The sequence below is a fragment of the Choloepus didactylus genome, chromosome 21 (genome assembly GCF_015220235.1).
Source record: "Choloepus didactylus isolate mChoDid1 chromosome 21, mChoDid1.pri, whole genome shotgun sequence".
Classification (NCBI taxonomy): domain Eukaryota; kingdom Metazoa; phylum Chordata; class Mammalia; order Pilosa; family Megalonychidae; genus Choloepus; species Choloepus didactylus.
The window spans coordinates 25,836,707-25,978,071 of NC_051327.1; the positions used below are offsets into that span (position 1 = coordinate 25,836,707).

Here is a 141,365-nt window from a genome sequence, read left to right on the forward strand (position 1 = left end):
ATATTAATCTCAGATAAAATAGACTTCAAATGCAGGAATGTTTTGAGAGACAAAGAAGGCCACTACATACTAATAAAAGGGGCAATTCAGCAAGAAGAAATAACAATCGTAAATGTCTATGCACCCAATCAAGGTGCCACAAAATACATGAGAGAAACACTGGCAAAACTAAAGGAAGCAATTGATGTTTCCACAATAATTGTGGGAGACTTCAACACATCACTCTCTCCTATAGATAGATCAACCAGACAGAAGACCAATCAGGAAACTGAAAACCTAAACAATCTGATAAATGAATTAGATTTAACAGACATAAACAGGACATTACATCCCAAATCACCAGGATACACATACTTTTCTAGTGCTCATGGAACTTTCTCCAGAATAGATCATATGCTGGGACATAAAACAAGCCTCAATAAATTTAAAAAGATTGAAATTATTCAAAGCACATTCTCTGACCACAATGGAATACAATTAGAAGTCAATAACCATCAGAGACTTAGAAAATTCACAAATACCTGGAGGTTAAACAACACACTCCTAAACAATCAGTGGGTTAAAGAAGAAATAGCAAGAGAAATTGCTAAATATATAGAGACGAATGAAAATGAGAACACAACATACCAAAACCTATGGGATGCAGCAAAAGCAGTGCTAAGGGGGAAATTTATAGCACTAAACGCATATATTAAAAAGGAAGAAAGAGCTAAAATCAAAGAACTAATGGATCAACTGAAGAAGCTAGAAAATGAACAGCAAACCAATCCTAAACCAAGTACAAGAAAAGAAATAACAAGGATTAAAGCAGAAATAAATGACATAGAGAACAAAAAAAACAATAGAGAGGATAAATATCACCAAAAGTTGGTTCTTTGAGAAGATCAACAAGATTGACAAGCCCCTAGCTAGACTGACAAAATCAAAAAGAGAGAAGACCCATATAAACAAAATAATGAATGAAAAAGGTGACGTAACTGCAGATCCTGAAGAAATTAAAAAAATTATAAGAGGATACTATGAACAACTGTATGGCAACAAACTGGATAATGTAGAGGAAATGGACAATTTCCTGGAAACATATGAACAACCTAGACTGACCAGAGAAGAAATAGAAGACCTCAACCAACCCATCACAAGCAAAGAGATCCAATCAGTCATCAAAAATCTTCCCACAAATAAATGCCCAGGGACAGATGGCTTCACAGGGGAATTCTACCAAACTTTCCAGAAAGAACTGACACCAATCTTACTCAAACTCTTTCAAAACACTGAAGAAAATGGAACACTACCTAACTCATTTTATGAAGCTAACATCAATCTAATACCAAAACCAGGCAAAGATGTTACAAAAAAGGAAAACTACCGGCCAATCTCCCTAATGAATATAGATGCAAAAATCCTCAACAAAATACTTGCAAATCGAATCCAAAGACACATTAAAAAAATCATACACCATGACCAAGTGGGGTTTATTCCAGGCATGCAAGGATGGTTCAACATAAGAAAATCAATCAATGTATTACAACACATTAACAAGTCAAAAGGGAAAAATCAATTGATCATCTCAATAGATGCTGAAAAAGCATTTGACAAAATCCAACATCCCTTTTTGATAAAAACACTTCAAAAGATAGAAATTGAAGGAAACTTCCTCAACATGATAAAGAGCATATATGAAAAACCCACAGCCAGCATAGTACTCAATGGTGAGAGACTGAAAGCCTTCCCTCTAAGATCAGGAACAAGACAAGGATGCCCGCTGTCACCACTGTTATTCAACATTGTGCTGGAAGTGCTAGCCAGGGCAATCCGGCAAGACAAAGAAATAAAAGGCATCCAAATTGGAAAAGAAGAAGTAAAACTGTCATTGTTTGCAGATGATATGATCTTATATCTAGAAAACCCTGAGAAATCGACGATACAGCTACTAGAGCTAATAAACAAATTTAGCAAAGTAGCGGGATACAAGGTTAATGCACATAAGTCAGTAATGTTTCTATATGCTAGAAATGAACAAACTGAAGAGACACTCAAGAAAAAGATACCATTTTCAATAGCAACTAAAAAAATCAAGTACCTAGGAATAAACTTAACCAAAGATGTAAAAGACCTATACAAAGAAAACTACATAACTCTACTAAAAGAAATAGAAGGGGACCTTAAAAGATGGAAAAATATTCCATGTTCATGGATAGGAAGACTAAATGTCATTAAGATGTCAATTCTACCCAAACTCATCTACAGATTCAATGCAATCCCAATCAAAATTCCAACAACCTACTTTGCAGACTTGGAAAAGCTAGTTATCAAATTTATTTGGAAAGGGAAGATGCCTCGAATTGCTAAAGACACTCTAAAAAAGAAAAACGAAGTGGGAGGACTTACACTCCCTGACTTTGAAGCTTATTATAAACCCACAGTTGCCAAAACAGCATGGTACTGGCACAAAGACAGACATATAGATCAATGGAATCGAATTGAGAATTCGGAGATAGACCCTCAGATCTATGGCCGACTGATCTTTGATAAGGCCGCCAAAGTCACTGAACTGAGTCATAATGGTCTTTTCAACAAATGGGGCTGGGAGAGTTGGATATCCATATCCAAAAGAATGAAAGAGGACCCCTACCTCACACCCTACACAAAAATTAACTCAAAATGGACCAAAGATCTCAATATAAAAGAAAGTACCATAAAACTCCTAGAAGATAATGTAGGAAAACATCTTCAAGACCTTGTATTAGGCGGCCACTTCCTAGACTTTACACCCAAAGCACAAACAACAAAAGAGAAAATAGATAAATGGGAACTCCTTAAGCTTCGAAGTTTCTGCACCTCAAAGGAATTTCTCAAAAAGGTAAAGAGGCAGCCAACTCAATGGGAAAAAATTTTTGGAAACCATGTATCTGACAAAAGACTGATATCTTGCATATATAAAGAAATCCTACAACTCAATGACAATAGTACAGTCGGCCCAATTATAAAATGGGCAAAAGATATGAAAAGACAGTTCTCTGAAGAGGAAATACAAATGGCCAAGAAACACATGAAAAAATGTTCAGCTTCACTAGCTATTAGAGAGATGCAAATTAAGACCACAATGAGATACCATCTAACACCGGTTAGAATGGCTGCCATTAAACAAACAGGAAACTACAAATGCTGGAGGGGATGTGGAGAAATTGGAACTCTTATTCACTGTTGGTGGGACTGTATAATGGTTCAGCCACTCTGGAAGTCGGTCTGGCGGTTCCTTAGAAAACTAGATATAGAGTTACCATTCGATCCAGCGATTGCACTTCTCGGTATATACCCGGAAGATCGGAAAGCAGTGACACGAACAGATATCTGCACGCCAATGTTCATAGCAGCATTATTCACAATTGCCAAAAGATTTAAACAACCCAAATGTCCTTCAACAGATGAGTGGATAAATAAAATGTGGTATATACACACGATGGAATACTACACGGCAGTAAGAAAGAACGATCTCGTGAAACATATGACAACATGGATGAACCTTGAAGACATAATGCTAAGCGAAATAAGCCAGGCACAAAAAGAGAAATATTATATGCTACCACTAATGTGAACTTTGAAAAATGTAAAACAAATGGCTTATAATGTAGAATGTAAGGGAACTAGCAATAGAGAGCAATTAAGGAAGGGGGAACAATAATCCAAGAAGAAAAGATAAGCTATTTAACGTTCTGGGGATGCCCAGGAATGACTATGGTTTGTTAATTTATGATGGATATAGTAGGAGCAAGTTCACAGAAATGTTGCTATATTAGGTAACTTTCTTGGGGTAAAGTAGGAACATGTTGGAAGTTAAGCAGTTATCTTAGGTTAGTTGTCTTTTTCTTACTCCCTTGTTATGGTCTCTTTGAAATGTTCTTTTATTGTATGTTTGTTTTCTTTTTAACTTTTTTTTCATACAGTTCATTTAAAAAAGAAGGGAAAGTTAAAAAAAAAAAAAAAAAAAAAAACAAGGAAAAAAAAAAGATGCAGTGCCCCCTTGAGGAGCCTGTGGAGAATGCAGGGGTATTCGCCTACCCCACCTCCATGGTTGCTAACATGACCACAGACATAGGGGACTGGTGGTTTGATGGGTTGGGCCCTCTACCACAGGTTTTACCCTTGGGAAGACAGTTGCTGCAAAGGAGAGGCTAGGCCTCCCTATGGTTGTGCCTAAGAGCCTCCTCCCGAATGCCTCTTTGTTGCTCAGATGTGGCCCTGTCTCTCTAGCTAAGCCAACTTGAAAGGTGAAATCACTGCCCTCCCCCCTACGTGGGATCAGACACCCAGGGGAGTGAATCTCCCTGGCAACGTGGAATATGACTCCCGGGGAGGAAAGTAGACCTGGCATCGTGGGACGGAAAACATCTTCTTGACCAAAAGGGGGATGTGAAAGGAAATGAAATAAGCTTCAGTGGCAGAGAGAATCCAAAAGGAGCCGAGAGGTCACTCTGGTGGGCACTCTTACGCACACTTTAGACAACCCTTTTTAGGTTCTAAAGAATTGGGGTAGCTGGTGGTGGATACCTGAAACTATCAAACTACAACCCAGAACCCATGAATCTCGAAGACAGTTGTATAAAAATGTAGCTTATGAGGGGGTGACAAGGGGATTGGGAAAGCCATAAGGACCACACTCCACTTTGTCTAGTTTATGGATGGATGAGTAGAAAAATAGGGGAAGGAAACAAACAGACAAAGGTACCCAGTGTTCTTTTTTACTTCAATTGCTCTTTTTCAGTCTAATTATTAATCTTGTTATTCTTGTGTGTGTGCTAATGAAGGTGTCAGGGATTGATTTGGGTGATGAATGTACAACTATGTAATGGTACTGTGAACAATCGAAAGTACGATTTGTTTTGTATGACTGCGTGGTATGTGAATATATCTCAATAAAATGAAGATTAAAAAAAAAAAAAAAAAGACATAATGCTGAGCAACATAAGCCAGGCACAAAAAGAGAGATATTGTATGTTACCACTAATGTGAATTCTGTGAAAAATGTACAATGTTTTATACTGTAGAATGTAGGGGACCTAGAGATACCAATTAGGGGAGGGGGAATGATAATCTAATAAGAACAGATAAACTATGGAGGGTAATCTCAAGGTTATGGGAATGCTCAGGAATGATTATGGTTTGTAAACTTTCTTGGATATAGTAAGATCATGTTGGAAGCAATAGAGTTATTTTAGGTTTTTTTTTTCTCTTATTCCTTTGTTTTCTTAGGGGTTGTTAATTTTCTTGGGGTATGGTAGGAACATGTTGGAAGCAATGTAGCTATTTTAGATTATTTGTTTTTCTTACTCCTCTGTTTGGACCTGGTTTATTAATTTTCTTGGGGTATGGTAGGAACATATTGGAAGCAAAGTAGTTATTTTAGGTTATTTGTTTTCCTTAATCCATTGCTTTGTTTGAAATGTTGTGGGGTTTTTTTGATTGATGTTTGCCTGTTTGTTTTTAATTTTTTGATAAACAAAGTTAAAAAATTGAAAAAAAATCAGTAGAAAAATGGGAGTAAAAACTAAATGACAAATAGGGTGGGATGGGGGGATGGTTTGGGTATTCTCTTTTCACTTTTATTTTTTATTCTTATTCTGATTCTTTCTGATGTAAGGAAAATGTTCAGAAATAGATTGTGGTGATGAACGCATAACTATATGATCATACTGTGAACAGCTGATTGTATACCATGGATGACTGTATGGTTTGTGAATATATTTCAATAAAACTGAATTAAAAAAAAAAAAAAAGAAATAGTAGAGGCAGGGCAAGATGGTGGCATAGAGAGGTGTGGAATTTAGTTAGTCCTCTAGAGCAACTAGTAAATAGCCAGGAACAACTAGTACACAGTCTGGAACAACTGTTGGGGGACATCTGTGCCCGGACACACATCGTACACCAGCCTGGAACGGGTGGAACGGCTGAGATGGCAGCACAGAACTGTGAGTAAAGGCCCCGGACTGTGGAGCCATGACCCTCCACCACCAGCATGGCAGGCTGAGCCGAAACACTTCCCCGTGGGAAAAGGAAGTCTTTTACCGGGAGCACGGGTAAGGAAACTCAACAAGCTCCAAATGCGGTTTCAATTAAGAAATCCGGACTACTGAATACAAGCTACAAGCACAGACAAACCTGGAGCAAGCAGGAAAGTACCCCAAGGTCACTCCTGGCAGAGAGGAGGCGGGGCTGATGGAAAAACAAATAATAAATAAATAAAAATAGAGGCTTCTGGAGACACCTAAGCTCAGAATACTGGAAAAGGGCTGTGTGCCAAGAAGAGGGGTACTGAGAGCCGGGCACCATCTGTGGTTCTTGACTGGTAACTGGGGGGGTCGGGGACTGGCTCTGAAAAGGGGCTTTCTTTCTTCTTTTTTTTCTCTCATTCTAAGCAGCTCATCAGAGAAAGCCTCAGGCATTTTCTAATGTCAGCACTGACCCAGGCAGGGGTGGAATTAAAAGAGTCAGAGAGACAAAGGAGAAAATCAAGAGGAGAAGATAACTCCCCTAAAGGTGTATCTTTCCTAAGAAAAGGGGGCAGGGCCCAGCTCAAGTGGTTGCCCTCCCTCAGAGAAATCAGACCCCAGGGCCTGTGTGTGGGTGGGGGGGGGGCAGAAACAACTTAAGCTTGGCTTCTGACACTCTCAGTCCCTGGCCAGGATGGGGTCCACTGAGAATTAAAAGGACCACACCTCTTTACACCAGTGGGGAGCTGCGGGCTAACAAGTGCACAGAGTCTAGAGGCTTCACGGGAAAGTCTGACAATCTGCTGGGTCTCATCCTCAGGGAAACCTGATACTGAACACAGCCTCCTGAGACCTGGGCCCATCTGGTCTGGGAAAATCTGATTGGGGTAATCAAGGAAACCAGATGCCTAGGCAACAAAAAATTACAAATCACATTAGGAAAAATGAAGATATGGTCCAGTCAAAGGGACAAACTTACACTTCAACTGACACACAGGAATTGAAACAACTAATTATTAATCAAACAAATCTCCTAAATCAATCCAAAAATCAAATCAAGTTGAGGGAAGATATGGCAAAAGAAATGAAGGATATAAAGAAAACATTAGGTGAACATAAGAAAGAACTCGAAAGTTTGAAAAACCAATTGGTAGAACTTATGAGAATGAAAGGCACAACATAAGAGATGAAAAACACAATGAAGACATACAACAGCAGATTTGAAGAGACAGAAGAAAGGATTCATGAACTGGAGGACAGGACATCTGAAAACCTACACACAAAAGAACAGATAGGGAAAAGAATGGAGAAATATGAGCAGGGTCTCAGGGAACTGAATGAAACATGAGGCACATGAATGTATGTGTCATGGGTGTCCCAGAAGGAGAAGAGAAGGGAAAGGGGGCAGAAAGAATAATGGAGGAAATAATCACTGAAAATTTCCCAACTCTTATGAAAGACATAAAATTACAGATCCAAAAAGTACAGCGTACCCCAAAGAGAATAGATCTGAATAGACCCATGCCAAGACACTTAATAAGCAGATTATCAAATGTCAGAGACAAAGAAGAATTCTGAAAGGAGCAAGAGAAAAGCGATCCATCACATACAAGAGAAGCTTGATAAGACTATGTGCAGATTTCTCAGTAGAAACCATGGAGGTGAGAAGGTAGTGGTATGATATATTTACGATACTGAAGGAGAAAAACTGCCAACCAAGAATTCTATATCCAGCACAATATTGGGTGATGGTAGAACAATAATGTAAATACACACTGAACAAAGATGACTGTGAGTATGGTTGAAAGAGAAAGTTTCAGGGCATGTAGGACACCAGAAGGAAAGACAGAAGATAAAGACTGGGACTATATAACTTAGTGAAACCTAGAGTGGTCAATGATTGAGATTAAGTGTACAAATATGTTTTTACATGAGGGAGAAGAAATGAATGTCAACTTTGCAAGGTGTTAAAAATGGGGTGGTATCATGGGAAAAAATACAGTCAATGCAAACTAGAGTCTATAGTTAACAGTAGCACTGTAATAAGCTTCCATTGATTGTAACAAAGGCAATATACAAAAGCTAAATGTCTATAAGAGGGGGGTATAAGGGAGGAGTATGGGATTCTTGGCATTGGTGGTGGTGTCTGACTTTTTTATTGTATTTTACTTTAATTTAATTTTATTTTTTTGCTGCTTTTTAGTTGTCATTTTACTTTCTTTTTTCTTTTTCTTTTTTCTTTTTTTTTTTTTTTTTTTGCATCTTCCTCTTTCTTTGTGGAAGACATGGAAATGTCCTTATATAGATAGTGGAGGTGAACGCATAACTATGTGATTATACAGGGAACCACTGATTGTTTACTTAGGATGGAATGTATGGTGTGTGAATAAAACCATCTAAAAAATAAAGAGGGATAAAAGTGCTGGAGAAAATGTGGAGAAAGGGATGTACCTAATCACCGTTGGTGGGGAAGTAGAATGGTGCAGCCCACCTGGAGGGCAGTGGGGTGGTTCCACAGGAAGCTAAGCATGGGGTTGCCACGTGGTCCTGCAACTTGGTTACTGGGTATATACTTGGAAGAACTGAAAAGAGGGATACATATGGACATTTGCACACTGGTGTTTATGGTGGCAGTATTCACAATTTGCAGTGGATGGAGGTGACCGAAGGATATATCGACTGATGAATGGAATGGCAAATTGTGGTGCATACATACAATGGAATATTGAGCTGCTACAAGAAGGAGTGAAGTTGTGAAGTGAATGGACATTAAGGACAGTATGTTGAGTGAAATAAACCAGAAATGAAAACAAAAACATTATAATGCATCACTAATGTGGACTAACTATACTGCGCAAACTCTGAGAATTGAGTCTGAGAGCACAGGTTATCGGGGGAGGCTCACTGTAAAGGTTCCCAGATTGTGAGCTCTTACAGCAGTTACATCTATTTCTGAGTTATAACGGCTATTCCTAAATTCTGAGGTGCTGAGCTCTTTGTGTATAAGTGGTCAGTCCCTGGAACTTTGGATTTCTGCATGACACCTGAGGCTCAGAGCCAGAGTCCAGCAGCTATGAATGTCAGAATTACCCCATAAAGCATCTGTTAAAGAAGCTGAAAAAGAAATCAGACTTCAGTTAGAGATATGAATGAAATGGACTTGGTTAGGACTAAGGTAAATCAGACTAAAGGGTAAAGGACAATAGTGACAGTGTTTTTAAAACTTCAACTCCTGTGAGAGACCAAAGGAAGAGATGCTTATTAGGTATAAAAACTATATTTTTTGTAACACATTACATAGTTTAACTTGTATGGTCAGTTTATTCAAATAACATAATTACAGGGAAGTTGAATAAGGAGTGAGAGCTGGTTGGTTTGTACAGGTGAGTGTGAAGCCCCAGTGGACGGGGAGAGGGCCGTCAACATCGTGACAGTGACTAAACTCACCAAATGGTGTGCCTGGGAACACGTATGGGTCGTGTATACGTTTCCATATATTTACATATGAGCCACTGTTCCGGTTTGCTAATGCTGTCATTATGCAAAACACCAGAAATATATTGGCCTTTATAAAGGGGGTTTATTTGGTTACAAAGTTATAGTCTGAAGGCCATAAAAATGTCCAAGCTAAGGCATCAACAATAGGGCACCTTCACTGAAGGATGTACCCACAGACAACAGGCTGTCTGGGAAGGCACGTGGCTGGCGTCTTCTTCCCTTGCCCCCAGGTTGCTTTTCAAAATGGCCTTCTCCCAGGATGTTTCTCTCCAGGCATCTGGGGGTGTTTTCTTAGTTTCTCCCAGGCAAACTCTGGAGTAGCAGAAGTCTACTTTCAATGGCCATCTTCCAAATGTCTCTCTTGGCTGCAGCCAACATCAGGGGTTCACAACTCCGAGCCTGTCTAAGTGTCAGAGTCAGCAAGCGTCCAGGCCTCTGTGGCTCTCTTTCAAAGTATTCCAGTGATTAAATCAAGACCCACGTTGAGTGGGCAGAGCCACATCTCCACAGAAATAATCTAATCAAAGGTATTACCCACAGTTGAGTGGGTCACATCTCCATGGAAACAACCTAATCCAAAGACTCCAACCTAATCAACACTAATACGTCGGCCCCCACAAGACTGCGTTAACAATAATGGTATTTTAGGGGACATAATATATCCAAACTAGCACAGCAACTATAGAGACAATGACAATTAAATGCAATCCATGCTTCTGGACTGGAGCCAATAATGGAGAGAAAAGGCGCAAAAAGGACCTTACTGGGGCATATGAAAAAATTAGAATATAGACTGCAAGCTTTAGATCCATGTTACAGTTTTTGATCTTGACAACTGCACTTAGACTGGACACACAGAGAATATTCCTGTTCTTAGGAAACGCACACAGATGTATTATGTGTTCAAGGAGCATGATGCATACAACCTGCTCTCTAATGTTTAGAAAATTGATATAGCTGTAGATAGATGACAGGATGATACAGCAAATTTGGCAAAATGTTAAAAATTGGTGGATCTGGGTATCTGGGAGGGGAGGGGAGTGTGTTGGAGTTCTCTGTATGGGTGTTGTATTATTTTTCTATTGTCCCATAAATTTGAAATTATTTCAAATTAAAAATTTGAGAAAAAAAAACAAGCAAGAAAAGTGACTTCAGAAGGCTGCCTGAGATACAAGAAGGAATAGGGAGCAAAGAAAATAGTAAATCTACAGATACATGTAAACAGACACTGATACATCTAAATATAGCTATATAGCTACATCTAAACAAACAATCACATATGTCTAATTCATAGGGTTAAAAACCCTGAGAGAGCTGAAAAACTAGACTGCAAAGCACGTAAACTGACGTGCAGTGTTTAAAGTTAAAACATTCTAAGGTTCTTGAATAGATTTTGGAGAAGCTTAAAATATTGACTAATCTTGTATTTTGTAAGTTGTGTGCATTGTCAAGAGTAACCACTGAAAGGATATAATAATTAATGGGCAAACCAGTAGGGTAGGAAAAAAAATGAAATGAGAGAATAAAATCCCTCAATCAATCCAAAGAATGTAAGAGAGGAGAACAGAAACTACAGGCAAGTATGACAAATAGAGAGTATAAAATAAGATTAAAGAAATAAATAAAAATACATCAACAGTCACAAAAAGTGTAACTTTCTAGTTAGAAGACACTGTTAAATTAGATATACACACTGTCTCACAATACACTGCTTAAAAGTGACACACCTACAGAGCCCTCGATTTTGGGACTTGCCCTTAGAAAGCTCGTTACTGCAAAGGAGAGGCTAAACCTGTTTATAATTGTGCCTAAGAGTATCCCCCAGATACCTCTTTTGTTGCTCAGATGTGGCCCTCTCTCTCTCTAAGCCACCACAGCAGGTGAACTCACTGCCTTCCCCACTACATGGGACCTGACTCCCAGGGATGTAAATCTCCCTAGCAACACAGGAAATGACTCCCATGGATGAACCTGGACCCGGCATCATGGGATTGAGAACATTATCTTGACCAAAAGGGGGATGCGAAATGAAACAAAATAAAGTTTCAATGCCTGAGAGATTTCAAATGGAGTCGACAGGTCACTCTGGCGGACATTCTTATGCACTATATAGACAACACTTTTTAGGTTTTAATGTATTGGAATAGCTAGAAGTAAATACCTAAAACTATGAAACTCCAACCCAGAAGCCTTGACTCTTGAAGACGATTGTATAACAATGTAGCTTACAAGGGGTGACGGTGTGGATCGCACTCCCTTTATCTAGTGTATGGATGGATGAGTAGAAAAATGGGGACAAAAACTAAATGAAAAATAGGGTGGGGGGGATGATTTGGGTGTTCTTTTTTATTTTTATTTTTTATTCTTATTTCACTTTTTCTGGTACAGGAAAACGTTCAAAAATAGAGTGGAGTGATGAATGCACAACTATGTGATAGTACTGTGAACAGCTGATTGTACACTTTGGATGACTGTATGGTATGCGAATATATCTCAATAAAGTTGAATTATAAAAAATAGTGACACACCTAAAAATGCAGGACAGAGAAAGGTTGAAATGCAAAGGAAGGAAAAGAATATCCCAATCAAAACTCCAGAAGTATTACTAGGGATAAAGAGGGTCACCACATAATGATGAAGTTTCAATTTAATAGGACCATGTAATAATTGTGAACTTGTCTGGACCTATTAGCATAACTTCCAATTTTATAAAGAAAACAAATTACAGAGGTATATGAAGAAATCAACAAATGCACCAGCACATGGGGAGATTTTAACACACCTCTCTCAGTAATTGACAGAACAAGCAGATAAGAATCAGTAAGGATTTAGAAGATTTGCACAACAAAGTAACGAATTTGATCTATAGGGTATTTATAGAACCCTGCATCCAGTAATTGGAGACTATGCTTTCTCTTGTATGTGCACAAAGAAAATTACAAAATTGACTACAGGTTAGGCCATAAATCAAATCTCAACAGACTTCGAAGGTTTAGTATCCTAGAAGCAGCATTCTCTAATCACAACATGATTAGATCAGAGATTGGTTAACAATTAAAGAAACCCTAAACATCAAAAACCTTAATACATCTGGAAATTTTAAAACACACGACTAATTACTCATGGGTAAAAAAAAGTCTCATAACGGAAATTTTTAAAATACTGAAAACTAAACAATGATGGAAATACGACAAACTGATAATGAAATATAATACTGTATGGTGCTTAGAGAGTAATTTGTAATCTTAAATGCATATATTAGAAGAAAAAGAAAAACTGAAAATTAGCAACGTAAGTATCTAATTTCAAAGGTGAGAAAAAGAACAAAATAAATCCAAAGAAAATGGGGGGAAAATAATAAAGATGAAAACAGATATTAATGAAATGGAAAATAAAGATACAACAGGGAGGGAAAACAAACATCCAGTTGGTTCTTTGAAAAGACTAAGACAGTTGATAAACCTCTGGCAAGACCAACCAATTTGTAAAAGACAGAAAATACAAATAAAAATATCAGGAATGAACCAGGGGGGAATTACCACAGAATAAAAGGGGATAACAGGTCGATAAGGGAATTCTATGAATATGTTTTTGCCAATGAATTTGAAAGTACGAATGAAACATGAGAAACAAGTACTATTCCTAAAAAGGAATAAACGCTCACCCGATTGTGGAGAAGAAATGAATTTATTCACGGTCTTGCAAGAACAGGTGCCCAACCAAAATGTGGGGGATTGGTGCCCAGAACAATAGACCCAGCAGTATTTATTACCTACGCCTAACCGCAAGTCCCTCCCCTGTTTCTCCATTGGCTGGATACTCCAGAGGTTACATTCTATTCCACAAGCCTAACTAGCCCGCCCAAATTTGAAACATGCAGCCCACCCAAATTGGAAACATTTGAAAAAAAGTCTCCTGTGCAAACTTGGAAGGTTTGAAACAAGTCTCCACCCCTCTTTCCTTTGTTCTTGAACTGCAGAGCCAGTCTGAGCTAGTTTGGTAACAACTTATGAAGCTGTTTAAGGAAACTCTACCCCGAGTCTCCACCTTGCAAGGACAGTAGATAGTGGGCGGATAAGCAGGGGGACTGACTGTAGATAGTGGGTGGATAAGCAGGAGGACTGACTGTGGATTACAGTTTGTCTTTTTAACCTTCTGCCAATTCCTTAACTGCCCCACCCTGTGTGAAAGCTAAACTTAACCTAATTCTCACAAACAGACAAACTCCCAGGAAAATACAAATTACCAAACAGAGTCAAAAGGAGGAGGCGAACCCAGGGCCCCTACTGAGCAGGGGTGCGAACCCTGAACCCGAGCCTGGCGAGCGCACAGTGTCAGACCCAGGATGTCCGGCCCCAGCTGGGCTTCCCAGAACCGGAAGTGCCCGGACCGGAAGTGCCCAGGACCGGAAGTGCGCCTCGAACCCAGAGCGCGCACCTCGGCGCCGCCTGACAGGACGGAGGCGCGAGGCTCTGGTCCTCTCAGCAGAGGGAAAGGCGCTTTTTAAGTGGCGTCCCCCACAATAAAGCTGCCTCGGAAAGTGCACATCAGGAAAGCCCTTGGCCAGAACCCCAGCGACGCGATGCGCGGGTCGCGGGAGGCGGGCGACGAGCCTGACGGGCCTGGGGCGCTGAGAGCTCAGCCCCGTCCAGGACCGGGTCCGCTGAAGACCTCCTGCTACAGACCCTCCTCCTCCTCCACAGGCCCCGCGCGAGCCCGCCTACGGCGCCTTCTCCCTGCCACGCGGCGCGGACGCCACTGTGCGCTGCCCGGGCGGCTCCTCTCCGCGCTCGGAGCGACCGCCTGTGCCCGGACTCCGCAGTGGCCCTGCCCTCCAGCCCCCGGGGTTACCTTTCAGCCACCGCACCGCCAGACTCCGGGCTGCGGCGCTCCAGCCGGACCGACCCCCGGGGCGTGGGAGTGGTGCTCTCGGATTGGCAGGAATGGCGCGCTCCAATTGGCTAGAGTTGGCGCCGGGGAAATGGTGTTCTCCGATTGGCTAGAGTTGGCCAGGAATGGAGCTTTCCGATTGGCTAGGGTTGGCGCGGGGAATGGTGCTCTCCGATTGGCTAGGGTTGGCCAGGAATGAAGTTGTCTGATTGGCTACAGTTGGCCCCATGGGAATGATGTGCTCGGATTGGCTAGGGTTGCCCAGGAATGACATTCTCCGATTGGCTAGGGTTGGCCAGGAATGAAGTTGTCTGATTGGCTACAGTTGACGCCGTGGGAATGGTGTTCTCCGATTAGCTAGGTTTAGTTCACACGCCCCTCCACCCCGACTTGGGGTGGGGGTGGACTCCTGAGAACCTCTCTCCTAGGAAACGGGTTTTCTTACCACAAGATGGTGGATGGGGAGTGGGTGCTGGGCAGATACCACCCCCACAGACAGAAGAAAAAAAGAAAGCAATGTCTTCTGCATCAGGGCATATAAAAGAAGACCTGCGACAAAGGAGAGAGTTATGATGCTACAGCACTGGAAGACTTAATATCCTAAAGATGTAATTTTCCTCCAAGTTAGTCTGTAAATTTAAAGCAATTCATACAAAGGCCCAGCAAGACTTCTGGAACATGAAACAATGATTCTTTTATTCATCTGGAAGAATAGATGTGAGAACAGCCAAGAAAAATGCGAAAAATATGGAAGAATAAAGAAGGGGGCTTACGCTGCCAGATATTAAAACACATCACTAAGTGAACTAACTAAACAGCAGAATAGACAGATCGATGCCATTCAGGAGCCAGAAGGAGACACGAGCAAAGACAAGACTTTAGTGCAGCTGGGGTGGCACTCCGAGTCAGGGGGCGCGAGATGGATTGTTCAGTAATGGTGTGTAACATCTGGCTAACCATTTGGAAGAAAATTCAGAAGGTCCCTATTTCATATGCCAAAGTGGGTTCCAGATGTGTGAAATGCTTGAGATTAAAAAGACATTATATGAAAGCTGAAAGAGGAAGGACAGGCTATTTTATGTTGGGCATGGGCTAGGTATCTTAGCAAATCAAAAAATAGAATCTATGAAAAAGATTGCTATATTGTGCTAAATATGCATTTTAAGTTTAAGTCAAAATAAACACATGAAAGTGGTCATGGACACTGGTGCCAGCTCTGTGGCGGGTGAGGCCCCTGCCCCTGCCTGCGTGCCGCCTGCAGCTGCAGCGGGTGCTGTCGTAAAAGGCCCACACCTGCAGCCTCCCCTGGCACCCTGCCCCAGGCAGTTGGAGCCGCTCGCTCAGCTGTGCCTGGGAGGCCCATGGCCAGCGCTCAAACCTTGCCCCCCTGCCACCAGCGGGGCAGATCCCGTGACAAGCTGATGCTGCAGGGCTCTGCACTTCATCTGAAACACGTCTCACTGGGCCTCCCCTGCTTTCCAGTCCTGTGGCCCCAAACCCTGATGGGTTTCTCTGGAGCATACCCTTTAACTGCTCGCCAGGTTCCCTGCTTCAGGCTCCATTTGGAGGAAACCTGACCTGGAGCAGTTAGTCACAGCAGGGGCCCCACAGACCCTAAGGGTGAGATTCTGAGGTCAGGACCCCCACGGCAGGTGGCACAAAGGACCTATCCCAGTGGTTGGTGGAATGGGGTGCAAGTGGTGAGCCAGGGTGGGGGGCTGCAGGGGGAGTGAACTGACTGGGGTGACATCTCCAGTATTGAGAAGTCTGGGGGAATCATCATTTTAGGGGCTGTGAAGAGAAAATGACTGTCTCGAGAGACCACAGGCCAAGGGGCTGCAGCAGAATTTTGACGCAGGCATGGCGGGAGTTCGGTAAGGCTGGCCTGGGCCTCTGCGAGCTCCTACACCAGTGTCAGAGCCCTGAGAGGCTCGGGGTGGGGAGCCTGGGGGGGGTGCACTTGCAAACTCCCAACCTCGGGGATCCCTGGAACCCCCTGGACCTGCAGGAGTGGCCGCCTCCTTCTTGGAGGATGGGGAGCCCTGCAGCATGAAGCCGTGGAGCCTTGGACGGAGCAGGTGCCTTGCAGGACACACACCGCCTCTGGGGTCTGCCCAGGACAGACCTGCCAGCACCGGGGGAGGGTCCTGAGGATGCTGGAGCGAGGGGGAATACAGCATACAGCTCGCCAGAGGAAGGGTCTTCAATACGGGGGCTCTCCTGTGTGATGGGGTGTGAGCTCAGGCAGGGGCCTCGGGCTGGTCCCAGAGCAGTGGTGGCTCTTGGAAGCTTAGAAATAAAGAACGGTCCACTCGGCCAAAGCCAGACGGAGAGGGCTGGTGTGGGGGAGGCGTAAAAGTCCTGTGGACACGCTGGAAAGGCTCTCTTACATAGACCCAGAAGCCCAGTGGGTGACCATGGCCCTCGGGAAGCCTGGCAGAGGGGGGTTGCCACCGACCTGGAGAAGCTGGGGGCCTTGGTTGGAGTCAGTGTCATGGTCCTGGGCTTGCTGGTGTCTGTTGGGGTATTGGGGTTTGGGAAGCAGCAGGCATGTGGCAGCTCTTACCGTGCAGTTACTGTCACAGGCGGCCCCATGAGGAGGGGGCTGGGGGCTCTGGCCCACAAGGATCATGGCTCACAGACATCTTGCAAGATGGAGGGTGTGCTTGTATGTATATATTGTGACCCCCAGAAAAAGCCATGCTCTTTAACGTAGTCTTGTGGGGACAGATGTATTTAGTCTTGATTAGGTTGGAACCTTTGGATTAGGTTGTTTCCATGGAGATGTGATCCACCCAGCTGTAGGTGATACTTCTGAGCAGATCATTTCCATGGAGTTGTGGCTCCGCCCACTCAGTGTGGGTCCGGATTAAATCCCTGGAGTCTTATAGAAGAGTTCACAGACAGAAGGAGCTCAGAGCTGCTGCAGCTGAAAGACACATTTTAAAGACAGCTGTTGAAAGCTGACAGACATTTTGGAGAACACCATTTTGAAATGCAACCTGGGAGCAAGCAGACACCAGCCACGTGCCTTTCCAGCCAACAGAGGTTTTCCGGACGCCAGCGGCCTTTCTCCAGTGAAGGTACCCAATGGTCGATGCCTTGCCTTGGACACTTCATGGCCTTAATTAAGACTGTAATTTTGTAACCAAATAAACCCCCTTTGTAAAAGCGAGTCCATCTCTGGTGTTCTGTATAAACAGCAGCATTAGCAAACTGGAACAGAGGGCAAGAGAGAAGTGCGCCCAGCAAATGTTCTGGCTCAGGGAGATCACCGACGTGGGTCGAGAATGGACCAGCAGAAGGCTGTTGTCTGCTTCCGCTTCTCAGACCAGAACCCATCGCGTGCGACGACCCCACGACTCCACAGCACGTTTTACAGCAACTGTTCCGCCAGGGAACCCTTCTGGGAGGCCAGAGGTACCACCAGCCCGTCACCCAGGGGCCTGTCACCGGGGAAGGGGCTGTGCAGACCTTCCTGGGCTGTGCTTTTGGTTGGATGCAGGGTCCAAGATGACGCTGACCCACAGGGAAGCGAAGGGCCCTCGTGGCGTCACGGTTGGAATCGATGGAGTGGTGTACCCGGGCTGTCCCCTCCTGGGTCCTGGGAGCAGACCAGCTGGACAAACACCCAGGTCGAGTCCCTGACCCGGGCAGTGGCAGTTGTTGGAGTAAGAAAGGCCAAGGGGAAGCTCTTGAAATGGGGCTCTCGGCCAAGATAGTTAATCAAATACGCTATCACATCCCAGAGTGGGTGGGAGACACTAACACACCCATCTGCTGCGTATAAACGAGAGAGGCCACGCAGCCCCCAAGTTCTGGACCACGCCACAGCATCTGCAACAGGGAACTGTGCCCAAGTTCAACAAACAGCTCTTGGCATGTCCCTGGGCATCTAACCATAGGGTAGCAGAGGACTGTGCCACCAAGGCTGCCACCGACGATGAGAAACCCCCAGATCACCCAAACACACTGGCCCGTCTGGCTTCAGGCAGGGCTGTAGGGCACAGAAGGTGGCCCAGGCTCCCCTATCACCAGCCACTGCTCTACAGTGCCACCCCTTCAGCTCACACCTGTGGGTTCTTGGGTTTAGCTGATGGAGAAGGAGAAAGCCTGGGTGGGTCAACTCAGTTATGTTTGGGGATCTTAGAATCTACTGCTGCCTCACTCTAGCCCCCTGTGGACCTGGCCCCGGGTGGAGGGAGTACCAGGCAGTGGATCACCCAGTTTGTGTGTGGAGAGAAACGCCGGAGGTGAGGATGGACTCATGGACAGTGGCAAATGCTTGGCTGGGGTTGAGGCCACGGAAGGAACGAGACTGGAAGGTTGGGGACAAAAACGGCTGGGAAAGAGGCATGTGATGGACCTGTGGAGTGGGCACGAAGTGTGTGGGTCTCCCTGTCACATTCAGCACCCCCAGAGAGCACCCACTGCAGAAGAGGCATCCGTCATCTGAGCGGGAAGGACAGCTTGGCCGGGAGGTGTCAGCCAGCCTCTGTCCACAGCCATCCCAGCGCGGGGACGATGGGTTCGTGGTCAGCAGGGCCCATGGCGAGGCCTGATCTGGCGTCTGCTGTGTCAGGTACCCGGGCCACTGTGGTGGTGCCATCCCTGAGACCACTCGGTGGCCAGCTGACTCCATGGGGCCCGTCCACCCTGGGCTCACCCTGGCTGGATGGCCCATGTCCCAGGCATGGTTTGCCTTCCTTCCTGGGTGATTCTGCCAGTACCCAAGGGAATGGGCAGTTCACTGACCCGGGATCCCAGATGGCATCACCGAGGGGCAGGGATGCACTGCACAACGAGGGAGATGTGTCAGCGAGCGTGAGACCTTGGGGCCGGGTGTTCAGGAAGTTAGAGAAATCACTTTTGGGGAGACTGGCCCAAGAGAAAAGATTTCTCTACTGGCAGCTGGTGCCCCCAACACGCCAGCAGGCCATCCTACGGGACCCCCGCCGGCAAGCCCGGCCACGGCACAGAAGATTCCAGCAAGGAGAAGGCACCACTTTTAAAAATGAAAGGAGAACCGGGACCCACTGCACCTGAGGAATGTGTCATATGGCCCAAACTAAAACCAGAAAAACGGTTCATTTTAAATTAAAATTTAAATTACTATAGTCAGAGAGTTAAGAGCATCTTTTTTCCATGCTCCTGGTCCAGCTCTGTGAACTGTTATGGGCAGCCGGGTTGTTTACGGTCAGCTCCGAGTGTCTGGCGTTTTCTGGTTTGGCCAATTCCCGATTATCACAGTCGTTAAGGACTGTCAGTATTGCTGCTCTTTGGATCCATGACTCAGGGACAGGACACTGCCAATGACAACAACAAAACCTCTCAAGTAATAAAAAGCTTTTGAAAGTTAAAAACATAATAGCAAAAATGGAGAATTTGATAGGCGCTTAGAAGATAAAGCTTTAAGAATCGCTCAGGCTTCCGGTTCTGGACGAGATGGAGTAAGCCTGTTTCTCCTTGGTTCTCTCTCTTAGACTGAAACTCAACATAATACAACAAGCAACACGGAAGGTTCTGGAAAGTAGCCAGGGACTGAGGGACCTGAGGAGCAACCCAGCGGTGAGTTCTCTGGTTCCTTTCTGCCTCCTACACATCCTGGAGGGGACCCAGAAGCTCCCATAGCCCCAGCATGCCAGCGAGCACAGGCCAAAAGTCTCCCGAAGTCTGAGCTCCCTGGCCGCAGTCTCTGGGGGAGAAGCTTTGTCTCCATGAGGCTTTGATTTGGACAATTTCCCGGCCTCGAAACCGTGAGCGAATCAGCTCCCATTGTTTCAGCCAACCCGTGTCATGGTGCTGGCTCGAGCGGCTGGGTGTGGACCCCCCATCACGGCTCCCACTGGGGCACGGTTTTGTGCAGCCCCCTCCTCTCGAGTGTGAGCAGGACGTGCGGTGGTTACCGAATGCGGAGCCCGGACGCCCTCCCTCCAGCGGCTCTGTGTGTGGTGAGCGGCGGGGACGTCGCGTCCATGATGACGGGACGTTGTGTGGGGCTCCGTCGCGGAGGACGGGAGGCAGAGCCGCTCCCGGTGGCCTTGCAGACGCGGACGGCCTCGGTGTGGCTCCGACGGAGGGGGCCCCGTGGCAGGGAACTGCGGGCGCCTCTGGGCCTGAGGCCAGTGAGGAGCTGGCACCCCCGTCCCCGGTGGCAAGAACGGAACCCGGCCGAAACCACGGGGCAGGAAAGAGGGCCTTCCCTCATCACATCTCCTCCCGCCGTGACCTCAGCCCCGGGACACCCTTTCCTGCAAACTCAAACACGGGTCCCGCAGCTCCCTGCTCCCCCGTGCCTGGCCAGATCTTCCCCGCCACCCGGACCCTGCAAACTGTCCGCTTTCTCCCATCTCCAGGCACCGTCGAGGGTGGATGGAGGCTACAGAGTAAGGCGCGTTATGGAAAATAGAGGCGTCTCTGTGCACGTGGTCATAGAGGAAAAATTGGTCTTGCTGCATTTCTAAAGAAAGGACTAGAAGGACAGACACAGCCAGCTGTGTGGTGGGAGTCAGTGGTTTCTAGTTTCTTCTGTATGTTGAACTGTTTTCTAAGGTTTATGTAATAAAAGGGCTACTTTTGAAACAAGGGAAAAAATCAATAAGTTACTGTTCTATAAAATACCGTCACTGGCTCCCTACTGCCCTCAGCCTAAATTTAATTTCTTTACACTCACAAGCAGCCCACCACGGCCTGGGGCAGGAGCCCCAGCCCCTGACATCAGCTGCGCCTGCCCCCACCTCTGGCAGGGGGTGGAGGTGTGGGGGGCTCTGCACCCTCTTTTCCTTTGCTCCTGAGGTCTCTCTCTGTCCCCATGCCCAACTCTCCTTCAGGTTCCTGAGGGTCCCCCGCCCTGGGCAGCCTCCCCAGCCCTCTTGCCCCCGCAGTGCCTTGTCATCGCGTGGGGGTGCTGCTGGGGTAGCTGGACCCCCGAGGCGGCCCCTGGCCACGGCCGCTCTCCTTCCCCCAGCTGGGCCCCCTCCGCAGCAGACTGCCACTGGGTTCTCCTCTTTTGGGGTGTCACCTCTCTGCTGTCGGGGCCTGACTCTTGGGTCCACGGGCTCTGGCTGTCTGCGCGGTGGGGGCTCCGTGGGTGTATTTTGTTCCCGCGAAGGAACAGTGGAAACTTCAGGAGCACCACCGTGGAGTCCTGCTCACCCAACCCTGCCGTCCCCGTGGGGGGACCACGTGGGGCTCGGCCACGTCCTGGTCCTCTGTGCACAGACGCCCCGACTCTTCACCTCCCCGACTCCAGGCCCTTCACCGCAGGCCAGCTCCTTTGACGGGAGCTTGGTTGTGGGACTCACATTGGCCAGGCCGGGGTTGGGGAGGTGGGGGCAGCTCAGCTCCCCGGTCGCTCTCCCCGCCGGCCGGCCCCAGCCATGCGCGCCAGCCACCCCGACAGGCAGAGCCACCCCCGAGTGAGCGGCAGGCGCGTCTTGGGGTTGTCTGTGATGAAGCATTACTGTGGCGACAGATAATGGAGGCAGCCACCACCATCTGCCCCCGGCCCCACCTGCCACCTGCCGCTTGCTGTCCCCAGTGCGCTGAGGAGGGGGCAAACGGGGAAACCGAGACTGAGCGGCTCCTGCTGTGGTCACAGGTGTGGGTGCCAGCGCCGGGTCGACCCGGTGACTTGGGCTCCATCATCTCCCAGATGAACGAGAGCCGCCCCCAGCGCTGCCCCTCGGGGAGCCGGGCCCCGCGTCCTCGGCAGCAGGTGTCTTCCCCGGAACTCTGACCTCTGCTCTGAGCCCACGAGGATGCCAGCTCCCCTCGGCTCTACAGCCTCCACTCCTGCTTGCTCAGCACGGTCTCCCCTTATGCAAACCAAATGCCACCACCTCCAGGAAGCCTTCCAGGCTCTTCCCTGGAGCTCCAACGCCCCTCCTCCCTGGGTGGGCCCCTCCCTGCACACCCTGCCTGGCCTGGGAGCTCCCAGGGGACAGGGGCTGAGCTGGACTCTGCTCCAGTCTCACGTGGTGCTTGGTGCCGGGCACTGCACACAGTAGGTGCTTAGTGAGTGTGTTTGCCCTCTCTACGACCGCCTCCAAATCAAGGGCAGTGAGATGTACGGGTCTGCGTCCCCAGGACCCAGCCTGGTGTCAGGTACACAGCAGGCACTCAATAAACACTGGTCAGAGCTGCCTCGCCCCAACCTGCCACCCCTGGGAGGGTCTGAGCGTCCAGGTTGGGCGTCCCTGGCTGCTCAGTACCCAGCACCCTTGCCCTCCGTCCACTGTCTCCGCGTCCTGCCCAGGCCCTTGCTGGCCCCCTCGGTGGGCTCGTGGGCTGGTGGCCCTCCTCGGGCCGTCTCTGGCTGGTCTCCCGGCCACCGGGGCGGGCTCTGCTCTGCTGCACCCACGATGCTCCTGATTCCCTGTGAAGAGCTGATTCCGCCCCTCCTGTCCCAAGACCCGATGTCACCACGTCGCCGTGTGGCCTGGGCCTCCAGCTGCCCCGGGTTCTGGCCTGAGCCCCTTCTCCCTGTCCCGCGCCCCAGCCTTCCCGCGGGGCCGCAGGCACCCTTCGAGCTGTCCTCAGTGACCACCAGGGGAAGGGTGAGGGGCTGCCAGAGCTGGGGAGAAGCTGCAGAGGGAGATGCCCCTCGGGAGGAGCAGGACATGCACGTCCTCAGGAAATGATCCACTTTGGGGAGCCAGCCAGGGTCCCCAGGGCTGTGCATCTCCGTGATGCAGGATTTTGATGGGTCACCTGACGGGGTCACCTGAGCACAGACGGCGGGCCCGGGCCAGCCAGCCTGGGGGAGGCAGAAGGACCCCTCGCTGTTAGGCTGTGGGGGCTCCTGGGGAGCCAGTGGTTTCGGCTCAGTCCAAGGGAGGAGCCCAAGGCGGGGGACAGCTGCCGGGGAAAGGGGTGGGCTTCCCTTTGCAGAGGGCATGTAAGCAGAGGCTGCTAACCCCCCGCCCCGCTCCCTCCCCGGCCCTCCCTCCCCCCTGGGCCCACCTGCCGAGTCCTTCGCGGGGACCCTCCCGACCCTCGACCCTCGGCCCCTGCCCCCGTTGCTCTGTGCCTTCTGGTCTTCAGCCCCCACTCCAGCTCCAGCCTCCTGCCTTCCGGGGTCTTTGCCAGAAGTTCAGCTTGTGAACAGGGGGTCCCTGGATGGAGGGCCTGGGCAGGGGTCACCAACCAGGGCCCTTAAAAAGAGAGAGGAGGTGCCTCCCCAGCCAGTGGAGAAAGGTGTGTGGCTCAGCACTCAGATGAGGCGCTGGCACCCCAGCGTCGGGGGGCAGCCCCGGGGCAGTCAGTGTGTGGGCGGTGCAGGGCGAGGCGTGCCTGTCCCTCATCAACCCAGGCCTTCCTCACCCCCACGAGCAGGCAGCTCTGGTGGGCCCTGGGGCTGGGGGCTGGGGGCAAGCCCCAGGGGTGGGCCCAGGGCTCCCCCTCCAGCTGGTGGATCGAGGGCCTGGAAGCCGAGTCCGCTCTCCTCCAGGTCTCGCTGCAGCTCCTGCCTGTAGGACGGGAGATGGTCTGTAGTCGTAGCAGCAAGAAGTACTCAGGTCAGCTGTGGAGGGGGACTTTCTCTGGGCTGGGTGTCAGGATCCTAATCCTCTCCGTGCTGTTCACACACGGCCCCAAAGCACCGAGCCTTGGCTTGTGGAGGGCCCAGCAGGGTTCGGCGGGGGGTGAGGGTGTCAGGGCTCCAGGGTCCCTGGGGGCCTTCAGCAGGGGGATGTTAGGGTGCCCTTTCCGGTCATCACAGGGGGCCCCACACTTGCAAACCCTCTCAGGCTCACCCATGCACACTGAGACGCACACCAACAACCCACCAGTCACGCCCACGTGAAGGAGCAGCGACTTGCCCACGGGCCGCTCACATCCATTCTGCCTCCAGGGGCTGTGCACAAACGCTGGTTACACACACACTCACATGCCTGGCCCCCGACCTCACGCCCGCTTCACACCCAAGCCTGCCCCTGCCCAGCCCGGGCCACCCACAGGGCTCTCCTTCTCAAAGCCTGGAACATTCTCCAGCCCCACGTGGCCCCTCCCAGGGGCCACCAAGCACCCACCCCCCAGGCCAGGCCACCCCTACACTGAACAGTCTTTCCCTCAAACCCAAAGAAAAACTCAGTGCAAACAAGTATTTGGTTTTTTCCCTTTGCAGATTTTTTTAGTAGACATAGTCTTGTTTTTCTTTCTCATTTTACAGCAAACATTGCAAATATAGAAATATTTTTTCTGTACAACAGAACGACTACAGTGCACAATGTGCATTGGCCAGCGGGTGACCTTCCCTGCCCTCATGGCCACCCCGGGACACCCCGAGACTGCACGGCTGCCTGCACCCGCTCTGACGGCCTCTGAGGTGGCAGCAGCCGGACGGCCGGACGGAAGCTCCCGGGAAACCACGGGCTGCGCCAACACGCCAGGCGCGAGGTGACCAGCCCGGCCGCGGCCCACGGGACCCGCGGTTTACATCTAGTTAAGAACTTTACTTTGATTATTATTTTTTTTAAAAAAAGGAAGGAAATAAAGAGAGAATGAGAGAGGAAAAGAACAAAAAGGCAGAGAAGAATCAAAAGGAAGAAAAATAAGGAAAAAAGTCCCACCCCCCCACCCCCATCCCCAAGCCACAGTATTCTCAAGTCCCTTGTGTGTGCATGTCGTGTGTGCGTGTTGTGTGTGCATGTTTGTGTGCACACATTGTGCGTGTGTTGTGTGTGCATGCATTGTGTGCGTGCATTGTGTGCATGTTTGTGTGCACACATTGTGTGTGTTGTGTGTGTGCATTGTGTGCACGCATTGTGTGTGTTGTGTGCGTGTTTGTGTGTGCACAGTGTGTGTTGTGTATGTGCATTGTGTGTGCACACACTGTGTATGTGTGCACTGTGTGCGTGTTTGTGTGTGCACACATTGTATGCATGTGTGTGTGTGCACGCCGCCCACGCCAGCCAGGGCATCTGGTGACAGGAGCCAGCCCGCTGCCCTCTCTTTCCCGGCGGCCGCCCCTGTTACTGCCCCCTCCACCCACCGTCCCCGTGGGGGCTGGGGCTCCCCTCAGGTGCACGCGCCGGTTGGGGGCGAGTCTGGGTCACCCAGAGCCGCTGTGGCCCTCATGTCCGCTTCGGCCCAGCGGGCGGGGAGGGCCGCACGGCGGCGGCTCAGGACTTGTGCTGCGCCGACACGCCCTTCCAGTAGTCCAGGATGTCGTGCAGGTCCTCGTCCTTGGCGAACTGGACCTTCTTGCGCAGCGCGTGCCCGGCGGCCATGAACTCCTCGTCGTCCTTGGGCCGCCGGCGGCTCAGTCTGAAGCGCCCCCAGATGCTCTGCGGCGCCTTGCAGCCGTACTCGGGGCTGGACGAGTAGCCCAGGTGGTGGTACTGCGGGGACAGCTGCGAGTAGGCCAGGTCGCGCGGCCGCGGCCGGGTCAGCGGCTCCAGCAGGGACGGCTTGCGGCCACCTAGGCCGGCGAGGGGCGGCGGGGGCGGCTGCGGGGGCGCGGGCGGCTCGGCGGGGTGGGGGCCGGGGTAGGAGTGCCGGTGCTCCCCGAGCTGCCGGGCCTTCTCGGCCTCTGCGCGCAGCACGGCAGCCGCGGGGGTGACGGTGAGGATGGCGGCCGCCGCCGGAGAGGTCTTCTCGATGTACTTGGCCTCGGCCGTGGCCGTGTCGGCGCGGAGGGCGCGCGGGCTGCGTGTGGGCACTGGAGCCGTGTCCACGCCGGGGTGCCGCTGCAGGCCGTGCGCCAGCGAGTCCTGGAAGGCGGACGACCGGAAGCCGTGCTTGGCGGCCAGCGGCTCAGCCAGCAGCACCAGCGGCGGCTCGGCCGTGGCTCCGGCCTTGGTGCCCGGGAAGGAGGCCGCCTCGGACTTGAGCGCGTCGATGCAGTTGTTGATGATCTGGTTGACCCGGTCCACCTCCCTGGCGATGGTGGAGATCTCGGCCGCTGAGCCCTGGCCGCCGGGGCCCTGCTCGGCTGCCCGCACCTCCATGTAGTTGCCCTTGGCCGCCTTGGGCGTGTCGCCGCTGTCGGCGAGCTGGTACTCCTTGGCCTCGCCGGCGGCCGGCAGGTAGGGGATGTGGGTGCCGGCCTCGGGGCTCAGCAGCGGGCCCTGGGGCAGCGATGCCAGGCCGGGCGCCTCCATCTCCGGCCCGTACTTGAGCTCGATGATGGTCTTCTTCAGGCTGTCAGCCGCCGCCGCCGCCACCGCCTTCTTGTGCTTCTCCTCCTGGCGCCTCCGCTTGCGCAGGCAGTAGTAGACGGCGCCGAGAACCAGCACCATGCCGAAGAGGCAGCCCAGGATGGTCATGATGTAGTGGGTGGCCGTGGAGGGGCTGGGCCCGGGGCCCGGCGGGCCAGGCGGCTTGGGCAGGCCGATGGTGAGGCAGGTGTGGTTGTGGTGCAGCCCGGAGCTGCTGGACACCACGCAGTAGGTGTAGTTGGTGAGCGCGAGCAGGTTGGTGAGGCGGATCTCCTCCTGGGGCTTGGTCAGCTTGGAGACGGTGAAGGCCCGGCTGTTGTTGAAGTGCTCCAGCGTGTACATACGGGTGAACGGGCTGGGCAGCTGCACCGTGAGGGTGGCCGAGTTCTGCGTCAGCTGCTTGACCTTGATGAGGGGCCGGGCCTCAGCTGGGGTGGCCGGTGTGGGCAGGGCCACCTGCGGCGTGGTGCCGTCTCCGGAGAAGCAGTCCTCGTCGCCACAGGGCGCGTCGCTGGGCTCGGGCGGCAGTGGTGGGGGCGGGGGCGGCGAGCGGCCGGGCCCAGGCCCGGGGTGGGGGCCAGCTGTGTCCGCGCCGTTGGTGCAGACAGACTGCAGCTTGCTCAGGATGCTGCGGTGGCTGTGGTGGCCGGGCCGGCCCTGGCCCAGCAGGAAGTAGCCCGAGTAGAGCGGCGGTGACTCGCACTGCATGCGGTCGTAGGTCTGCGTGGCGTTGGTGAAGGCCGCCAGCCACCGCAGGAAGCCCAGGAGCTCGCAGGAGCAGTAGAAGGGGTTGCTGTACAGCTCGCACACGGAGAGCCTGGCGAGCCCGGCGAAGGTGGCACTGTGCAGCTGCTGGATGCGGTTCACGGACAGGTCGATGTTGACCAGGCTGGGGCACTCCCAGAAGGCGCTGGCCGTGACCACCTCGATGAGGTTCGCCTGCAGGTACAGGTACTCCAGCTTGCTCAGGCCCCGCAGCACGCCCTCCGTGAGGTTGCGCAGCCGGTTGTAGCCCAGCTGCAGCACCTGCAGGTTGAACTGGCCCGAGAAGGCGCCGTCCTCGATGTAGCCGATCTCGTTCTTGGTGAGGTTGAGGTACGTGAGGTTGCCGAAGCGGCTGAGGGAGGCGAACTGCACGCTGCGGATGCGGTTCTCGTTCAGCCGCAGGTCCACGATGGAGCTGTTGATCTGCTGCGGGATGGCCTCGTAGGGCGGCTGGTTCTGGCTGCAGATGGCGAGCCACACAAAGCCCTTGTCCCCCTCGATGAGCCAGCAGTCGCCACGGGCCAGCCCGGCTGCCCGCAGAAGCACCGCCGCCGCCATCCACACCCAGAGCGCGCCCCACCTGCACCCGGCCATCGGGGCTGCGCCCACAGGACGCCTCACCCCAGGCAACGGACGGGGCACCAGGTGGCAGCCCCCGGGGGGACGGTGGGCAGGGGCGAGGGCGCCTGTGCGGTCAGAGGTGTCCTGTCCCAGGCTGCATGGCTGCGCGGCAGGGGTCCGGCTCTCCTCCCTCACTGCCCGCAGCCAGTACCCGAGGCCCCCCTGCCCATCAGCCTAGTCCGGAGAGGTGACTTCTGCAAGACAAAGAGGAGAGACCAGTCACAGGGTTAGCCGGGGTCCTCCAGTCCCAGCCCAGCGGAGATGCACAGTGGCCATGGCCGGGCTAGGAAGGCACAGCGGCAGGAGGGACCCTCCCATCATGTGCTCTTGTCAAGCCCTGGGCCTCAGTTTCCCCATCTGCAAAGTGGGCAGCACCTCTGCCGCCCGGCTGGGCTCAGAGCCACTGTGACCACATGGAATCCAGGACGGCGGGTCACCGGTGATCTTGTTTTCACCCTCGGTAGGGAAGCAGGGCCTGGGGACGAGACCCCTGACCCCAGGAGACCAGCCCCCATAGGGTGGGTCATCTCTGCTCCAGGGAGCCCCGCGCAGGTGGGTGCCTGCAGGAGGTGCTCTGAGTCCCTGGCCAGCGCGTCCTCAGCCTGTGGCCCCCAGAGAACCTTCCGGAGCTCCCAGGTTCCTCCCCCTGCTCCTCCCAGCCCAGGCGCTGCCCCAGGACTCAGATGGCCGGGCTCGTGGCCTGAACTCTTCAGCTCTGTGGCCTTCCGGGCATGTCAGGGCCCCTCTGGGCCTCAGTCTCCCCACTTGAGCTGGCTGGTGTCTGCGAGTGGACAGTGGAAGGAAGGGGGCACACGTCCTCCCTGGCCTCAGCGACCTGACCCCCCACCTGTGGTCCCCTCCCCCGATGTGACAGCAGCTCTCCTCCCTCTGCCCCCGCCCCTGTGCGCACGCCGAGGGGGTGTCAGGCTCTGGGGGGGGGGGGCTCCAGGAGACCCCGGTGCACTCGGGCAGCTGTGGCCGCACCCAGGGGCAGCGGTGGCCTCCCGGCCCCTCGTGTTTCTCCCCCAGAGCAGAGGGACGGGTGTGTCTGCCCGTTGATGTTTGGATTTACAGCGGCCCCTGGGCCGTGGCAGCCTGGCAGGCGGCCAGCTGTGCGTGTCGTGGACATGGACATCAGCAACTGGTCTGCACCGAGTGGTTTACATCAGGAAAGAGGATGTAATGACGTGCCATGGATTTTCTTTCCTTCAGGAACATCACGAAGAGCAGTTCTGATCTGGCTTCAGGGGAAGGGTCCATGGCTGGCTTGAAGAGAGGGGGTGAGAGCCGCAGGGCCGGGGCCAGGGGCTGGGGAGAGGCCCTGGGAGCCGCAGGCACTACTGGGGACACCTGTGGGACACCCAGCAAAGCGCAAGACCTCTCTCGGCCCAAGCAGGGGTGGCTCTGGGGTAGAAAGGGGCCTGCAGGGGAAGCTGAGGAAAACGAGAACCTGTGTGGTTTGGCTTGTGACATAAAACCTACAGTCACGGGGGAGCTTGCTGATGTCCAGAAACCTCCTGCTTTGAGCTCATCTCTGTTGCTGTCATCACCCGGAAGCCCCGGCCGTGGGTGCTTGGCTCCCCTGCCCCCTGCGCAGCCTGTGTGTCAGAGCCGCCCCGTCCGTCCACGAGGCTGGACAGCCTGCCAGATGACGGGCCTGTGAAGACCGAGAGCCCTGGGCTGGGCAGGATCGGGGCTGCCTGCAGGTGCTGAACCTCGGACCTGCTCCGTGTGCCCCACTTGTTCCTGGGCCATGGCCATTGGTGCCAGGAGAGCAGATCCCGGCATCCCCTGGTCCTGGGCCGCTGGGTGGCAGGAAGTGTGTGTGGGAGCTGCAGGCCCACCCAAGACACCGGCGCCTCAGCTGCCAACTGTAAGCACCCGTAATCTCTTGCTCAAAATAGCCCAAAGTCCAGTTAAGCAGGATTACGGGACCCAGAGGCCCTCACCACAGGTGGCCGGCGGGAGGGGCCCGAGGGCTGCTGGGCTGACCGGGGAGCACACACTTGTGTGTCCTGTTCATGTGTGCCGGGCTCTGTCTGTGTGTCTGCTTCTGTGCACGAAGGCATGGAGACAGCGGGGCGCCAGGCAGCCTGGCCTGGGAGGGCCTGCACGTGTGCTCAGGCTGGAGCTGGGGGCTGGGCAGGGCTGTGTGGCGAGGCTGCCGCTCACACACGCCGGAACCTTCTCAGCCTATACGCAACACATGGGATGGGGCCCTATCGCTGACATCGGTGCCACCTGGTGCGTGTGCACGTGCATGTGAGTGCGAGTGCACGCTGCATGTGTGCACATACACATGTGCACCTGAGTGTGTGCATGTACACGTGTGCACCTGCATTGAGTGCGAGTGCACGCTGCATGAGTGTGCATGTACACGTGTGCACCTGCGTGTGTGCGTGTACATGTGTGCACCTGTGTGTGCACGTGCATGAACGGTTCTCCACCTGAGGTGGGTGGGTGTGCCGGCACCTCCCAGGCCAGCAGGTGTGGTCCGGGGCTCTCCTTTCTGCCCCCCATCCCGTCCTTTCTCGTGGCCTCCGTGGCACCCCCACCTTCCGTGGGACCCTCTGGGGTCTGTGCTTGGGTCGGGGACCTTGTCAGTGGTGCTGGGGGGCACAACGCCCCCTGCCCGGGAAGACGGCAGCAGGGGAGCAGCGCCTCCTCCATCAGGCTGGGGTGGGGGCTGGGTCCTGGCCCTGGAGCTGGGGCGAGCAGGGCCCAGGCCTGAGGGGGGATAGGAAGTGCCCGGCCTCCTGGCCAATCTGGCAGGTGAGGGGTCTGCTCAGAGGGTGGGCATGAGCAGCTGGGGAGGAAGACTAGATCCCCCCTCCCAGAAGCATGGCCCCTGCCCCTTCTACGCCACCCCCCACTTTATGGATGCGAAGCCTGAGGCCAAGGGCCGGGATGGACTCGTCCACGGTCACGGGGTTCCTGCTCCGTACATCCTGTCAGCCCCGGGTACCCCCACCACGGGAAGCCCCTCACGGGCCAGATGTCCCCTCAGAGCCACAGGGCCTGGGTCAGAGCAACCCCTGGGAGGCAGGAGCTCCAGAGGCTGAGGCTGGGCCCCTCCGCCCCCAGGCCGGCACCCCCAGATCCGCCTGCCCCCCAGCACTCACTGTCCCCAGTCACTCACTCAGGACTTTGGTAATTCACTTGCTCGTTCATTCACACAGGCACTCATTCAATCACCTGGAATCCATTCATACATGCACACACTCATTCCATTATCTCGAATTCATTCATTCACTCAGTCTTTTTGTAACTCACTTGCTCATTTCTTTGTACATGCACTCAATCATCTGGAATTCATTCATTCACTCATTCATTCCTCCACTCATTCAGTCACTCATTCACTCACCCAGTCACTCACCCAGTCACTAACCCCCACTCACTCACTCATTTGTTCATGGCCCTGTACACAGTGTGTCGCCTCACGCTTGTGCTCTCTGGTTTGCTCATGAAGCACCCGTCTCTGGAAGGCCTGCAGAGTGCTGTGTCAGGCCGGCCTGCTGCATCAGACCAGGCCCCCTGCGCCATCCTCGCCCGACCTACCACCCGGGCTCAGGTCTTGTCACAGCAGAGGCCACCAGGCCCTGGGAGGGAGTCACAGAGCAGTCGGTCACGGCCTGGCAAGTCGTCGGCCCGCTCGGAGAGGTTCACTCCCCGCAGTCCGACATGAGCACCCCTTCCCCCGAGCCCTGTAACCCTGTCCCCTGCACCCTCGGCCTCGTGCTCCAGAGACATCAGGCTTGCAGCCACCACCTGCGTGCCCCTTCGCCCCGCTTCACTCCAGCCGTGCCGCCCCATGTCCGAGACCCTCCCTCCCCCGCCGCATTGCTCCTTCCCCCAGATGTCCCGAGGCAGAGCCGTCGGTGGCGCTCGCTGCAGGGCATCTTCAGAGTCTGCTGTGGCCGGCAGGATGGTCCCCGGCACCCGTGGCCCTGGACCGGCGCCGCTGTCGGACAGTGCAGTTCTGCAACCTTCCCCACAGCAACACCCGGGCCCGCGGCTGCCCGCTCCCCGCCGTGCAAACGCTCCCGAAAGAGCCGCCACACGTTCCTCTCCCCTCCCCGCGTCACGCCCCCTCGGCCCCACGCCCTGCGAGCTGCTTCCTCGCGTTCACCAGCGACCCATATTCCCAGATCCAAAGGCCGCGTTCCTATTTTTATCCGCCTCAGCATCCCAGCAGCACTGGACTCCCCTGGAGAGCCTTCCGCCCTGGGCTTCCGCGCGGCCACGCGCTTCTGTCCTCTGTCCTTCGCCGGCGCTGCCCGGTGCCCTCGGCGGCTCCTCCTCGCCCTGACCCGAGCGTCCCCGGGGCCGGCTCGTCCTCCCACGGCCGCCCTCTGCTCCTCCAAGGCAGCTCCCCAGGCCGCACCCCCCGCCCACAAACCGGAGCCTGTGCGTCACCCCTCGTTCCGCTCTCCTCGCCCCCAGAGCCCACCAGCTCAGCTCGGGCTCCGCCTCCAAACCGTATCCTGAATCCACCGGGATGCGGCTCCCTCGTCCCCCAGGACCCCATGGCCCGTCCCCCTCCGCAGCCAGGGGGCCTGTGATGAACGGAAACAGGCTCCTGCCAGCCCCCCGCCTGCAGGGCCCGCCCCGCACCCCAGTTCAGGCCTCGGCCTGGCACTCGCTCTCTGACAATTTCCTCCTTTATTCCCTAAATCTATTTCTGTTCTGCCCCTGCCCCAAGACAAGAACCCACAAGGGCAGGATCCCGGGTCTCCTGGCCCCGCCCCAGAGCAGTGCCTGGCGCCCAGCCCGGCTCAAACCACAGGGGCCGAACGAGGCAGAAATCTGGCTCCAACTCCAGCCATGCAGGCAGCGGCCACGACGCCTGAGCTGTTTTCTCAACTAAAATGGGAGTGAAGAGCCCTTCTTGCCACGGGGCCTCTCACACACGTGCCGCCCTTCCTTTCACCCAGGGCCAGACCCCACCTCCGGCGGCCAACCCACCCTCTGCATCAGTGTCACCACAGCTGACCCTGGGCCACACCCACCCGAGCCCCTCTGCACATAAGTCCCGACACATCTGATGGGGCCGTGCACACCCGCGTCACGTTCTGACTTTGCAAAATGCTATCCTGAATGTGCGGCACATCTTCTTTCCATTCACCTCCCCAGGCAGATGGACACGTCCACTCCCAGGCAGCTCCAAGTGCAGGACGGAGTCGGGCAGGGGATGCTGCATCATCGTGCACGAGCTGGGCCCGGCGAGGGAGGGGACAGGCCCACAGCAGCCTGCCGGCCTGTCGGCACCTGCTCACCCACCTCCACACATGGGCCTCTACAGGGCATGCAGGACGGGACCCCCAGCCACCAGTGGGGCCAAAGCACCGGGACCTCACCTCTGGGGCAGTACACTGCTGTCGGGCTGAACTATGTCCCCAAAAGATTTGTCCGAGTCCTGACCCCAGAACCTCAGCGTGGAGAGGGGGTCTTTGCAGGTAGGATGGGTTAAATTAAGACTCTGGAGTCGGGAGCGCACAAGCCTCCACTGGTGTCCTCATAAGGGGGACACAGGCACACAGAGGATGGCCGAGCGCCACCACCCAGGCCAGCCATGCCCAGGGCCAGCACAGGCCGGAGGGGCAGGAAGGGGCCTCCCTGGGAGCCTTCGGAGGGAGCTGGCCCTGCCCACATCTGGCTTCCGGACTCGTCGTTCCCAGAGCCGGGAGGGACGCCATCCCCTTGCCCACACTGCCCAGTCCGTGCTGCTCTGTCACGGTGGCCCCGGGCGTTTGGAGAAGGACCAGTGTCCCCAAAGCCCGGTGTGTGCAGGGCCAGGGGGAGCAGTGCTGAGCCAAAGACAGGCTGGAGGGTGGCCGGGCCGGCGCGGGGGGCCCGGGAGCTGGAGGTGACGGCGGCACAGCCCATAAGAACATGGGCCTCCAGGTACCAGGTGGCGGAAGGCCCAGTGAGAGGGGTGAGAGGCCTGGAGAGCCGGGGCCAGGGTGGAGGGGCCGGTGGACTCCGCCTGGGATCCGCCTCCTGGCCTCGGTTTCCCCTGAAACACGCAAGGCTGGGCCGGGGGCCTCAGGGGCTCTTTGGCCTCACTTCTCCCTGGCCGGGGCCTCCTCAGCCTCTCCTGCTGACACACACGTGGGCACGCTCACACAGGTAGGCTCACACAAACACACATGGGAACACACATGAACACTGATGTGTGCTCATATGCACACGCTCATGCTCACAGTCATGTGCTCACACACACAGGGACACACGGGCATACACACATGGGTATGCACATGCACACGTATGTGCACACTCAAGTGTGCCCACACGTGCTCACAGTCACGGGGTTCACGTGCACACATGTGCACAAGTATGCACACACATGCTCTCACAGCCACACGTGCTCACACATACTTGTGCACTCACACTCAATTCACATGCGCCCGTTCCCCACTGCAGACAGCACTTGTCACCCGGGGAGGACGGGGACAGTGCGCGTGCGACTGGCAGAGTCCCTTCTGTCCCGTCATCTGCAGCCTGTGCTGCCGTTGATGAAATCAAGAAACACGGTGGCTCCGGGCTTTTAAACTTGTTACGACAGGGTTTGCATAATCGCCACCGCCGAGCAGGGACGGGAGCGACCTGTCTAAAAATACTGTTTGTCTCCTCGATCACTGAGCCCAGACAGCGGCCAGGGCTGGCCGAGGTTCTGCTGACGGAGGGACTTTCGGCCTCCGGAGGGGAACTCGGGCCGAGGGCCAGCCCCGTGGGGGAGGCGGGAGATGGACGGAGAGTTACAGATCGATCACTTTTCACCGTTCCAATGTTTTTCCGATAGATCGTGTTTACTGCTGATGTTTGCCAGCCTCTGCAGCCCGGCTCTCGCCAGAACTGTTCACGGCTCTGCCGCAGAGCCCAGGGGCCCACGATGGGCACTGAGGGGCTGGGCCAGCCAAGAGCGGGCCACGGGACGGGCGCTGGAGTGAGTCCGAGTGGCCCGGAGCGAGCTGCTGGGCTCCTGCTATGCAGCCCTGGGCAAGTCACTTGGCCTCTCTGGGCCTCCTCCGTTCTGTTTCCTCGCCTGTCCAATGGCGAGTAGAACAGTCTCTGCCTTGCAGAGTTCTGGTGAGGATCCAGTGCCTGGTCCTGGGGTGCTCCCCTTCTCCTATAGCTGCCCCCGGCCTCAGGTCGATGCACATACCACGTGAAGGGGAGCAGGACGCTGGACAAGTGTGGTCCTGCAGAAAAGGACGGCCCGTGGGAGCTCTGCCCAGTCACCCAGCCAGCCCCTGCCCCTTCCTATTTATCCGAGGAGGCTGGCTCGGGCCCGGGCACCTGGGGTGGGGGGGGGGGCAGAAGTGCCGACTCAGCAGGACCGGCTCTGGGACTCGGCTGCAGTGTGGGGTCCGGCAGCCCCTGAGCCCGCTGGCCTTGACCTTGCCCCCCAGGGGCCGGGACCAGGACGGGGGAGAGAGTCTCTGCCTGCACCCAGCCCCTCCCACCTCACAGGACTTGGAGGGCGCCAGGGATGGTGGAAAGAAGCCAAGTCCCCACACATGTGCTGTGTGACTCTGGGCTGTCCACCTGGCCTCTCTGAGCCTCTGGAGCGTCCTCATGCCACCAAGAGGATGCACTGAGGGTGGAGGCTGGCATGTGACACAGAAGGGACCGCGAATCCCCCACTCGCCTATGGGTCCCGAGTGCCAGCTGTGTACCGAGCCCCTTCCCCAGTGGGCGGTGAGGTAGGTGTTGGTGCAACCCCAATTACACTGACGGGGAAACTGAGGCTCAGCGAGGGGAAGTGCTCCACCAGCCAGGCAGCCAACGCTTCCCCAGCCTGCTATTAAAAACGCAGATTCCCGCCCTGCCCTTCCCTGGTAATTCGGAATTCCTGGAGGGGGCACCGGAACCTGCAGCTGGAGCCCAGGGGCGTGCGAGGCCGGCCCCCGGATGGCCCCCGGCCCCTGCTGAGCGGCCCCTGCCCCTCCCCGCTGGAGCCTCCTGCCTCCGGGGTGAAGCCGAGCGCGCTCCCCTCCCCCCGCTGGGACCGGCGCTCCGGGCTGCGCTGCAGTTAATTAGGGACCCAAACATTCAACCGTCTGTTATGCTTCCGCCGGGCATCTTTTTAAATTAAAAAAACATGATGTGCGGCACCGCTGGAGGGAGAAATCACTTTGCAATGGTTCCCTGCTCAGCGCTGGCAGAGACGTGGGCTCAGGAGCGGCTGGCAGGCCTCGGGGGACGGGGACGGCTCGGGGCTGCTCCGGGAACGCCGGCCCAGCCCCAGCCGCTGGAGCCAGGCGAGGGGCTCGCGTCTGAGGGGTGCCTCGCACTGTCCCCAGAGCACCCCCACAGCCCCGGCAGCCGGGAAGTCCTATCTGTAGTCTGCCCTGAATCTCTCTAGTTGTTCTGAGGGACGGCCGCTTTGAGACTCAAGGCCGAGGTGTGCTGGTTCGGCTTTTCCTAGCAGCCACTGACCTCTGCGAAGCGTCCAACTGCCCCGAGCCCGGGGTGCGGCCCCGTGTGGCTGCTCAGCCCAGCCAGAGCCCAGGCCCGCGTCACGGGGAGCTGGAGGGACCCTCAGGGGCCGAGCCAGCCCTCCCACTCCCCGTGCTCCCCCAGCCCCCGGCTGGTGATGGCCTCGCACGGGCGGCTCCGGCCTCGTGACCGTGACGATGACCGTGGACTGGGTGGACGCCTCCGGGCCGCTATCAATCGTACGGAAGACCTGGGGCACGGGTTTCTAGCGGCGGCTCTAAACGAGCAATCAGTGTGCACACGCGGATTAATAAGGGAAATAAAACACCAGGAAGGGCCTGTCCGAGTGTCCGCGGTTTATGAACTGCTGGGCCGGAGCCGGATGCCCACGTGGTTCCCAGGAGCTGGGAACCGGCCTCTGTGGCCGCCCCACGGGCTGGGAAGGGACGGTGACCGCTCTGACCACCAGGGACAGCCAGGGGCTTCTGATTTGGGGGGGGGTGGCTTGCTCCTGCTTGTTCTCCCAGCCTGGGGGTCCGGATAGAACATTCTCTGGTAATTGCCCATGGCTGAGGCTCTTCTCACCCTCAGCCTGGTGGGGGCAGCCGTTACCCCTCACCCTCAGGACCCACCTCTGCACGCGGCCAGGCCATATCACCCCCCCCCCGTCCCCCCGTCCATGGACACCGTGTGACTGACCCGGCTCCAGCCACTAAGGAGCCCCGGGTTGCCTGAGCTGCGAAAGTAGACGCCAAACCTTGGTGCCCGTCCCCATCGTGGCCCCCCACGTGCCCCCAGGAAAAGAAGCTTCAGGAAGGACACCCCACCACAGCCAGAACTCAGAGACTGTGTTTCTATCCTTATGTCATCAAAGCCATCGATGTCTTCTCCTGAGGCTTGGGGCGCTACACCCCACATCGAGAACCCACAACCGCCCCCTCTGAAACCCTGCATCCCTGAGACCCCATGTCCCCAAGACTCCATATCGCCCCACCCTGAGACCCCCATATCCCTAAGACCTCACATCCCTGAGACCCCACATCCCCAAGATCCCATATCCCCAAGACCCCATGTCCCTCCACCCTAAGACCCCACATCCCTAAGACCCCACATCCCTGAGACCCCACATCCTTGAGACCCCCACATCCCCAAGACCCTACATCCCTAAGACCCCATGTCCCTCCACCCTAAGACCCCACATCCCCAAGACCCCACATCCCTGAGACCCCATGTCCCTGAGACCCCATATCCCTAAGACCCCACATCCCGGAGACCCCACATCCCAGAGACCCCACATCCCCCTGCCCTGAGACCCCACATCCCCGAGACCCCACATGCACCCACCCTTGGGCCCAGTCTGGCTTCTCACACTTAGCTTCTCAATCCACCTGGAGAGCATTTGGCCGCTGTAAAGAAGAACCAAAACTGATTTTCCCCAAATGGGCCACAGCCACCCTGACACTGCTGAATAACCTGCTCCTCCTGTTTTGGGGTGCTCTGCCCCGCCCCAGCGGGAGGGGCTTCCTCACTGCTTGGTACACCCCCACCCCCACGTGGCTCCCCAGTGCCCTCCAGAAAGAGCCACACTCTGAAGGGTCAGCCTGGCCTTGGGCGCAGACCTTGTCCGAAAGCCCACGGTCTCCCCAAGCTCCCTGTATCTCGGGTGCCACCTCCTGGGCCCAGAACCCACACTGCCCCTGCCCTAACCAGTCACCCGCTGGAGGCTGCCCTGCTCCAAGCTGGCCCTGGGCTGGGCCTCGCCCCGGGAGTCCCAGAGCTGCCCCGCTCGCCCCCCGGGGCGGCCTCCGTGTCCACCTCCACATGGTGCCAGACCCCAGACCCCAGGCTCCCCGAGCGCACAGCCGGCTCCTCGTTCCCCTCCAGGCACCGACAGGACAGTGAGGTGCACGGCGCGTGAAGACAGTAAACCCATCGTCGCCGACAAAAGAGGTGACCACGAGCCCTCATCCTCCAGGGCCGTCCCCACCTGCACTCGCCATCCGTGCCTACAGCTGACAGCTCCCCTTTCTCTCGCAAAGGCCCAGGACGGGCGAGAAACAGTGTGCCGTGCTCTGTCGAGGGCGTTTGTTCGGGGACTGTGCCTTCTCCTTTCGCCAACACACCCCGACTCCGTCGCTTTACCTCCCAAGGGGCGTCCACGTCTACTCAGGCAGAATCCCGCATCCTTCCTCTTTCCCAGATTTCTTCGCTCTGTCTTCCAGGTGGCCTTCTGGAACGATTTTACCTGATGCACTTCCACTCAACCCATGAATTAATTTCGGAAGAACCACGTTTATAATATGCCAACGTGGCGCCTCTCGCTGCTCTGGTTTTCTTTGATATCTCCCAGGAAAACTCCATAGAAGTCTTCATAAGGATCTTAAATTTTTCTTATAAATATATTCCTGGGGATCCTGAGAGCGACTGTGGTTGTCACTGTGAGTGGGACTGTTTATTTCATTGTTTTCCAACTAGCTGCTGTGGGTACAGATGAAAATATCGATTTGTTTATGTTTATTTTACACCCAACCCTGCACCTTCATAGGTTCTCATATTAAAGATTTTCTGCTTGGTTCTCTTGGGTTCTTAAGACCTGGAGTCATTGTCTTCAAATGATCACAATTCTCTCCTACAGACGTCCCACTCAATTCTGTTTCACGTCTTATTCCCATGTCCAGGATTTCTGGACAATCACAAAAGGCACTGCTCTTTTTTAAGAGGTTTTCAATGAGAAGCATTAAAAGTCTCATGCTTTTGAATGACACCGGCTGCTGCCAAAAGACAGAGTCTTCACTGTGATAAGAAAGTATCTTTCTAGTTCTATTTTTAGTGGTTACTTTAAAATCAGACATTGGATTTTATTAGATGCCTTTTGTCATTTACTAACACAATATTGAGTTAGACCTGCTAATACTGTGTTATATTAATGGGTTTTTCTAATAATAAGCCATCTTTGAATTCTTTGAATAAGAAATCCTACACAAACATGGCAGGTTATTCTAATATTCTGCAGAATTGGACTTGCTTGTGTCTTACTGGGGATTTTTGATCCCGTCTTTACGGGTGAGATTGGAGCTGGTTTCACCTCCTGGTCTGGCCTGTTTGGGGTCCGGGGTCGCCTTACGTCCGCCCTGGCGGCTTCCCCCGAGGGTGACCGGCCAGCTCGCCGCCCCAGGACCGTTTCTGAGGTTGCCTCCTGGGCCTGTGAGCTCGGGGCCTTTTGCTACAAAAATGGGTGCACTCCTGGGAAGCCGAGGAGGCAAACACCACGGATGGCTTCGTGAAGAGAGTGGTAGTTTTATTTAGTGACGCATCACCCCAATTTGTTTTCTGTGCAATCGAGTTTTGCACGATTCAGGGTCTGTGCAAGGCGGGGTGCAGACTGTTCTCCCTGGAAAGCACCTTACACGGTGAATTCTGTGCCGGCCTTCGTGAGAGGGGGTGACCCAGAAGGGGAAGCGAGAGGCGGCAGCTTCTTAAATACTCTGAGCCTCAGTTTACTTTTCCGGCAAACGGGCCCCTTTGCTCGCTAACAAGGTCGAACGTGACGGTGTCTGTGGGCCTGTGGGGTGGGCAGACCAAGCTGCCTGCCACGTGCCCCTCCCTTTCCCCGGGGCCGGGCCTGCTGGGAGACGACCCTCCCGCTCGGGTTCGAATGCTGGCACCAGTGGCCTGACTCGGCCTGAGGCCCTGGGCCGCCCAGCATCTGCCCTCGCCCCCGCCGAGCCGTTAACCCACCTCCTCCCTCAGAGCCCACGAAGGTCAATCCATTTACTCGGCAGAAAGGCCCCATCGGGACGGCTGCGCCCCCTCGTTTGTCACCGAGAAGTTCTGGGAGGGGTGGGACAGGGCCTGGCGCCCACAGGGAGGCGAGCAGGGTGGTTGGAGACGAGCAGGCCATGCCTGGGGCCAGGGAGGGCTTGAGGGGGAGCCCCTATTCTCACCCCTGCTAGGCGCCCCGAGGGCCAGCCTGCTCCCCCAGCACGGCCGGGGAGGCTGAGAGCAGAGACCCCCGGGCTGGGGCTGGCAGGCCGGGGGTCCACAGCACCCGGGATAGGGCTGAGCCCTGCCCGCCCCTTGCCAGTTCTGCAGCCCAAATAAGGTGTGTGTGGGGTGCACCCTGACTGGGCCCCAAGCCTCTCAGCCCTACTCACCCCTCCCCTGCAAATAGGGGGGATGCCACGGTACCCACAGGGGCTAAGAATGAGTCCTCGGAGAGGCTAGGACCTCCCGCCAAAGGAACCAGAGAAGGCACTGGAGTCAGCGAGTTGAAGGAGAAATGAATGGGGACAGCCTGGGGCCACCCCCTGGGGCTTCCTGGGAGGGCCAGTCACTGCTGAAGATTCCAGAATGCAAGTTCCCTCCCGGCCCCACACAGGAAAGAGAGCAAAGCGAAGATTCAGCCCCAGGCCCCAGATACTTGGCTCCCGAGATGCTGGAGCCTAAGGAGACCCCCTACCAGAATAAAAGGCTCCTAAAACACTGTCCTGGGAGACCCCCCACCAGAATAAAAGGCTCCTGAGATGCCAGAGCTGCTGTGCTCACAGCTCAGCCTGTAGCTCTGTCTCTGTCACGTCCAGCCGCCCCGGGAGGAGGACGCGGCTGCATCCTGCTGACACTCACATGACAGGGAGCCCTGTGCTGGCAGCTCCAGAGATTCACCACTCGTCCCAGCCCTGACACCCCTGGCTGCAACCCACTCCTCGTATTCATTCATTCATTTGCTCGTTCTCTCGCTCACTCATTCCCTCCATCGGTACTCACTGGGTGTCTAGGCTGTGCCAAGCCGTGGGCCAGCCCTTGGTGCACATGGGCTGCGAGTGGCACCGTGAGGACCAGGCCGCGGCTCCTGCCTTCTTAGCTACTGCCCTCCGAGAATGGGGTCCCACAGCCCTGAGCTGACGCTGGGTCTCACTGTGGCCCTTGCTGCTGTGTGTCCCTGGGCAAGTGGCTCACCCACTCTGAGCGTGTCTACACCTGTACCAAGAAGATTCAGGAAAACAACCCACGGAAAGAACCCGTCACAGTCCCAGCTCGGAACAGGTGCTCAGCGGCACACGTCCTTCAGGAAGAAAGCGAGGCGCGTTGTGGGAAGCGGGCAGACACGGGCCCTGCGGCCACAGGGTCCTTTGGAGGGGAGAGTTCTGGGCTGGGGGCACCTCGAGGCCAGGTGCAGGCCAGCTTTGGGCCCCGCTGAGCCCGGACGGGGGCCTGTCCCCTCCTCTTGGGTGCCCCGGGTCACGCAGGCACTCGCCCTGTCCCCTGGGCCGTCCCCTCCCGCCGCCCGCTGCTCTGCAGGGAGGAAGAGGGGGCTCAAGGGGCCCTCCGTGGATCCTCCCAAAGCCGAGCCCCCTCAGCAGCCCCCACACCCAAACTGCCGAGACTTGGGGGTCTGGAGGCCGTGGGGTGGCTGCAGCGGGGTGGGGACGGGGGTCCTTTGGGGGAAGGGGGCCTGGAGCCATGTTCGGCTGTGCCTTCCGGCATCTGTGTCTGAGGAAGACGTGCCCCCGAGGTCCATATGCGACTGTTATAAATAGATCCTCCCCTTCAGGCTGCAAAGGGCCAAGGTGAGCGGGAAAGGGAAGGGGCGGGAGCTGGGCTCACCTGGCTGAGGTGACAGGCAGAGCCCCGGGGCCCATGGGGGCCGCAGCCCAGCGCACGGGCTGGACGGAGCCGCGTGGGGGCCGGGCAGGGGCAGGCCCAAGGTGGGGGGCCGGGAGCTGGGAGCTCAGCGTGGTCCGTGTGCGGCTGCTGGGCCTTCGGGGAGAGAGAGCGTGTGCATGTGTGTCTGCGTGTGTGCATCAGTGGGTGTGTGTCCCCAGCCTTGCTTGCCCCTCCCCACTCCTTGTTCCACAGATGCTCACACTCACACACACGCACACTCACAAGCACCACACACGTGAGTGTCTAATCGTGTTTCGCAGCGGGCAAAGTCAACGCAGGAGCAGCTGGAGGACGTTCAATTTTTGGCGCAACTGACAAGGCTGGAAGCCGCCCAACTGGGGTGTGGGGACGCGCTTTCGTGATCGGCTCTTTCACCGCTGACTTAGTCAATTAAACGCTCGCCGCCAGAAGGGAAGGGAGCTGTGTTTTGGTTCTCACCCTCCTCCCCGCTGCAGCCTGCCCTCTCCCTGGGCGCCCGCCCGCCCGTCCGTCTGTCTGGGAGGCTGCACCGAGCTCGGAGACCACGTGCGTCTGCCCCTCCCGGGCCTGGCTGGAGGGCACCGCTGTCCTCCCTGCTCCGGGCAGGTCCCCGTCTCTCCCCTGTCCTCACGGCCAAGCCTGCTGTGACGCCCCCACTCCAGGAGCCGGGACCCTCGCGGCAGAGGTGAGGGGACGTCAGACGAGGTGTCCTCCCTCGGGACAGGCCGTCGCAGGCCCACCGCTGGGGGCCGTGGCACTTCCCCGCTCCCGGCCGGGCACCCAGTTCGCTCCTGGAGCTCGTTCCCACCCTCCACGCAGTCCCCGCCCCTGCTGCCCCCCCCCAGGTGTTGGTGCCGGGGGTCACCTGCCCGCAGCCCCCATCCCGGCTGTGACCCGCCTCTGGGCCATCTGAGGAGGCGTTGGAGGCAGGGGCTGCCTGGCTGAGGGAAGGAGCTCAGGTACGGGGGTCCCCAGGGGCTCCCCAAGCCCTGGGTGGACACTGCACGTGGTACTTTCATCCCCCTGGTGCTCTCCCGCTGGACTGGACACCACGATGAGCTGGAACCCATTCGGGAGCCTCTCACGAGGGGAGATGCCATCGGCCAGGCCCTGAATCCCAGGCCCAGCCGTTTCCCCAGAGCAGCTCGGAGACCCGTGTGAGGACGTAACAACGGCAAGGCTCACGGCGCCAAGAGACTGGAGCTGGGTGTCCACCCACAGAGCGGATTTGAAACCCGGTGGACGTGCACCATGGAAAACTACGCAGCTGTGAAAAAGGACAGAGCAGTGAGCCCCACATGCCATATGGATGCACCCCACAAATCCACTGCCGAGCCAAGAGGGCAAGCTGCACAAAACACATCTAAAGCTTCAAAACACACAAAGAAGTCAGGTGGGGACTCGTGCCAACAGCTGGTCCTCATCATCATGGTGGTTCTGCTCTGTGGAGACACTGCAAACCCGCAATTAGCCGACTCTGAACCGCAGCCCCTGGGGGAACCGGCTGAGGCCCCCGCCAGACTCAGGTCACGTCTCCATCGACCAGCCCCTCAATACATAACCTTGTCTAGGTGCATTCCTGTTTACAGAAACCTCATTCCGTGTATTTTGCTGATTCTCGGACATCAAACTCACCCCGCCGGCACTCTCGCTCGGGCCTGAACAAAGCTCCCCTGACACCTGTGCTTCCTCCGGGAGGCGCATCCCAGCCTCCTGCGCTGAAATCGCTGGATGACACCTCAGCCCTACACTCGGGGGACGTGAAACAGCAAAATCACCCAAAAAAGCACAGAAGTGTGGGAAACACGGCACTCGGTAGTCTTCAGAGAGAGCAGGACAGAAGGGCCGAGCGTCCCGTGCTGGGCCCCAGCTGGGGGCGGCGTGTCGAGCGTCCCGGGGCTGCCACCGCCCCCCACGTGTCCGAACGACCAGGAAAGCACGAGTGTCAGTTCAGAGGTTACAAAAAACGCCAGTGAGTAGACGAATCTGCAACTGTGGACTCCAAGAATAATGCGTAAAAGTGTCAAAAACGTGTGAGAACACCGATCACAAAATTCAGGAGAGTGGTTACGTCGGGACAGGGGGTAACACCTGAGCGGGGTACACAGGAAGCTTCCGGTGCTTGGGGAGTGACATCCAGGTACTCACTGTGTTATTCTTTATACCTTTGGCTATATTAAATATTTTATAATTAGTGAAATATTTATTAGGATTTCTTAAATATTTGAGATGTCTTAAATATTTCATAGTAAATTTTTAAATGTTTTTTGAAAAGGACTGGGCTGTGATGTAGGGCTGAGCTCCCCGTTGCTGGAGGTGTGCAAGGAGAGGTGGATGTCAGTGTGGGTGCTCAAGCCCTGGAGCCAGGGGGCCTAAGCCAGGAGAAGCACCAGATTCTCTCCCATGCTTTTGATAAACCCAGGTTTCCAGGGAGTGATTTTGGGGTCCCGACTCAATCCAGTGCCCACCAGCCACGGGCCTCGGGGACAACTTCCTGGTCCGTACATGGTTCCCCAGCCCCGGGGGTCACCTGTGCCCACGGCCAGCTCCACCAGTCCCAGGGCCGCGGGCAAAAGGCCGTGGGTTTCACTCCCGTGGAGGACAAGACTCACCCGCAGAGCTGCGAGCAAGGGGCTCTGAGTGCGCAGCCCCCACGTCCAGCGGGGTCACTGAGGGGCGCAGGGCCTGGTGCACGCAGCAGGGAGCTCCTGGCCTGGCCTCCTCGCCGCTGCTGCTCCCCATCATGGGCAGAGGCTGTGAGCGATCTCCCAGGACTCGTGGAGCCCAGAGCCGTGACGGTGACGATGGAGCCGGTAGGGGGGATCCCTATCTCTCGGGCCCCGAGCATCTCCGGCCAGGCCGGGTTTCTACCAGGAACTGAGGAAACACTGGACAGGACTGGACCACACGGGCTCAGCAGCGCACAGCTCAGTCCTCGTCTCACGGGCTGAATGTTTTGATGCGCCAACCTTTTACATCTGCTCAACAGATCGTTTAAACCACCTACTATGTGCCAGTCACGATGTTGGGGCGGGCACAGGAAACGGGGTGGCCTGGGCAGCAGGTCCCGGCAAGCCGAGGGTCAAGGAGAACCTCCCAGCTGTGACCTCTGCCCTCACGGCCCCAGGCCCCAGTGGGGCTGCGGGGTTCCCTGGTCATACTGCACGGCCACAGCAGAGCCAGGACGGGGACAGGGTGCTCTGCACCCACCCCCCACACACAAGGTGACTCCTCGACTCCCTCCCGGTGACCTGGGCGAGCAGCAGTGCCCGGGGCCTTGGTTCCCTTCAGGACTCATCCTGCGCCAGTTCCCTTCCACACCATCCCCAACAGGGAGCTCAGGCACAGTGGCAGGGAGCACGGGCTCTGCAGACACCCGGCCCTCCAGGCCTCTGCGTCCTCATCTCACGCCACCAGCCGCCTCACGGGGCTGCTGAGCAAATTAATTGTAACGCCACCAGCTAACTTTTATTGGGTGTTTGATTTTATAAGTGCTGACACTTGTTTATTAAATGCTATTAAGCTCACGACAACCATACGGCACAGAAAACCTCACTTTCATTCTCGACTTACAGGCGAGGAAGCTAAGGCACAGAGAGGTCAAGCAACACATCAGCGGGCGGCAGAGCTGGGGCCCAGGGGCTATGGGGCTCCCTCTCAACCTCTGGCCACTCCGGCCCCCGAGGAGACGGCATCTGAGCCCGAGTGAACTCTGGGGGTGGTGCACCACGCCGCTCAGTGGAATGTCCTCCGGAGGGCCTGCTCCGGGACGAGGGGGGGGGGGGAGGAGCCGCAGGGAGGGGAGGGGTCTCTGGGGGCCATGGTGCCTTTGAGGCCTTCAAGGGTGTCTCAGCACACGCATTGTGGTGAAGAGTCATCTGGTCTACTGCCACCTGCCCTGACCGGTAGGGTGGGCTGTGAAGATGGCTTTCTACACGTTTCTGCCACAAACCCTGGCACACACAGCCCCAGGGAGTTCTCTGCTGGGCCTGGGTGGGGGCTGGTATGTCCCCATTCCTGAAGCTTGTTGGGGTGTGGGAATAAACATGGCAACTGCCCCTTTCCCAGGGGCTGGACAGGCCTCCCGACAGGCACGGGCCAGGGGACTTGGTGAGACAGAAGGGCCACTGGGTAAACCACCTGTGGGCAGAGGAAGCCTGGGGCTGGGGTTGGGGCTGGGGCTGGAGCCTTCCTTTTCCCATCGGGAGTGACGGGGAGGGTCTGGGTGGGGGGTCTCTGGGTTCCCTGGGCTGGGGAGTGGGTTTCAGTGGAGGGGCGTCCCCTGGGACAGCTCCTGACGTCAGTCCACGAGGAAGAGCCTGCGGGAGGCTGTCCGCAGAGTGAGTTATGGGCTGAGAAATGTGAGGGGCCCAGAACACCTGAGGGAGGGTTCAGGGGACAGTGCAGGGATGGCCAGGCCAGGGCTCGCTGAGGTGGGGGTGCAGGAGCCCCCCGCCCCCCAGGGCTGCTCCTCGCCCGACCACAGCACTTGGGGTTCCTCCATCTGAGCGATTCCACGGGGCCCTGAGGGGCCTCTGGTTCTCAGGAAGACCCAACAGGTCTGCCAACACATCGGGGGACTCACAGGCACCCCATCCAGCCCTGCTCCTCCTGGGAGCTGGTGGGCAGCTTCCAGCACGGCACTCGCCCTCGCTGAGCTCCTCCTCCTCACCTGCAAGACGGGCACCGGAACTCCCACCTCGTCTACCAACTTCAAGTGAACAAATGGAACTGAGCCCCCATCCTGTGCCAGATGCCAGGATAACAGGGGTACAGAGGGGGCAAGGCTGGCGTGACCCCTACCCTCCTGGAGCTGCCAGCCCAGTGGGGAAGACAGAACTCCAACAATGACAAGCGTGATGTGGATTATGAATGAGCAAAGGAGACGGTTATCCAACCTCTGCCGTACGTCCAGGAGGACCTCCCAAAGAGGTGACATTTCTGCTGAGACTCGGAGAGAGAACTCACTCGTGCAGAGGTGAACAGACGCACCAAGAAAGGGTACGGGGCGTGCAGAAAGCCGAAGCCGCAAGGGAGGGCTGGCCCTGGAGGGTGCGGAGCAGGGCTGGGCGAGAGGAGCCGGTCTGGGGCTGGGCCTGCTGCAGCGCTCGGGTCCGTCCCAAGGGGTAAGTTGTGAGGATCTTCTCTCAACGGCAGTGGGAGGGGTGGGAGTGCCCTGGCTGTTGGAGGACGACTGTTGCAAGACCACCCTGAGTGGGCAGAGAGGCGTGAGGAAGCTTCTGCAGTCACTGAGGAGGAGACAGCGGCTCGTAGGAGGGTGGAGGAGGAGAGACAGATGGCGGCGTCAAGGGGTGTGGGGCATAGACCCGACGGAAACGCGGAGAGGCCAGGGTGTGCACAGCTGCACCGTCCGTGGGAGCCCCAAACTGCTCATCACCCGAAAGCTCATCAACAGGGGAGCGGACGATATGGGTGGCGTGTGTGGTCCTCGTGGCACGTGTGGTTCATGCACACAGTGGAATACGACGTGCAGCAATGAAAATGAGCAAACCATGACACACGCAGCCGTGTGGCTGCCCACCACAGACGATGCTGAGCAAACCATTCACAGAAAGCTCAAAAGGGGCGGACGGTGTTGTCAGAAGTCGGGAGGGCAGTTGCCCTGTGGGGTGGTAACTGGAGGGGACATGAGGGCCCCGGGGGGCTGTGCTGTGCTGCCTCTGGCTCTGGACTGAAGCCCTGAGAGCCTGTGAGCTGAAGCCTGGGGTGCTGTGTGCACGTTCTGCATGCGTGCCGCCCTCCGGTAAAAGGCGCAGGGAAGGGAGATGGTATTTAGGAAGTCAAGCGGCTGCAACGTGGTGAAGGGGAAGAGAGAGGGGCAGGAGCTGATGGAGCCACGGTGGGACGGCGCTGGCCTCCAGTGAGATCAGGGACCCTGGAGGGGGAGGGGGCAGGTTCGGAACTGGGAAGGCAGGTTGGGGGGACAGTGGCTCAGTGGCAGCTGGGCCGAGCTGGAGGTGCCCGTGACGCAGGACAAAGGGGCGATGCACAGAGCTGCCCAGGCCCAGCCTGGAGGACGGAGCAGCAGACGGGGAGTGGGCGGCTGCAGCGACCAGGGGGAGAGCGCTGGGGAGAGGGGCCGAGCGAGAAGAGAGGGGGCAGAAATGTCAGGGGGCCACAGAGGAGCTGAGGGAGGGTGTGCAGGGCCGGGAGGAAACGAGACACAGGAGAAGAGAGGAGAGTTTCCGGGTGGAGGAGGGGCCCGGGACGCGGGTCCGGGCGTGCAGGGCGCTGTGGCCGGCCTGCCGGGGGCTGGGATCCCCGATGCTGTGGATGAACCGGGATCCGTTCCTGGGTGTCCGACCCCAAGTCTCACCGGCACGGACCTCCTCACTCCCGTCCCTCCCACAGCCTCCTCTCGCGTGCTGAATGCGCATCCTTTGTTCAGAACCAAGCAAGACAGACGGCGCCTCGGGGTCCCGTGGACAGGGCTGGGGGCGGGAGTCATGCGTCCACCTGCAAGGCGAGCGGGTGCCCAGGCCGCGGCCGAGCAGGGAAGGGGCATCTCCGAGACGGGCAGTTTGCAGATGGCCGTGTCCAGACTGGACCCTGGTGGGGGGTGGGGGGAACCACCTCCCCCCGAGTCGGCCCCATGCAGGGAAGGGGCCCCCGGCGTGTGGAGAGGAGGAGGGAGGGGGCTCTGCAGCGGTCAGGACCCTGGGCAGCGCTGGCCAGCCCTGGGGGCTTCGGGCAGGTGGACTGGCAGCAGGTGGGCAGTACGGAGACCACCGCTGAGGGCTGCAGACCCGGGAGGGAGACGGGCTCATCTGCTGGAGTCCCGGTCTCGGCTCTGTCACTAACCGGAATGTCAGCGTAGGCCTCGGACCCTCCAGCATCCAACGGACAAGCAGACCCCGGGGGAGTGACCACCGCCTCGCTGCTTCGGCGCAGTGACCTCACCACCGCCCTTGGTGCTCAAAAGCCTTCTGGTTTGGACACTGAATTACTGAGCCACCCTCTCTCCAGGGACCCTTTCCACTCAAAATGTGCTAACGAATCCCCTTGCTTCAGCGAGGCCAGGCTCCCCCTGGCTCCCACTCCCCAGCCAGGCCAGCTGGGGGGCCCTACACTCCCTGCTTTCCACAGGCCCCAGGGCCCAGGACTTGTGAGGAGTGTGGACCAAGCTCTCCTGCTGGCCACTAGCTTCTAGTCTCTTCTTTCCATACTACTCAGACTCCAAAGTTTGAGCCAGACCCACCCAAACACTACATTTCCCAGCCAGGCATGGCTTCTGACCAAATTCTAGCCAACAGGGTGTGAGTGGAAATGCAGGGCTCTCTTGAAGTGAATGGGCAGGCAGCTTCCTTGCCTGGTGGGATGCAGACCTTATGGTCGGAGCTGGGGCAGCCACATTGGTCCCAGACTCAGAAACCAGTGGGGATGAGGACAGAGCTGCCCTCCCAGCTCTGGGCCACTGACCTCTGGACTGTTTCTTGAATAAAACTAAAATTCTACCTCATTTAAACTACTTGGCTTTTCAGGACTGTGTTTCATGCAGATGAAGTTTCTCCCTCAGGGGAGCAGGTTCCTAGGGAGGGGCTCCATGAGATGCAGATGATGCTGGGGATGGAGACGACATAGAAATAGGCAACCTCTTCCCCAGGCCGTCCCCACCAGGCCCCACCTTCCCTCTTCGCCCCTCCCACCATGCCCTGGGAAATCCTCCTCCCCGCCCCTCAAACCCTGCCCACCCTGCACCCCCGGAGCCTGCTCTGGCCTCTCTCCTCCTCCAACCCCTGCAGCACTTACAGCTCCTTTCCCAGAGGGCCAGGCCCTCATGGGCCTGTCGGGGGCAGGCCTGGGACTCAGCGAGGTCAGGGGGCTGCAGCTCACTGCCCGCTCTCCCTCCCCTGGGGCCCCAGGGGCTCCGCTGAGCAGGGCCCGGATCCCAAGGCTCCAGGTGCCAACGTGCTGGTGGCATCTCGGGGCCAAGCAGCACGCTGCTGAGCCGGGCGTTCAAGCTTCAGGGGGCAGGCCAGCCCGGGGAGGCTGGGCCAGGGACAGGCGGAGAGCCATCCCGGGGCCACCAGCCCTGCACGGTCCTCACTCAGCCAGGGAGGCTGCGAGAGGGAGGAAGGCGAGTCGGGACCTGGGCCTCTCCCCACCTCCGTTTCCTCGGCTGCAGAGAGCTCAGGATGGGGCTGCTGGTACTAGCTGAGGGGGCCCTGTACACAGCAGGTGCTCAGTAAAGGCCTTGCCCCCCCCCAACGCCGTGTCCCCTTGAGCCTCCCTGAGCCCCAGCCATCCCTCTCCACATCAAATCATTGATACGACAAAGAAATAGCTCTGTCCGCTCATTCCCTCTGGCTCCAGGGCTCAGGCCTGCCGCCTTCCCCAGGCCTCCTCTCCCCTGGGCTGCCTTTGGGACCTCACGCTCCCTGATGCCCTTGGGCTGCTGGATCCCCAGTTCACAGAGCTGGGGGCGGTGTCAGCCCCAGCCCTGGCGGCAGTCCCTGGGCGGAGCCTGTGGGGTGGGGGGCGAACACGCAGGGCTGGGCGAGGGCAGGACGCGCGGGGCTGGCACGCAGGGGCCCCCTGGGCGGGGCGTGGATGCACACCCATGTGCAGCACGCAGGCCCACACGTCCCACACACACAAGCACGTGTGCACCCACAGACACACCCACGCCAGATCCGGAGGGCTCAGGGAGGAGGGACCCCGTGAGGCGGGCCCACAGGTGGGTGCCGTGAGCTCCTGGAGCACCGGGCTCTGGAGCAGCTGCCGGGAAACTGGGAGACCACCGGAAGCCGGCTGGGGTGCGGGGCAGGGGTGATGGAGCCGGAGGTGGGCGACGCCAGGAGGGGCCGGAGACACAGCCGGGCACAGACCCCAAAGCTTCCTGATGAGTAGCCCCGAGCCTGGGGGCTGCTGACCCGCAGGGGAGCCCGTACTTAACCCCGAGGCCGCGGGTGAGTCCCTGCACTGGGGTGGCCAAAGGTCAGAGATCAAAGGTCAGAGGTTAGAGGCAGGAGGGGAGGAGGCCAGAGGCTGGGAGCCTGAGACAAAGCCCACGGCGGTGATGAGGGAGCCGGGGCAGGCGGCAGGGACCCGGGAGAGACCAGAGCCGGGGAAGGAGGCCGGGGCTGCCCGCGGCTCTGCACCTTCTTCCTGCCAATTAAGTCGCAGCAGCCACAGAATGTAAATTGTCGGAGGAAATAAAAAAGACAAATTAAGAGCCAGGAGCAGAAATGTGGCCTGCTCTTGGCAGGAAGGACCAAAAAAAAAGGAAAAAAGGAAAAGAGCCGGGGCGGAGGCTGAGAGAGGAGGGGCTCGTGGGAGGTGGACGGGGGGGGGGGGGGGGCTCTGGGGGGGGCGGCGCCCTGCTCAGGCTGGGCTGGGGACTTGAACTTGGACACTCCTGCGGGGGTCCTGGCAGCCCTGCATCTGGGGACAGAGGTAGGACCACCTGTGAGCTGGGCCCATCGTGGTCAGTGGAGAGCACAGGGAGGATGCCTGCGACAAGGCCAGTGGGTGACCCTGTGAATGCCACAAGGCCAGGGAAATACTGCCTGGCACATGGTAGGTGCCCAGTAAGTATTTGGTAAATGAGTGAAACACTCAGTGGTACACCACAGTGTGCCAGAGAACTAGCTCAGGTGCCGGCTGCTGAGTTCCTGATAAGAAACAGACCTGGCTGACATGTTCCTTTCCCTTTCGCCCTTCCCCCTCTTCCTCCCAGGAATGTGGATGCAATGTCTGGAGGGGCAGCAGCCATCTTGAGACACTGAGGACATGCAGCGTGTGCTAAGGACGGTGGAACAGGAGGCTTCGAGGAACCTGGCTCACCACTAACAGCGTCCCTGGACGGTGCACTGGCCACACTAGCATCCTCTTTACAGGAGAAAAACAAACCCCCACCCCATATGGGGTTAAACCACACTGTTTCTGTTTCCTGCAGCCCCGTTCCATCTCCAGCTAACCCAGCATAAAATAATGCTGAGTTATTTTATTAGAAAGTTACCCTCATTTCGATTCTTTTCAGTGCTGCTGATTCCATCACAGGAAAGTCTCGGGTTGGGTTGGTGAGTCTCGAACACCTCCGCACACTGGCCACTCACCCTTTCTCATAAAGCGACAGCAGGCCTTGGGCTCGGAGCCTCCCCCAGGCTACAGCATCCGACTAGAATTTAATAATGCTGTTGTGTTTCCACTGAATTTATTTTTATGATTATGAATTCTATTTATGGTAAGTGAAGCTTGCTTTCCATTTGTAGTACAGCTATAAAGCTTCCCTTTTAAATAAACATATTTAAGTTTTTAAAAAGTAAATTGATTTAGAGAAAAGTGGTGAGAAAACAGGAGTAGGAGGGGTGGCGAACACAGCAGGTGGGCCAGGGAGGGCTGACTACAGCCGGGGGGCACAGCCAGCCTGGAGGCTGAGGGCCGATGGACAGGCACCGGGGCCCGGGTTCCTCTAGAAGGCGAGAGCCTGGGCGTTCGTGGCCAGGCAATTTGGTGACGAGCTTGGGGGCAGCGGGCTCGGGAGCTGTCCTGGTAACTGAGCCACTAGCTCGACACCCCGGGTTCCTTCCAGCCGGCCTGCTACAGCCCGACTTCAAAGCGGGGGCCCTGCAGCCACCTGACCTTTTGCTAATTAGCTCGGGCTGTTTGCTTTGCTGCTGCCAGCTGACTTCTGGACAGCGGCTTGACATGCTCAGCCCCGGCAGCCTGTCACCGTGCGGCCTGTCACCCTCCAGCAGATAAATAACCGAGCTCCCCGGGGAGGGGGGAGCCGGGGGATGACGTCCTGGGCGGCCTCGGGCGAGCAGCCTGGCCCAGCTCACACCTGCAGCCTGACAACGTGTCCGCTGGGGCAGGCCAGGGAACAGCGACCTCGAGGGGGTCAGGGGTCTTGCAGGGCAGCTGGAGGGTGTCTAGCCCCGCCCACCCCAACCCCTTGGCCACACCCCCCACCCCGTCCAGACCCGTCCAGGGCTCATCTGAGTCCCTGCCACCGGAGCCGGTCACCTGGGGTCAGTGGAACACATCCAAGGCTCCCTCTGGATTCTTAGTCATTGCTCAAAGGAGAGGAACTGCCAGGGATGAGGTTCCCGCACCCGGAAGTGGAGGAGGGAGGCAGGGGTTTTAAAAGTTCAGAAACTTCTACTGGATGAGTGACAAAATGTCCTATCTGGGAAGGATCTCAGAAACAACTTGTCCCAAGCCCCAAGTTCCTGAGACTTTGTCGTCACGCAACGGCTCCCCCGCCAGATCCCACAGGAGCCGCGGGCCATCTGTTTTGCCACCTGCCTTCCCAGGTAGGCCCGGGCTTGGGAGATATCCCAGCCATTCACTCAACAAACATTTAGGCAGGGTCTGATGCCTGCGTGGCTCGGGCGGCTCGGAGACAGCAGCCGGCAGCCCCGGGGGAGCAGAGCAGAGCAGACAGGCCCCAGCGCTCGAGGAGAGAAAGAAAGAACCGATGCTCATTGCGCGCCCGTGTGCCAGAGACCCTGCCGGGCGCCCACTTCACACTCGGATGGTGGCAGAGAGAGCCGCTGCATCCTGGGCACCTGCTCTGGGCCAGGACAGCCCCCAGCTCACCGAAAGCTCGCCTTGCGGTCAGGTCTCATTCCCTCCATTTCACAGATAAAAACCCAGCGGTCGGAGGAGGGTGGGGACTCGCCCGGTGCGCCACGTCTAGAATCCCGCAGAGTGGGTCCGTCCGCCCCCACTGACAGCACCTGGCGGAAGCGGGGAGGGTCTCCTAGGCTGAGGGGCTGGCAAGACTCGGAGCCGGGAGGGCGCAGGGCCATCACCCAGAGGCTTGGCCGAAGCCCGGCATGGCCAGCAGGTGCCGTCCTGCAGCCGCCACACTGTGCCAATGGCCTGCGGTCAGTCCAGCCGAACCGGCCCGACCTGGCCCTGATGGTCCATGTTTCATGGCAGCCCCGGGCCCCTGAGCTGTCCTGTCCACCCTGGTGCCACGTGCCACTGCTGCATGGGTCTCGCCTGGTTGCCCCATGGGGGTCCCAGGCTACCGGAGTGGTCAAAGCTGGCCCCTCAGCGACTCCCAGAGGAAAACATCCATCGAGAGACCAACCAGCCCTGAAAGGTCCTTCATGTTTCAGATGGGGAAACTGAGGCCCTCAGAGGGGCAGGTGATGGTCACAGCCCCTCCAGCCACCCCCAGATTTCCCTGATGACGCAAGCTGGAGAGGTGGGGTGCAGGGACCAGAATGGACTGGAATGGCCCCTGCCCCTGCCTCCTGGGCCCCCTCCTCAGAGCACGTGCCCCTGTGAACCAACCACGGCTGCTCGCAGCGTCCCCATTTTTGGCTTTGGAGCTCCCAGAGGGAGGGAGAGAGGAGTGGGTGCGGCAGACCTCCCCCACCCAGGATCTGCAGAACGGTGGGGTGCCTAGGCAGCTACAGCTCATGAGCTGGCCCCTCCCGGCTCCAGTCCCACCACCCCATCCCCACGCTCCCCCAACGGCTCATCCTCAACATGCCCAGTTTGCCCCTCTTTGGGCTCTCTGCTCTCACTGCTGCCCCTGCCCAGGACCCTGCTGCTCATCTTCCCATGGCCAGCTCCCCTTCATCCTTCAGCCTCGCCTCTGCAGTCACCTCCTCCGAGAAGCCTTCTCTGACTACCCGGCCCAAGAGTCACCTCCCAGGGCTTCCCCAGGCCTGGGGTTTGCTCCTTTACGCTCCTGGCCCTCTCTGGTTGTGGGTTACCTTGCTCAGTCCTTCACTGGCTGGCAGGTGCCTGACTTCCTGCTGGGAAGGATGTGCCCTCTTCCAGGGGGACAGAACTCTGGCTTTCTGGCACCAGGATGGAGCTTGGCTCCCGGTGGGGGATCAGCAGAGATTTGTCAAACAGATGAAGAACTAAAAACTGGGATTTCTGTTTCTGATCTCTAGCTCTTGCTGTGTCCGTGGCTTTCTCTCTTTTCTCTTTTTCGGTGACTCTCTGAGCCTCTGTCTCCTCTTCTCTCTGGGAGTCTCTCTCTTTTCTGTGCCTTTTATGTTTCCCCCTCCCCTCCCCCCGGCTGCTCTGGTCACTGCGTCAGGGCTGCCCAGGCTGCCTCGGTGCCCCCCCGCCCACCCCACACAGCAGAGCCCCCCTCACCCCACCATTTCCAAAATCCAGGCTGACGGCCGGGCCCAGCGAGAACCAGAGTGCAGGGGAAGACACATGGGTGTCCGACGTCCCTCAGGCAGGACAAAGAAGGAACCCCGGCCGAATCTGCCATTTGTCCGCCCAGGGACCCAGCTCAGGTGTCCCCGGGGAGGGAGGAGGCCGTGGAAGGCTTTTCCCAAATACAAAGGTGACGTCGAGCTTGGCCGCCCCAGGGTGGGCAGCCCAGGCCAGAATGGGCAAGGGCTGGGTCGGTGCCTGCCGCTCCCCCTCGGCCCCAGTCCCGCTGGGGAGGGTCCCGCTGGATGGTGTGCAGTGAAAATGAAAGGCAGGCAGCTCCAGGCCCCCACATTGTGTTTTAAATTCTCTGCAGACGACGTGTCCCCTCCCACCGCACAGACCTCCCTGGCATAGCCGGCGCCCAGCCTTCACCATGGAGGAAGGAAAAGGGTTAGGAGCCGGGGCCTGTGCCCAGACCTGACTTTGAATCACCGGGTGGCACCCTCTGGTTTCCAGATGACCCCGGAGGGCCTCCCGGATCGCGGGTGGCTCAAAGTGCCCTCAGGGTGAGCTGTTCCCAGACCCTACACAGCCGAGCAGCTGAGATTTTAAATAACTGCCACACTGGTGTGGGGTGGGGGGACATGATGGGGCCACTGGGATCCTTCCTGGAAGCCACGTCTGGCCTGTCTTCCCAGGAGCCTCCCCTCAAGCTGCAGAGATGTCAGGAGACCAGCTCCCCAGCAGCCATCTGCCCACCAGCAGGAAAAGCACAACTTCAGGGGTCCCGGAAAGAGTCTCTGTTCCCCAGGTGATGAAATTCCCAAACCCTCCTCTCACATAAGCATCACAACCCCTCCGAATAAATTTAACATGCAGAATTCTGTACGTTGGGAATACAGCAGGCAAGTCACTTGCTGAGGAAACCCAAAGCCTAAAACCCAGACTTTTCAATGTCTCACAGCATTTACCAACAGCATCTCCTGCTGGTTAAAGGAGGTATTACAACCTAGCTCCATTAGACAAGGCAACTCCCAAACAACAGGCGCCGCATATGAGCTAGGTTGGAAAATGCAGAGCCAGGGCCCCACAACTGGGTGAAGTACTACGGCCTGGAGAAATCCAAGGTACAGTTGGCAAAAGAGGGTTTATCTGCATATTTCTGGAAAGTGCTATAGGAAAAGAGCTTCTCTAGCTACCTTCCAGCTGGAGAGTAAAACTCCCAAAGACACAGCACAGCTGGGCCACTCAGCACCTGGCACGACCTCGGGGTAGCAGCCTCCTCCCACCCCCCATGAGAGCCCATTTGTCAAGCATGCACCATAAATCAGTGTTAACACGCACCGAGCTGTACACGCAGTAGATTTACCCTCACACACGCCGAGCCACAGCTGTTCCTGTGACGTGGTGGGGAGATGAAATCTCCCACTTAAACCGTCAGGAGGGCCCCTGACCTGCTAGAGAAGGGTAACGGATAGGTCCCTGAGCACGGCCACCACCCACTCAGACCATTCCAAGGCCCCAGATGTTCCCAAAGCTCCTCTGTCGCCTTCTGAAGCAGTCCCTTTTGCCTCTGCCCACACTGGCCATCCAATGGGCAGCCACTCGGAGCAGGAACCCATCTCTAGGGGACATTGTGTCTGCAGGACAACCCAGCCGCATTCCCTCCCAGGCCTGCCCCCACCTGCCTCACAGGTTGCTGTAAGTCGGCCCTGCCCCCTGGCCGAGAGCCTGGAGGAGCAGACCGTCCCTCACCTCTGGGTCAGGGCCTGCCAGGGACCTGGCACCTCTGGGAAGTCAAGGCTAGTGGTGTCCACGCCCCCCCCCCCGGGGTTAGGCTCATCTCCTGCTCATTTGAGGACACAGAACAGCCAGAGTCCCACGAGGTGCCACACAAACGGTCACCAAGGCCACTTCAACTGTGGAGAGACAGAGGGGAAAGCGTAAGCAGGCAAGCAGGGAGCAAAGTCAAGCCTGGGAAGAAGACCCCATCTGGGCACGTTGGCCTGCGGGCGCTTTCTGCGTGTGAGCTTCACCTCAGCGAACAACACAGACCAGCTGGAAACTTCCCGGCACACGACCGGCACGTGGAGGCACTCGTCAGCGAGGGCAAAGGGCTGGCGCAAGGAGGGGACAGCAGATGCAAGATGCAAGACGTCAACCCAACTGCAGCGTATGGGGGACGGGTGGGCCTGCAGCCACCGCTGCTGATTCCAGCTGCCCCCACCCCGTGCAGCCAGGTGGGGGTGGGCGCGGCCATGGAGCGGGGAGTGGCCAAGGCAGGCAGCTCCAGGGCAGGTGGAGCAGTGGGAACCCCAACAGCTCTCCGGCTCCCTGGGGCTCCTGAGAAGAAGGCGGTTTAAGCAACCGAGGCCTGGGCGGCTAAGCAGCGTCCCTGGGCCAGTCACCCAGGCTGCCCACTCCCAGACAGCATCGCCCCCACACCGTCCCCCACCCCGGGCCAGCACTGAGACTCAGGAGGGAACTAAGGCAGGAAACAGAAGCTTCAGGCCCAGGGTCCAGCCCCGGGGGGTTCTGATGGGTGACCTTGGGCAAGTCACTTAACGACCCTGAGGCCCAGGCACCTCAGCTGCCCACAGGGTTAGGTCATTCATTCATTTCTTCATTCATTCATCGGATGAGTCCCAACAAACACTGAGCATCCAGTGTTTGTGCCAAGGCCTTTCCATCATTGTCTCGTTTCACCCTCACTCTTCACTCCCCATTTTACAGATAGGGAAACTGAGGCCGGGAAGGGCCTTGCCTTGCTGTGGCACACAGCTGGTCGACGAGGAAGCCACCCTCTCTGCATCTGCGAAGGAAGGCATGGCCTCAGCCAGCTCCGGGGGCTGCGGGCAGACGGTGGCCCCGCAGGACGGGCCAGGTGGGCTTGCGGAGCAGAGGGCTCGGCAGGGTGGGCTGCGCAGCCACCTTCCCGGGGAGTTCCCCACGGTCTGCCTGCCTGCGCCCCGCCCCGTGCCCCCGTCTCCCCCGCGGCTCCCCGGGCTGGGAGTGCGAACCGCAAGGCGAGAAGGAACCGTGGGTGTGAGGAAGCACGTGTGTGTGCAAATAGACGAGTGAGCGGCACGCAATTACCCGGAATTGTGGGTTAGAAACGGATGTAAATAACCAAAAAATAAAGTGGGGAAGTGGGGGGTGCTCGTCAATTAGAGCTAATTACTTAACAGCTAATTGAAATAATAATGGACCTTATTTGAATATGCTAATGAGACGGAACCTGTCTTGGAAAAGGTACTTAGAACAAAAATAGGGAGAATATGGGGAGCTCCCAAGCTGTGGGCCTGGAGGAGGCTGCCAAGCTGCACCCAGGCCAGAGGCCAAGAAGCTGCCTCTGTCCCTCCCCCTGGGCCTCTGTCCACACGGGGCCCACCCAGGCACCCCGTCCCCTGCAGCCACCGGGCATGGCCTGCTCCCCTTCCCCTGGCCTTGCTCACGGCCTCTTCCAGGTGGCCCTGGCCGCAGCCTCCCCACTGCCCTGGCCGGGACCGTCTGGCTCTGAGGAGGGAAGAGCAAATGCAAAGAGCCAAGCTGAAGAGGAGGGCGCTGCCCAAATCTAAATTCCAGCCCCCAAGGACAGAGGCCAGACAGAGGGCCCTGGCCCTCCAGCCCCCAGCACACCCAGGGAAGCCCCAGCCTTGAAGCAGGAGTGCACGCGTATCGAGTGCCCACAGTGTACCCAGGCCAGCACATTACAGACAACGACACAGGTCCAGTCGCATGGCCAGCAGCAGGCAGGGCCAGAACGCAGATGTAGCCCAGCCCTGGACTTTCCAGCACTGCGGTCCCCAGGCAGGAGAGTGCCCCTGGTGCTGCCAAGGCTGTGTGGGCCAGGGCCGGCAATCTCAAGGGGCAGTGGGCCTGGGGGCCCCCGTGGTCCCCCCCAGCCTGCCAATGGGCTCTGCACGCTCCTCACGCCCGCATGCTGGGTGCTGTGCCCAGGCCGGGGTACCTGCCCCCAGAGCTTCTCGTTCTTCTAATGCTTCTGGAAGCTTTAGCTTCACATGCAGATCACACATGTGCACACACACACACACCTCCGCGCAGGCCCGTCAGCCACACTCAGCCGGGAGCACCCAACATGCCCCCCCGGCCCCACCTGGGCTGACAGGGTCCTCGCTGCACCTCGACGGGCTGGATGGAGGTCTCAGGTGCGGCTCCGTCCCTCGGCCTCCAGACAATTCCTTTCCTTTCTCTGGATGGCCCAAACCACAGCTAAGGCCGGTGTCACCAAGGCGCCACCCGCGGGCTTCGCCCACCGCCCACTCCTGGGCGCACAGGCCCCCCGCAGGGGCTTCTCCAGGGCCGTGCTTTCTGGGAGCAGGGGCACCGGACAGCTGGAAGGCGGCACCCACGTGGCCACTGCAACCCCACGGCCTGAGCTGCAGGCAGGGGGCCGCTGGCCGGCACGTCGCGATCTCAGGCCGCGGCTGTCGGAAGCCCCCAGAATCCACAAGCAGGCGGCGTGTTTGGGCGTGCAGCTCTGGGGGAGCCGCTGCGCTGGTCCAGGGCGGTTTGGGTGGGAGCCTCTGCAGAGGGCCTTGAAAGGAGGGGGCTCATTTCCCGCCCACATGGCGCGGGGCGGCCCGGGGGGAACCGGGAGTCAGGCCGAGCCGTGAGCTCACGCACGCCCCTGAAGCACCACGCTGGGGCTTCCCCCTGTAGAAAGTGGGGGGGGGGGTCACTGTCACAGCCTCAATCTTGTTGGAACCTCAGAGACCCCCCGGGTGGGAGGGGTCAAAGCTAAGGACCCACCCTGGAAAGTGCCTGCTTGGTTTTCCCTTCTGTGTTTGGGGTTCACCAGCCCACCCCCCCAAAGACCTTCCAGGGACTCGGCTGATGGCCGGCTGCACGAGAACTCTGCAGGCGGGAAACAGGCCCGAGCCCATGAGCGGAGCTGCCACTGGGCCGGTCACCTTCACACCAGCCCTGGACCCCCTAACACCGACGGGGAGACCGAGGCTCCCAGCAGCTGAGTAAAGGCCACACGTGGCACAGCCGGGCCTGGCGGGAAGTGGGGAGCCACCGCAGCTCCCAGCACGACCAATCCCCCCCACCGGCGAGCCCACTCCATGGGGACCCCCCTGGCTGCCACCAGGGGGCTGGGGGTGCGGGGAGGGGTGCCGGAGGCAGCAGCGGCCGCAGAACAGGGGGGGCAAGGCGGGGTGCTGCTCCCCGGAGGCCCGGGGCGGCGGGGGGAGGGGACCGGGTGTGGGGGAGGGGTGCCCCAACCCTCCCCTCCTCCCTCCAGGGGGGAAAACTCATCGACTTGCAAATGTCCCGGTGAGAAGGATGGAAAAAATGAAAGCGCCCAAACTTGACATTTGCATTTCAAACACTTATATCAGCAAAACAAATAACAGTAATTATACCATTTGCATATTTTGTGCAATGATTGTCTAGCAAGGGGGGAAGAGGGGTGCCTGCTGATGCCAGCAGCCCGGGCCCCCCACCCGCAGCTGCACCGCCCCCCGGTCGGCGGAGGGGGCGGGTGGGGGGCCGGAAGTCGTGCCCCCGGATCTGGGGACTGGGGTCCCGCACCCCTGCCAGGAACAGGCACCCCACAGAGGACTTGCACGGGCCCCGGTCTCCCCTCAGCCACCACAGGCGCCAGCTCACGCCCAGCCCAGGGCCTCTGCACTTGCTTTCCTCTCCGGCCTGGAGGCTCCCCACCAGCCCCGCCCAGGCCCATCCGGACCAGTGGGGACAAGCAGGGCGGCCCCCTCCCCTCCAGGGACCCAGCCAGGCTGCCGCTGACCCTGGTGGGTGGAGCTGCCCTCACTGCCCGTGCACCTGGGGGGGCTGAGCTCCCGGCCAGGCCTGGGCTGGGGTGTGACGGGGCATCGAGGCCAGTCCTTGCACGGAGCACGTGGAGGTGTCAGCCGAGACGCCCCCGGGGTGAGGGGCAGGGCTGAGGGCCATGAGCTGACAGTGCCCCCCAGGCCCACATCCGGTCTGGGCTCAGGGGCGGGCAGAGGGGTAAGAGGTGGGTGGGGGGTCTAGGTGCCGGCACACGGTGATGGCAGGGGCCTCCGTGGAGGAGGGGTCCTGGGTGGGTGCACTCTGCTGGCCTCGCTCCCCTCAGCAACCCCCTTTCCTGCCACCACCCCCCGCAAGGAGGAAATGCCCGAGGAGCAGGGAGCTCACCGGGCCGTCGTTAGATGGTAGAGGTCAGGAAGGGGGCACCTGCCAGGCCTGCAGGGCGGGACGCGGCCAGGTGAGCTCGCACAGGTGAGGCGCCGCTCGGGCAGCCCGCGGGGCACTGGCAGGGGACAGCCACAGTCTGTCTGGTGAAGCCATGACCTGGAGGGAGAGTGTGTGCATGTGTGCGTGTGTGCGTGCGAGTCTGTGTGCCTCTGGGGCGGGTGAGGACAGGATGGCTTTCCCAGCGAGTCTGCACACGGGCTCTCACGGGGCCTGTGAGCGTGTGTGCCCCGTGTGGGGCAGGTCCAGCTGAGCCTGCGTTTCTGTGTGTGCATGTGAGGAGTGTGTATCTGAGGCTGCACACGTCTGCGTGTGCTTCTATGCGTCTGTGTATTTGATTCTGTGTTTGTGGGACTCTGGTGTGTGATGTGTCCGTGCACCTGAGACCCTGCGTGAGGATGTGTGTAACTGTGTGTGTGTGTGTGTGAGTCCGTGAGCGCTGTGGGGTTCTCCAGGCCAGCGCTGGTCCTTTGCTCCTGGATCGGAACCCAGAGACGGGGGCTCTGCCCAGTCGGGGGGCGGGTGTGCGGAGGGGAAGGGCGCGGATGGCCCCTGTCAGAGCGGGGAGGGGGAGGTGGCCCCACAGGCCGCCCCGCTGCGCCCCTCCCACCCCACCCCCTCCCCAGCCCAGCCCACGCTGAGACCACCCCAGAAGCCCCTTCCACAGGGCTGGCGCGATTCCCGCCCTCCTGAATCATTAGCGCAGTGAGGTCGCGAGAGGAAGGCGGCGTTGTCGGAGCACACGCTCGGTGCTGCACCCGCACAGACCGTCCTGAGTCACCCCAAACCTGTGAGGGGAAGGGCGGCACCACCCCATTTTCCAGGTAGAGAAACAGAGGCCCCAGACGTGCCACCACCTGCTGGATCGCCGGGAGGAGCTGGGTCTGTGCCCAGCGGCCTGATCTAGACCCCGGCTTTGTGCAGGACACGCCCCCAGCCCCGCACCCCGGCAGCGCTGCACAGGACACTGACACCCCTGCCGGGGACGGAAGGCAGGTCCCGAACACACCGAGGGCTGCCCGCGGCCCAGGGCACCGTCCCGGCACAGGCCCAGCCCCCTCCTCCGGGCTCCCTCCGATCCGCCTCTTGGCTCAGGCGTGGGGGGCTGGAGCAGGGGGCCAGGGCGGGCAAAGGAGGCCCCTTCCCCTGGTTAACTTGGAGCAGCAATTAACTCCTCACTTCACACCCCACAGCGCCACAAATTCCAGAAGGAGTAAACAGTTAAATCTGAAATATTAAGCTGTAAAGAAAAGCCAAATGAAAACAGAATCCAATACTTATCAATCCTCAGGAGGGAGACAGGCTTTCCAAGCTCAGAAGGAAGAGAATAAATTGTAAAAGAAGAGAATAATTGTGAAAGAAGAGAGGTAGGTTTGACCCTGTAAAAGTAAGAAAAAGGAACATAAAAAGAGACAAAAATTAGAAGATATATAGCATAGAGGGACAAGTATTTGTGCCAAATGTGACAGACAAATGACAACAATCTTCATTATTAAAGAACTCATTCAAATTGACTAGGGACACACCAGCAGTGCATGAAATAAGCAGGTGAAGGAAAGAGAACAAAGGAGAATATACAGGTGGTTAACGAATATACGGGGCAATGTTCGACCTCTTGCATCATCAGGGAAATGCAAGTTAAAAAAAAATGAGACACTGTTTAGACTCATCAAATAAGCAATGAACTGAAGCAAATTAAAAAACCTAAAGGCAGTGCTCTGTGCTGGTAAGGCATGGGGAAGCTGGCACGGTTCTTTTGGAAAGTCATTTGGCAATACAAATCAAAAGCTTTTAAAATGTGCATAAATTAGAGCAGACAACACCCTTAATGGTAAAACTAAAACTTGCCCTCTGAGACTAAGAACAAAACGAGGATGCCTGCTACTACCACTTCCATTCAGCACTGTACTATCCGTCTCAGCCAATGCAATAAGGCAAGAAGAAGAAATTAAAATGGTAAGGTTCAGGAAGGAAGAAACAAGACTTGTTCTTCACAGATGATAGGATTGTGTACATTAAAAAAACCAAAAGAATGTTTACATTACAGTAATTAATAAGACAGTTTAGAGTGCTGAATAAAATCAATATACAGGTGTGTACCAGATTTCTATACATGAACAACAGATAGAAAATGAAAACTTATTAGAAGTCAACACTCTGCTCTTTTTCATGATGCCTCGGAGGCAGTCGGAGCTGAATGTCCCCTTTCTGGCCACTGGCTGCCAGAAGCTCGTTGAAGGGGACGATGAACACAAACTTCGTACATCTTATGAGAAGCCACAGAAGTTGCTGCCGGTGCTCTGGGTGAAGAGGGGAGGGTTGCGCTGTTCAAAGCAGTGGCAGAAATGACAAACAAGGTTTTCCCATGAAGTGGGGTGTCCGGACCCAGCGCCGTGTCTGCCTCTTTCTGAGTCGGGACATTCCTGTTACTGACCAAGGAGAACTGGAGAAGGAAAGCACAGATCTGTTCGGGGCTGCACTGTGGATGCCAAGCTGAGTGTTCTCAACCCAGTTATTGTAAAAAAAGGAGACAGGATATTCCCAGACTGACTGATAACCTGTGCCCCATCACCTGGGCCCAGAAGAGCCGGTAGAATCCACAAACTTTCCAAACTCTCTAAAGAAGATGACGTCCACTGGTAGGTAGCGAGGCAGCGCTGAACAAAGAGGTGAGAACCCCAGGACCAAAGCACCCAAAATCCAATGTTCTGTTACTCCACGCAACCCGCAGCATAAACGTCGGCATGAGGCTCTGAAGAAACAGCGTGCTAAGAAAAATAAGGAAGAGGCCAAGAGAACAAAGGAGGCCAAAGAAAAATGCCAGGAACAGACTGCCAAGAGACAGAGGCTGTCCTCACTGAGAGCTTCTACCTCTAAGTCTGAGTCCAGTTAAAAAAAAAAAAAAAAAAAAAAATGAGTAACCTAAAAATAAGATCAGAATCAGACATTTTAAAAAGAAGTCAACACTCACCAAATTAATCTATATATTTATTGCAAGCCAATAAAAATCCCAGCAGGTTTGGGGGGGGGGGCAGTGAAACCTGACAAGCTGATTCTAGAATTTATATAGAGGAGCAAAGGATCAATAATGACCCTAAATAAGAACAAGATTGAGTAGGGGTCGTATTTGACCAAATAATTATACCTTATTATAAAGCTATGGTAATTGAGATAGTGCAGAATTAGTACGAGATTAGATAAATGAACCCATGGAGCAAAAGAGAAAACCCAGAAGCTTGACATGTGAATTTATCAGCCTTGATGTGACCGAGGGGGCACAGCACATCAGCCAGAAAAGAAGAGACTTTTCAACAAAGTGGACATCTATATGGGAAAGGAAGAAAGAAAAAAAGAAAAAAGAAAAGAAAAGAAAAGAAGAAAAAAAATTGAACCCCCACCTCACACCACAAACAAAATCCACTCCAGGCTGACTACAGACCTAAGTGGGAAAAGAACTGCGTATTTTAAAAGATAGTGTAGAAAAAGGTACTGATGACTGGGAGCAGGGAAGGATGAATTCCTACACATCCAGGAATATACTGATGAATTTTACTACTTAAAAATGAAGAATTGTTGCTCTTCCAAAATATACTACAAAAAGAATGAAAACACAAGCCACGGAATATTAGAAGAGAGCTGTAGCAACGAGGGGTGTTACCTCACTCAGAATATATAAGATACTCCTAAAACTAACAAGGAAAACCCAGACATCTCAATGATAAAAGGGGCAGAAGTCTCAAGAAGGCATTTCACAAACGAGGATGTCCAAATGGCCAAAAACTGTGGAAGACGCTCAACCCCACTGTCCCCCAGGGACACGGGAGTGAACATCTGGGGGCAATGCCAGCCGGCCCGACTGATGGGGACAGTTAGGTCCGAGAGCCCCTTGCGCTGGCGACGGCGCGGCAGTGAGGCCTCCGGCCAGGGCTGCGATGTGTGGCGTTTTGCTGCACCTCTGGGAGACCAAGTGGTGTGAAGATGCACGAGGCCTGGCGCCAGCAACCCCTCTCCTCGGTTCACAGCCCAGAGAAGCTGCTGCCCGCCCAGCAGACACCCACATATGCTCACCACGGCCCCGTCCATACAGCCCCAAATCGGTAGCAACCCACGATCTGTCCACCCTGCAATGCCGAGTGACCGCGGCCCTGGATAGGGCCAACCCCAGGCACAAGGTCAGGAAAGAGCAGGTGACGGCACGTGTGTGCGAAGTTCAAAACACCGCTGGGGGTGCCAGTGACTGGACCCGGGAATGAAAAGAGCGGACTGGGATCGGGGGTGCCCAGGGGCTGCAGGGGGCCGGCAACATCCCACTTCCTGAGCTCGGCAGCGGTTACGCCAACACTAGCACACGGTAACTACTCTCTCCAGTGCTCGCATGTGGATTTTGCTCTCTTCTGTATATGTTACACGGCTCACAGTTCTTACACATCACACGGGCGTGGGAGGACTGTGCCTGCCCTTGACCCAACGTTCTCCTCCTGAGAACCTGTCATAAGGAAATAATCCCAAAGAGAGAAAAATGGATGTCCAAAAATTTCCATAGCCACTTGACATAGAAGAGAAAAAATTGGAAACAACCTAAATATTCAATAATGGATGAGCTGACCAAATAAGATACAGCACATCCTCACAACTGAGTATCATTTCAGCATTTTAGTAATAATGATGAATGCTCTGCAACTTGGAAATCGCTCAAGATTAGTAAAAAGTGAGATAGAAAAGTGGCGATTTGCCCCAACCCATCCATTCCTGGGTCTACACCCAACGGAGTCATGACCACATATGCCCAAGACACCAGGTACGAGGCTGTCCCTGGCCCAGACAACCACCGGTGGGGACGGACCCTCCACGGGAGACCCACAGCCAGGGGGACGGACGAGCCCCGTGGAGACCCGCAACCAGGCCGATGGGGCTCCCAGAGGATCCGCGGCAGCAGGAGCCAGACATTCAAGACCGTATAATGCAGGACCCTATTTATAAAATGTGCAGGAACAGGCACTACGAACCAATGCCGTGGGCGCCAAGACGGGGCTGCCGTGGGGAGCGCGTGAGCCAGCAGGACGCGCGGAGGTTTCCGGGAGGCGGCTTTGTTTGGGTCTGGATTTGGGCTTTTCCCTGTGAAATCTTCACTAAGCTGGACGCTTCGCACCGGTGAACTGTTCTGTAGGTAGGTTATCTTTCGATTTTTAAAAAATTTTTAAGGGTGATACCAACTCTGAAACAAACTTTGATCCTCTAAAAGAAGAAAAAGACCAGAAGGGAATTCTCTGAATGCTGACAGGGTTTATCTTCGGATGGTGGAGCCACAAGTGACCACAGTTCCTGAATTTTCTTTAGGGAATATATAATGCTTTTGAAGTTAAAAAAGAAATAATTAGGTGTATACACACACACATGCACACACACACACGCACATGCCAGCCCCTCAAAAAAAAAAAGTGCCTGTGCTAATTAGCATTTTGTGATTTCAGGAAGCTTCCGGTGTTGCGGGAAAGCTGGAAGCTGGTGCTGGCGGGGGCCCCACACCCCACCTTCTCACGGTTTCGGCCCAAACAGCCATCCCTCACCCGGCGGGAAGCTGAAGTGCTAATTTGCTAAGCAAAGTCAGAGAAGGCTCAGAGGGTGCAACGCAGGAAAAGAAAATTGCAGCAAGAGAATGCAGTAACATTCCGGAGGCATTAACCTGATGAATTGTATATAAAAGCTGTAAATTTGATAAGTGCTTATTAGGAATATGAAAATCAGGCTTGAAATTTGCTTGTTTGCCTGAAATGAAAGCTGAGGTTTCCTCGGACTAATTGGCTAAAAATTTGGTGAGACGTTCAGTGTAGACACAGCATTAGGAGAAGACAGCTCGACAGATGCAAAACACTCGCAAGGGACAGAGGCATCTGCATCAGGGACGTCTGAAGGCACTTGATAGAAAGAGGAAAGGCAGGCCGTGCGTCCGTCTGTCCAGACAGCTCGGGCCCCTTCTCCCAACCAGGGAAGGCTGCGTCTTCCAGGAAGCCCCCGGGGGTGGTGCCGGCCTGGGGAGGGGGCTTCTCCTCGCAGCCCCCAGCAGAGCTCCGTTTGGGGCTCAGGAGGATGGCAGTGGTGTCCTGCTGCTGATTTATCTTCCCCCCAACCCCTGGGGAGCAGCCTGCGTCTTGAGTGTCCTTCTACAGGCGATGAAACGCGCCTCCGGAGCCTAATCCAGCCCTGCCCGGTCACCCCGTTTCCCCGGGTGCCCCCTGCCTCCTGCCCTGAGCCCAGTACAGGATCTCGAGGGGACTTCGGTGAACTGCTCACCAATGCGCTGAGGTTCAAGGGCAGGCCACGCGGATCAAAGGAGGGGCTGGGGGCCCCTGGGAAGGGCCTGGAATCCTATATTGCAAATTTGGCAGATACTGATTTGGGAGCCTATGCCCCCTCCCACCTCCCACCATGCTCTCTGTTTACAGACGAGAAAACAGACTCGGAGCCCCAAGACGCCCTCCCGACCCTAAACCTCTTGCCCACCCCCCGTCCTGCCTCAAGCCACATGTCTGGGTCAGGGGCTCGGGGTCAGGGCCAGCCCCAGATGCTCAGTCCCACGTCACGGGGGTCCATGGGGGTGAGAGAGGCCGAGGGAGGGGCTCCTTCCTGCCCACACCTGTCCTGCAGCCCCGGGACCCCCAGCAGGGAATGCAGGGACAGCTGTCCACCTGGGCTGGCCTCGTCCATGCCCCCAGGCCCTGCTGGAGCCAGGCCCAGGTCCCAGGCACCTCGGGGGCCGTCGTGGGCGGGGTGCCTTCGGCCTGCCTGGGGACAACAGCCAGCCCTCCCCGCCTTCACTTCCAGCAAACTCCGTCCACCAGAGCCCCCAGGGCGCTCAGGGCAGGGAGGGGGAGGGGCTTCTCCAGGACCCCCAGTGAGGGTGCGGACCCCGGCCTGAGACGTCCACTTCAGTGCTACCTCCTCAGCGACGCCTTCCAGGGGAGCCCCCCAGGGCCCTCGGCAGGAGCACGGCCCCCCACCCACCTCGACACCTGTGGTCTGAAGCCCCCAGTTTGTGGTGCTCGGGGACGGCCGCCCCAGACACTCCCACACAGGGGCAGGCTCCAGGCCTGTCCAATGCACGGCCGGGACCCCTGCTTCCAAACCAGCCCAGGGCACAGCACACAGCAGGCATTTAATAAATGCGCACTCCACGGGGGCACAGGCTTTGTCTCGTAAACTCACGGCCTGGCACAGAGCAGGCCCAGCACATGCTAAGTGTGCGTTTGTGAATGAACGAACGAATCGGGGAGAGTGGGGAGCCCCGGGCGAGAGGGACAGGCCCACTATGCCTCCAGAGGACCCGGCCTCGGCCCCTCGGCAGCCGGCTCCTGGCCCACAGACGGCCCCCACGGCCCTGAGGGTGCAGCCCCAAGGGGAGGAGGCTGCCTGGAGACCGGCTGGTGTTGGAGAGGGGCCAGCAGGGCAGACAAGGTCTTCACCTCTCTGGACACGGGCCCTGGTGGCCCCTCATTGGGAGGGGGTGCCAATTTTGGGTGCGGGGTCAGCAGGTGCTGCAGGGTGGACTTCTCCAGCGAGCAGAGTCTTCACTGCAGTGGCCTGGGGTGGAGCCATCCCATCGGGGGGCCCAGGAGAGGCTGCAGACAAGTGCCCGCAGCACCGCAGATCCAAAACTGCTGCACAGAGTAACGCCAAGGGAACGACTGTAAAACCCCCTTCCACGGGACTCACCTGGGAGTGGAGCAGAAAGGCTAGATTGTCCCAGTCGAGCAGGGCCCAGCACCGTGTGGCCGGAGACGGCCAGGCCCGGGGAGTGAGAACCTCTCGGGGCTCCCGAATATCTGAGTTTGCATTTATTGGGGGAATAATCACAAGCGGCTCGAGTGAGACCGAGGGCTCAGACTGGACCCTGCAGGGCCAGCTGCTGGGGGCTCGTGCACCCTACGGGCTCCGGGTGGACGCCAGGCCTGGCTGACCGGGGCGTCGTGACACATCTTCTCTCCTGAAAAGGTCCTGGCCCTGGACGGGGGGCGTCCTGGGGACAACTAACCCCGCACGGGGTGGTGTCCATGTCCACGCACAGAGGGACGACGGCCCTGGGTGCTGCCGGAGGGGCTGGGGGAGCCAGGAGCACCCTTCAGCTCCGCCACGCCCCCAGCAGCCACCCTCATCGGCCTCGGTGACATCGTCCGTTGCCATGGGAACGCTGCCAACTGAGCGGTGACTTCCCAGGCGGATCAGACTGAGGGGCCGGGCCTGCCGGGGTCTCGCAGCCAAGGGGGATGAGAGGAGGGGCCCTCCCGGAAGGTGGCGGTTCCCACCAGCCCCTGCACGGGCACTGGGGGCTGGGCAGGGTCCCTCCGTTGCTGTAGATGGAGGTGAGGAGGGGGCGGGAACAGCACAGGCCACCCTGGGCCCCCGGACAACGGGATCAAGGCCTCAAACCGGGGGCTCCCGGCAGGGGCTGCAGCCTGGGGTGGGTGAGCTTACCTGCCGGACGCAGGGCCAGGTAAACAGCTGGGCATGCAAAGGGCTCCTGCTTCTCCCTGCACGGCGGGCTCACGGGGGCTCTCAGGTCTGGGAGAAGGAAGTGCTTTCCCAACTTCCTGGAGCCACTGCCCTGGCCCTGGGGGGCCCAGCCATCCCTGGGGGCCCATCACAGCGCCCCACCACTCAGCACCGATTCTGCTGCCCCAGACACCTGCCCCATGCTCACGGGGACACAAGGAAGCAGGAGTGTGGGCCTGCACATCCATACGTGGACACAAGTGGAGATGGGTACACGTATGTGTTCACACAGGTGTTCACACCAGCTGTGGACAGTTCACACCTGCACACATGATCATTTGCACACGCATCTGCTTACACGGAGCCATGCTGCTCACCTGCGTGTACACGCTGTGCACGCAGACCTCTGTATGTGCACACAATCCTGGCTACGGGCACACTGGCCGTCGGTACCCGGAGCAGTGTGTGCACATGACTGTCTGAGCGTGCCGAAACGGATGTCCTCTGAGCCAGCCCTAAAGGGACACTGTGTCCCCGCTTTCCTCCTAATCCAGGTTGACTGGACACAAGAGAAGCCACAGGACTGCCCCCAGACCCAGAAAATAATGGGACCCGAGAAGAAAGGCTCATGGGAGGGAGGAGCCACGTCTACTCTGGTCAGTAGGGGCTGGCTGTGCGGAGTCATTTCCTGGGGGTCCCCAGGCCCCCAAGGAGGGTCAGGGATGGGCATGCCCAGCCAAGTGCAGGGGAGCCTTACATAAACCCATTTTACAGACAACGAAACTGAGTTTCAGAGTGGCCCGGCAGCATCGCAGCCTGTAGCAGCAGAGCCAGGCCTGTGCACCCCGGAGGCCTCGCACAGGCTCGCACCCATGTGCCAGATGGGGCGCCTGGGAAGGAAAAAGGCGCACACTCAGCCCTGGCCGGGGCTCGCTGCTATAGTCTCTCCTTTAATTGCACCCCTCCGCAAGGCAGGAAGGAAGAAAACGCCCCAGCTTCCAGTTAAGGAACCAGGACATCACAGAAAGGAGGGAACGTGCCCAAGGTCATGGAAAGTCCTGGGGCCGGGGAGGGGAGGGGGCCTCGAGGGGGAGCTCCCCAAGGGCCGGGACCGCCCCCCTGCTGCCTCCCCTCAGCCAGAGGCAGCTGCAGCCTGGCAAGGAGGTCACTGGCCCCGCTGCTTCCTGTTTATGATGCAGCTAATATATACAATGAGAAGCAGAAGCTAACGTAATGCAATTTTCCATGTTTAGAGCATTATGGCGCTGGCCGCCTCTGCTGATTAGCTCCGACTTTTCTTGGCCGTCTCTTCCCCAGCTCCGCTCAGATGCACCCCTGCCCCCCAACCCAGGCTCACACACGCCCCCAAGCCCCCCAGCCCCACTCCCTGTGCTCGCTTGCAGGGCACGGCTGGGGAGAGGGGAGCCCGCCCCAGGGATGGAAGCCGAGTGGATGCCAAGGGCTGGGCAGGGCAGGCCCCTCGCCCAGGCCGCCCCAGCTGCCTGGCCCTGCAGCCGCTAAGTGGTCCCAGCCGGCGCCCACTTTCCGTCCCTCGTCCGGTCGTCACACGAGCCCATGCTCCAGGCGTGTAAACTGAGGCCCCGAGTCGTGAAGGTCGCAGAACCAGGCCTGGCTGCCTCCAAGCACAGGCTCCTTTCCAGCCTCGAGGCCTGAGCCTGGGTGGGACGCCAATGCCCCGGTGCCCAGGACACCTCTGCCCCCCCAACCCCCGCCGGGGCCCCACGTGCCCACCCCACCCAGAGCTGGCCACGCGGGCATACGGCGCTGTCAGGGATGCAGAACTGGCCTTTATCCACCTCGGCGATTGTGCCGTGGCACCTCCCTGCCTCCCTGAGGCACCCGTGGCGCCGGCCCGCGCTGCTAAGGCCTAATGAGCTGTGAAGGGCCATTTCTCAAAGTTAAACATTTCCCGGGCTCCCCAGCCCAGCCTGGTTGTGGGGCCAGGGCAGCCGATCCCCCAACTGCCGTCTCCCTGCCCACCGGGTGCCGCAAGAAGCTGCCCAGAGCAGCTAACCCGGGGCGGGGGACAGGCCGGAATCCCAACCTCACACCTCCTTGGGCTGTCGCCACCCCCATCTTACAGATGAGGAAACGGAGGGAAGAGGCTGTAAACCCCCTCATGCCAGTCCTACCCCCGGCTCTCACCCAAGTCTCCACCCCCAGGGCCCAGTGCAGACTCAGCACACAGCAGGTGCCCAATAAATGTTTCCTGAGGGTTGCAGCGAGAGGCAGGAGCCCAGACTCCTGGATCAGTGCTCGCTCCACTGCTTCAGCCCGAGAGGGTCCACAATGACCCCTGCCGCTGAGGATGCCCGTCAGCTCCCCCACCAGGGGCCTGGCCCCAGGCCCAGAGCCCACCTCTCCTGCACCCGTGCACCGTGGAGGAAGGAAGCCTGGACTCTGAGTCCCAGCTCTGCCACTTCCTGGCTTACCAACCTTGGGCAAGTGTTTCTCGGCTCTGGGCCTCCGCGTCTCCATCTGTAATTTGGTGACACTTGTCACTTGTCTCTTCGACTCCCATTTCCTCCATGCCCCTGCCCGTCCTGACCTTGTCCTTTTCCAGTCCCCGAAGGTACCAAGAACCATCCGTACTCCTCCCCTTCCAAAATGAAAGCTGTGCTCAGGAAAACAGCCTCTATCAGTCAGTCACACTTTAGTCTGAAGTTACTGGGCAGTCCCTGAAGAGACAGTGTGGTGCAGGGAAGATTCACTCCGCTGACCGGCTGGGGGGGCTTGTGCAGGCCACGTCACCTCGCAGGGCTGTGGTTTTTCACCCGGGTAGTGGGGATGTTTATAAACTGTATCTCAGAAAGCTGGGTCGAAGAATAAATGAAGTATCTGTAAAGGGCTTGGCACAGTACGTAGCAGAGAAAGCACTCGATAAATATGTGGCTTTTTCTACTACTGCCCTAATTCTGCTGGGAAATAAGGTCTAGAAGAGCATTCACCTAAGTGGATCTGGATCTTGGGGCGTCCAGGGTCCCTCTGAGAGGTTTCTTCCTGCCTCCCTGCCCCCTCCACACTCAGCAAACCTGCGGTTTGGCCCCATCTGTTCCCACTCGGGAGAACAGGTCAGGGAAGCCCGAGTGTTTCCTCCCTCCTGACGACATCCCTCACCCTTTCCGCCCAGGAGGCTCGTGGCCCACTCCATACAGTGCCTTCTGACCTCCTCTGCCCTCCCAGACTGGCAGTGAGCAGTGACATCACGGGACTGGGGGCAGATGGAGCACAGGTGGGATGGGAGAGAGACCAACCCCAGGAGAGGGGCAGGGAGACCCAGAGTCCAAGGCCTGAGGACCCTTGAGACAAGGAACCCAGATGCAGATAGAGACCTCTGGTCTGAGAAGGTCCTCGAGAACTGATTGCCCACCCTCATCCCCATGTATCATTTTTTAGATGAGAAAATTGAGGCACAGGAAGGCAAGTGATTATACAAAGTTATGTAGTGATGTGGTTGTACCTATCCATCCATCCATCCGTCATCCATCCATCATCCATCTATCCATTCACCCATCCACCCACCCATCATCCATCCATCTGTCCATCTATTCATCCATCTATAATCCATCATCTATATCAATCCATCATCCATCCATATGTCTTCCATCATCCATCTATCCATCCATCCATTCATCCATCATCTATATCCGTCCATCATCCATCCATCCATTATCCATCCATCTGTCCATCCATCATCCATCTATCCATCCACACATCCATCATCCATCTATCCATTCATCCATCACCTATATCCATCCATCGTCCATCATCTATATTAATCCATCATCCATCCATCCATCATTCATCCATTCTATCATTGATATGCATCATCATTCATTCATCTGTCACTCGATCAGCCATTCATGTATTCATTTATCATCTATCATTCATCCATTTTATCCATCATCCATCCATCCATCCACACACCACCTCCCCATTTACCCATCAATTCATTTATGAAGCACACCTGTGCTAGAGCTGGAGCCCGGGTCCCTAATCCTGACCCAGTGCCCTTTCCATGACACCAGGTGTGTGACCACCCAGTAACTTCAGACTAAAGTGTGACTGATTGATAGGAGGCTGTTTTCCTAAGCACAGCTTTCATTTTGGAAGGGGAAGAATACAGACAGTTCTTGGTACCTTCAGGGACTGGAAAAGGACTCAAGGGGCCTCCTATTGAACCTGATCAAGACCCTCCCTCTCCATGTAACCTTCTCCACCTGTTACGGGCACCTGACTACTGAGGTTTCAGACTGGGCTATGCCAGGAAGTTTGCTGGCTCAGATGGCTGTAAAGGGACAGTGAAGTTGGGGGATTTGACATAATAATGAAAGATACAGGTAGGGATACAACTTGCCTTGCCACCAATTCCACAACTCCTCAAGGATCTGGGCACCAGGCTCCAGCTCCGGCCAAGCGAGGAACAGGACTGCTCAGCCGAGCTCTCTTCAGATCCCAGGGGACAGGGTCAATCTGCAATCCCAAACGACACCAGACACCCCAGAAATGGGTGTGTGTTTCCTTAGCAACCCACGACCATGGGGACTGGGCAGGGAATCTGTTTCTCCCATGCCTCGCCCGTCCCTGCGCCCCTCACTTGCCCGTCTCTACTCTCCACCCCCAAACCCAATATATGACCAGGGTGGTAAGACCTGTGCTCACTCACCCAGGCTTGCAAGCACCCTCAAGCATGAAGGGCACATGCGTGTGCATTCGTGCAACACAGGGTGCCACGTGGAAAGGCCACGTTAGAAATGACGTCCCTGCTCAGCAATCAAAAGGGACCAACTATTGACAAGCACAACAGCTTCGACGGATCTCCAGGGAACGATGCTGAGTGGAAACAAATCCAACCCCCAAAATCATGCACGGTGTGATCCCATTAATAGAACATACTTGAAATGACAAAAGTACAGCAATGGAGAACAGCTCTGTGGTTGCCAGGGAGGAGATGTGAGTACGAGAGCGAATAAGAGGGACACGTGTGGTGACCGAATGTTCTGTATCTCACCGTCTGAATGTCAATTCCCGGCTCTGACACTGAACTACCGTTTTGCAAGATGTTACCCCTGAGAGAAACTGCGTAAAAGGCACCTGGGATCTCTATTGTTTCTAACAACCTCACGTGAATCTACAATTATCTCAAAGTTAAAAGTTTAGTTAAAAATAAGTAAATCAGCAAAACAATGCCACCGGAAAAGGGTGGTGCTTCCAATAAAAGGTGTAAGATCAACTGGATTAATATATACAGGAAGACCTGAAATTCAATCCCTACCTCATACCATGGACAAAAAAATTAATCCCAGGTGAACTGAAGGTCCAAATGTCAAATGTAAAGCCATAAAGCTTCTGGAATGTTACATGGAAGAGCATCTTCAAGAACTTAAGTGAGAAAAGATTTCTTTAACAGACACACAAAAAAAGCTAACTATTGGACTACATTAAAATAAAGAACTTCTCATTAAAAGAGATCACCGGAGGAGTGAAAAGGTGAGCCAGAGGGTAGGTGAAGATTTTTGCAACTTTTATAATAAAAGAAGAATTTATAGCCATGTAAAGAATTTCTACAAATCTATAAGAAACAGACAACTTGCCAGAAAAAGTGGAAAGAGTCTTGGACACTTCACAAAATATAATACCCAAATAGCCACTACCTTTAAGGAAAGTGGCCACCAAAGAGCTAAAATTAAAGGGCTGACAACGTCAAGTGTTGACAAGGATGAGGAACAAGGAAATCACTCACATATGGCTCACGGGAGTATAAACTGGTACCACCAATTTGCAAAGCTGTTGGGAAATATCTACTAAAATTTAACATAGGCACGACGGATAACCTCACTGCTAGCGTCTGTCCAGAGAAGATGAGTGCAGATGTCCACCAAAAGGCAAGTTCAAGAGTGTTCATAGCAACCCCAGCTTGTGGTCGTGGAAAACTGGAAACAACCCCAATGTCCATCAACAGGAGGATTAATAGATGAAATACCATTCAGGATTGAAAATGTACAAACTGCATTACATCCTCATCAATGGATCTTGCAGGTAAGAGAATCCTGCCTCAACGGACCACATAACGTGCAGTTTCACTTACATTAAGTAAAAAACAGAAAAAACTAATCTATGGAACTAAAAATCAGGAAAGGGAGGAAAGCATTTGCTTCTGAGGAAGACAGAAGGCTACTGATCACAAGGGGATGTGGGGGGTGCTTCTGAGAGGCAGGTGATGTTTTATTTCCTGACCTGATAGCTCCCACCTGAATTTCTCTTTTTGATAATTCACGGAACTATCCACATTATTTTTAAGTTTTGTTTTTAAAAGACAGCACCATGGGGGTGGGACTTCCAGCATGGTGTGAGAATGTCACCAAACTGCCCTCCTCCAAAAAACAAACATAAAACTAGGCAAAATTATTAAGAACAACAGCTTCAGCATCCTAGAAACTGGCCAACGGCAGTTAGAAACCTACTTCGGACAAGACGGGGGAACCTGCGGTGTTCTCACCCCCACCCCAGCCCAGCCGGTGCGGTGGCTCCCACAGGGGACGGCGGGCAGGTTGTCTAAGCCGGAAGCTTCACTGTCAGAGGAGCTGATTCGATTTGGAGCAGAAGGTGAAGACTCGCGTTCAGCAGCACTGTCAGCAATAAGCAGCAATCTCGGGGGCCAGTGGATGAGGAAAGCCAGTGATTCACAGCTTCACCTGTGTTCCCGGCTGGAGCAGACTAGCCAGGAACTCGACAGGGAGGTCCATGAAATGCGACAACCACGACAACCACGGAGGTGCGTGATAAGCTCTCACTTAAACCCAGCTGGCTGGGACAGCAGCAAGCTCAGGGGAGAGTGGGGAGGGCCACACCTGCTCCCACCGACATGGCCGGAGGAAGTGAAAACCAGGACAGACTTTGGAACTGCCTGATCCCTGTGCTCCTAAACCCACACACAGGTGCATCGGCAGAAGGGGGAGCCCACCTGGCTCAAGGTGTGAGGACACAACCTCTGACTGGCCACTAGTTGACCGCTAAGCTCTGCAGACACAGTGGTGATCCCAGGAAGCCAGAATTAAACATAAGAGCAGGGATTTTTAAAAAAGGAAAATAAATAGAGACATGGGTGGTCACACATTAGAGGGAAACGGATTCCACAGATTCAGTCCAGGCAAAAGCACCCAGCAACCACAGCAACTCTCAGGGGGAAATCAGAATCCAGAGACGCAGCAATTTTTATCTAAAATGTCCACTTTCAATGCAAAATTACAGGACATGCAAAGAAACAGGAAAGGGTGACCCATACTCAGAAAAAAATCAGTCAGTAGAAACTGTCATCAAGTGTCTTCAGATGTAGTATACGGCAGACAAAGACTTCAAAGGAACGAAAATAATTCTGGCAAAAAACAAATGACAACCGTGTTTAAAGAATTAAATGAAAGTACGATGGCAATGACTCCAAAAGTAGATGAGGAGACAGAAATTATTTTTTTTTAAATGAAATTTTTGGAGTTGAAAAGGACAGTAACTGAAGTAAAAAAATTCACCAGAATGGCTCAAGAGCAAATTTGAGATGTCATAACAAAAGAATTAGTGAACTTGAAGAGCGACTAATAGAAATTACCGAATCAGAAGAACCGAGGAAAAAATAGAGAAGAAAAATGAACCAAGCCTCAGAATATGCGGGACCACATAAAATGCAGCAACATATATGCGATGGAAGTCCCAGGAGAAGACTGAGAAAGGAGGGCAGGAAAAATATTTGAAGAAATAATGGCCCCAAACTTCCCAAATTATATGAAAAACATTAATCTAAAGACCTAAGAATATCAACAAACCTCAAGTACGACAGACACAAAAAGATCCACATCTAGATACATCACAGTCAGACCGTTCTAAAGACAGAGAAAGTATAAAAAGTGATTCATCGTGTACAGGGAACACCAACGTGAATAACAGCTGATTTCTTGTCAGAAGCAGCGGGGGTGAGACGGCAGTGCAAAGGCCTATTTAAAGTGCTGAAAGAAAAAACTGTCAACCAAGAACTCTATATCCCACGAAATTTTCCTTCCAAAATGAGGGAAAAATAAAGGCATTCACAGATAAACAAAGACTGAAAGAATGTGGTGCTCCTAGAAGTCCCTCAGGCTGAAAGGAAATGATGTCAGAGGGTGAGTCAAATCCACAGACAGACACAAAGAATACCAGAAACGAAAAATACTGGGCAAATAGAAAAGACTCTATAAATACATTATTTTATTTTTCCCTTAATTCTTTAAAGAACATAAGAATGTATAAAACAATAATTATAACATCATACTGGGCTTTTAATGTATGTTGATGTACTATCTATGACTATAGTACAAGTTATAGGGGAGAAAATGGAGCTATACTGAAGTAAAGTTTGTATATTTTACCAGAATTATGTTAGTAATAACCTGAAATACACTAGAATTAGTTAAAATGCATATTATAATCCCTAGAGCAACCACTAAGGAACAATTTCAAAGAAATACAGAAAAAAAATCAACAGAAGAATGTAAATGGTACACTAAAAAATATTCATCTAACACAAAAGAAGGCAGTAAAGGAGAAATACAGGGGGAGATGAGAGACACGAGACATGGAAAACCACTAAGGAAATGGCAATGATATTAAATAAAAATTACATTAAATATGAATGGACTAAACAGCCCAATCAAAAGGCAGAGATTATCAGACTGAATTTTAAAAATAAGATCCAAATATATGCTGTCTGAAAGAGTCACACTTTAAATTCAAATGTACAAATATGTTGAAAGTAAAAATATAGAAAAAGATACGTATCCAAACAGCCTTAAAAAAAAAGCTGGAGTGGCTAAACTAGTATCAAATCAAATAGGCTTTGAGACGAAGAATACTACCCAAAGACAAAGACAGGCATGTCACAGTGATAAGCCGGCTAACACATCAGGAAGATACAGCAATTATAAATGTATATTCATGTAACAACAAAGCCAAAAAAATGGGCAGAACTGAAAGGAGAAACAGACAATCCAACAAACAGCTGGCTATCTCCACTCTCACAGGACAAAAAGACAGAAAATCAGCAGGGACACAGAAGCCTTGAACGACACCTCCGCCAACTTGACGTACTGGCATTTGTAGGACGTTCCACCCAGCAGACCATGCGTTCTTTTCAAATGCACATTGTACATTTTCCAGGATGGACCATATGCTAGGCTACAAGTCAAGTCTCAGGAAATTTAAAGGGAATAGAATTCTGTAAAGCATATTATGGAATTAATAGAAATCAACAAAAGGAACAAATCTGGGAAATCCCAAATATTTGAAAGTCAAACAACATATTTCTAAATAATCTATGAGTCAAAGAAGAAATAATAAAGGAAATTGGAAGACATTTTTAATTAAATGAAAACAAAAAAAGAACATATTGGAATTTATTAGCTGGCACTAAAACAGGGCTTAGAGGGATATTTATAGCTTTAAATGCCTGTATCAGAAAGGAAGAAAAATCTGGACTCAGTAACATAAGCTTCCACCTGAAGAACCTGGGAAAAGAAGAGCAGACTAAACTCAAAGCAAGCAGAAAAAGAAACTATCAAGATCAGAGTTGAGATTGATGAAATAGAAATAGAAAAAAAATAGAGAAAAATTCGATGAAACCAAAACTTGGTTATTTGAAAAGATCAACAAAATAGGCGGACCTTCAGCTAGACAGATAAAGGGAAAAAAAGAGAGGACACAAGTTACCAAAATCAGTTATTAAAGAGGATACCACTATTAGCTCTATAGCTATTAAAGGGATTAAAAGAGAATATGATGAACAAACTTTATGCCAACAGATCAGATAACTGAGATGAGGTAGACAAATTTTTAGAAAGACACGAATGACCAAAACTGAACCAAGAAGAAATAGAAAATATGAATACACTTACAACAAGCCAAAAAAACAACAACAACAACAAAAGAAAACTGAATGATTGATTTAAAATATTCCCACAAAGTCCAGGCCCAGGTGACTTCAGTGACAAATTCTGTCACATACTTAAAGAAATATATCAAACCTCCACAAACTCTTTCAGAAAAAAAGAGGAGAAAAACTTTCTCACTTACTCTGAGATCAACATTTCCCCGATAACAAAATCAGACAAAGGCATCACAAGAAAAGAAAACAGACCAATATCCCTCACAAACATGGATGCAAAAACCTTAACAAAATATTAGCGAACCAAATCCAGCAACAAATAAAAAGGATTCTACAAGTGGGATTAATCCCAGGCATGAACGGTTAGCTCAGCCTCTGAAAATCAAGCAACACGGTACCCAGTATTAACAGATCAAAGGACAAAAGCCACACGATCATCTTAATAGATGCAGAAAAAGCGTTTGACAAAATCCAGCACCCACTCATGATGAAAGTTCAACAAATCGGACACCGAAGGGAACTTCCTCAGCCTGAAAAAGGGCAGCTGTGAAAGCTTCTGACGTGGTCGTTTAACGGCAAACGGCTGAAAGCTTCCCCTCGGGGGTCGTGGAGGGGACTCATCCTCTCCCACCGCCATCCCCACCGCGCTGTGCGTGCCAGGCAGCGCAATCAGGCAAGAACAAGAAATAAAAGGCATCCAACTGGAAAGGAAGACGTCAGACCGCTCTTACTTGCAGATGACGTGATCCCGTACGAAGAAAATCCTAAAGAATCCACAAGTCTTTAGGAAACAACAAAGAAAGTTGGCAAGGTCACAAGATAAAAGACGAATATACAAAAAGACTTGATTTTACTTCTCCATACCGGCAACAAACAATCTGAAAATGAAGTCAAGAAAACAACTCCATTCACGATGGTGTCAAAAAGAACAAAATACTTAAAAATCAGTTTAAGAAAAGAAATGCAATTAGCAAGACTCATACACTGAAAATGACAAAAACGTGCTAAGAGAAATGAAAAAGACCTAACGTGGAGAGACAGCTTACATTCATGGCCTGGAAAACAATGTTAAGACGGAATTCTTCCTAAATCGAGCTGCACCTGAAACTCAACTATCAAAACCCCAGCAGGCTTTTTTGTAGAAATTGACAAGCTGATCCTAAAAGTTATATGGAAAAGCAGAAGACCTAAAAGAGCCAGAATGATTCTGAAAAGGCGAACAAATTTAGAGGACTTAAACTGCCTGATTCCAAAACTTCCCTGGACAAATAGCCAACGGAACAGAATTGAGAATCTAGAAATAAACCCTCACCTCACAGTCGACTGGTTTTCAACCAGGGAGTACAGAAAATGTAATGCAGAAAGGGCAGTCTCTTCAAGAAATGATGTTAGATGTCCACATGCAAAAAACAGAAAACACGAAGACCCCAAGGGAACCTGGACCTGTACACAGCATTGCACAGATGTTAACTCAAAATGTGCTACAGACCCAGACACATGTAGAAGAAAAGGGAAGCTAGAATGATAAAACTTCCAGAAGAAAATGTTGGAGAAAATCATCAGGGCTAGACAAAGAATTCTTAAATACGACAGCAAAGACATGATCCACCAAAGGAAAAAACTGATAAATTAAACTTCCTTATAAATAAATGATAGTTCTCATAAGTAAAAACTTTTGTGCTTCAAGACACATTGCTAAGAAGATGAAAAGACAAGCTACAGACTGGGATAAAATATTTCCAAGTCATATTTCTGATTTATCAGACATGCAACCAGAATATATATATTTTTAAAACTCTTACGATAATTTTGAATGATCATGAAACTCAGCAAGACAAATAATCCAAATAAAATAGGCAAAAGATTTAAATAGACATTTCCTCAAAGAAGAAATACGAGTCCTGATGCATATTTGGCTTCACGAGAGATCAGGGAAGCATGAATTAAAGCGCAGGGGACCCAGCCCCTACTCGTCTGAGCCTCCATCCTCCAAACAAGACCAAGCATGCTGAGCGGAGAAACCAGAACCTCATCCATCGCCGCTGGGAACGTAAAATGGCACAAAGCACTGGGAAACTGGCGGTTTGTTAAAAATATAAAGTTAACTATGCCATGTGGCCCAGCAAGTCCAGTCCTAGGAAGGTGCCCACGAGAGGCGGAGGCCCCTGTCCACACACAGACGCGTGCACAAGTGTTCACAGCTGCTCCATCCGCAACTGCCCCAAACCGGACACAGCCCAGATGTCCATCGATGGTGTCCGAGGAAGGCAACCTGGAGCAGCAGCACAACGGACGCTAGTCGGCCACGCGGCCAGCTCCCGACACCTGCCGCACGGGGAGCCTGCAGAGCGCGGCGCTCGGGGGAAGAAACCAGACGCCCGTCCGAGTCCACTTCCAGGAATTGTCCAGAAAAGGGAAGCCTGGAGACGGAATGCCATGCCTGGAGGTGGGACAGCAAACTGGGGGCAAATGCGCGCCAGGGAATGCTCCAGGGTGAAGGGAAAGTTCTAGAACTGGCTGGCAGCAATGGCTGCACAGCTCCATGGATTTATGAAAAACCACTGCGCGGTACGGTCCAGCAGGTGGGCTCTGGGATGTAAAAATGACACCTCGACGGAGCCGCTAAAGGAGAGCGGCAAGGACGTCACTGCACGCCGAGCGGACACGGGGCGCCCCTGGGGTCAGACCCTCGCCCCAGCCTGAGGCCCGCCCGAGCCCCCGGCTTCGGCCTCTCCGCCATCCCGCAGCACTCGAAACAGGATGGACCCTGACCTCGGGGCCCCGCGCCACCCCGGGCTGCCAGCAGATCTGGGCCGCACGGGGCTCTTTGCCTTTGGATCCGGGGTCCTGAGCCCAGGTCCGGAGACCGTCCCCGAGCGTGCGAGTGAGCGAGCGACACACGCACGTGCTCCTGCCAGCCTCTGTCCTCTTGGGGCTGTTACGGGTGCACGGGCAGAAGGGGTGAGGCCATGAGAGCTCTGCACGCACGGGGCTTCCAGGGAGCGGGTCAGCGGACGCCGGGGCCAGCCCACCTGGGGGGCAGCAGGGGAGGAGGGGTCAGGGCTGAGGAGGTCGCAGGTCGTGTCATGGGGTAAGCGCAGGGGAGACCCCCCGAGGAGCCGGGGGCGCGGCTGAGTTTGGGGAGGAGGAGGATGGCTGGAGGACAGGGACGGGTGGCGGGTGGGACAGAAGGACGGACGGGGTGGGGGGAAGGCAGCCGCTGAGGGACCTGTCACCTTGGGGCCAGGTGGCCCTGGGCAGGAGTCCAGGAGTCTGGGCCACCCTGGGCAGCTCGGCCCTGCCAGCCTCTCACCTGTAAAACGGAGTGGGGGCTGGTGGCTGGGGGTGGGCGAGGGGGTCAGAGACAGGCAATGGGGGTCCGGCATCCCAGGCTGTCAGCCTTGGCCGAGACCCTCCACCTCTCAGTGGCTCAGCATCCCCCCACCCGGCCGTGGAAGGTCCACTGAGGGGCTGTGGCCCCCCCAGGGCCTGCCACACACACAGGACAAAGGGGAGGGTTTGGCTAAGACCACACGGTGGTCCCAGCTGTTTGGGGGCCACTCGCGGTCCCCTGAGGGGGGTGCACCCCTCTCCCCCAACTGCCAGGCCCGCCCCACCTGGGCCACCTGAGGGGAGAGACCCCTGCCCCACCACCTGCCCGGGCCCTTGATTCCCAGGGACCCGGGAGGGCAGCACGGGGCCTGCAGGGCACAGTGAGCCGGCACGAGCCAGCCCGGTGGGAGCCTCCCCTAAGACTCTGCCGGTGGGGCCAGAGGGGCCTGGAGGCGGCTCAAGGAGGGGGTCCCACCCGCACACCTGCCCCCGGAGCCCTCAGAGGAGACCCCCTCCCCACCTGCCAGGCTGCACTGCGTGTGGTAGGCGTGCACACCTGGGGGTCTCCACACACAGCACACCTAGTCACGTGCCTACATGCGTGTTACGTGCATACGCATGTCTCTGTTTCAGACTGCACACGCATGTGTGTGTGTCAGACTGCAGGTGTGTACACCCATGTGTGTGGACAGCAGAGCAGGGTCACGTGTCAGATTGCGTGTGCAAACGCGGGCCTGTCAGTGTACGTACATGCACCCATGGGCATGCCAGGTGCACGTTTACACATGTGTGCACGCGCCTCCAGTGTGCGAGCCCCAGCTTGTGCCTTGCGAGGGCAGCTCCGGGGGCTGGGACAGCTGGTGCTCCGGCCACCCCTGCTTGGTCCCTGGCTCGGGCGGCAAGGCCGGCATTTCTAGTGGATTGTTCGTCTAAAAAACCGTCTCCGGCGAACCTCAAGCTTCAGATCTAATGTGTTCTTACTCAGTGGAGACACTGTAAAGCTAGACCGACTCCCGGCCCTGCCCCGGCCTGCCCCGCCCAGGCCCAGTCAGCCCTCCAGCACCAGGGGATCCAGGGCTCGGCCCACCCAGAGCCCCAGAGCACCGCACACCCCGCCGTCCCCCAAGCACGGCTCTTGTCTGCAGCACTGGCAGGGCTTCCTAAGCTGGAACAAGCAAACGACACGTTCACCAGCAACACTTCAAACCGAAGGCGTTTCCGCTCCGAGCACGTCCTGCTCAGCAAACGGTTGTCATGACACCCACATCCGCTGCCCAGGGGCCAGGCAGGGCCACACGAAGACCCCAGGCACACACGTGTGCACACTGTAGTGCACACACCCACGCAGGGACCCGGCTCCGACAGGTGCGTCCCCAGCAGAAAGAGAGCGCAAGGGATGCCCAAGGGTGGTTCGGGGTCAGCACCACTTCGACGGCCCTTGTTTTGGGGTGTTCATGTCTCCTCGGAAACTCATCTCTGAAACGTTTATGGATGTCAAGGGAAGGCCAGGATTTGCGTCACCCGATCTTGTCCTCCAGGGAAGTCATTTCTCTTTTGTAAGGGACAGGAACGGGAAGATGGGCTTTGCGCACAGAACGCTTTTCCCCACGGACCGCATCTCCGATTCTTAAGGAAACGCCAAGGAGGAAGCCACACATCTCCCCGTCTCCCCTCGACCACGGCCGTCCCCTAACAGCCCCCTGCCCCCCACGGCCCGACAGTCCCTTCTTCACCCTCAGGCAGAAGGACTTTTGAAATGTGCAAGTCACCTGGCCTCTCGGCTGCCTAATTCTCCCCAACGGCCCTGGATCGGCCTGCCGCCCAGGTCTCCCCTGCCCCCCGCCCCCAAGGCCAGCCCCTCAGGCCCTGCCGTCCCTCCACCCACCTCGCTGGCTGCCCCCTTGGGGCTCTGCACGGGCCGCTGCCTGGCGGGGTTGAGAGAGGCCCCAGGGCCGAGGCGAGGCTGCCCGGGAGAAGCCGGAGCTGCAGGGCACGCAGGGCCGCACGGGGCAAAGTCAAAAGCACGGGGGTCTGTGCGCGCCAGCAGCGGCTGCACCTCTTACAGGACGGTGCCGACAATTTAGACTCACCAGGTAGCGGCCATCCGCCCAGCCGGCACCTGACGGAGGGGGTGCTGAGGCCGGCGAGGGTAGGCGACCACCCGAGATCACACATCACCTCTGCAGCTCCACCTGGCCGGGGGTCCCTGGAACTGGTCTGGCAGAACAGGGACACCAGGGCCAAAGCCCCCCACGGCCCAGCCTGGCCCAGGGAGCAGGTCCCGAGGGACCCCCAGCCCTTGGGGAGACCATGCAGGGACGGAAGGGACGGCAGAAAGGGGGCAGAGGCAGAGAGCCAGCCGTGCAGATGACGCCGGCCTGGCAGGGGTCCGGGGTGCGGGCATCTCCCGGTGCTGGCCCCGCCTCAGGGCTGTTAAGGCTCGTGGCAGCCACCGAGGACTCCAGCCCGGCCCAGCCCCGTTTCCTCCCCGGGCCCGCTTGGCAAAGCCTCTCTCTGCAGCACAATGAGGAGCCTGGGAAGGGCCCTCCCCAGTGGTAGGGCCATGGCCCCTGTCATCGATGTGGTCCTTGGGCCCCTGCCAAGGCCACTGACAGCCATCCTCGTCCCCCTGTGGGAGCGCGTGTGCATCTCTGCTTATCAAACCAGAGGGAGTAAATGACTAAGGGGCGCCTCAGCTCGACCCTGCTCAAAATGAAGCAAGGGCCTCTCGGGGAACAGGAGGGGGCACTGGCTCTCAGCCCCTCACAGGGCCCCCTCCCATCAGGGGGGTGTCCAGAGCTGGGGGCCTGGGGACAGATCTCCTGGGGACAGACGCCCACCGTGTGTCCCTGGTGCTGCCGAAGGGCTCTCGGCACAGTGCTCGCTGGACTGCTCTGTAGAGGGAGCTGTGGAAGGGGGTGGGCAGCAGGGACAGGGGCTTCTGCAGCAGGGCAGGGGTACAGCGGGGCCGGTTGGGGGGTGCAGGGAGCCAGGTTGAACCTGGGCTCTGTGGCCAGCTCTGGCCTCAGCTTGCTTCCACTTTCCTAGTTGGGCCTCAGTGTCCCCATCTATTAAATGAACACTTGAATCAGAGGCCCCCCAAGTCCAGAGGACACACTCTGCCACCAGGAGGGGCTGCTGGGCCATCCAGCGACACCACACCTCCCCTCCTCCTCCACCTCAGCCCCGGGGACCTGCACCAGGCAGGGACCCTGCACTGCAGGGCCCGCGCCCGCCCTGCTCCCACTCCCCATAGGCATCTGTATCTGCGGGTTCCTGTGCTGGGTGCCCCCCTCTGGGACACCCCAGGGAGGAGCCCTGAGGGCAAGACCAGCTGTAAATCCTGGGGAACTAAGGCTCATTACTGGGGAGGAAGGGAGGCCACCAGGCTGAGTCATAGGGATGGGGGTCTCCCACAGCCCCAGCAGAATGGGCAGAGTGAGAAGCTTGGTGCAGGTGGGACCCCAACACCCAGCCCCTGGGCCCGCCTCCATGACTCAGTTTCCCCACCTGCTGCTCTCAGACCCCCAGAGCCTGCAAGAGGGGAGCCAAGCTGTGGGGCCCTGCCAGCTCTCTCCAAGACAGGGCCCAGCCTTCCACGGAGCAGGCCTGGGAGTGCTGGCCGCGTGACCTCGGGCAGTGCTGGACCCAGCTGGAAGCATCCTCGTCACCTGTGTGTTTACATGTCTGCCATCTGCCTCCCAGTCCCCGGCACAGAAGCCCCACACGGGCCGGGCCAGGGTCTCCATCCCAGGCCCCGGGCAGAGAGCGTATCAGGGCCTCAACATGAGCTGACTCAGCCCTGGAGGCTCTGCCAGCTCAGTGCAGGGGTCTCTGGCCCTGCCCCCAAATGCCACACAGCCCCAGGGTGGCCTCTGACCCCGTCCCCATGAGGCCAGCAGGGAGCTTGGCAAAGCAAGGCTCGCCCGACAGACCAGGGGCAGGGCCAGGGTGGGGGTCTGTGGGGGGCAGACGGCACAGGCAGGTCCAGAGGCTGGCAGAGTGCCCACCGCTGTCTGCCCGCTGCCCACTCACCTCTGGGGCTGCCGGCTGGCACCACAGGTGCCCGGGGAAGCCAGGCCCCCCAGCTGCTGTCACCTGACCTCACCCAGCACAGCAGGGACGCGGGACCCCTCCGCCCCCACCTCATAGCGGGACCTCGGACAGTGCCCCGCCCTGCCCCGGCCTCAGTCTCCCCATCTGTGCACAGGGGTGCTGGAATGGACCCCCCCAGCCAGTCCACACCTGTGTTTCCATTGGACGAGCTCCAGAGTCTGTGACAGAGGCAAAGGAGGGGGCTGTGGGGGCCGGAGGAGGGGCTGGAGAGGTGACAGATGGCTCCCAGCCCGCTCCAGCTTCACCCCGGGAATTCCTCAGCCCTAGAGACCCACCTCCCACCGGTTGCTCACCGGCATTTTCACACTGCCCCTCCCAGGGGCATTCACACCTCTCCCCACGGGGTAACTGGTTTCCTGCAGAGACAGACAACACCCCAAGCCCATGCGCCTGGGGCACAGCACCCGAGTCTTGTCGCTCAGGCACAGGGTCCTCCTTGATGGCTACTGGGCCCCAGAGGGGGCAGGGGTGGTGGTGGGGGGCTCGACCAGGGAGAGCTGCAAAGGGGGGTTTCATGTGTGTTTAGAAAACCCCACTGAAATCCAGAGCTGGGGTGCAAGGAGGCAAAGCAGACAACAACGACACACTTGGGGTCCCAAGATCAAACCTGGGTCCAAGAGGGGGGCTGCTGGGCCCGTGCTCTGGGGCCTCAGCCACCTGTTTCCTCCTGGGGGGCTGTGCAGCGGTGGGAGCTGGGGAGCAGCAGCCTCTCCCAGCCCAGGTGTGGGGCGTCTGCTTGGGAAGCACTTTGAAAACTCGCTGAGCTTTCCAGAGGGAGCCCTGAGGGGTGGGGGTGGGGGCTGTGGGGAGGGACCCCATCCTTCAGGTGTGGGAGCCCCCACACCTCTCGGCCCCCCTGCAACCCCACTCCCCCTCCCCCAGCTTTGCCTGGGAGCCTGACTGGGGCCGAGGTTCCCTCCCGGCTGTTCTTAGACCCACTAAGGGCCTGCTGTATCATCCCGGATGACATGCACGCAGCCACCGGCCACCGCAGCCAGAAGGCACACACAGCTGCCCACAGGAGAGGGTCCAGGCAGCTGAGATGGGGGGGTGGCATGGCCCCAGTGCCCCCCAAGTCCCAACCTTTCTGATCCAGAGATCTCGAGGTCTTCCACCCACTAAGGGATGGTCAGATGTTCCTTGCTGTGCCCAGAAAATGAGGGGCCGGAGTTCCGGGGTCCCGGCCGGGCTCCAAACCTCTTCGCAGCCAGAGTGAAGGCACGTGCTTCCCTCTAAGGCCCGGCAGCGTGTCCCTCTGTCTCTGGGTGTGTGTCCTTTTCTGAAAAAGTGGGCTGGGGCCTGCGATCTGTTTCCCTGATGCTGAATGAATGAAAGGTGAAAGCAGAGAGAACGCAGGGCAGAGGAGGTGAGCCGCCGGGCTGGGCAGACAGGACAGGAGCATGTGCGGCTCTAAGACAATAACCCCCAGGGGCTCCGTTCCGTCTCAGCACTGGGCAGAGGCTGAAGTGCCCCTCTGGAGGCTGGGGAGCATCTCTAGGAGGCTGTGCTGGAGAGAAACGGAGCTGAGACTTTGCCTTTTCTATCTTCCTCTAGCTCTGTGCCCTTCAGAAGCTCCTGTCCCCAAGGTTCCCAGAACTTAGATCCTGGGAATGCTTTCTGCACAGTCCCCAGCCCAGAAGAGGGGTCAGCAGGACACACGGCCCCACCCAACACAGACTTTTCAAGGGTTCCCCTCTAGCAGGGAAGATGCTCACATCAAGATTTGCTGGGAGGTGCCCACCAGGTGGGGTCTCCAACCTGAGAGGGGGCTGTCTCTGTGCCAAGCCTGCCCAGTGCCCATTCGTTCCCCACAAAGGCTTTCCGGAGGACTTGTTTTCATCACATCCCATTGCACAGATGTGGAGACTGAGGCTCTGAGACAGCCCTGGCCCCAAGGTCACTCAGCTGATGCCTGGAAGAGTCTCCTCTGAGCTAAGTGCTGTCGGTCCCTGCAAGGAGGGGCACCCTGGGCAGCAAGCAGGTGGCCTGCGGATTTCAGAGGCTCTCCTAGGGCCCCTGTCTTTAGAGGCAGGTTGGGGCAAGGGGGCCAAGCAGCCCTGCAAAGCGGAATGATGAGGAGATCCGGTCCCAGGCTGGGGGTGGGGAACATCCACCAAGTAGGGAGTGAAGCCCCCCTTCCCTGTGCCAGAGGCCCCCAATGTGGTCGCCCCCCACTCCCACCCCGTGCGTGGCGGGACCATCTCCGGGGTGGGGGTGGCCACCAAGGGGGTCTGGGACCCGGGACCGAGGAGGAGGGGTAGTACCTGGGTTTCCAGCAGGGCAGGGCAGGGCTGCAGAGGGTCGACTGCGGGGAGCGGCTGCTGTGGGGAGCGAGCGGGACCGGGCTGCGAAGGGGGACGGGGGACTCGGGGGGGAGCAGGTGCTGGGAAAGGGGTGGCTCCCAGGGAGGGGGCAGCGGGGCGGGGGGCAGCAGCGACCAGGGCCCCTGGCTCTGCTGGGCTCAGCCCAGCGCCCGCTCCCTCGCCACCGCCGCCAAGTTGCTTCAACTTTGCCCGCTGCGCTCGGCTCGCGCGCCGGGTCCGGGGCGCACCGGGGACCGGGGGCGCACGGGGAGCGCACGGGCCGACGCGCAGAGGCGCGAGGGGCGGGGGCTGGCCACGCCACCACCGGGGGTAGCCGAGCCCCGCGCTCCCCAGGCCCCGCACCCCGGGCCGCTGGGAGCCGGGCGCCGCGCTTACCTGCCGGGCCCCGCCGCCGCTCCCGGGCTGCGCCCGCCGCCGCCGCCGTCCTTCAGGCTCTAACTTCGCTCTCGGCATTGAAATTCCGCCCCAGCGTCGCCCATCGATCTGCGCGCGGCCCCGCCCCTCGCCCGCGGGCAGGGGGGCTCTCGCGCGCCCGCCCTCCTCCCGCCCTCGCTCGCTCCTTCCACCCCCTCTTCCTCCGAGGCTCCAGTCCGGCTCGGTGGATCGCGCCCGCCCCTCTCCGGCCCTCCCTCGCTCGCCCGGCACTGCCCTCCTCGCCTCCTCGCTCCTTCTCGCTAGGTCTGCCGAGGCGGGAGGGGCTCGGCCGACGGGCTGGGGGGCGGGAGGGAGGGAGGAGGGGAGGGGGGAGGAGGGGCTCCTCCGGCCCCTTCCCCGCCCATCCCACCCACACCTAAGTGGTTGTGGAGGGTGGGGGGCGCAGCTCTCAGGGTGGGGGAGAGCGCTACAGCTGTTGCCTGAATGAGCTACCCACGACCCCCACCAAGGGCGGGGGAGACTTTAAGCAAAGACAAGGCGTCCTCAGGACCCTGGTCCGCCCCCAGACCCCAAGGAGGGCAGGGGCCCTGGAGACAGAGGGCACGACTGGGGTGCCCGGGGTATCTGCAAGGCAGGGAGGTGGGGGGGGCCACCTGGCATCTGTCTTGCTCTCCCAAGCCCTGGACGCCCCCCACCCCATTCCTTCCCTCATTCACCCCAACCTCTACGTTTACTTCGGCAGGGCTATATGCACCCTCAACCTCCCGGGTGCGGAAACCCCACTGTCTGCATGTTAGAGGTGGACAAACTGAGTCAAGAGCTGCGCAGGGACCTGCCAACACCACACAGACTCTCCAAAGCAGAGCCCTAGGCGGCCCCAGGGCAGCCTCAACCACCGGGCCGGAAGCCTCTGGACCCCTCGCTGGGCTGAGGGCAGGCCTCGGGGTGGCCCTGCCCGCGCCCCCCTGCTGCCCCCTCCGGCTTCCCGGCGGCGCCTCAGTAGCCCCGGCACGCTCCGCGCTCCCGGCAGCTGGGCAATTCACCCGGCATACAAAAGAGTTGACTCAATTCAAAGGCAGCAAATCAAGATCAATCCTATGGCGTGTGGGGCCGGAGAGGGAATGAGAGCGAAGGGCCCACAGCACAAGCCGGTCCTCCGCACCGCCCAGCCCCGCTGCCGGTGACCCCAGACCACCTGGGCCCAGAAGGTTCCACCGGAGCCGGAAGAGAGAGGGGAGTGGGCTCAGCGCCGCCCTCCCCGTGCTGGGTCTTAGGGCACCGGCTGGAATTCCCTGCAAGGGAGACTCCTCCTTCCTGCCCGGTGGGGTGGGTGCAGTCCTCGGGGGTCCCCGAGTTATACACAGGAACTGGGGGTACTGCCTGGCCAAGGAGCCACCTCACAGCTCCGGGGTCAGGGGTCAGGCACAGGGAAGGAGGGCAGGGGCCTTTTGGAGCAGCTGCGCTCCGCCGTCTCCCCTCGGCTGCCCCCTCCCCGACCCTGGCCCAGCTGCAGGCCAAGGGCAGGCCCTTGTTTATCCCCCAGTGGACGCTGCCAGACCGGGCTGGGGCTGCTGAGGCCCGGGGCGCGGGGGTGAAGGGTGCAGAGGCCTGGGCCTCCCCAGCTTCGGCTCCGACTGGTCCTCCCCCGGGTGTCTCTGGCCACTCTTCGAAGGTCCGAGGAAGCAACCTTCCAGCCTCGGGGAAAGAGTAGGGTCCCCACGAGCAGGGTCCCCAGGCCCTGCAAAAAGCCACGAGTCCACTGCCGTGCCCCTGGGAGGGGTGGTGACCCCCTCTTTGCTGAGCTCTCTCCCAGACAGCCTGGAAGCGCCGGCTTCGGGCCACACAGGGCGGATCTGATGAGCCTCCGGGGCACCTGCCCTGAGCCACACCCGGCCCCTTCAGGCCCCCCACCCCCGGTGGCCCTGAGTCCATCTCTGCTCATGGAGGCCCAGGCTGAGGTCTCCAGGGTCCCTCCCCGGCAAAGATGTGGCCACCCAGGGTGGAGGCTCAGCTGAGGGGGGCAGGAGCCCCACGGGAGTGACGGGGAGGGTCCCGGGAGCCGGCGGAACCGTGAGCCCGAGCTGGATGCAGCGCCGAGCTGGGTGGGGGTTTGGAGGTGCAGCCCATTGGGGGGCATGGGGGTCCTCCTGGCTGCACGGCCCCAACCCCGAGCAGAGGTTGCGCCTTCGGGCTGCAGCTCCATCCCCAGCGTCTCCGGCTGCCGCCCCTCCCCCGTGGCATCGGCAGCCTGCGTGTAAGTCATTAATTCTGTTAGAGACGCCGGTGCGAGGACATCTGTCAGGGACCCAAAGCCACGCTCCACGCCCCCCTTCCCTCCCCCAGAGCCGAAGAAAGAATGTGACACTTGGCTCGCTAGGGGTCGGCACTGCCCGATGGGGCACAGGAGCTCCAGAGGGCCTCAGCGTCCTGGAGGTAAAGGGGAGGGGGCCAGGCCTGTGGGCGGCCCCGGGGACAAAGATCCCCAAGCTGCCTGGGGGCCGGGATCTGCAAAGAGGGAGCTGTCCCCCAAATCGTCAAATCCAGGAGCCAAGCATTGGGGTGGGGTGGAGTGAGGAAATCCTCTTGGGCCTTTGGGGTGTGAAGGCCACGCTGGAAGAGGGACGCCAGGACACTGCTGCCACCCACCCCCACACCCCCACCTCCCCACCCCCACAGCCCCGCAGCCTCCCCTGCTCTCCACATCGCTCTCAGGAGCCTCCAGCCCTCTCTGCCTGCATCCCAGTGGGCTCAGAGGGGGTGGCTGACCCCAGGCGCCCCACACCCATCCCGCGGAGGACTCGGCAGGGACGGTGCCCGCTTCCTCCCACCCGCCAGGCCCTTGACGGGGCCGCTACAAACACCCCCTGCAGTTTAGGAGGAGAAAAAGTTCGGGGGGCGACATCCCAAGACAGGAGAGGAGAGCGTGGGCGGAGAGCAGGGGGCGGCAGAGAAGAGCGACAGCGCGGGGGCCCCGAGAGCTGGGGGAGGTCCCGACCCAACCGCGGCCAAGCCCAGCGCGCTCGCTGCCCCTGCCCGGGGAGGTGCGGGTCCCGGCGCCTATTAATAGCCGCGAGCCGGGTCCTTCCCGCCGCTCGGCCGCGACCGGGCCGGAGGGGGGCTCTGCAACCCCCGCGAAGAGCTCCAGCGGCGCGGGCGCTGCTCCCTCTCCGCCCCGACCAGGGGATGGGGGTTCCAGAATATGGGGGCGCAGCTCTCGGCCCGTTCGGGGGCCGCGGCTGCCACCGTGCACTTGAAGGCAGTACCCCCGGGTCCCCGCCCAGCCCGCCTGTCCCTCTCTGCGCGCTCCGGAAAGTTTCGGGGTCCCCGCGGCGCCTCCGAGCCTGGAGGGTCCGGAGCCCCGTTGCTTCGGGCCGCGGCGTCGGAGAGGGAAGTTTGTCCGGCCCGGGCTCCGGGCCGCCAACTTCGGGTGCGCACACCTCGGAAGCCGGGGGGTGCGGGGGGGTGTACCCCGGAGCCACGGACCTTACGCACCGCAACCGGAGCCCCACGGGCGGGAGGGAGTCAGGCCTCGGCGCGGCGGACGCGGGAGGACGAGGCTGAGCGAGCCGCCGGGGACCCCGCGCCCGCCCCTCGGCCCCCACCCAAAGAAAGCCGCCTCCCCGCCTCCCCCAGGGGCGGGAACCCCCGGCCCCGCGGCTGCGACAGAGGGAGCCCCCGGCGCAGCCCCGGCAGTCCCCTTCCTACCTGGGGGGCGCGGGGCCGGCGGGCGGCACGGTCACGGGCGAGCGGCGCGCGCGCCAGGTCCCCGCGCGGCGGCGGCTCGGCTCGGTGCTCCTCCTCCTCCTCCGGGCGCGCGGCCCGGCGGCGCCCCCTCCCCCCGGCCGCCGGGCTGGCCTCGGCCTGCGCCGGGAGCGAGGACCGGCGGGCCCGGGGCTGCGGCGCTCACTGCGTCAAGCGCGGGGAGGCGGCGGGGACCGCGCGCTGCGAGCCCCGGGCCGCCCGGGCAGGCGGGCAGTGGCCGCGCCGGGGACGCCGAGGGCCGGGCGGCGCGGGCGCGGGCGTGGTGGCGGCGGCCGCGGCGGCGCCGAGCTGGTGGCACATTCTTCCCCCGCGGGATCGAGGGTTTAATGTCGGAGCCGGAGCGGGGAGGGGGAGGGGGAGGGGGCCGGGGGCGGGCGCTCCCCGCGCGCCGATGGACCGGGGGAGGCCACAGGGTGCGCTGGGAGGGGGGTGGGAGCGAGCCGTGGGGCGGCGGGGGAGCTGAGGGGCAGCCTCGCCCCCTCCTCCCGGGCTGCCCGCGCGCCCCCGCCCCAGGCCCCCCGACCGCGCCAAGGCTGCCCTTCGGGGCCGAAGCCCCGGGAGGTCCAGGGATCGGGCTTTGGGTGGCGAGAGCGGTAGGAGGTGGGTACCTTGGGCGGGGACTGTTCACGCGCGTGTGAACACGGCCGTGCGCACACACCCGGAACCCGCGTGAAAGTTGTCCCAAAGTCAGCCCCGGTGGGGGCGCCCGCGGCGAGGGCCAGTGCCCAGCCCGCAGGGGCGGCACGGGCGGGGGGGCGGGGAGAGGGTGGGCGCGCCCCTGGGGCGCCACGTCCTCCCGGACTCCCTCGCCACCGAGTTGGCCCGAGCCCCCCCCCTGCCCCTCGACCTCTCCCCCCACCCCTCGCCCCTGCCCTGCCATCTGAGGGGAGGCAGGGGGCGTGGGAGCAGCCCTGGCACCTTCCGATGCCCGGGACGCTCGGTTTAGCGGTTCCCCCTCCCCCCAAGTCCCCACCCCCAGTCTCCTCCCGAACCCCAAGGGATCAGAAATCGCTCCCTCGGCCAGCCCCGGTGCCCTTCGCAACCTCTCCCTGCCCGAGCCCTCGCGGAGCGGAAACCCTGTCTCCCAGGGCGGCGCCCCAAGCCCACCGCCCCTTCCCCGGCCTGCGCGGTGTAGAAATCCCAAATCAGGCTCAAGGGCGCCCTCGCCCGGCTCTGGCCTGACCGCTCCTTCCCGACCCGCCGCCTCCCGGGCTGGGGAGCCCCGGACCCCCGCAGTCCTGGCGGCGCGGGGTGCGACCCTGTGGGCGCCGCTGCCTGCGGCGCGCCCGGCCCCACAGCCCCGCAGGCCCGCAGGCCCGCCCCGCCGCGCCGAGGAGGAGGGAAAGCCGTGCGGCAGTGAGCGCGGCCTAAGGACGGGGCTGCTGGGCCGGGGGGCCTGTCCCCTGGAGTCCCCGTCGCGGAGGAGGCTCCCGGGACAGGGGTGGGTGTGGCGCGCCGGGCGGCGAGCAACGGGGCCCAAGGCTGTGGGGCTGAGAAGGGGCACTCGGGGGCCCAGTCCGTCCTGAACTCCAGCCGCCGGCCCCTCCTTGCCCCACGCACCCCGCGCCACTGCCAGACTCGTCGTTCCCGGGGAAGAAGGGCAACCGCGACCCCGGCTGGGGACGGGGCCACCACCCTTCCCTTGGACCCCTAGGCCTGGAGGGTGACAGTCATTAAGGACGGAGCCAAGGCCTGCGTGCTGTCCTGTCCTAAGTTAGTGCGCAGGGGCCAGAGACCTCAGCAGGGCCTGCACCCCGGGAGCCCACGTGCCTCAGGGAGGGGGCTGCCCGCTCCAGTAGCCTGAGGTAGCCGAGGCGCACAGGCCCCTCTTCCCGCTGCCCCCACCTGGTGGAGCAGAGCTGCGTCCTGACCCAGACCCCTGACACTCGCCTGCCCGGAGGAAAGCTCTCTGACCAGGCCTGTGGGCCCCCACTAGGTCACCCCCTGGCTTATTCCTCAGCTTCTTGGGAGGTTGAAATGTGCCCTTGTTTCCTGTGACAGGGCAGAGACCCTGCTGGGCCTGGCCCGGCCTGGCCACTGCCCCCCAAGAGGCCTGGAGTGGGAGCCCCCAGAGCCGACCAGGGAGGGGAAGTGGGGGAGGCGGGGGAGGCAGGGCTCTCTGTTAGATAAAGCCCCCCCCAGCCGTCCTAGGCACTCAGCTCCTGGAGCCCGGCACAGCCTCTGTGGTAGACACACACATTAGACACCCACACATTCCATACACACGTCTACACACAACCACACCCCCGGGACACCTTAGACAAGCCCACGGCCCTCCGCAGGAACTGGCAAAGGGTGGCCTGGGGGGAACTCCGCCCCCCCTCCCCTCCGAAGCCAAGCTTACAGTTGTGGTCAGCGTGGCCTTGTAGGGGCTTCCAGCTACACACACCCCCAAACCAAGTACACCCACATGGAATGATGAAAGTCTCTGCCTGTAGCCGGGGCTGACTGTGCCTTCCATTCATTTAGTCTTGGTGACCCCGAGAGGCAAGTGCCGCTAACAGCTCCATTTCACAGACGGTAAGATCGAGGGCTAGGGACATGAACAACGCCCAGGGTCACAGGAAACCAGCGAATGGTCAAGCCAGGGTTTGCATCCGGATGGTCAGACTCCAAAGCCCCTGTACTCAGGATTTTCATACTCATAAATCAGCTTGAGCACACACACACACACACACACACCCACTGCACAGTCACACATGCCATACAGGCACACACACACACCATGCACACATGCATGTGCATACGCAGTGCACACGCACACAGCATGCACATGTGCACATGCCACACACTTTGCATGCACACACATGCCACTCATGCACACACACAACATGCACTCACACACACCATAAGCACACACTGCACACTCACATGCCACACACACACTTTGCATGTATACACACATGGCACACACGTGCACACATGCCATGCGTGCACACAGACCACACCCACATGCCGTGCACAAGCTCACACCATGCATGCATACGTCCACTCACACACCATGCACATGCCACACGTGCACACATGTTGCATGCACACGCACTGCTCACTCACACACACCTGGACACACACACACACGAGCCTCCTGACAAGCTGGGCCTGCATCACGAGGACCCAGATGCAGCACTGACAGGCCTGGTTCATCAGAGAAACTGTCAGTTCTGAGACGAAACGGCTGAGCCAGGAGGTCGAACTCGCAGGATGGCCGGACGCTCCCCTTCCACCTGGGCATCGCTGTGTCCAGCTTGGCGGCCCTTGCACAAGCTCTTTGCCAGAATGAAGCTGCCAAACGGGGACCCTCTTGGGGAGGGAGGCCCAGACTCTCACAGCTCAGGAGCTGGGTCAGACGCATTCTTCTTTTTATTAAAGCAACCCCGACCACCCACTCCTCACCCCACCCAGGGCCCTTTGGGGAGGGGCGAGTGGGGCAGGGGTCCAGCCCGTCTCCTCCCCTAATCAGGCCAGCCACTGCTGAGGGGTGTCCCTGGCCCAGACACCGCACCCCCTGGGCACACGTCTTTTAGGGCTCCCAAAGCCCCTGCTCAGACAAGCTTGCACGACCACCTGTTCTGTGCCAGGTCCCGAGAGAAACCCTGAAAGTGCAGAAAGGGGGTGCAAGGAGCCCCCAGCAGCTCATATCTGCTCCCTTCCCCAGGCAAGTCAGAGCCCCACCTCTGGGCCCAGACCCTGAGGCCCCTTTGGCAGGTTGGGGTCTTCCACAGGACTGTGAACTCAGAGGCAGGATGCTGTGACTCTCCTTTCAGGCCCCACTGCCCTCTCAGGGCCACATGGAGGGGATGACTGTGGATGCTTCGGAGCAAAGCCTCGTCCCATGGCTTTGCGGGTGGCCTGGTACCCTCTCTCCTCTAAGGACAGCCTGGTTGGGAGTGACTGACCCAGTCAGGGCAGTGTGTGAGTGTGTGCATGGAAAGGAGAGAGACGTGTCTGGAGTTAACTCCCCCCCCCACACACACACACCCATCCCAAGGAAGTGGTATCCCAAGAAAAAGGGTGACAATCTTTTCCTGTGCCCAGAACTTCACGGTCACAACAACAAACCAAAAAATAAACATTATTTCCAAATTTACACCAGGCAAAGGGCCGATTTCCTCATATGTAAACAGCTCTTACAAATCAATAAGGAAAATACCTGATAGGAAAAAAGAGCAGAGATTATGAACAGAAAAAGTAATATAAAGGGTACTTAGACATGTGAAAAAAATGTCTAGTCTCACTCTTAACAGCAGAAATGTGAATTCAAACTACTGTGAGTTACCATTTTTCTCTCATCGGATTTGCAAAGATTAAAAAGTTTAATAACAGGCTCTTTTGCAAGAGTGTGGGGAAGAGGACATTCTTGGAGCCTCTGAAACAATGTAGAAATTCCAGATACATGTATCCTTGGGTCCAGCATTTACTTCTCAGAATCTGTCCTGAAGTTGAAACTCACGGGTGTGAGAAGTGATATATCGCTGTGTACAGGGTTACACATTGCAAATGACCTAAATGTCTGCTGATGGTGGAGAGCTATCGTGGCTCACCAACACAAACACAGACTGGTTTGAACCCATCTCCGAGACGTGCTCTTCAAGGGAAAAAGCAAGGGGCAGAATGGTGTATAGGGTGCCTTATTTTTTCTAGTTGTGTATGAAAAGGGACTAACAAAATGACATATATTTATTTGCTTGTGTGTCTGCCGACTTCTCTTTGGGAGGAGGCCCAAGAAAGTAGAAAGAGTGGGTTCTTCCTGAAGGGGAACTGGGAGACCAGGGGGCAGGGAAACGTGTAGGAGGGGACTGACTTTGAAAAATATATTGTATGTGTTATTTATCTATGGACAGTGAAATTCACAGTTCTTACATGTACAGTTTTGACAGATATATACATCCATGTAGCCACTACTCCAAGCAAGATGATGGACATTTCCATCACCCCAGAAAGTGAGGCATTTTTTTCTGTGTCCTCATTTATGCCTTGTGAGTTTTATAAAAGATGCATACATTTCCCTTCGTAATAAATTTAAATTCAAAACTTATAATAAGAAGTGGCTTGTTTATTTGTCATCTCGTCTGATCCCTGCAGCAACACAGTGAAGCAAATCTTTTCTTTATATCCATTTTTTTCTTCGACTTGTTTTTTAATTGTGGTAAAATATACAGAACATCGAGATCATTTTAACCGTTTCAAGTGGACAGTTCTTTGACATTAAGTACATTGACAAGACTGTGGAACGTTCACCACTGGCTATTTCCAGACTCTTTTCATCATCCTGAAGCAAACGCGTGCTCATTTAGCAGTAGCTCCCCGTTCCCTCTCCACTGCCCCCGTCCCCAGGGCTCTGCTCTCTGTCGCTGTGAATTTGCATATTCCGGCTAGTTCATATCGGAGAAATCACACAATAGCTGTCCTTCTGTGTCTGTCTCATGCGATGTCTTCAAGGTTCAGCCATACTGCACCAGCACGTCACTCCTTTTTATGGACGAATGATATGCTATGATGTGGGGGGACCACATTTTGTTTATCCGTCGTCTGCTGATTCCTGCCCCCACATTCCAGGTGACAAAAGTGACCTTCATGGATAGTGGGCACTTGGTTAAGGGGTCCCTCGGGGGCAGGGCAGGACCGGAACCCGAGGTGCCTTATTTTTAACCTTATTGAGGTATAACCACATATCACACAATTTGGCCATTCAAAGTGTACATATCAATGGATTTTAGTGTAGTTGCAGGGTTGGAAAACCATTCCCATTACCTAATTTTAGACCATTTTGTGTCATCATGGATTTGCCTTTTTTTCCGGGCATGTCATATAAATATGTGGTCTCTCACGTCGGCTTCTTTCCCTGGCCTGGTGTTTCCAGAGTCCGTCCCTGTTGTCACAGGCATCAGGACATCGTTCCTCTGTGTGGCTGAGTAATGTTCCCTTGTCTGGAAAGAACCGCATTTTGTGGATCCATTCATCAGCTGATGGACATTTGGGTTGTTACCACTTTTTAGCCAAGATGAATAATGCTGGTATGACATTCGTGTACGAGTTTTTGGGGGGACTTATGCTTTCATTTCTCTTGGGTATATACTTAGAAGTGGGATTGCTGGGTCATACGGCTACTCTGTGTTTAACATTTTGAGAAATTGCCGAACTGCACCACATTACATTTCTACCAATGGTGCACAAGGTCTCAGTTTCTCCACATTTTTGCCAGCATTTATTATTGTCTCTCCTTTGACTTTGGCCATCCTGGAGGTTGTGACCTGGATTTCCCTGTGCCCTTGCTTGGATTCCCCCAGGGGCTGATGGTGTTGATCGTCTCACGGGCTTGTTGGCCATTTGTAGACCTTTTTGCAGAAATGTCTGTTTGGATCCTTTGCCCACTTTTGAATTGGGTGATCTTTTCTGTTATTGTGGTATAAGAAGGCTTTCTGTTTTCCAGACGTAAGTCCCGAATCAGGGTTATGATTTGCAAATATTTCCCCCCTTTCTGAAGGTTGTCGTCCCGCTCTCTCATCGATTACTTGCAGCACAAAGTTTTGAATTTTGATGAAGTCCGGTCTTCTCTTTGGTTGCTTGTGCTCTGTGTCACATCCAAGCAGGCTTTGCTTGACGTGAAGATTTGCTGCCGTATTTCCTTCAAGGAGGTTTATCGTTTTAGCTTTTGCATTCAGGTCAATGACCTGTTTTGAGTGACCTTGGGTGTGGAGAGAGGAAAGGGCCCACTTCCTTCCTCCCCACATGGATGCCAAGTTGTCCCGACGCGTGGAGTGGACTCAGCGCCCTTGTCCAAAATCACCGAATGCAGACGCACGTGTTCACATCTGGACTCTCAGCTCAGGTCCACTGACCTTGGGGTCCACCCTGATGCCAGGGCCACACTATCTCTGCTGCCCCGACTCTGGGGGACATTCTGAAACCCGGATGTGCGTTCTCCAACCTTCTTCATGTTCCTCACAATGGTTTCAGCTCCTTGGGGCCCCATGTGTTGAACCCAGTGCAGACCCCGCTGGCCCCTGCTGCCTCCTCCCTCGCACAGAGGGGCTGGGTGCACACGGCAGCCCGGGACCTCCAGGCTGGCACACACAAAACCACAGACAGATCTCAGAAGCGTGATGCTGCGTGAAAGGAACGGGACACAAACATGCACATTCCGGAGCCCACAGCCCCGGCATCCGAGAGCAGACTCGACCACCTGCGGTGCAAAAACCCACACCCGCGGTGGCCTCTGGGGACGGGCAGGAACTGGGAGGGGAGGGAGGTGCCTCAGGGGCTTTCCTTTCACACAGCATCACGTTTTTGGGATCTGTCTGTGGTTTTGTGTGTGCCAGTTTGTCCGTCTTAAATGCTGAGACGCATCCCATCATCGGGACGTGCCATGGTCTGTGTCCACTCTCCTGCGTGGACACCTGGAGCCCACCCCGGCCACCATGCAGAGCCGCTCCTCAGGCTGGCAGAAGCTCAGTGACAGGGAAGCTGGAGGACACCCGAGAAGACGCCCGCCGTGGCCTCTGCAGCGGCTCAGGGGGCTTTACCTGTCCACGCACCAGGCTGCCTGCCCGCTCCTCGGCGCTGTCCTTTTGGCTGCACAACAACCCCAGGACGTTTGAGAGCCAGTGGCCTCCCGGGAGACAGAGGGACAGGGACCCAGCCTTTGTCATCGTCTAACATTTGGGATGAGCCACATGACATAATATTAGGTGGAGAAAATAATGGACTAAAAACTGTGTAATTGGTAAAAATTTATTTGGCAAAAATTTCATTTAGCAATTCTGTAAAGAAAAAATATATTTATAAATGCACGAAGGAGAAAGACCTGGCAGAATCACACACACTTTGGGTTGGCTCTCTCTCTCCGTTCGTTTTCCCACATTCTCCACCAGGCCGCTGGGAACCTGCTTTGCTCCTGCCAGGCGGGGAGACTGAGGCCCACTGAGGTCCCGCCCGGTCTCCGGGGCTGCTGGAAAACGACGGGAAGTTCTCCTTTTGCGGCTCTGGGGGCCGAAGCCCAAAACTGGGCAGCCGGCAGGGCCCAGCCCCCAGGGAGGCTCCTGCCCGCCTCTTCCCGCCTGGGCGCTCCCAGTCACCCTTGGCGCTCCTCGGCTGTGGCCATGTCCCTCCGGTCTCCGTCCCGTCGCCACATGACCGCCGTCCCTCTGTGTCTGTCTGTCTGTCTGCGACCACATTTCCCACCTCATAAAAACAGCAGCCGTGTTGGGTCAGTACCTGTCCTTGAGGCCAGGGGTCCCTCCCTTCCCACAGGGTCAGGGTCAAAGGCCAGCGAGTCAGGGAGCCGCTGGGGGGCTTGTCCGGGTCGATTCTGAGGAGAAGTGGGCTTAGCTAGAGAACAGCGGAAAGGTGCTCTGCGAGATCTCGAGGGGCCCGTGCTGGAGGTGCTCGGTAGAATAATCACGTCGTTCCCACTCCAGGAGGTTTGCCTCAGAGGGACACAGAGGGACTGGGGCGGGGAGGGCATGGGGGGGTTTCTGCTTCGGGGCCCCCGGGGGACCCCCAGGGGCTGTTCCGAGGCTCGCGAGTGGAGCCTGGCACGGGACCCACGGAGACACAGCTGTGGGCTCTGGCCCCCGCCTGCCGCTGCTCCAACCGAGGGGGCAGCACGCAACCCTGGCTTCTGGCTGTGACCCCCCGGGGGTCCCCACAGGGTCCGATCTCACCATCACCTTCACGCAGCCCCCTGTCACAGCCTCCCTGACCCTCCCAGGCTCCGGGCCCGCCCCCCGGAGAGCAGCCTCCAGGTGGGCAAGCAGCACCTCTGCAGGGGGCTCCGGCTCTGGGGCCGACTCTCAGGTAGCAGTCGAGGGTCCCACCAGTGGACAGCTGCACAGGGCCACTCGTGGACCCCGAGCCCACAGCCTGGCCCCCTTAAGGCACTGGTTAGTGCAGGAGGTGGACAAAGGGGGTCCGTCCCACAGCCAAGGGTAGGGATCCCCTCCACAGCTTCCTTCTGGATCCTGTAACCTCCAAATTACCTTTAGAAGAAATAAATCCTCCTTCATAGTGCTGGCCTTTCTGCGTCTCCCACAAGCCTCCCCAACCCCATGGGCATCAGGGTGTGCTTGATTTCCTCCGCTGCCAGGGAGCTCACTACCACTAGGGTGACTGCTGGCTTTATGCACCTTCAACGCGTTCCAGCAGCCTCTGGCTTGGGAAGGGCTGACCACCCCCTTGTTGCCCCAGAGGGCCTGGCCCCTCTGCCTGCCCTCCTTGCTCCCAGCCCTTGTCCCCTGTCCCGGGTCCGCCTTGTGGAGGTCACACAGTCACCGGCGTCACCCTCTCATGGCTGGCCCCTCCAGCGTCACTGTTGGGAACCACCCCCCCCCCCCCAAGCCTGTGGACTGAGCTCAAGGCTTCCCCAGGCACCCGGCACCCTCCAGCCTCTCCCCTCCTCGCACGACCACCACCGGCAAGTGTGCGCGTGGGGCCTGTGTGCACGCTGTCGTACGTTAACTCGTTCACCCCTTGCACGGCCCCACTGGCCAGTTAAGGAGACCGAGGCCCGGGGCAGTTAGATAGTGTCACCTGTCACCTGGCCAGGAAGTGGCCCGGCTGGGATCCACACACAGGTGGGCAGGCTCCAGAATGCCCTTGGCTCATGGGTCCCCGAGCCCTGACCCAGCCCCAGGGCCGCTGCTGCGCGAGGGCTCTCAGCTGGAAGGCCCTCCTCCCCCTCCTCCGCCCACCCTCCCTCTTGGCATCTGCAAGTCTTGTGTTGGCACTTTACAGTTTGCATAGGCGCTGCCCTAATGACCCCTTGGGCAGACTTTTGGGGGCACCGAGGCTTGGCAAGGGGAAGGGGCCTGCCCAGTGTCACCAAGTGGGGGATGGGGTCACTGCCTCCGTGTCCGTGGGGGGCTCTGGGGCCCCCTCCGGGAGCTCCCCGTACACAGCCCGCTTGTCTCCGGAAAGCTCCGCAGGCGGGTCGGCCCAAGCCAGGCTCTGCTGCGATTCGTGGGGCAGGACCCAGCTTGTGACAGCCTGTCAAGTGGGCAGCGGATGAAACACCTCCCAGTGTGACAGGAGTGAGAGGTAAGGAGCCGCCGAAGCTCCTTTTCGTTGACTGGGAAGTTGGTGCCTCGAGTTCTGTCACTCCCGGGCCTGCAGCTCACTCGTGGGCGGCTGCCCAGCGGAGTCGCCGCGGATTCTCAGGGCCCGGCGTGCAGCGTGGCCTCCTTGGGCAGCGCCCCAACCGAGGGCCTGTCCTCACGGTCACCCCCACCCACTGCACGAGCTTTGCCCCCCTTGCCGGAGGTTGGGTGGGAACCATTACCCCTCCAGGAGGACACAGAGGCTCAGACCGTGGGGGAATCTGCCCAAAACAGCACTGACAGCCACAGCGTGGCCTTCCGGTGCCTTCCGTGAGCACACCCCAGAGTGGCCCGTGAAGCCAGTGAGGACAGGGGCTACCCCAGACCCCAGCCGGGCAAAGGCAGGGGCTCCCAGGCTACCAGGGGCTGCGCTCGAGCCTCCGCAAATGTGAGAAAAGCCAGGACCCCTCCCCAGAGAACACCAGTGAGCAGAAGCTTGGACGCGCCCCAGGGCCCTTCCACTGCCCCCAGCCAGGGCTCGGAGGAAGCACATGCTGGGCCGCAGGCTGGGGGGCCGGGGGGTGAGGACACTGGGGAGTTCAGCCCTGAGCTGCTTCCCGGGGGCCCAGCTCCTCATTGCCCGCACCAGGGCTGGGTACCGAGACGGCCGGCACTGTGTCACGGCACCATCCCCTCCGGGCCACCTTCCGGGGACGTGGCCGCTGGAACTGCCCTCCTTGCCTAGCCCGGAACCCCAGGGACGTGGTCAAGCCAGAAATGTCTGTGTCCCCAAAGGAGGCTGGGAGGACAGGCACGTTGAGCTAAACGGAGGGCCGTTTCTTCCTTCCGGAGCAGGGGGGCCTGTGGCTCGTCCGACACGCTGTGGGTTTGCAAGCCAATCGGGGCCAGTGGAACCAGTAATGAATAAACACGGGCAATGATAGGCCATCTGTCCCAGCCTGGCGCTGCGGAGGGGCCACGCCAGGCCCTCATTACGCATGCCGGGCTGCGCCCTCCCAGATGTCGGCGGTGGCCGCGGCAGTCCCACGGGAAGACGAGGTGGAACGGATTTAGGCAAACAGCACGGAGAGGGCCGGCCCCAGCTTCGGGGCTCATGGGGTCAGCATCCGCCACAGAACCCCAGCCCGAGGGGACGTCCGTTCGTCCTCCATCTGCAAAGGGCCCACAGGAGGGCCTGGGCCCAGCCTGGCTCCGAGTCAGCCCTCTGTGTGACCTTGGGGGACGCTGACCCCCCTCTGCGCCCCCACATCCATATTACGACGTGCGGAGTCCCCGGGGTCCGTGAAGGGCACCCGGGTGGAAAACACGGGGCCGGGGGATCAGGTTTCATTTGCTCACGTGCGAGGGGGGCTCAGAGCACAGAGGCCTGTCCCGTGGGGGGTCTGGAGGCCGGGGACACCCCAGCACCTCACAGCAGGCAGGGGTGTGCAGGCTCCACAGCCCCAGGCGCTTCCGGACAAGACTGCGGCCCCAGGGGACCCCTTTCCTGGCAGAGGGTCCGTCCCGGGGGGAGACGGGGCCTGGCACCCGGAAAGGCAGTGACCCGGAGCGTCCACGGCTTGGAGGCTCGTGGTTTCTCCAGTGGCCGAGGAGGAAGCAACAGGCCGGACAGCAGGATCTTCGGGGTCCGCAGGCTCCTCGTGGGCCACTTGGGGGGCAGCCTGGGGTCCCAAGCTGGGTTTGGCTTCCTCGGAACGTCAGTGCTTCGGGCTGTGGTCGTGTCGCTTCCCTCGGACGGGCCCCTCTGGACCACCAGCGACGCGCCCTCAGAGCGAGCAGCTCACGGGGCAGCCTCGTTAGCTCGGGGCCGGGGAGGTTTGCAGACGGGGCCTCGGAGGCACAGCCCCTGGGCAGCGCGGCCGGGTTCTCTCCCGGGCCCTCGGCTTCGGGGCCCACGACCCCAAGCACAAAGCTGCCGGCTCCCTCCGCCCTCCAGGGCTCCCAGGTCCGAACGCTCCCCCCGCACAGCCTTGCACGCCCCCCACCGCGCACCCGGCCCACCCTGCTGCAGCCCCCCCAAGGATCCGGCCCTCACCGGTGCAGCCCCCACCCCTCCACGTGCACCTCTCCCCCTTGGTCTCACCCACCCCAGGGGTCACCCCCACCGAGCAGGTTTGGCTGCACCCCGGAGCGCAGAAGGGACACAACACCCGCCTCTCCGGTTTCCATCTGGCCTCGGGTGCCGTGAAATCCGGCCGCCACAGCCTCGGGGAACCCAGGCCTCCCGGCTTTGTCCCCAGCACATGGCGCCCTGGAAAGTGGAACCAGAGGGGATCTGAGGCTAGGGGGGCGCGGGCCTCGTTGAGGTCACCCGGGGAGCAGGGTTCGAGCCAGCGGGAACCTGACCTCTGACCCTCGATCGGTGGGGGTCCCGCGGTGGCCGGGGGAGCCAGGGTCAGTGGGGACAAGGCCGCCTGCGGGAGGGGCCCTGGGAGGCGCCAAGGACGAGAGGGTGGAAGGGCGACATGTGAGGATGAATATTCATAAGAATCTCTGCAGATTCACAGAGCATCTCCCGCCGCCGATAAGGGGAGACGAGCGGGAGGGCGGGCAGGCGCGCCCCAAGGCCAGAGCCCCAAGAGCGGCCAGGGCACCGGCGCCGTCTACTGCAGACCCAGCCAGGACGACCGAGGCACAGCGGCCAGTGGGGCCGGGCCGGGAGGGAGGGACGTGTGGCCGCCTGCTGCCCCCACCTGGGCTCTAGGGACAGGCGGTCCCAGGAAGGGAGGTCAGCCACGAGGGAACTGGGGTGCCGTCACGGCTGCTCAGCACAGAGGCCCCCCATGAGCTGCTGGGGACAGGGTACCGCCTGGCAGGGGTGCAGGGAGCCCAGCACCCCAGCCTCACATCGCACGGAGAGGAGACTGAGGGGGCTCAGAGAGGGTCAGGGCCTTGCTGGAGGTCACACAGCAACACCCAGGGCAGCCCAGGGCACTGTTCCGTGAGCAAGTGAGTGTGCATGAGGGTGTGTGTGTGTTGCACATATGCACGTTATACATCTGTGTACATGAGCACAATGTATGTGTACACATGTACGTGCAACTATGTGGATGTGTGTACGCATGCGTGCACATGTGTGCATGTGTGTAGGTGCTATGCACGTGTAGGTGTGCACACACACATATACATGCGTGCGCATGTGTGTCAGTGTCTGCATGTCTGTGTGTACGCGCATGTGTGTGTAGGTGTGCGTGCATATACATATGTGTGCATCAGTGTCTGCATGTCTGTGTGTGCTTGTGTGTTGGTGTGAGTGTATACATATGTGTGTGCATGTGTGTATAGGTGCTATGCATGTGTAGGTGTGTGCACGCATATATACACGTGTGTGTGCAATGTATGTGTGTGCGCGCACATATACATGTGTGTGCGTGTCGGTGTCTGCATGCATGTGTGCACGCACATGTGTGTGTAGGTGTGCGTGCATATGCATATGTGCGCGTCGGTGTCTGCATGTGTGTGGGTGTGTGTACACATGTGTGCATACATGTATGTGTGTGCATGTGTGTCGGTGTCTGGCGTGTATACATGTGTGTGTAGGTGTGGACGTGTGTGCATGCACACTTGTGGCCCTGCTGCGCACGTCCTCCCCAGCACAGGTGTGTGGCTCTTCCTGTCACATGCTTAGCTGCATGAGTGCATAATCCATAACGCTACAGGTGCTCTCATTAAAACCAGGGAAACTGAGTCACGGAGCGAGGCCAGGCCCTCCGAGTCTTGCTGGTGAGGGGCAGTGGACCCAGCTCCGGTTTCATTCGATGAGGTGCATAGGGAAGACGGCATTTGACGATGAGCTCTGCAAACCACTGCCCTGGTGGGTCCCAGGGGACCATGCGCTGGTGGGGACCCCGGGTTCCAGGACGGGCCTGGTGGAGCTGCGCCCCCGCCCTGCAGGCCAGAACCCAGCTCTCGAGTGAACTCGGCCTCCTCCGCGCAGCGGAGCCCGGAAGGTGCAGGTGAGACTCACTCGAAGGACCTGACTGCCATGGACAGGGCTGGCCGGGCTGGCCGGCACCTCTGCCCCACGCTGCCCCAGTCCCCCGAGCCGCTGCTGGGCAAGGGCAGGCAGCCGGGGCCAGAGGGCACACCCAAGAGCAGGGGCAGCCCCAGGCGGCAGCAGAGCAGAGGAAATCCACGCTCATGAGAAATCAAATGAGGCTGACATTTAGTGGGGGAGAAAAATAATCATAAATGATGGTTTTTATTAGAAAGTATCACCAGAAAGATGTATGCTCATTCCAGAAGCCCAAAAAAGCCCCAAAATGCAATAAGGGAGAAGAGAGGAGATGGGGATTGGAAAATTAAAATCAGGAAGCAGTCCGAGAACCCTCCTGCCGTCTGCTGGGGTCGGCGGCACCGGGCTCAGGGTGGGCGCTGGGTGTGGGTGAAACAAACACCATCCCACAGCCGGAACAGCGGGTGCGGCAGCAGGAGCAGGGTCGGCTCATCCATCACGCAGGGGATGGACGCTCCTGCCGGGCCCGGGGGGCTGCCCGGGGAGGGGGCACTGCCCAAAGCAGCAGGGTCTGGGGAAGCCACCCTCTTGAGGTGAGAGAAGGGAAACAGGCCGAGAGAGGGGCAGGCCTGCACACACACGGCAAGCCCGGTTGGGAGCGGGGCCAGGACGTGGGTTTCCCCAGGGACAGGGACCCTCCCCAAGCCGGGCCTGGCAGCAGCCCCCTCCTCCGGGGTGGGGGCTGGGGAACCCAACCTGGCTTGGAAGCCCGAGTCTGCCCCTCGCCAGCTGCCTGGCCCCGAAGCTCGAGCTTCCTGCCTGGAAGGGGCGGGCGGTGTGTGGGGGGCACCTGGCAGGTTAGCTCGTCTCCCTGCTGCAAGGAGAAGGCAAAGCTCACCCAAGGGGACCCACAGCCGACAGGAGGCTCAGGCACTGGGTCAGCCAGTGGGGCCCCATTGGGGTGTCCCCCTCTGCCCCTTGCGGATGCTAACCTGTGGCCTGTGTCAAGACAGAAGAAATGGGGCTGGGTCCCTCGGGCCCCTGTCGTCCTCAGCTCAGCAATCTGTACCCCGTCCTTATACAGGAAACAGAAATAAATGCCTCCCAGGGGTGGCCGAGCCGAGGGGCGGCAGAGGACCCAGGTGACCAGGGCGGGGATGGGTGGGGACAGGTGGGGACAGGTGGGGACAGGTGAGCCTCCCTCATGGGCTGCTTGGGCCTCCTCTTGGCCCCGGGCCAGCACCAGCAGGGGCTGCCCCCCCGGAGACCCCCTGGGGGTCGAGTGGAGGGAGAGGCAGAGACCCAGACGCCCAAGAGCACTGCTTTCCCATCCCCAGGGCGCCCACCTCCCCGGGACCCCCACCTCCCACTCCTAAACTGCCCTCCTTCCCAGGCCCTGAGCCGGGACCCCCTCCCCGTCCCCCTTCCCCTGCAAGGGCTGGGCCTGGGGGTGGGGTCCCGCTCCCTGCAAAGCCCCCTTGGCTTCTGCCCCCCTCTGCTGTTCATGTAATTATTGCCCCTGAAGGTGATAGCAAGACCCCCTTTAGGAAAGTTTGAAAGGAAATGTAGAGGAGAGAGAGAGAGAAAGCAAGGAAAGAAGGGTGGAAGGAAGGAGGTCCAGAAACTTGGCCTGGATGCTGCCTCCGAGGGGGCCCGTGACCTCCCCCCAGACACCCAGGGGGTGCTGCCCCAGCTGGACAGGGCTGGAGAGAAAGGAGGGAGCAGGGCTGTGAGACCCCAAATCTTGTCATTCCTCGGGGACCACCTGCCCGTGGTGGACGCCTGGAGGGTCCCGGAGGAAACACTGAGGCCGGCCGTGGTCGCTGTGACGGTCCATGGAGGGGATTTCATCTGTGCAATGGTCTCCAGGAGAAATGACGGAGCCTTCTGTCGGGGGACGCCCCGAGACTGCAAGGGCCCCCAGCCCGTCCCGGGGCCTGGAGCCACCGTGGATGGAGGTGCCCCGACGGGCGGCGGCTCCCGGCCCCTCCGAAGCGGCCCGAGCGCCCGCCCAGCTCCTCGCGTTTCCCGAGGGTCAATTAAGACGTCTGGAGTTGATTAGACGCTGACACTGATGAAGCCCAGAGGTAATTAGCAGAAGGAAAAAAGAAGTTTTGATTAGTCCTCAGCATAATTCTCTCCAATTATTCAAAGTTCATGCCTGCAGGGGGTGGAATATCTCCAGGAATATTTATTTATATCCCAATTTTTTCATCAACTTTATGAATCTAGTTAATCATCAGACCCTGAACTTGTTAACTCCGAGGGTCTGGCGGGGCAGAGTCGGGCTGATTGCGGGCGCAGGGGCCCAGCCGAGGGGCAGAGGGGCCCCCACACCTGCGGAAGAAGGGCAGAGCCCTCCACCAACATCCTGCCCTCGGGGTTCCCCCGGGAGTTGGGGGGGGGTGCAGCCTGCAATGGGGCCCCCCAGATCTCATCATCCCCTTCTTTACTGCCAGAGAGGCAGGTTCACCCCCTTTGTGTAGATAAATAAATACAAGGAAGGCGGAGCAGGGGCTTGCCCAAGGTCACATGGGGGCCCCTTGCAACAGCGCCTCCCTCCTGGGGCTGCAGGCTGGGGTGGGGGTGGGGACAGGGGCACCGGGGGGCAGCCTCGTTGGCCATCGGATCCCCCCAGGCCTGCCCAGCCCCTCCCTGCTGTACCCCAGGAGCCCAGGACTGGGGTCACCACCACTGCCCCCCCTGCCCCCACAGCACACAGGCACACAGGATCCCAAATGCTGGGCCCCTGCACACTGTGCCCCCCTCCCTCCCTGATGGTTAAGGAAACCCCTACCTGTGGCTTAAACCCCAAGCCAGGGCCCACTCCTTCCAGAAGCCCTCACAGTTTGCAGTGACAGGGGACATTGGGCTAGACCACAGTTCAAAATATTGTGTTCAGGGCCCTACTGTGCCAGTCACAGCTGCATGGCCTTGGGCACCCCATTCTCCACTCTGACCCTCAGTTTCCTCTTCTGTAAAATGTGCAGATCAATCTCATGGTTTCACGGGAGTGTTCGCAGGGTCCTGGTAGATCCTGGTGTTTTGGGAAAGCCCTGGTGCAGAAATGGTGACACCTGGTGACTCCAGCTCATGGTGGCACTTGGCAACTCTGGTTTTTGGCCTGTGTTGCTCTGTGCCCCTGGCATGGCCCCCCTGGGCCCCCCAGAGTGAACAATGACAACTGCTAGTGCAGAAGTGACGAGAGGTGACAGGAGGAAGTGAGTCTGCCAATGAAAGAGGAAATCGAACATGAAAGAAAAAATTTTCCACTGTGAGCAAAGTTTGGGGAACTCTAGGCCAAACCAAGAAAAATGGGGTTTGGCTACAGCCTTTGGTCCGGATAGACGAAGCCCCCCCTGAGACCCAGGCCCTCCGCCTGCTCAGCTCCCGGGCCCCATTCTCCATCCTCACGCTCCCCGAGGCAATGAGCTTGGCACCTCGGCCGTGTCCACACGCCTCGTGAACCCCGGGATGGCGACGCTAACGCAGGAGTGATGGCGAGATGACGGTCCTCCGAGGCCTCCATCCCTCGGGCACACTCTGGGGACCTTTCTGGCTGCAGTTTCTGGGCTCTGTGGATGGGGCAGCTCACGTCTCTAAAAATGGCCACAACAGCATTTTCCCATTCCTCACACTCTCCCAGAACCTTGTCACCCGCCCGTCGCGGGGTAGGGTCTGGCTCCTTGCCCCCCGGACATGGACGGGCCTTTGCAATGGCTTCGGCCAGTATGAGATGGTGGGCAGGACGCTGCGTGTCATCCAGGCCGGGTCACAGAAGATTGTCTCCCCAGCTCTCCGCGTTGGGAGGCTGCCCTGGAGCCCAGACTCGATTTCCAGGAAGCCCCGGCTGCGTGGAGAGGCCCGTGGATAGAGACTGAGTCCCAGCCGGACCACGTTCCAGCTACGTGAGCATGCCGTCTTGGAAGTGGGGCCTCTGCCCTCCGTCGAGCCCCCCACCCAAGGCCATACAGAGCAGAGACGAGCTTTCCACGCTGAGCCCGGCCCAAACTGCAGGATAATTGTTTGTCGTTGTCTTAAGACTCGAAGTTTGGGGTAGCTTGTTACACAGCCATAGACAACACTCGGAGCAACCGGGAAACCCCTTTGGTCAGGCAGGTCTTGGGACGGGGCGAGCCCGGAATCTGTCTCTGCCTCCTTTATCAGCAGCCAGGGCCCGGCTGTGGCCTTTCCACCCTCCCTCAGGAACCCAGCACCCCCTCTTCCCTCTGCAGGGAAGAGCCGGCTGCCCAGAAGAGCCGGTTCTCAGCACCAAATGATGTGGATTAATTTAGCCCAGCCCAGCAAGGGCCCTCTGGCAGGTGCTCCGACTTGCTTTTAATGGTGAGCCTATTAGCCGGGTGGCTCTGGATTCTGCCCAATTACTGCTGCGCTAAGCCACTAAGAGGGAAGCCGGGAGCCACCCCAGCCCTGCTCCCACCACCATGGTCTGGCTTGGGCACTGAGCTGCCGGCTGCTCCCTGTCAGTATCCTGCCCCTGCCCGCAGCCTCAGTTTCCCCACCGCAGACTGAGGTGTCGAGTGAAATGAAGGTCCCCCGGGAGGTAAAATGATGACAGCACCGACTGCCATTGCTGGGGCCAGGCTGTGCCAAGTGCTTGATGTCCACCAGTTAAAGGATTCCAGCAAACAAGCAAGGTGGGAAATGGGCTACACTGTTTGCAAATAAAGCTGCTGCGGACGTTCGCATGCAAGCCCGTGTGGATGGGCGTGTTCATCTCCCTTGAGAAGCACCTGCGAGTGGAATGGCTGGGTCTTAAGGGACGTGTGTGTTTAACTTTGCAAAACCACCCAACTTTCCTGGAGCGGCTGTGGCGCTTCATCTTCCCGCCAGCAGGGGGCGCGGGAGAGGCCCAGGTGCGCCCTCCCTGCCAGCACTTGGCTCTGTCCACTTCCCCTTTAGCCGTCCTGCCGGGTGTGCAGCGGTCCCCTGTGGTTTTGGTTCCCATTTCCATGATGACCAATAGGGCTGAGCTTCTTTCTGCATACTCACTTGCCAGGTCTTCTTTAATGAAGCGTTCATTTTAACATTTGGCCCATTTTTAAACTTGGGCTGTTTGTCATCTTATCACTGGGTTATAAGAGATCTTTATATATTCTGAGGACAAGTCCTTTGTCAGATACACGTTTTACATATATTTTCTTCCAGCCTGAGGCTCACCTTTTCATAGGAGAAAATCTTAGTGACCTTGGGTTTGGCAAAAATTTCTTAAATGTGACACAAAAAGGAAAAGTTGTAAAAGAATAATCAATCAGGTGATACCAGAATCAAAAATACCTGCTCTTTAAAAGACACTGCAGTACCCATTTTAAAGATAGGAAAAGTGAGCCTCGGAAAGTTAAAGCATCTTGCCTCTCCTGGTGGGAGACAACTGTGGGAGGGAATGAAGCAAACCCAGAGCTCACTGCAGGGACCCCCGAACGTCCCTGGCTCCCCTCGTTGCCCCTCCCCCCATGCAGCTTCAACCAGGGAGGGGCAGATGCGTGTTTGCCTCTCCCCGAACGATTGTCCCTTTCTGCCAGGAAAGAGGCCCTGTCCCCCGCCCTGTCCTCCCCCAGGCCCTGCCCTTGTGAAAGAAACCCTGTGCGCTCGCAGACTATTGCCTCTGCTGTGAGTTTTTTAAATTGCATTGAGAAAGCTGATTGATTTCTTGGGGCTCAGCTGTGTCTGCTTCCCCCTGAGGCAGCAGAGGCCCCTGGCTCGGTGGGCAGAGACCACAGGACAGCGGAAAATCGTGGAAAAGAGGAAACCTTGGCTATTAGCTCCAAGCCTCGTCATGTCACACCTGGACCCGGCTGCCCTGCAGAGAAGGATGAACCTTGTCATCACAGCAGTGGGGACGGAGGCCGCACAGGAAGGCGTCTGAGGTTCCCAGCCCCACGGTGCTCCCCGGGGCTCCAGCCCAGCCCCCACCCCGGCACACCCTCAGTGCACCTGCACTGGCACAAGCTGTCACCGGTGGTGGCCGCAGCAGCCCTTGGGTGTGGAGGTGAGGGGGAGGGTGCGAGCCGAGCAAAGCCACGAGGCCATGGCGGGGGCGCCGAGGTCTGAGGCTGCGTCAGCACAGAGCCGGGGTCCCAGCCAGGCTCTGCAGAGTGACGCCTCGGACCCAGATGCAGTCCCCAGGGCCCCTGTCACCCCACTCCTCTGCACTCAGCTACTGCTTCCTTGGGGTGCTGCAGGGGCCAGCTCCCGCTGGATGGGGAAAACAAGGGACACCCTTGGGGTGCCCAGTTAGTCATCTGCAGCCAATAGGGGGCCATCTGCGGGCTGGCCCCTGCCCTCCCCCCGTAGGTCAGATAAAGACAAGGGGAAGGGTGGCCCAGTCTGGTCTATCCCCAGACTCAGAGGGGTGAGACCCTCTCTCCGACTTTCCCCAGCCCCTCACTTTCTCCTGGAAATGGCATAAGCCTGTCAGCCTCAGGTTTCAGTGCAGCCTGCAGAGAAGTCTAAGAACCCCAGGGTGTGGAGGTCCTGGGAGAACAGTTCCCTCAAGCCCTTCATTTAAAGATGGGGAGTGGGAGATTAGGAAGGGAGTCAGATGGGAAGAAGGGTAGGAGAGGAAAGGAAGGATGGATGGATGGACAGACAGATGAATAGATGGATGGTTGGATGGATGGATGGGTGGACAGATGGATGGAGAGAAGGAGGGATGGAGGGATGGATGGACAAATGGACAGATGGATGGATGGACGGATGGATGGAGAAAAGGAGGGATGGAGGGATGGATGGACAAATGGACAGATGGATGGATGGATGGATGGATGGATGGATGGGTGGACAGATGGATGGAGAGAAGGAGGGATGGAAGGATGGATGGACAAATGGGCAGATGGATGGATGGACAGATGGATGGAGAAAAGGAGGGATGGAGGGATGGATGGACAAATGGATGGATGGAGAAAAGGAGGGATGGAGGGATGGATGGACGGACAGACAGACAGACGGGTGGCTGACCAGGTATGAGAGTGGGTGGGTGGGTGGGAAACCACAGCATTAGACATCCCAATGAACATTGCGACTTTAGTGCACAACAGAAAGGACTAGTCTGGAAACATGGTCAAAACCTCAGAAAAAACTCCTCCGTGGACTCCACCCTGCTGGGCTCTTTGTGGGCTGCAGGGAAAACTGATGGTCACCAGTCCAGGGAGCTCAGTGGGCGACTCAAGGGGACTGGAGACCCTGCACGGGCTGGAGACAAGCGAGCCGGTGGGTCAGAGGGTGGGCAGGACAGTGGAGAGGACGTCACGGGGCGAGCAGGGGAAGCTGCTGGAGAGGGGGCTGCAAGAGGGAAAAGAACGAAAGCCATGACTGTCGGCCGGCAGAGACGGGGTGCAAACCGGGGCCAGGTTGGTTTGTTTTGTTTTGTTTTTGCAGAAATTAACAAGCCAATTCTAAAGATCACATAGAATGCAAAGGACATGGAAGAGGGTTAGAGGAGCCAAAACAACTTTGGAAGAGAAGAGCAAGTTGGGGAACCAACGTCACCTGATTCCAAGATTTATTATAAAGCTACGGTAATCAAGACAGTGTGGCGTTGCTATAAATACAGACTACTAGATAAATGGAACAGAATAGAGTCCAGAAATAGATACACACATACATGGACAAGTAATTTTTTACAATGCAGTAAAGAGTCCTTTCATCAAATGTCGTTGGAGCATTCGGATAGCCACATGGTAAAAAAATGACCTTTTGCCTACCTTGCACTCAATACAAAATTTAACTCAAAATGTGTTATAGACCTGAGGTAAAACCTAGAATTATTAAACTCATAAAAGAAAACACAAGAGAAAACCTTTGTGACCTTCAGTTGGATAAAGGTTTTCCTTAGATACATCAGAAACCTGATCCATGAAAGAAAATAATTGATAGACTGGACATCATCAAAATTTAAAAACTTCTGCTCTTTAAAAGCCACTCTGAAGAGAATGAGAAGACAACTCACACACCAGGAGAGAATATTTGCAAAGCAAATCTCTAATGAAGGACTTGTATCCAAAATATATAAAGAATTTAATTATCAAGAAAACAAAAACCAATTTAAAAATGGACAAAAGGTTTAAACAGAGACCTCACTAAAGACACCCCGACGCCCCGTGGGCCCGTGAAAGACGCTCGCCACTGAGAGGCGTCAGGGAAAGGCCCGTGAAACCCTCGGTGCGTCTGCAACCAGCGGCAGCTCCAGTTTGGTGAGACGCAGTGTGTGCCGAGGACAAAACAGAGAGACCCCTGTCCTCAAGGAGCGTCCATCCTAGTCGGGGAAACGGATGAAGACAAGGCAAATGAGCACAATGCGTAGAGTGAGTGCCATGATGGGACACAAAGCCGGGAGAAGGGTGTGGGATGGGGTGGGGGGAGGGTGGCCATTTCAAATCAGACAATCAGGGAGGGCTTCCTGGAGGAGGTGGCATTGTGGCAAGACCCGAACGAAGGCAGGGAGCCGCGAGGGAGGAAATAAAGGGCAGCACGTTCACGTCGAAATGGCAGCAACTGCAAAGGGACGGCAAGAAGGTCAGCGTGGTCAGAGCTCGGGTACAAGGGGAGAGGAGAGAGACGAGCTCCGGGATGGAGGAGGTGGGGGGCGGCTGCCGGCTGAGCCCCAAGCACCGGCTCTTCTCTGAGCGAGCCGGGCCCGTGGAGGCTTGAGCAGAGTCTGCCGAGGAGCCCGGCGTTCTTGAGCGTCTGGTCCTTTTCTGTTTTTCCTAAAAGAAGCCAGAAATAAGATTTTAATGTGAAATCTCCAATTTTAAATGTTGGCAACTGGTTCTAATTTTTAAAAAATACTGTACTTTTCAATTCACTCGCTAAGTTTTATGTCCCAGAAACTGAAATCCACCAGAGTGTTCCTATGCCAGACAAGTCCTAAAACCCAGAGGCAACAGCCTCTAAGAACAACAGTCAGATACGGCCCCTTCCTCATAATGTCAACACCCCCTTTTCAATATGAACATGTTAGGGTGCTCACTGCCTAGACACCCCTGAAAGATGGAGAAAGAGATTAAACGAGAAGGGGTAGCAACAGATAAGATAGGATTTAACAAAGGATTATGAATACTGAATCTCGTTATAGACACACACATATATATATGTTTTAGATGCTAGGGTATCGGAATAGCTAGAAGGAAACAACTGAAATGTGGGCCTGTAACCCAGAACATTCTTTGAAACTTGCTCTATACCTGCTCGTTGAATTGTGCTTTGAAAGTTAGCACCTTTCTGTATGTACCCTGTATTTCACAATAAGGAAAGAACTGAAACTGTGGAGCTGTAACCCATAAACAATTTTTGAAATTACCCACATAACTGTTTGTTGAGCTGTACTTTGAAAGTCAACACCATTCTGAATTTATGTTGTATTTTACAATAATGGAAATAATTGAAATTGTGGAATTGTAACCCTTAGCATTCTTTGAAATTTGCTTTCTATCTACCTGTTGGGTCATACTTCAAGGTTATCACTATTATGTATATATGTTAAAATTCACAATGAAAAAAATGCATTAAAAAAAATACTGTACTTTTCAAACAAGACATGTTTGACATGTGGTCAGTGACGAGGTGCAGCCGGGGCCCTGTGAGTGGGGGACAGGGCTGTGGGGGCCCCTGGTGTCCCCGGCTGCTTGGGGCCCCCCTGCTCACCCTGCAAGCCCCCGCCTGCCACAAATCCTCTCCAGGTCAGGAGCTGCCTAATGCCCAGGAGGCCGTCGTGCCCTAATCCCCCCAGGGAGGGGAGGCCCCTAGGCTCGTGGATTGCAGGTGCCCAGGGCCGGGAGACGGGTACCCAGGGCCAGTGTATGGGGCAAGGCCCGAAGAGTGGCTGCCCACTGCCCACCACTGCTCACTGTCCCCTGGCCCAGCAGGGGCTGTCAGGCCTGCTGTCCCCCCACACACACTCAGCTTGGGGACCTGGGCCCCCTCTTCCCACCACCCTCCCCATTGCCCTCCCAGCCCTGAGCTCTCGGGCTCCAGATCCGATTACAGGCCCCGGCTGAGCAGAGGGTGAGGGGGGCTTGGCACTGACCAGGGCCCCCCCTCTGCAGCCTCCCAGGGCACCCCCGTTTCCTAGCTGGAGAACGAGCGCCTCTTGGTGGCTTAACCCTGGGCTCGGGAAAATGCCTGCACCCCACAAGAAGCAAGAAGACACAGGCTCCCCGAGTCGAGGAGTGCCGGGAAAGAGTGGCCTGCGGTTTTCCCTGATCAGTTTCTTTGGGGCGACGGGAACGTCACACAGTGGGGAGCCCCGTGGCTCGACTGCCCCCAGCCCGACTCCGCTCACCACCTGCTGTGCCCCTGTGGTGGGCTGAGCGGTGCCCCCAGAGACATGGTCCTGTCCCCACCCGCCCCGCAAGGGGGACCTTCGTGGGGACCTGGGTCTTTGCAGGTGCGTTTAGTTCAGGTGACCCCCCGGCGGGTGTCCCCAGTCTGCTGGCCGGTGCCTCCATAAGGGCTGGACAGAGACGGGGAAGGTGCCGCGTAGAGGCAGGGGCCACGTGGAGACGGAGCAGACATTGGGGTGCTGCAGCCACCACCCTGGGAGCTTCAGACGCTGCGGCAGACACCTCAGTGTGGACTTGGGGCTCCAGGACTCTGGGGCAATACGGGCTATTGTCTAAAGCCCCCTGTTTGTGGTGCTTTGTTACCGCAGCCCCAGGACACCCACCACCCCCCATAGCACCCCGAACCTCACCCCCCGTGTCCTGTGCAGCCCACACAGCACACTGCACCCCCACACCCTTCGGCCTCCCCTCCCTGGATTCCCTGTCCCCCAGGCTCGGTGCAGGTGGGGTCTGGGTCCCCTCTGCTCCTGGGGCAGTGGCCTCAGACGCCAGCGTGTCCCCTGGGGCAGCCTCCGGGTACCCTGCCTTCCTCGGCGTGGCTGGGCGGGCAGGGCGGCCACGTCACGCCCCACGTCCCACCACCGGGAGGGAAGGGACACCCACCCCACGGGACCTGCAGGGAGAGAGGGAGGGGACAGCCCCTCGGGCAAGGCCGGGAGCCGTCGTCAGGACGCGGGGAGGAGCTCTCTCCACTTAGATTTCTGAACCGACATTTCAGATTCTCTGTAACAACATGAGAGCCTGCCCCGCACTTAGTGGAACGTCTCAGGTGTCCCGGCAAGCATCACACGGAGAGCCGCTTCCTTCTCTCGCGTTGCTCGGAATCAGCGCAGCCATGTGTGTGTCACCAGCCCCAGGGACGGCCACTTGGGCCGCACCCTGCTCCCCTGTCGGAGGCAGCCCTGCGAGGCCGGCCGAAGCCTTTCCGTGTTTTACTATGAAAATGTTTCATCACAGCCAAGTGGAGAGAAGTGTGCGGTGAGCCCGCTCCTCTCTGAAGCACACGTCTGTCCGTCGGCGGCACTGCCCACTGCCACTGGCAGGGCCGGGGCCGGGCGCGTTGGGGGTGTAGAGAGCCGCTGCCTCGGCCGGGCGGCAGTGACAGGTGCCTCCTGGCCGGGGTGTCCACTTGGCTCCCCCCAGGCCTCCCGCACGGCTCTGGAGTGTGCAGCAGGCGCAGCAGGAGGTGTGGGGCTGGAGGACGCCAGTGCACGGAAGCCGAGAGTGGCACATCCGTCCTGAAATACCCGCTTCATTTATTTCAGCTGCCGCTTGGTGTTCCAGGAACCTCTTCCCAAAACCCGGCTTCCCCTGGGCTCTGAGCCTCCTTTCTCCACCGAGACCCTCCTTGGCTGTCTCGGCTTCTGCTCCTTCTGGCCACCCTCCCCACGGGCTTCCAGAAACCCGAATCACCCCATTTATCATGAGCAAGAGCTCAGCGGACCGAGGCAGAGCAAACTCGAGCTACGAGAGGGCGGCAGGAGCAGTCCAGAGGACAAAGACGGATGAGCCAATAATCGGGCTGGGGAAACTGGCAAGCTCCACGGAAAAACTAAACAAAGTCCCACCACAAAAGTTCATCCCAGACCTCAATGTGTAAAGCAAACTTTTTTGCCATCTCTGGACAGGGAAAGACTCCCACACGACAAGCGCACCGTGAATGGTGATAAGACAGCCACAGACGGAGGGAAGATATTTGCAACACTAGAAGCAACAGAGGATGAATATCCCAGAAATACGAAGGAGTCCTACAAATAAAACAAAGACAAAACAAAAACAGAACAAAACAAAACGAAACAGATGCCCAGTAGGAAAACTGGTGATGGATGGAAACAACCGAGGAAGTCGCCCAAGAGGACGGCTGGCAGCCAAGGTGGAGAGGCACTCAAGGAAACGCAAATTAAAACCTCCAGGAGGGCGAGGTGCAGGTGGGGTGCAAAGCCAGGGGCACCCCCAGACTCTGCCGGTGGGAGTGCAAACAGGGCCGTCGCTGGGGAAAGCTGCGCCGTGGTTTCTCGTGCCGTCACACGTGCACTCTCGACGACCCAGCCACCCACTCCGACATGCCTGGAGAAACTTGCACACGTGTCGTGGAAAAGTGTACAAGAAGCTCACGGAGCTTGTTAGTGGATGTGAAAACAGAGAAGCAAATAAAACACACATTTCAAGGGAACGTACCTTGGGGGCTGTGGGCAGGAAAACTGCTAAGGGCAGGATTCGTCCCCCAGAAGAGACCCCCAAGTCCTACCCCCAGCACCTCAGAACGTGACCCGGTTTGGGAGAGGGAACTCCCAGGCGGAATCAGGCACGGCTGGAGCCAGGCGCCCTGCTCCAACACGGCGGGGATCCCAGAGAGAAGGGGAAATTGGGGCGCAGACAGAGAGGAGGGGAGAAGGCGACGAGACGATGGGGCAGAGAAGGCCGTGGGTGGGTGGGAGCCATCAGGGGCCAGGGCAGGGGCCTCACCCGCTGTGGCCGGGTCCTTGGAAGGAGACGGAGAGAGAGAGACGGCCATGCAGCAGAGGCCGCCAAGCCGAGGGACATCCTGCCCGCCAGCTGCCCGCCAGGAGCCACGGAGAGGCTCAGTTTGGCCTTCCGGCCTCCGGGGGCTGAGAGGACAGCTGCTGCCTCAGCCCCGGTTCGGCGGCCTGGTCCCCGCGGCTCTGGCAGACAAAGGCCGGGCCTTTCCCGTGCGCTGGAAAATTGTCCTCATTGTTCCAAGAGCCACCGGCCTCCCCTCCTGGGTCGGCTCCAGGCCCCACCCCGCCCGAAACCCCCAAACCTCTTCACTGTCTGTTGGAAGGGGGCCTCCTTCCCGGGCCCCCCAGCTCTGCAAGCAAAGGCAACTGGGAGGAGGTGGAGAGAGCAAGCCCCGGGCCACAGGCCTCGTGAGATGTGCTCCTGGCAGGGACATGTCCCCCAAATGGGAAGGGGCACCCCGAGAGAAGGACTCAGGGGACCTGGGGTCCCCAAGGAGGGGGTGCTGGATGTCAGCACAGCAGGTGGTCCTCAGCCGCGCCCCAGCTCATCTGAGCAGGAAAACGGCGGGAGGTGGCAGGAAGAGACCGAGCCCACCCCAGTTCACATGGCACTTGGAGGGTCCCAACTCGGCCAGGCCGTGGCACCCAGTTTCTCATCACACATGCAGTGCAGTGCAGCAGGACGCGGGCCACAGACGCCATCAGCTCACCCGAAGGCAAGGCGAGCACCCTGAGCATGTGGCGGGCACCCGCAGTCAGGCGAGGCAGCCCTGTGGCCAGTGTGTGGGGGCGTAGGGGCGTATGGACATGGGGCCCTTCTCGCCTCGTCCCAAGTCCCCCTCCAGCATGGGGGGAGCTGGCACCAGAAGATGGAGGGGTGAAGGCCGCAAAGGCGGGGGTCCAGCCCCCTCCCCACCTGGTGTTCAGCCCAAGCTTCAGTGGTGGGGCACGGGGACAGCAGAGCAGACTAGGATTGGGGTCAGGGCCCCGGTCGGGGGTGGGAAGGGGCTTCGACGGCTCAGCTGAAGTAGCTTCTGGAGGAAAAGAAGAGCACGTCCCACGTGCCCTCCACTCAGCAGAGACCCTTCGAAGTTCTGCGGGGCCCCCGCCGACCTGGGGCAGATCTGTCTGTGTCCCCTCCTCCCCGACCCCTAGCCTCCTTCTCGGTGTCTCGCTCAGGGGCTGAGCCCCGCTTCCTGCCCCGCGCCGCACGTGACCACCACACCCCGCAGCCTCCACCAGCTCCCGCCGCCCCAAAGAGCAGGATCTGAGTTCTCGGCACAGCGTTTGCACGCGGCGCTGCACACACGGGGTCTTAAGACAGCAGAGAGTGTCCTCGCCCCCTCCTCTCCGGGGTTCCGGCACCGCGCACACCCCCGGCCCCTCCTCACTCGCCCCCTTTCCCCGCGTCTCTGTCTTCACGCGCGTCCCTTCATCTGGCCAGAGGCCCCTTCTCTTCTCACGAGGACCCCAATCCAGTGGGTTTGGGCACCGCTCCAGTGTGACTCCTCCGAACCAGTCGCATCGGCAAAGACCTCACTTCCGAGTAAGGTCCCACCGCAGGGGCGGGGACAAGGACCTCTGCTAGCTTTCTGGGGGACACAGTTCACCCCGTAGCGGCATCCAGAGGCCCCACGGGGTCATCCACTAAGTCTTTTCCAGCCTCAAGGGGCTGCGACACAAGCCCCTTCCCTCCCATGGGTGTCTCTCTCCCCTACAGCAGAGTGGCCAGGTAGACCAGATGGCCCCTTCATTCTGCCCAGTTTCCCAGTCAATTCCCCACCTGCCCACCTGTCACCCCACAGGAGGGACAAGACACACACTAAGGACACGCTGGCCAGCAAGGAGGCCCAGACCGCACCACAGACCCGCCCTCGAGGACCACTCTAATCCCACCTCGTGCCTGGCAAAGCCCATCACCACCCGTCACATCCATCAAATGCCCCCACGCCCAGCCCCGCTTCTCCGGCGTGGACAGTGGGCAGGCCGCTCAAGTGCCCCCCAGACTCGCCTAATTGGAGTCCTGACAATGAGGAGGCTAACGAGCTGCGGGGCCCGTCTCTAACTGGCGGTGCTGCCAGAGGTGCCGGCTCAGGCGGGCGCCGGGGGCCCTCCCGACACGGGCGTCGTTAGCATCCTCAGCAGATCCCAGGGGTGGGGGGTCCCCACGCCACCCCCCTCGGGGCCAGCCCTCCCCGCAGACCCTGCTCCGTGCCCCGCCTGGCATCCATCAGTCAGGGAGCCCCTGCTGGCTCCTTCTGTCTGGCCCCTGGGGGAGCCCGGGCCTGTCCCCACCCGGATCCCACCCCCCCCGGAAGCTGGCAAAGTTCTCGGCGCTGAGGGTCCTTGCCTTGTGGGTCACCTCGGTGCTGGAGGGTCTCATTAAGGGTGGAGGGAAAAGCCGATCAGAGGGTGGACGCTGCCTCATTCAGACGCTGCGCCGGCCCCGCTCTAAGCTCCTCTCAGCCGCAGCCCCTGGCCGGGCTCTGGCCTCACTTTCCTCATGGGCTAAATGGGGGTAAAGTCGCTGGTTCATCCTTCCTCCCCGTGGGCTTGCTGGCAGGGGACATCCTCTGGCGTGGCCTGGCCCGAGAGAAGACGAAGGATGGTGAGGGCCTGGCCCTGCTCTCAGCCTCCTCTGGGGGTGTCCGGCCTGGCTATGCCAAGCTCGGGGGGACCAGCCACGGCAGCCCGGGATCCTACGAGCACGGCACGAGGGTCAGTGAGGACAGCAGGACCGTGTCTACGTGATGGGTTCAGAAAGGGCTGCAAGGCCTGCTGGGAGCCAGGGGAAGGCAAAATTGGCAACACCTTGCCTGGGAGCTCGCTCTGGATGCAACTGGTCTTGCCAGGCCTGAGGCCCACACGCCAGTCCACCCCCACCCAGGGGCCCGTTTCCCCTGCCCCGGCCACCAGCACCTTCCAGGCAGCTGCGACAGGGACAGGAGCGGGCACAGGACGCTCAGCCAGGCACGGGACCTGCTGCGACACCTGGTCGACCGCGGCCTCTGTCTTGAAGCTCTCTCTGTCCCCGGTATCTGCACCATGTGCCCACCCTCTTCACTCTCCTACCTGTTTGGCTTCCCCTTTTCTGCCTCCTCTGCAGGCTCATCCCCCATCCACCTGGCCAGCAGATGGGGATCCTCAAGGCTGGCTCCTGGGCCCTCTCATCCACCTGCTCACTCTCCTCTCCCCAGGGGAGCTCACCCCGACCTCAGCGCCAACAATCCCCTCCATCACAGGTGACCCCCACGTTTGTCTCTGCCTCCACCTTGCTTTGGACACCTGCAGATGTCCTGCAGGCACGCTGAAGTCAACATGTCTGTCATGGAACTCACGGTCTTTCCTTGAGCACCTCTTCTTGCTCGGTTTCCCCACCTCAGTGAGTGACACCTCCATCTGAGTGGTCAATGAACCCAGAATCCCGGAAATCGTTTCTTGATTCCGTCCTCTTCCTACATCTGATCAATCACCAAATCCTGCCAACCTGACCTTCTAAATACCTCCAGAAGCCACTCGCTGTGCTCTCTCCCCTCTGTGCCCTGCTGGTCCGAGCCGCTCTCCCCGCCCGCTTTGACCCCAGGGTCCCGGGCATCAGTGCCATGGGGTCAGCGGGTCTGTCCATCACCATGGCCAACTGCTCCCAAACAAGTGGTCCAGGCTGACCAGCCGGGGGCCCGTTTTCCTGGGCACAGTGATGGCTTCAGGGTCAGCACACGACGCGATCCTTCACAGGCTTCTCTTCCAGAGACGACGATATCTCTGACTTTAGGGTCACGATGCTGGAGGATGGGAGGTTGGAGGGTCAGGTGCCCACCTTCCCCAGGGAGACAGGGCCTCAAAGCAGAGGGGGAGTGAGAGAGACACACAGGGAGAAAAGAGGGAGGCGGGGAGACCAGCGGGGGGGGACCAAAATAGAGAGGAACAGGCTTTAACTGAACCCCTGGCTCCAGCCGCCACTGATGTTCTGGGTTTCCCAGTTATGTGAACCACTGAATACCCTTTGTGGCTTCATCTCACGTACGAGTCCTGAGGGGGACCCTCTGCAACAGCCTCTAACTGACCTCCCCACCTCAAGAATCAACCCCATCAATCCAGTCTCTGGGTCTGTGACCCCTGAGATCCTTCTGAAGTACAGTCGATCCGCTCGCCCTACCTGCTAAAACGCCCTCCCCACCCAAGGCCCCCAGTGCCCAGAGGCAAGAGCCAGACCCCCTGGCAAGCTTCCAGGCCATCCCCAACCCGCCTCTCCAGCCACATTTCTCACCTCTGCCCCTCACGCTAGAGGCTCCGGTCAGAAGGAATAACTGGCTCTCCTTACCCCAGGGCACTTGGCCTCTGCACGCGCTGGTTGATCCACTGGGGACACTTCCACCATGTCACACCCTTCCTTGCTTGGCTAACTCTGGGCCATCCTTCTCTTCCAGCCTCCCCTGACCACCCAAGGCAGGCTTGGTTGTGGGACCTTCTAGCACCTTCTGCCCCGGGTTTGGCCCCATCAGAGGATTAGTCGCTAAGCACCTGCTGCTTGTCCTCCTCTCCCTTCAGCCTGTGTAGCTTGAGGGCAGGGACTGCACTCATCTCTGCACCCCCTCTCCTTGCACACAGTGGGCCTGCAGCTGCCCCACTCCTCACACACAGTGGTTCCGCAGCTCCCCCCCTCCTCACACACAGTGGGCCCACAGCTCCCCCACTCCGCGCACACAGTGGGCCCGTAGCCCTGGTCTGAGCCTCAGTTCCACCCCTTCTTGGCTGCACACCCTTGGGCCAGCTGTCGAGCTTCTCGGACCCTGGCTACTCATCCGTCTCATTTACAGAACTGTTTGGGGCGCTTATTGAGAGAATTCCTTGTAAGCATCCAGCAGGCACTGAGTGCTCACTGATGTACAGAAGGTGCCCAGTCCCTGGCACAGAGCAGTCTTCAAAGAATAATGGTCAAAAACTCCCCAGATCTGAGGAAAGACATGAATATACACATCCAGGAGGCTCAACGAACTCCAAACAGGATGGACTCTGAGACGCATTACAGTGAAACTGTCAGAATCAGAAGACAGAGAGAACAATTTGAAAGCAGCAACAGAGAAGCGACTTGTCACATGCAAAGGATCCCCAACAGGATTAACAGAAGATTTCTCATCAGAAACCATGGGGCCAGAAGACGGTGGGATGACATATTTACAGTACTTAAAGAAAAAAATTGTCATCCAAGAATTCTATATCCAGCAAAGCTATCTTTCAAAAATGAAAGTGAAATTAAGACATTTACAAATAAATGAAAGCTGGAAGAGTTCAGTCCAGAAGGCATGCCCTACAGCAAAGGCTGAAGGGCGTCTTTCAGCTGAAATAAAAGGACACTGGACAGGACAGGAACGTGAAACCATGAGAGAAATAAAGAGCTCCGGGAAAGGTAACTGCACGGTCAAATATGAAAGCCTGCTTAAGATTGTACTTTGGGCTTGTAACTGCTCTTTCCCCTATATGATTTAACAGGAAAATGTGTAAATAACATTCTGTTAATGGGCATAACAGGTATAAAGACGTAATCTGAGGCAATAACAATACAAAGGGGGAGGGGTGGAGATTTACAGTCTGCATGCTGCTGACCCTGGGTTGGCACTGGTCAAACTAAGTTGTCATTTATTTAAGATGTCAATGGTAATTACAAAGATCACCAAGAAAATAACTTAAAAAACAAAGAGAAAAGGAAAGAAGAAGGGAATCAAAATGGTACACTACAAAAAACTAACTAAATACCAAAAAAGGCAGTAACGGAGTAACTGAGGAACAAAACACGTACAGCACGTACAGAAAACAGGGAGCTAGATGGCAGAAGTAAATTCTCCCTTCTCAGTTATTACTGTAATTGTCAATGGATTAAACTCCCCTGTTCAAAGGCAGAGATCGGCCAACTGGATGAAAAAGCCTCATCCATCGCTATGCTGCCGACAAAGAGACTCACTTTAGGGACAAAGACACAAAGAGGTTGAAGATAAAAGGGTGAAAAAGATATTCTATGCAAACAGTAGTCAAAAGAGAGCCGGAGCAGCTATACTATCGTTAGACAAAGTGGACGTTAAGTCAAAAAATCATCTCAAGAGACAAAGGATATTATACATTGACCATATGATCCAGCAATTCCGCTCCTAGGCACAGGCCCAAAGAACTGAAAGCGAGTACTTGGACAGACACTGGTTCACCAATGTCCATTGCAGCGTTATCCACAACAGCCCAGACAATAGAATGTTATTCAGCCGTAAAAGGAAGTGAGACGCTGAGACAGACTATGACATGGATGAACCTTAGACGTTGTGTTGAGTGAAAAAAGCCAGACACAGAAGGACAGATATTGTAGGCTGGCTCCTCTATGAAATACTTGGAGTAAAAAAATCTGTGGGGACAGAAAGCAGAAGAGTGGTTATGGGGGAGTGGCAAGCTGGGGAGTCTTTGGTAAATGAGCTACTGCTGGGCGGCCAAGCCGCCCTTCCGTCTGTGCAAAATAACTGTGCAAGCGGAGCCGGCTCCCCACGTGCCAGGCACTGTGCTGGGTGCTTTACATGGCCTGGCCCTGCCCGCCTGCCCCTCCCATTCCTCGCCACTCTACCTCTGCCCTCCAGCCACCCCACGTTCCACCTGTTGTCCCCCCAAAGCAGCAGACCCCTTGCCACCTTTGGCCCCCGAAGCTCATCCGCTGTCCTCAATCCTTAGGTTTCTGCAAAAGTGCCACAATGTCACTGCCTCCAGGAAGCCCTCCCTGATGATACCATCACTACCACCACCTTCCCCTGCTGGGTTGGTTCCACTGCACCCTGAACTCTTCCTTCGAGGCCTTTATCAAAACCATAATTAACAGTTAGCTGAGCATTTGGTTGTGCAATGCTTCCTTCTCCCGTAGGCACGTGTGGCTCCTGAGCACTTCAAATGTGGCTGGTCCATGGTGAGCTGTGCTGTGCGTGTAAAATATACACCAGATTACAAAAACACAGTGGAAAAATGAATGTAAAATAACATATCTGTAGCTTTAAAAAGACAGATTATATGTGAAATGGTGATACTGTTACATATTAAGTTAAACAAAATATGTTATTAAATTTTTAAAAAATGTGAGGCCAAGAACTCCGTGCACTCACTCAACCCAGCCTCAGGTGGGATGAGTCAGCTAGGGCCTGGGAGGGGCTTTGAGCTCCCAGGTGGACGTGGAGGGCTTAGTATGACGATTAATATTTAATTTCTCATCAGCAGTTACCTCCCAGGCCTTCCCTGCGTAGCCACTGTTCCACATGTCTTCCTTTTCTATTTTTGATTCCTCCTCCTCAGTTGGGCTGCTCTGGCTTTGCCCCCAATAGATCTTGTTTTCTTCTCCTAATTCACCCGGATGCAGGAGGCCGGTCTCAACGCCCCCGAACCATCAGTCCTTGGGCCATCCCCGCACAGCCGGCTGCTGACTCTGGGGCTCGGGCGTCACCAGCAAAGGTGCTGTCCGTCCCCGGGGCCCCCAACGAGGATGCAGGGGACTTGCCCTGCTTGGGGGGCAGCAGGGTGGCCGCAGTGAGGGACTGGGGGGAGACAGAGGGGAGCCCCGACAAGGAGGTGCTGGGCCGCGGGAGCGACAGGATGGGGGCGGCGGGGAGCGGGGAGCAGAGAGCAGGGGTGCAGAACCAGCGGGCAGCCAGAGGAGACGGAGATGTGGGGTGCAAGGAGGGGAGGGGCAGCAGGACGATCGAAATGAGAGGACTCAGAGGTGGGAAAACAGGGAGAAGAGAGGGGGAGCCCAGGCAGCTGGGACCCTCTGCAGACCCAGATGCCGTGGTCGAGAGGCTCAGCGATGCCCGTGAGGCGCCCTGGGGGGCTGGGGGACAGGGGTGGCCAATCCTGGCTGCCCCTCGGGGCTGTGGCCTGAGAAAGCCCAGCCTGGGGTCCTGTCTCCACCCCCCATGCCCTTTGGGGGCCAGGTGGCCAGGCCACTGCCCCCACCCCGAATGCCATCAGGCTCTCCCCTTGGCCACAGCCACCACCGACCCCTCCCTGAGCCTGGGGCCTGGCTCCGGGCCTGCCTGGCGGAGCTCTGCCTCCTCAGGGTCCTGAGCCGGCCCCCAGGGACGAAGGGAGCCCAGCCCTGCCCCCGCAGGGAACCCCGGGGAGCCAGAGGCAGCCAGACCCGTGCCCACCCCTGGCTGGGGCCCCCCAGGACGGGCACTGAAACCAGCAACCGAGATGCGGGGAGACCCCAGCTGGAACCCAGATGTTAAAAGAAAGCAGGCGAGAGGAGAGGGGCTTGACCAGGGGCCCCTGGGGCTCTGTCAGTCCAGGCAGGCTTCCTGGGGGAGGGAGGGTCCAGAGGCTTCAAGGGGATTTATTATTTTTTAATAGCCAACATTTACTGCACATTTAGCATGTGTCAGGCCTTATTCGGAATGTTTTACGGCAAGTAGCAGACACTCTGAACAACGCTATGGAGGCAGCCTCCGTTATTTTTTAACAGCTTTCTGGAGCTATAATTCACGTGCCACCAGTTCAGCCACCCAAAGTGCACAGTTCAATGGTTTTCATACATTCCCAGAGCTACGCACCCATCCCCACAGACAGTCAATTTAGGAACATTTTCATCACATCCCCTCCCCTCCAAAAAAAACAAACCCACACTCCTTACTGTCACTCCCTCACCCTCCTGAATCCCCCAGCCCTAGGGAGCCACTGATGCTGTCAAGTTTTCTGTTCTGGGTATTTCCTATAAATGGACTCACACACTGTATGCTCTTTGTGACTGGCTTCTCCCGCCCGGTTAGTTATAACGTGTTCAAGGTTTATCCACATCGTAGCATGTATCGGCTATTCATTCCCTTTTTCATTGGACAATACGCCATTGTATCTTGTTTATTCACTCTTGGGTTGATGGACATTCAGGTTGTTTTCACTTTCTGCCTTTTATGAATAACAACTGCTGTGACATTCGTGCACAGGTTTTTGCGTGGACATATGTTTTCATTTCTCTTTGGTAGACACCTAGAAGTGGAATTCAACTGCCAGGCTGTTTCAAAAGGAATTTGTTTTAGAGATAAATGAAGGGAAACAAAAGAGCTTGTACTTTAGGGGCACAAAGTCCATAGGCCCCAGGAAATTGAAATTTTTTCTCATTCATTTCTGGGTCCTCTGGCACTGAAGAGACCATGGATGGATGGATGGATGAATGGATGGATGGTGGATGGGTGGTGGGTGGTGGATGGATGGTGGACGGATGGATGGATGGTGGATGGATGGTGGATGGATGGATAGACGGATGGACGGACAGGTGGATGGATGGATGGATGGATGGATGGATGGATAGATGGATGGATGGGTGGATGGATGGTGGGTGGTGGATGGATGGATGGATGGTGGATGAATGGACAGAGGGTGGATGGATGGATGGTGGATGGATGGTGGATGGGTGGTGGGTGGTGGATGGATGGTGGACGGATGGATGGATGGTGGATGGATGGTGGATGGATGGACAGAGGGTGGATGGATGGATGGTGGATGGATGGATGGATGGTGGATGGGTGGTGGATGGTGGATGGATGGTGGACGGATGGATGGATGAATGGACAGATGGATGGTGGATGGATAGTGGATGGATGGATGGATGGGTGGATGGATGGTGGATGGCGGATGGATGGATGGATGGATGGTGGATGGATGGATGGATGGTGGATGGTGAATGGATGGATGGATGGACAGATGGGTGAATGGATGGTGGATGGATGGATGGTGGAAGGATGGATGGATGGATCGTGGATGATGGTGGATGGATAGATGGATGGTGGATGGATGGATGGACAGATGGATGGATGGATGATGGATGGATGGATGGATGGTGGATGGATGGTGGATGGATAGATGGATGGTGGATAGGTGGCTGGATGGATAGATGGATGGATAGATGGATGGTGGATGGATAGATGGATGGTGGATGGGTGGATGGACAGACGGATGGATGGATGGACGGATGGGTGGATAGATGGATGGGTGGATGGATGGTGGATGGGTAGATGGATGGTGGATGGATGGATGGACAGATATATGGATGAGGTGGTACAAGGGGCCTGGGAGAAGAAGAAATGGACCGAAGGGAGAAGTTGTGCTTCTAGGATCTGGCCAGGGCTGGGACCCTGGGACCCCACCTGTGCCTTGCTGGGTTCTGGAGGAGGCCCCGGAGGAGAGACCCTCCAGTTCCCACCGGCCTCTCAACATCGATTTTCCTCTTGGCCACAGCAGGCCTGGGCTCTGCTTTGGGAAATCATAGTTCAGAACTGCTCCCCCACTGAGCTGTTCTTTTCCAATCTCTTTCTTCAACAACATCTTCCAGAAAGTGTAATTTTTTGTTCCATGCTGTCTGAGATGGCAGTTACAGCCCGTTAAACAAAATAATGAGAGGAATAAAACCCACCATGATGCGGGACCTCCCGGCCCACCCGGCACACAAATCTTGAGGTGTCACCAGGCCCCGAGTCTAGAGACGCTTCACAGGGCATCAAAGTGCCAGGTGGGGGCTGTCAGAGCTGGGCGCAGGCCCTGGGGGCGTCCCTGTGGCTGTGATGTGCGGGCTGCCTTCCATCTCTGAGAGCAGAGCCGCCTCTTTTCAGGCTCAGCCTCCACATTTTGCGTTCTGCAGGGTGCAGGACTGTGCACCTGCTCCGAAGTCTATGCCCTCCAGCTCCACGGGCCCCTGTGAAGCTCGCTGATGGCTTCCAGAAGAGGCCACGTTTTGTAAACCCCTGGGCCGGCCACGGTGAGCTCTGAGGTGCTGCTCTGGCCTCACCCTTCCCTTCTCCCATGTTCTGGAAACAGGTCTTCTCACACCCTCCCCGCTCTGCGCCAGCTCCCCACCTCGCTGCTCTACCTGCCTGAGCCACCCGTGAGCTCACCCTCTGCTTAGACCCACCAGAGAACCCACTGTCTGCATATAGCAGTGCTGGTAGCAGCTTGCATTTTCCACAGTAATATTCCTTGTACCACGTGCTCTTCCAGAACCTTCCCCATCGAGAGGTGGGGTCTTCGGTGTCCTCTTTGAACCCCGACAGGCCCTGTGGTTGCCTTGACAACTAGCGTATGGCAGATGTGAGGCCATCTGGCTTCCGAGGCTCCATCGTTCAGGGGATGCGCTTGCCCCGGGAACCTGGCTGCCCTGCTGGGGGGAGCCCCGGCCATGTGGGGGCCACGCAGAGAGGCCCCGAGGCCCACCCTTCAGCCAGCACCCACTGGCCAGCCTGGAGGGCACCATCTTGAAAGGGGACCCCCGTGGACCCCCATGGAATGCAGATGAGGCCTCCCCACTGCCTCCCAAACTGCAGGCAGCTAATGTTGGCAGAATAAGTGGCGGGTGTTGTTTAAGCTGCTGCATTTTGGAGCGATCGGTGGTCTGCGCAGAGAACAAAAATAGGCACCCCTCGCGGCCCACTCGCCTTCCCTCGGCCTGGCTGCCCAGGAACACACCCTCCGGCGTCCAGCTGCCGTCCCTGACTTTGCAGGGGGCATCTCTGGCTCCCAGAGCCCTCTCGACCTGAGTGAGGTGGGCACAGTGCTGGGGGCAGGCCTGGGAACTGGGGTGAAGGCTGGCTCGTTGGCCCTTCGGGGGAGAGCAGGCTGGAGCCCTGGCCGTCATTGCGGGGCCCCCCATAATGCTCCTTTGGCTCCTTCTTTGTCTCGCTTCCCCTCCCGCCACTCACCCCCTTTCCTCAGCACCTCCTTCTGGAGGCCCCCAGGGGCACCAGCCCAGAGCTGGGTGACAGGGCAAGACAGCCACCGCTGAGTGAGGGTCCGATGCGCACCCTAAAGTTTCCACGGACGCCACCTGGGGTGTCGTTGTTCCCACCGCAGAGGAGGAAGTTGAAGCCTGGAGGACACGCCAAGGGTCCAAGCCAGGAGCCAGAACCACCCAGGGCTTGGCACGGTCAGCCTGCAGGGCCTCCCGTTTGACCGTCACCCACTCTGGGGGGCTGTGGGGGGCTGCTCCCCATCTGTCTCCCTCCCGCCTGTTGATCGGCCCTTCCTGGGCCCGGAGTGGGGAGTGTGCACCAGGCCCGGCCCCTGGAACGGGGGGTGCTGGGAGCGGGAGGCTCGGGGCCCCGCTGGGACCAGGTTCGTCCCAGGCCCCGAGAGAGGGGCAGGCGGGAGACGCGCTTTCCCCGACCGGAGCTCAGCCCGGGCCTCTGCTCCGCCTTCTCCACTCTTCCCCCGAGCGCCCACGCCTCACCCCTTCCCCTGACAAAGCTCCCGGAGCGAAGACGGGAGCCGAACGGGCCGCTCCACGGGCTGGTCACCTCCCGGAAGCTCCCCAAGGTCACAGCTGCTCCTCCGAGAGCACCAACAGGACAGAGCCCGAAGCCCATCTGCAGGCAGCGGGCAACCGGGCCCCACGCGACGGGGCAGAGGATCCGCGGTGCGCGTCTCACGGACGAGGGCGGAGGGAAGGAGCCGGACACGGAGCCCGCAGACGGCGGCGTCCACTCCCGCGCGGCTGGAGACGGCGAAACTGATCGGAAGACGGAGGGACGGTGGCGACATCTGCGGGGACGATGCTGACTGGGTGGGGAGGTGAGGAGCCTGCTGGGGGGTCTGTGTGTGGCTCTGGGTGGTGGTCACCGTAGGTGTGTGTGTTTGTAAAAATTCATCAGGCCGAGTGAGCCCCGAGAGCACGTGCTTCACTACATTACAGCATCTTAAGGAAAAGGTCCTCCTGCCTACCATCATCCACCTGTCATTTATCTCTCACCTATCTATCTATATATTGGTCAATCTATCAATCATCTCTATCTATGTATCTATATACCATTTTTCAATCATCTATCATGTAACAGTCTGTCTGACCTATCAATCTATCATCTATCACCCAGCTATTATCTATCCATCTCTATCTCTAGTCTCTATTTCTACCATCATCCATCCATCCATCCATCCTTCCTTCCATCCATCCATCCTTCCATCCTTCCTTCCTTCCTTCCATCCATCCATCTCTGTAACTATCGAAAGTCCCTGCTCCAGGACACCCTTGCTTTCTGTAGGAGCAGCCCTGGGCCATGACTGTCCCGCTCCAAAGCTGGATGGGGCCTTCGAAGGGTTTCCTGGTGGCAGAGAGAGAAGGGGAGCTCGTCCCACCCTGGGGTTCCCTTCTGGAAGTCACCCCACAGGCCTGGGCTGGGCTCAGGGATGAGCCAGACGTGATTGTTGTTGCCCACAGGGAGAGCGTGGGCGGCCGGGGGCAATGAGCGCAGGGGCTGTGGGAGCTCCACCTGGCCTGCCCCCCACCTGGCCAGGTAAAGTGCCAAGAGGCCAATAAACATCCCAGACACAGGCCCAGAGAAGCCCAGGCGAGATGGCAGCAACATGGGGGTGCAGGCAGAGCGGGGGGCATCTGGGGCTGGTGGGGATCGCCCCACTGCGGGGCCACGGGGGAAGCAGAGCCGCGTTGGGTCCCAAGGAGGCTGCAGAATCCCAGGCCAGGAAGGGTTGTGGCTGGAAGTGGAGCCGGGATTGGGGCCCCTCAACCACCTACCCCCGCGCTGCCTCTGGGGGGACTTCCAGCTGGGGGGGGCTCCCATCGCTTCTGGCTCCGGGTGAGAACGCCCCTCAGCCCCTCTCTCCTGGCCCATCTCTCCTCCCTCCACAAGCCGGACCCCAGACTCCCCAGGCTCCACGGGAAAAACAGTTGCCCGACGACCCCTTGCAGCAACTAACCAGCCACTAACCCATGACTAACCCACAACTAACCCAACTCCCAATTCCAGGTGTCTGAGAAAGAGGATCTGATTGGTCCACCTGAGTCAGGTGACCAGGGCAGGGTCACCAGGAAAACCAGGCCACCGGCCCCGGATTAGGCTCAGCCTACCCCAGGCTGTCTCCCCAGGGGTGCGGCGTGCACAGCTGGGGACGTGATGGGGACCTTGGCTGGATAGTTGGGGAAAGGAGCTCTGTGTTTGGCCTCAAGTGCCTCTCACAGTACATCAACAATCCAGAACATTCCCAGGGGCCAGGATGGGTGGAACCTGGACGTCAGGTCCCGGAGGTGTGGCCAAGGAAGCCGAGGTGTTCATCCAGGAAACGAAGAGCCGTCTTCAAACACTCGAAGGGTTGGCATGTGGAGGAGGAAGGGCAGAGCAGAACCGACGAAACAAAAGCAGGTTTCAGTAACACTTCAAAGACCTTCTCACAGCCTCAGATTTGGCTGCTCCGGAGGTGGTGAGCTCTCTGTCACTGGAGGTATGCAAACAGAGACGGAACAGCTGCAGGTCGGGGACATCACAGAAGCTGAGAGATGGGCCCTCGTGACCCCTCAGGCTCTTCCCTTCCGATTGCCACCATCCTTGCGGGCTCCAGGGAGAGAATGTACTTTTCTCTCTGTCTAAAAATGAATCCCTGCTGTTCAGCATTTCTGTCATGTTGAGTCCTACAGGAACAGCTGTTAAGAAATCACATTCATGCCTTCTCAGAGGCTCTCTTGAACTTGGAGTGCAAATTAACTTCATGTGATCTGAAATATAAAAGGTCGCTTCTCCTGCAAATTAAAACCTGGGCCGGTGCTTGCCAAGCTCATGAGCCTGCCGGGTTCTGCTGGGGAAGGTCAGCTGGGGAGGGCTGGGCATTGTCCAGCTGCCGGACTCACGAGGTTGGCTCTGTATCATCCTTTCATGGCCACTTGCCCCAGTCACAGTGTCCCCCAGGCAGGCACTTCACCCCTGACAGCCCGTTTCTGCTGACCTGCTAGCCTCCCGGGCTCTTCTGTACTCTCTCCCGGGCGCACGGACCCCTGAGTGCCGTGAACACCCACCCAGGCTGCACAGGGCCAGAACCCGGTTGGGCCAGTTGCCTTGGCTGCTTCTCACAGAACCTTCCATCCCATGATCTGTCGGAAGTGGGCAGAGCGTCACCAAGGGGTCTTAAGTCTCTCTTGCTTTGCCCCAGGCTTCCTGCGTTTCATCTTTATCATCGTCACTATTATCACTGTTACCACCATCACCATCACCACCATCACCATCTTCACCATCATTATCAACACCTCTCTCTCTCTCACCTCTGAACCTGTGTCTGCGCTGCCTCCTCCTCCCAAACACTCTCCACACACCTCCTGAACGTCTGAAGAAGGTCTACTCAGCTTTTAGTTCTCAGCTGAGCGAGCTCTTCTTCCCGGAAATTTCTCCGGACAGCCCCCCTCCTCCAGGTGCCACAGCTCCTCTCCTTCCCGTCCCGGCACTGGGCACACTGGATTGGGGCTGCCGGATGAGACGTCTGAGACACTAGGCCAGAAGCTCCTGAGGATGGGGCCATGTCCGTCCTTGCAGTCCCCCGGCCCACAGTCCCTGCTCGGATAAATGTCTGTTGTTCATTAGATGATAACACCCCATCGACAGGGCTTGTGCCGGTGCTTTACACATAGAATTTTCAATTTTGACAGGAACCCTCAGAGCGTGGCACTTGCCAATGAGGAAACCACCATGTAGAGACGACGAACGACTCGCACGGATCTGCAGACGCCACGCCAGGACCCAAGGCTGGGACTGCCTGCTCTGAGACTTAGTGCCATGGAGAGTTGCCCACGGCCTGAACTTCCGAGCCCACTGGGCTCCGAGTCCCAGCTCCACAAGCACCTTCTGACTGAAGTCTGGGTTTCCATGGGCCCTTCCTGTAGGGCACCTCCAAAGGTACTCCCCAGGACTGGCCCGGGACCTTACAGCAGACACCCCCTCCCCCTTCCCAACCATGGCTCCCCAGAAACCCAGCCCCCAAGCTCTCCAAGCACGGCGTCCTGCCCCGGTAGCAGCGGGGCCAGCCCCTGCTGCCCTCTGGGATTCTGAAGCAGGGTGCCCACCCTGGTCTCCCACATGGGGGGACCCTCAGCCTAAGGCTTCTGCTCACCCCTGGGCCTCTTGTCTTGCTGTCAACCCAGAGGTCAGACCACGGGGACACCTGAGTGAAGTTCCCGTGATCCACCAAGCAGCCCTCCCCCCACTGCTTCTACTGAATCAGGCTTAGCCACAAAGAGTCTCTCCAACCTGGTGGAGCACAAAGCAGGGCTTTAGAAATGTCCTCCCCAGGGTCCCGTGCACTGGGGTGTGCACGTTCACCTTAGAACTAACAAGGAAGTATTCTGGATTGTAGCCCAGTTTGGGGGGTGTCCCAGCTATCTAAAGCTGCTGGCATTTGGAATACCAGAAATGGATTGGATTTTATAAAGGGGATTTATTAGGCTACAAATTTTCAGGCCATAAAAGTGCCCAGATGAAGGCATCAACAAGAGGACACCTTCTCTGAAGAACGGCCAGTGGCGTCTGCAACACCCCGTCAGCTGGGAAGGCACGTGGTTGTATCTGTTTGTCCTTTGCTTCCAGGCTCTCGTTTCAAAATGGCTTTCTCCAAAATGTCTCGGGGCTTCTCTTAGCTCCTCTCTCTCCGCCTCTGTGCATCCTTGCTTCTTTCCCAGGTCGTTTCTCTCTAAGCGTCTGAGGGTCCTCCCTTAGCTTCTCTGGAGCAAACTCTGGGCTTCCTCTCTTAGCTTAGCATCTCCAAACGTCCTGCTGTCTGCATCCCCCAGCGTCTGGGTCTGTGTTGGCCCCTGAACTCTCTTAAGGACTCCAGTGAACTAATCAAGACCCACCCCAAATGGGCGGGGCCTCAACTCCATGGAAAGGATCTAATCAAAAGGTCTCACCCACAGTTGGGTGGGTCACATCTCCATGGAAACAACCTAATCAAAAAGTCACACCCTAATCAAAAGACTAGTGAGTCTGCCCCCACAAGATTGCATTAAAGAACATGGATTTGGGGGGACTCAATAGAGTCAAACCAGCCCAGGGGGCACACGGTCAGTGCAGGTGGCCCCGAGAGTCCACCCGACCCTGCAGGCCTGGGCAACCCCGGCCTCCTGGACCCAGGCTTGGGGGGCTGCCCGTCCCCATGCACTCGTGCCCACACCGTCCCTCAGGCCCTGCCTCCCCCCAGCACCCCTTCCCCTTGGGTCTAACATCTGCTAAGCCTGGCTGACCGGACCCAAGGAGCCCGGGGCTGCCACCCCACTCTCCAATTGCTGTTTATTTGACATCAGGGCTCCCACCGGGGAAAGAAACGGGAATGTAAAGAATCTAGAGAAGCTTCATTATTAGTTCAAACTTCCAGCTGCAGCCATGTCTACACCAGAGAGCGGGCGGGGAGGCAGTAACGTGGGGACAGCTTCCTCAGATGGGGGGAGTGCTGGGGATCCTCCAATCGGGGAGGAAGTGGAGCCGTCTGCGGTCACACAGGCTGCCCCCGGGCCGGGCACCCCCAGACGGGGGTGTCTCCTCAAATCCAGTGCATGTATTAGAACCAAACGGACACAGCCCTGGGTCTGGGCAATGGCTTTATCTTTAGAAAGGATTTATTTTTTAAGTGGTGGAATAACCCATCCAGCCACGGCCAGGGGCTACTTGTCCCCATCTGCCGAGCCTCCCCGCTCCTGCACGCTGGGGCTCGGGACGGTGCTCGGGTGCCTATGTTTCTCACCTGGCATTTCTTCTTGGTCGCTCTGTTTTTCTGAAGGCCTCAGAGTTCTGGTTCCTCCATTTTCCCATCAATGAAATGGGCAAAGCCCCGGTCCTCCGAGGTACCCAGAGATGCCTCAAGGGCAAACAATCTCCCGTTTCCTGAGGCGGCAGCCGTCCTTCAGTGGCTCCCCCTGCCCCTCCTCCGGAGCAAGTCCAGGGTCCAGCCGCTTCTCACCCCCAGGCCACGGCTGACCCTGCTCCCGGCCTCCCCTGGCCCGGTCACAGGGTGCTCAGCCCCAGCCGCCCACTCCCCACAAGGCTGCGAGAGACGCAGATCCAGGCCCTCCCTCGTGACCTCCCTGGGGCCCTGGAATAAAGGTGAGCCCCCCACCTTGGTCCCCCAGGCCTGATGTGAACGTACACACACACCCCCCCCCACTTATCCACCTTGTTTCGTGCACCCCATGCCCATGACACTCCACCGACAAGCTGCCCTTCTTTCCTCCCCTAAATGCTCTCTCCTGCCTCAGAGACTTTGCATTCTCTGTTCCCTCTGCCTGGAATGCTTTTCCCTCAACTTCCTGAGGCCACCTCTGCTCAGCAGTCAGGTCTCAATCGAGCCGTCCCTGTCATAGGTTCCTGGCTGCGGCTGCCATGACAGATCGCCATATGGTGGGGGGCTCAAAATGGCCGGAATTTAGAGTCTCGCAGCTCTGGAGGCCAGACGTCCAAATTCGAGGTGAGGGGGTCCTACGCCCGCGGAAGGCCCCAGGGGAGGCCCTTCCCACCAATTCTGGCTCTGGAGGTGGGCATTTCTGGCGCTCCTTGGTTTGTGGGTGCCGGGCTCCCATCCCTGCCTCTGGCGTCCCATGGTTCCATCCCCTGCGCCTCCTCTTCTTTTGGGAACACCAGCCAATTCCATTGGCAAAGAGCCCATGTCCACAGAAGGGCCCATCTGAGGTCCTGGGGCTCAGGCCTGTGCATGTCACCTTGGTGGTCACGGTTCACCCCGAGACTGTCACTCCGCAGAGCAGCCGACCCCCGTGTCGTTCCCGGGTGGCTGGCGCCGTCTGCAGGGGCTTGCTGGCGTGCCCTGCTCCTCCCACTGCCCCCTGCCCCACACGCAAACCCCACCAGCCGGAGCCCCCCACAGCCCGCTGCAGACCCCTGCCCCAGCCAGCGAGCGTGGCACAAACCTGGGCAGGAGGCGGGGGGCAGTGCAGTGGCCCATCTGGAAGCGGCTTGGCTGCGGCCCTATTGCCTCCCCCGCGCCCTCCCTCTGACAGGGTGGAGAGACCACGGGGACTTAAGTCCCCAGGAAGCGGATAAAGGCACCCAGCACCGCCCTCCGCACCCCAGGCACCCTTCCCGCCCCCATCAAGGCCCTTTCTCCCCGGAGACCTGCTCTCCGCTGTCCCTTCCCGCGTAGACCACACAAGGAGACGTCCGATGAGGGGAGCGGCTGCGCCTGGAAGCTTCCAGATGAGCACGGCTGCTTCCCCCCGGCTGACCCGGGAAGGGCCCATAGCGGCCAGGAGGCGTTTAGAGATTAAAACTCATGAGTGAACTTGCAGTGAGCGTGTGGCTTGTCTGGGGGGTGATAATCCGAGTAAGGCGTTGAGACCCTGAAGGGTGTGCCTGGGAGAGGCGCCTGCCCCATGGTGGGGAGTCTAAGCTGATGAATTACAAGATCATTTCAGGAAAGAAGCTGATGTTTCCCCCAACACCCTCCTGCTTCTGACTTGCGCTTTCCTTCCAGGCTCCCTAACCCGGATGAGGGAGCTCTGGGGGTGCTGGGATCTGGTGGGGGAGGGAGGTGTGGATGGGGGGCCCCCTGTGAGCACCCCGGCACAGGAACAAGGCTGGGGACACCCTTCCCCCCGCTCCCCGCTCCGAGGCCCATCCTGGGCCCGGGCACATGAGGGGTTAGTGAGCAGCGACCCGACCCGTGAGTGCCCTGGTCTCTGCGTCACCAACGCCCCTCCAGGCCCCCGCCCTCCTCTGGCCTCTCCTCCATCCTCACTCCCAGCTGCCATGTCTCACCATCGGACACGTCCCAGGGTCCCCAGTCCAAATCGGTCCCCAGTTTCACCCTCTCATCCTCCTGAGCACAAATTGCACATGTGTGTGTGTCTGTTTCCATCTGCCTGAGGAGCAGGGACCATATACCCACCCCCAACATGCTGCCAAACTGACCTGGGCGTGTGACAGCACTTGGATGAGTGGGAGGAGGGAGGAGGGAGGAGGGAGGAGGGAGGGAGGAGAGAGGGAGGAGGGAGGGAGGAGGGAGAGAGGAGGGAGGAGGGAGAGAGGAGGGAGGAGGGAGAGAGAGGAGGGAGGAGGGGGAGGGAGGAGGGAGGGAGGAGGGAGGGAGGAGGGGGAGGGAGGAGGGAGGATGAAGGGAGGGAGGAGGAAGGGAGGAGGGGGAGGGAGGAGGGGGGATGGAGGAGGGAGGAGGAGGAGGGAGAGAGGAGGGGAGGAGGGGGAGGGAGGAGGGAGGAGGGAGGGAGGAGGGGAGCAGGGGGAGGGAGGAGGGAGGGAGGAGGGAGTCTGTGTTACGGGGTGACTCGTGCCCCCCACCCCCACCGGGCAGGACACACCCCCTACCCGCCCCACCCCCTGGGCCCACAGAGGAGCCCGGCCCCCCGACCCTGGCCTGGGGTGGGGGTCCCGGCAGGTGAGAGACGCAATCCCCGCTGCTTTCAGCCGCCTGGTCCGCGGTGCCCCATGGCGTCGGCCCCAGGACTCCGAGGCCATCTGGTTGATCTTTCTGTTCTACAGTGACTGGGAAGGATGGATGGACAGACGGGTGGACAGTCCCTGCGACCTTCTGTCCAGCTGAGAGGGGGCATCGGCCCACTGTGCCTGCTGCTCGAGCTGGTCGGGGCGACCACAGGCCACCTCCAGTGCCGCTGCCAGGGAGCAGCGAGTCGTCCGCATCCCCTTGCGTCGAGGGTGCACCCGCGGAGCCCCTCCGAGGCCACCCTCGCCCGGCGCTGCACCTGCCGTCTCCTCCGGCACCACAGGAGCAGCGAGAGCACAGGACGCTGGAGAAATTCAGCTGCAAGAAAGTCAGCGGATTTCCGAGAGCCCCAGGTGCAGCTCAGCCCACAAACGAGAAATTACAGCGATGAGAAAGAGGAACCGGTTGATGAAGCGGAGCCCTGGGGGACTGGACTTGGCCGACAGGCAGGAAAAGGTGGGAAGGGAGGCGGCGGGGCGCAGGACGAGGAGGCAGCAAATGGGCACAGTTCGGCGGAGCGGACGCGGGTGGACGAGGAAAGCCAGCAGGGTGCCCCGGCCCACACCCCTCACAGGTGCCAGACGCAACCCCCATGGCCAGCAGGCCGGACGGGGCATGGCTGGAGGG

General features: G+C 57.6%; 2 protein-coding genes across 2 annotated transcripts; one reads left to right on the plus strand and one right to left on the minus strand.

Moving 5' to 3' along the window:
- Positions 1–25,160: 25,160 nt before the first annotated feature.
- ELFN1 (extracellular leucine rich repeat and fibronectin type III domain containing 1) lies at positions 25,161–89,530 on the minus strand. Its single transcript, XM_037814583.1, has 2 exons — positions 89,459–89,530; positions 25,161–28,116 (listed from the first exon to the last, which is right to left on the minus strand). The coding sequence occupies exon 2, from the start codon at positions 27,893–27,895 to the stop codon at positions 25,499–25,501; it is 2,397 nt and encodes a 798-aa protein (XP_037670511.1). The 5' UTR covers positions 27,896–28,116; positions 89,459–89,530; the 3' UTR covers positions 25,161–25,498.
- Positions 89,531–91,014: 1,484 nt separating this feature from the next.
- LOC119517195 (collagen alpha-1(I) chain-like) lies at positions 91,015–95,181 on the plus strand. Its single transcript, XM_037813764.1, has 9 exons — positions 91,015–91,073; positions 91,168–91,303; positions 91,401–91,600; positions 91,707–91,871; positions 92,069–92,147; positions 92,237–92,326; positions 92,961–93,946; positions 94,169–94,248; positions 94,622–95,181. The coding sequence occupies exons 1-9, from the start codon at positions 91,015–91,017 to the stop codon at positions 95,179–95,181; spliced, it is 2,355 nt and encodes a 784-aa protein (XP_037669692.1).
- The last annotated feature ends 46,184 nt before the right edge of the window (positions 95,182–141,365 follow it).

Coding starts and splice junctions, on each gene's coding strand:
- ELFN1 (XM_037814583.1), bottom strand. CDS start 27,895: ATGGCCGGGTGCAGGTGGGGCGCGCTCTGGGTGTGGATGGCGGCGGCG.
- LOC119517195 (XM_037813764.1), top strand. CDS start 91,015: ATGAGAGCGAAGGGCCCACAGCACAAGCCGGTCCTCCGCACCGCCCAG. Junction 91,872..92,068: donor GTCTCCAGGGTCCCTCCCCG/GCAAAGATGTGG, acceptor AACCCCGAGCAG/AGGTTGCGCCTTCGGGCTGC. Junction 92,148..92,236: donor GTGGCATCGGCAGCCTGCGT/GTAAGTCATTAA, acceptor TCCCTCCCCCAG/AGCCGAAGAAAGAATGTGAC.